Source organism: Daucus carota, chromosome 3 (genome assembly GCF_001625215.2).
Source record: "Daucus carota subsp. sativus chromosome 3, DH1 v3.0, whole genome shotgun sequence".
Classification (NCBI taxonomy): Eukaryota; Viridiplantae; Streptophyta; class Magnoliopsida; order Apiales; family Apiaceae; genus Daucus; species Daucus carota.
In genome coordinates this window covers 15,904,411-16,040,351 of record NC_030383.2, presented here as the reverse complement: position 1 = coordinate 16,040,351, position 135,941 = coordinate 15,904,411, and the positions used below count along the sequence as shown (strand labels likewise).

The 135,941-nt window shown below is 36.3% G+C and overlaps 7 protein-coding genes across 18 annotated transcripts; all 7 read left to right on the top strand.

Annotated features, from left to right (window-relative positions):
• The first annotated feature begins 17,409 nt into the window (after positions 1-17,409).
• LOC135151155 (uncharacterized) lies at positions 17,410-18,947 on the top strand. The gene is made up of 4 exons (XM_064088787.1): positions 17,410-17,971; positions 18,090-18,222; positions 18,320-18,631; positions 18,758-18,947. The coding sequence occupies exons 1-4, from the start codon at positions 17,646-17,648 to the stop codon at positions 18,890-18,892; spliced, it is 906 nt and encodes a 301-aa protein (XP_063944857.1). The 5' UTR covers positions 17,410-17,645; the 3' UTR covers positions 18,893-18,947.
• Positions 18,948-32,767: 13,820 nt separating this feature from the next.
• On the top strand, positions 32,768-35,659 carry LOC108212310 (benzoate carboxyl methyltransferase). Its single transcript, XM_017384038.2, has 4 exons — positions 32,768-32,905; positions 33,051-33,443; positions 33,529-33,786; positions 35,168-35,659. Exons 1-4 carry the CDS (start codon positions 32,831-32,833, stop codon positions 35,522-35,524), a joined length of 1,083 nt encoding a protein of 360 aa, XP_017239527.1. The 5' UTR covers positions 32,768-32,830; the 3' UTR covers positions 35,525-35,659.
• Positions 35,660-57,093: 21,434 nt separating this feature from the next.
• On the top strand, positions 57,094-63,687 carry LOC108210991 (cleavage stimulation factor subunit 50). The gene is made up of 14 exons (XM_017382466.2): positions 57,094-57,421; positions 57,832-57,915; positions 58,040-58,164; positions 59,826-59,898; positions 59,992-60,075; positions 60,161-60,247; positions 61,211-61,281; positions 61,432-61,483; positions 61,566-61,623; positions 62,160-62,260; positions 62,358-62,512; positions 62,678-62,786; positions 63,079-63,135; positions 63,206-63,687. Exons 1-14 carry the CDS (start codon positions 57,302-57,304, stop codon positions 63,359-63,361), a joined length of 1,332 nt encoding a protein of 443 aa, XP_017237955.1. The 5' UTR covers positions 57,094-57,301; the 3' UTR covers positions 63,362-63,687.
• Positions 63,688-67,506: 3,819 nt separating this feature from the next.
• On the top strand, positions 67,507-71,393 carry LOC108212309 (protein FAR-RED IMPAIRED RESPONSE 1-like). The gene is made up of 5 exons (XM_017384037.1): positions 67,507-68,219; positions 69,381-69,639; positions 69,746-70,303; positions 70,636-71,055; positions 71,358-71,393. The coding sequence occupies exons 1-5, from the start codon at positions 67,507-67,509 to the stop codon at positions 71,391-71,393; spliced, it is 1,986 nt and encodes a 661-aa protein (XP_017239526.1).
• Positions 71,394-80,158: 8,765 nt separating this feature from the next.
• LOC108212308 (uncharacterized) lies at positions 80,159-82,981 on the top strand. The gene is made up of 5 exons (XM_064089821.1): positions 80,159-80,405; positions 80,597-80,925; positions 81,013-81,522; positions 81,641-82,099; positions 82,280-82,981. The coding sequence occupies exons 1-5, from the start codon at positions 80,159-80,161 to the stop codon at positions 82,979-82,981; spliced, it is 2,247 nt and encodes a 748-aa protein (XP_063945891.1).
• A 110-nt stretch (positions 82,982-83,091) lies between these two features.
• Positions 83,092-95,316, top strand: LOC108214999 (zinc finger CCCH domain-containing protein 55). Of its 11 annotated transcripts, none has more exons than XM_064090506.1 (11): positions 83,092-83,377; positions 84,131-84,236; positions 84,389-84,467; positions 84,659-84,733; positions 85,931-85,951; positions 86,062-86,734; positions 87,718-88,208; positions 90,412-90,468; positions 90,556-90,640; positions 92,889-92,940; positions 94,735-95,316. In XM_064090506.1, exons 5-8 carry the CDS (start codon positions 85,931-85,933, stop codon positions 90,439-90,441), a joined length of 1,215 nt encoding a protein of 404 aa, XP_063946576.1. In that variant the 5' UTR covers positions 83,092-83,377; positions 84,131-84,236; positions 84,389-84,467; positions 84,659-84,733; the 3' UTR covers positions 90,442-90,468; positions 90,556-90,640; positions 92,889-92,940; positions 94,735-95,316. The 11 variants fall into 11 exon arrangements, with proteins under 11 accessions (XP_063946576.1, XP_063946577.1, XP_063946575.1 ...); XM_064090507.1 differs by having other exon boundaries at positions 84,389-84,545; XM_064090505.1 differs by having other exon boundaries at positions 84,389-84,579.
• Positions 95,317-109,072: 13,756 nt separating this feature from the next.
• On the top strand, positions 109,073-117,070 carry LOC108214865 (uncharacterized). Of its 2 annotated transcripts, XM_017387093.2 has the most exons (7): positions 109,073-109,231; positions 109,701-110,682; positions 110,782-110,863; positions 110,992-111,061; positions 112,290-112,481; positions 112,630-112,690; positions 116,461-117,070. In XM_017387093.2, exons 1-7 carry the CDS (start codon positions 109,226-109,228, stop codon positions 116,700-116,702), a joined length of 1,635 nt encoding a protein of 544 aa, XP_017242582.1. In that variant the 5' UTR covers positions 109,073-109,225; the 3' UTR covers positions 116,703-117,070. The 2 variants fall into 2 exon arrangements, with proteins under 2 accessions (XP_017242582.1, XP_017242585.1); XM_017387096.2 differs by lacking the exon at positions 112,630-112,690 and having other exon boundaries at positions 116,461-116,650.
• Positions 117,071-135,941: the final 18,871 nt, after the last annotated feature.

Here is a 135,941-nt window from a genome sequence, read left to right as displayed (position 1 = left end):
TAGAGGGGGATTATATGAAATTATTGTACCAATTAATTGATGGCAAAAGATATATTTGAAATCCTTGCGAAAAGTTACATAAAATATACCCTTAAATCATGTAAAATAGAGTCAAAATGAGTGAGATATTAATGACAAAGTTTGGTTATGAAGTTTGAATATATTTCACTCATTGAATATATCTTTTGCCAAAGTTTGCAAAAGATACATGGAACACCTAATTTTTCAATTTGTTCAAGTTAATACACAAGTTTTCTTTAATTAATTTTTTTTTTAAGAATTTGGTGTGTCTCACATAAAATTTTTTTATTAATCATCCTTATAATTTATTATATCTGATATGTTATTAAAATGTTTTTAATACTATAACATAACGAATCATCTCTCATTTAATAATGGTAACTTTTGAAAACAGTACTAATATGTACCTATATGTATACATTAGAATACTGTCCCAGATTTTCATCGAATATACAAAATATTATAAATTTACAAAAAATTTATTATAGATCCAATAATTTAATAATGGTAACCTTGTTTTTACAATACTAATGTATACATATCTTTGACCAATAAATTCTGAAAAACTATAAAAACATGCTGAAATTTTTGATATTTAGTTTTGCTTTAGACTCACTTATTAACTCAACAATTTTGAGATTTTTGGAGTTACTCATTTATGTTCAATTTTTATTTGAATATTTTTGCGTCACCAATAATGTTAAAATTAAATGGAAAGAAATTATTTGAAACTAGCACCTCAACAAAAAAGAATTCAGAAAGTTTTATTATTTTCCAATTGTTTATATATGCTTTTATAGGCAGATTATGTGAAATTACTATAGCAATTAATTTATGACAAAAGATACATGGAACACCTAATTTTTCCATTTGTTCAAGTAAATACACAAGTTTTCATTAATTCATTTTTTTTATAAGAATTTGGTGTGTCTCACATTAAGAATTTTTTTAAGCATCCTTATAATTTATTATATCTGATATCCGAAGGGGAAATCCCATTTAATAATGGTAATTTTTGAAAACAGTACTACTATGTACCTATGTTTATCCATTAGATACTGTCTGTCCAAATTATTTTTCGAATATACAAAATATTATAAATTTACAAAAAATTTATTATAAATCCAATCATTTAATATTGGTATCCATGTTTTTACAATACTAATGTATACATACGTTTGACCAATAAATTCTAAAAAACTATAAAAACATGCTGATATTTTTGATTTTCAAGATCAATCATTTGGGATTTTTTATGCTTGATTTTCGTTATGTATACAACATACATTGCCTTAAAAAAAATTGTATATTTTCTAAAGATATATACAGATAGAAAGGATCAATTTTTACATATCTATAGCAACTGATTATTTTGATTAGATATACCACTTTCAGCTATTTTTAAGGTTAAGATATCAATCTGTTACTAAAATCAATCATGGACTTTTATACTATACATTTTTTTCAATATAAACCAGCAAATATTCTAATCATATGCCATATCGATACGGAGGTATCATTACAGCACCATTCTTCAAAGTGTGATTATTAGGAGACTAATTTCTCAAGTCATCAGTTTTTTAATATGCTGTATGTTTATCACTGTATGATTATATGTCTTCTGTCTGTTAGGTATGGAAGCTCATGATCATATAGCAGCTCTAGATGACTCAAAAACAAGCTGAAATTTGAGGGTTCGTGTGACAAGAATATGGGTGAAACGTTACAGGAGTGGCTCTGTCTTCCGCTATAATATGATTCTCTTAGATTGTTTGGTAATATATGACAAAATTCTACTTAATAGTGTGACACCCTCCAAATCCGGGTCATAGACTTGGGGGTCACACAATAATATAAACCTGTAAACAATAATAATATATGCATTGACCCTAAACATCCACGGATCGCTCCAGGTTATAGTATGAAACAAGCCACAACTTAAGTTATATTACAATACGTCAAATCCCAATCCACATCTTACAACTTACAAACATGAAACGCAGTGCTTACACACAACGATACTCAAAAGTTTATAATATCAGCAACTCCTAGCAAGGCTTCCCAACACTCATCCTGATACCTTAGCTTGATGGCTAGCCTGTGGGTCCTCGCTAACAGTAGTCTCTTTCTTCACTGGAAAAGAACATAAGGAATCGCAAGAGTGAGCTTACAGCTCAGCAAGTAATATAAACAATAAACTGAAGTTCAACTTCTATCAATAAGAATGAAACAAGATATCAACCTTTTATTTTAAAGCAGTAATTAGAATTGGATATTCATATTTTTATTTAAAAACCAAGGTTAGGCTGCTGATCAGTCACGCACTAACCCCGAGCCAGGTACATACCAAGCTCTATCACTGGATCCAAGGCACACATTGGCCTAATGACCACGAATCTGGTCTGACCACGAATCTGGTCCACATTTGTAAAACAATCCAATTCTTTAACAATATAATGAAATCAACAATATCTCAATAGATCAGAATTAATACCATTGGAACAGAAGCAATCTTACCAAAACAGAATCATAATCGTCAAATCAGAGTCATGATAATTAGTGGTGCAATACATATCAGGATCAAAGGACCCTTCAGAAGTAGGTTTAAGTATCCTCACAATATATTTGAAGAATGTCTTGAGGTTGAAAGAAAGATCAAGTATATGGTGAAGCTAATCTGAGGTTTTGTAGAGAGAACAGTGTAAGTTAGAATAGCTTGAGGTTTCAAATATGTTTAACTTGTAGGAATTTCAAGTGTTAGGGTGTATTTGTGTGGACATTCTTCAAAAGAGTAATATAGGTATTTGGTAATACATTGTATAACTTGGTGAAGTATTGTAGCATATAGGCTTGTACTGTTTGGTCATTCAAGGGTGGAAAAATATCAGAGCAAATGATTTGTGTTGTCAAGTCTCAAAGAAATGGGTATAAGTTTAATTGAAATCAAAATCAAGGTTCAGCTTGTAATTCAGGTGTTGAAAGGATTGAATAAGGTTTATCAATAATCAGGATCAATAGCACAATATAGCCACAGATGTATTTCCAAGTTTATCCAGGATAACAACATCATATACAGAAGAGTGACTCAAGGAATTTACAGAAGTATAAGTTGAGAATAGAGCACTTGCCTTATCCGGCAGATTTACTTTTCTTTATAGCTTTACTAACAGAATTACTCCAATACTACTTGCTTCCCCTTTCTAAGCATGTCCTTCTCTGATAATCACAATATTCATCTATCAATACTCAATCTCATATCATCTTATTCGTTTCATAATCGAAACAAGCTTCTATCTACCCTTCGTTTTACTTAAATCCGATATACGGTTCAAAAGATACGAATAAAACAGTCATACAGTGTTCACATAAGCATTTCACGTATCAATCAAGTAACACATAGCACATAACACATAAGAGAATCAATGGAATAGCTTTTCAGAAAAGGTTTGGGGTTAAAATGACTTTTCTAGTATTTAACACGAATTTATAAACATTTTTCGGAATTAAAACGGATAAAAAAATCAATTTATAAATAAACAATAAAGTCTGAATGCTCTAAATCAGGCTCAAAATCATTTAAAACCAATTAACGAACTTTGAACATCTTTTAAAAGAATAACTCAAAGCTCGAAACTATTTTTTTCAGGATTTTAAATCAATTAAAACAATTAAATCTACTTAATAAATCAATTAAAATCAATTAATAAATAATTAAAACAATTAATCAATTAATATTCAAATTAATTGACTAATTATAATAATTAATTACTAATTAAATTTAATTAATAAATTAAATTAGATTTGTTTTTGAATAAAGAAATAATTAAAAGCTATTTTTGAACATAAATAAATGATTTTCGAAATTAAAAGAATTTAAAATAAATCAGTTTTTAAAAGTTTTAAAACTTCAGGGTTTAAACTGCAAGATTTTGAAACTTCAGGGTTTGAAGTGTTAAGAAAGAAACCACAGTACCTAATTTTCATCCCCCCAAAAGTTGGGGGGTCAAACTGCAATTTTTCCCCCCTCCGACGTCCACTCGCCGGAAACGGAGTTACAGCACTCCGTTGGTCACCAGGAGCTCCAGAATCAAACTCTAGGACTCAACAGACATGTAGGCATCCACAATTAACCCAGAGGTGGCTGGAATCGGCCGTAATCGTTCGAAGAAACTCGCCGTCGCCGGCGAGTTTTCTCTTCGTCGATTCGTCCGATTCAGGAACCTCAGATACAATTTAAACACATGTATACACTCCTGGAGATATAACAAACATGATGGTATCCTCTAATTTCACTTCTACCTCCTGGATTAAAAAGCCCTAATTTTCAATTGAAAACATTCATCGTGCATAAACCCTAATTTCTAATTCGAACAATTAAACTCAATTTTGAACATGTTATTGAACTCCAAATCGTGCATATGATATACCAAAATGATCAGGAGAAGATTATCTACATCATGGAAGCATAAAATCACATAAAACACATCAAAATCAAAAAGCCCTAATTGAACCCTAATTAGTTCGAATCTTTAAACCTTAATTACTTCTAACCTGTGAATCTAGAGTGGTTTTTGATGCTTGATATGGATTCTACGCTTCGATATCTTCGATTTGACTGCTTGCACGCTCGATTCTGCGTCCGATAACGTCTTCAAATCTTCGATTGAACTCCAAGAACACGAAGAACGATAACCCGGTTTCTCTCGATTCCCGTGTATTGAAATGATAATTATGAAAAATAAAATAGTAATTATCCTATTTATAATTACGAATAACTGGCCCCCATTTGGATCATACCGGATATAAAATACACTTCTTAATCATTAAGTATTAGTAAAACTGATCCGTTCGGGACCGACTTTAAAGATAAATATTAAATACACACATTACGAGAAACTTATGGGGCTCCGAGCTTTGTCTGGCACGAAGTACGAAAATATAATGCTTGAGTCAAGATAATTTGGGGTGTTAAAATTATCCGGTGTACACAATTATTGATACGATAAATAATAATAAAATATTCATAAAATCGTTCCGAAAATCTTTCACGTAAATCCGTACATCAGATGGGAAAAGTTAAAACACGAAAGTTGTTCAGAATGTCTCAAATAGCAAACCAGCGAAATTTTCCCGGGAGCCCCCGGGGGTTTATTTATCGGGTAAACGGTTTTTAAATCAATTAATAATAATATTTTATAGTATACTTAATTAAATCCTTAAATCAAATATCAAATCATATAATAATCCATAATTTATCAGGTAAGTGCCAAAATTCTCCATATTTTGATCTGATCATATAAATATTATCAACTCACAAGTCATAACACACATAGACGATCATACAGCAAGTCACTTAACATATAATTCACAATTAATTCACATAATATTCACAAAATTTTTACATACTGGTATAAATAAACACATGTCGAAATCCCGGATATTACAAATAGTCCTCATAGTCCTTATACATGGCATTAATTTCTAACTAATTCTGTTTCACAGAGCAATCAAATTGTGGCAGTTGTTTATCCTGATGTATGGGAACAGATTAGGGATGTCATAGTTGAAGGACGGACTTACAAAATCGTGAACGTTCGAGTTAGCAATGATACCGGTGATTTCAGGCCAGTTCCAAACCCAATGATTGTCATGCTCACAAACTCCACAACTATCGGTCCTCATGTACCAGACACCGGAATGATACCTTTTCACAGATTCAACTATAAAACAATACCAGAATTGGATGAGTTGGTTTGGGGAAATGGACATATTATTCACCATACTTTCTCCATAGGTATGCGGTTTAATGATGTTTTCATTAAAACTACGTCTTTCTCATACTAATACTAATAGAATAAATGATTTGCAGATGTTATTGGTCTAATGGAAGATTTGCAACCCTTGCATCAAGTACAAACCAGGGATGTTCTTAGAGAGATCGTGAAATTTAGAATTTCTGATGGCAGGTATTTGTCATGATTTTGTATCCTTTATTTTGATTGTCGATTATATAACAATGGAGCTATTTATTACCTTTTCATGGTCTGTACACATAGTCAGCATTCATGTTATTCATCACAGTTGATTTCATTTTGTAGTTTTTTATAATACTTTTTGTTATGGTCTTGCATGTGCAAAGTAATTCCTGTTTTGTGACACATTGGGGACCTATGACTGAAGGACTGAATCAGGCATATCAGGATGTCATTGAAAACCCAGTTGTTGTTATCTTGGCCAGTTTCAAAGTTTCCAGAATTGATGGTATAGCAATGATAATAAATTAGTGTGAATTAGATATGATTATTTTTAAACTCTTTTCTTAAATTTAACATAATTGTTTTAAAGGCATACTTCGTCTTTCCAACATCGACTCTTCAAGGATCTATGTCAATCTCAATCACTCTGATGTTTTCTCCTTCCGAAACAGGTATCGAGTCATTTTACATATCTTTTCACATTATATTACTCATTTGTAATTGAAACAATCTCCGGTTTTAATTTATATTTGTTCTTTGTTTTTTCTCAATTCAGGTTTGTCTAGGTGTGTTTTCCAAACTTGCTGCATTTGGGACTAAATAAGACAGGACAACCACTCTTTCATCTCCTCATTGATCAGTGATACTACTTTGTTATCGAGTTTCATTATATATTCCACTTAAACTATTTTGAGTGTTTTTTATTTATGTTAGGTGTGTTTCTTGAACAATTCTGCGTTGACTGTAATGTTTTCATTTGAAGTATCATTTCTACGTATACCTAAATATTCCTAAGCTATAATTTTATTAGTATGAGGGTTATAAGACTTACCAATGTATGTTGTTCATTGCACCTATTATCGTTATATTTCACATGTTTTGAAATTCTCCAATAAATCGGATTATAACTAAAGCCAAATCTTTGCATTGGTATGTAGATCCATTATTCTTTAAAGTTTCCTTGCGTTGAAGATTTCACTCAACACAATATAAGATGTTATACTGATTCACTCATCTTATTAAAGAATATAAACCATGTCGCATCTCATCAATTGTAACTATCACGTTATGTTCCATTCAATGAATAGGAAAAAATAGGCATTAATATCCAAAATATTCTGGCTCCCAGATTATCGACCAAACTGTAATGTTTGCACTTAACAATTGTAGCTGACGCAGACAGTTAATATTAATAATCAACCCGTACTAATTGTCCTAGCAGTACCAAAAAGCAGGAAGCCTGCTGTTAACAGTGCTTAATTCAGAACCATCATACATCAAAGTTTAATACCAGAAGCTCAAAGTTTAAATGAGGATTAAGTTCAAAGTGATCTAAACTTTTCTGATTATGAAATCAGCGTACTAATGATGCTCAATCAGTGTGAAATTAAGATTTTGACGAGCTCTGTATTCGTTGTCGCGAATGAATTTATTCCAGCCGGCTGAAAATCTTGGTCTGATAGGTGTGTTTGTTATTCCAATGTCCCAAACACCCTTATCTGTCACAAATTTGATTTTTTGTGTCCTATTCCATACACCGCTTGCAGGCTTGATTGATTGAGGAATGAACTGTGACAGACATTAGCATAAATATACATCAATATGCTGACTAATCAAAAGGATGATATGATCCTGCAATATATTAATCATGTGGCCAGGTATTACCAGTCCGTGAGTTTTTTTGTCGACATTTCCTACTATCAAGCACGTTGAAAATTCATGCAAAACCCCAGCATCATAATCTACATCCATTGGATCATCCAATGCATACACTTCTTCTTCACCTATGACAATGTATTCACCCAAATTCAACATATCACCAAATATTGAACTGTTTGTGATGTTTCTACTCTTAGAATTTTGGAGTTTTTATCAGCCAGTGAATTGAGACAAATGGATATATTTAATATTATAAAACATTATATTACAAAAGTTGTTTACCTGATTTTAGCTTTTCTTCAAAGCTCCAAATCCAATCTTCAGCACTGTCAGCCTGTCCGTTCTTTGTCCTCGAACGATAATCAATCTCGACACCGTTGGACTGATACACCCTACCATACATGATATCCGACTCATTGAATGTGAAGATTATCGTCTCCTTTTCTTTCAATCTGAAGTGCATGATCATGTCTTCCAAATTATAAATGTATCCTGGGAATGGTTTGTACTTAAACCCCCAGTCCAGGCCACCTACATAAAGCAGCTTTATCTGCGATAGTTTCCATCTGTAAAATTCATTAACCAGGAATGGCACCATCAGCAGAAAACATAATTTATGGAATTTTAATTATATGTACCAGTGTAAAAACTTTATGTTCAAATTTGTCATCCGTTTTATGGTGCTGAGCCTGTAAGATTTGTTTATGTTCATAATCACACATAAAAATTTATGTAAATGTTTTTGTTCTTCTGATTAAACTAATTTACATACATTACTTAACAACACATAATGTCTGATATAAAGCATAACAGGATTCCCACAAAATAATAGGAAATTCAATGAGGAACTCTAACGTCCTACGACTTCATATATACTTCATAAAAACATGCAAAATATCAGCTGATATATCATAGACAAGGTTAACTATTCATCTACCAGTTTCCGCTTTAGTTTTTGTACTGATACGAAGATGCAACATAAGAAGCTAAATGGTTACAATAATTTTACTTTTTACATCATGATTAGTGCAGTTACGGTTAAGTAAGATACATTGACAAAGCAGAGTTCTATATTTGTCTTAGAACTCCGAGCCTCTGAAGTCTAAAGTAACAGTACATGTAAGATGAGTAGAGCAAGCATATTTTATAGATTTCAATCAAACCATATGTATGCAAATTTTCTTAATTTAAGACAACACATGCACACATTAGATAACAATTTTAATTACGATGGAGAAGAGATTACCCCACTTTTAGGTTACATTTTTCACATACCAAGATAACTAAGCGTTTGGTTAAGATTAAAAAGATTAATATGAACCTTTATATTCCAGACAAATTTATAATGCCATTTGAAAATACATTATGACCACATTGAGACAAACAATTTATCTAATAAACTGTGTGGTTATACCACAATTTATATAAATACAATACCATTGTGGAATGTTCCATATAGAGTATCATGTTAGAAATTAGACATTTATGAATATTAGTTTTTGGAAACCTGTTATTATTTTTACCTAAGGCATTGATGAACTACAATAGCATTGATGCAAACACTCCATAGACAGAATGGAATATATTGTTCCAGTTTTTATGCTCTTACACTTTTATCTCCAATGACACAGTACATTTCCAATCCTTAAAATGCCTATTTCATCTAAATGCAGTCAATAAGCAAACTGCTGCAGATTAGGAGAATTCTAAAAAATTAAGGCGTGATCCAGGAATTTTGATGTATGCAGTAGAATTTTAGTTTGTACGGTTTGTATATATATATATATATATATGGAAAAACTATTAATGTAGGATACAGTATTTCCTTAAACATGCCTAAGAGTCTAAGGTTTACCAGTTAAGCGCTGAGATAAATCCTTAGTACATGTTAATTATGCATACTTATAATGCCATAAGAAGAAGTAAGCTTGCTTACAAATAGTCCTCGATCAAACGCATTTTCATACACGATCTTGAAGAAGGACTTGGTCCACTTTGCTGGCACTGGATTAGATAACACTACACGAACATAGTATAGAAAATCAGCAAATTATTCATTAAAAAAATAACAGCTTGAGGACAAGTTAGATAGATCTGTTGCTAGATTTATACCTTTCACAAACTCCAGTCCATGGTCTTCTTGATCATAGATGCAGACCCTTAAACAATCATGGATTTCTTCATTTTCTCTAAAAGCCACTAGGAAATCACGGTCTTTCATTCCTGCGCCACTCACGAATTCTAGCAGTCCTTTCCCTAGATAGCATACCTCACCTCTTTTTTTTATCTTGATGGTCCACGACTTCTCAAGAAATGTGAACACAACAAAACTACCATCGTCCCAATGTTTATAATATTCCTCCCACATTGGTGATAGGATCTGGAAATATACCACAAATACAAAACACAGTTATAAATAATGCATAATTGACCAAAACGAGAAATGAATAGATTTACATGTATTTTACGGATACAGGATCCAACATAAATTTTAGAGAAAATTACCATGTTCCCCCTGCTCTGATCAATGTCTGATTCCACAAACATCAGATATGTGTAATCAGTTCGGTTCGAACATGCATTGAAAGATATCGATGCTATTGCTTTTTCAGACTCAAGTGTGTTGGTGTCAAGAACGTATTGAGCTCTATTCAGCTCCTCCCACTCTTTGCTGATCTCTACGTCAGTCGCGCTGCCGACTGGGTCTTTAGACTCAAATGTTGTATCTTTGAAGAGTCTAATCATGAATAACCCCCCTCGAATGTAATCAAACTGTACCAAGTTCAATATTTTTACTCCGTAAAATCTCTTGAACCTGTTTAGGTTATATATTTCCTTGCGTTCAATATTGTAATCCACACACCATAGGACTTTTTTACAGCTCAGTCCTATCATGAAGGGTAATGTACGACCAAATCTGGCAACAAAATCTTCAGGCATAGTCTGCAAACAATTGATAATGAACAGATGATTTAGGTAAAAGAAAAGCAGTAGATGTTAACGTTGTCACGTACTAAATTATCACTAAATAATTCATTTGTTTACCAGCACACCAAAATTATCTATATCCTTGCTCACTGCCAAGAAGCTGTACAAGACCTGTTGTTTTCCTGTATAGCAAGGGTAAGATCAATCAATACACACTTAATATATATAGATAAAATTGCAAGTGATTTTATATCATAAAAATGTCTCACCAATGTTTAAAATTCTTCCCCACTTCTCCACCAATGCCTTTTTCTTTGTGGTAAAGTCCTGTTTAGAGCCAAAATGATGTACTATGACGTTAATTCCTTCCATTATATATATAAACCAAGAGAGTATTTGGATTGTTATTGATGAATAGTACTGTGGTTTATACTATCTTGGTTTTGTTCAAGCTGGACAACTTGATAATACTTGGTTTGTCGGAGAAAAACATGACTAACAGATTGCAAGTTTTCAAAAGAGCACCCTATAATGCTCTGCAACTGCTAATTTGTTCATGTCTTTTGCTGAGGCTTGGTTAGCAACTACTAATCATTGAAGGAAGCATATAGACCGATGGAAAACATGACACTATATACACATTGTAAATTCACATATCACAGTAGACACTAAAATCTCACATAAGCTCATATGAGAAAAGATCCATTTATGACAGTTATAGCTTTTTTCGACAAATATTACAAAATCAAATTAGTAATCAAAATGTAACACAACCTCAACTCCAAAGACCCGGGAAAAGCTAATAGAGTTAAAAACAAACAAGGAACAAGTGCAAGAACTAAACTAAAGCTATTAAACACCATCAAAACCAAACTTCCAAGCTCTGATTTGTAATGCTTTTCTTAACCGAAAAACCCTAAAATAGTTGATTATGTTTATATAAAACAAACAACCATGTATTGCAGCTATGTTCAAAGTTTTCATCAAATGTTCCATCGCTGATCATTATAAGTAATGTTTAAATTTGAATTCAGGGTTTCAACTTGAAAAACAAGCATATCACAATTGTAAAACATAAATTTGTATAGGTTGGACCATCGATGTACCTTGCTCGAGTTTGCTTCCACCATATCAAAACTTGATGTCATCGTCTATGTTTTTGCTTCGGGTTTTCTATCGTCTTCTTCGGTGTGTATCTTTCCTGTTAGCATGCAGAGTTTCTTTTTAGGACAAACTCTGTTTTTGAAGTCTTATTAAACGGTTCAACTCCCTTCAAAACCCTTAGTCATGTTATAATATTATATTTTTTAATTACCAAAATCTCACAAAATAAAACAGTTATCTTTTAATACGTTTTTAATTTTTTATTTATAATTAAAAAATATTAGTGATAGTGAATAACCAGAATAACTATGTTTTTATGTCAATATGGATTTGCACAAATTTGAAATTTGTGGATCTGTTTTTTAGTATTTTAAGTTGAATAATTTAATTTATTGTTATAATATCTATTAAACCCGAATTAAACGCCTTTTTTTTAGGGTTTTCCTATGTTAACACAATTGTTTCGAATTTATTGGTCTAAGTTACTATTATTAGATGTTCTCTATAAATATATATATTGCCGACCATAATTTAATTATTTTATTTGTTTTGTATAAATTGACGACTATACAGAGTTTTTTTTTTGATAATTCCGTAAACATTACATGTTACATATATTTAGTGGCTGTTTATAAGGTTGATTTTTTAATACCACACATAAAATTAAAAGTATTTATGATGCGTGTCCCGTTTAGCACCTACACCAAAAACCACGTTAATGGTTTCTCTTGATTGATCGGGGTTCATCTTTCATGATAATTAAAATGTCAAACACAAAATTAAACCATAGCACACGCAAAATCCTTATATTTTTTTTTATAATCCCATTCATTTTTTTTATTATTACGATTTAACAGAAAAATATTAGGTCCGTTATTCGTCATAAGAATAATTTACACTATTATTATAGTCATGCATTTTTAGTATAATAAACATTACAATCATAATTAAAAAAAATTTGGATTTGTTTTCACATTTTTCATCGGAGCTCGCGTAGCGCGGGCATAATTCCTGGTATATATGTAATGTTGGTTGGTTGGAGTTCTCTTGCACAGGGTGGCCGTTGTTTGTATGACAAATTAATATAGAAGTTGAAAGAAATTTTTAAGTTAAATAACTTAAATATGCTTTATAGATAAAATTCGCAATAAATAATGAAACAACAATAAAACAAAACAACGATAGAGTTTTTAGCCTTTTTTTAATTTTATGTTCTCATATCCACATAAAAACTCTGCCGACTCCTTATATTTATTTGATATAAATTTTATTGAGTTGATTCATATTTAATTGATAAATATTTTATACAGATAATACTATGTTAAATTGTTCGATAAATATACAATTTGTAATTAATTTAGAGTTATAATATATATGTGTCACGTATATTTAATCCATTATTTTAGAGTTAGAATAGGTATTTCTAATGTGGGTTGGAGTTCTTTTAGACATAGGTGTAATGGTTGTTTGTATGACAAACTAATAAAGAAGGAATTTTTAAGTTAAATAACTTAAATATGTTTTATAAATAAAATTCGTTATTTAAATATTTAATTTATTTTATGTTCTCAGATCCGCACAAAACTCTGCTGACTCCCTATATTTATTTGATAGAAATTTTATAGATAATTCATATTTATGTGATAAGGATTTTGTAGAACTAATTACTAAGTTAAATGGTTTCAGTTTTAAAAATTAAAATATTTAGTTATATTGGGATAGAATTCTATATCATGAAAAATCGTTATGTAAAAAAATCCTGACCAATATATATGTCTTATATCTTTTAATAGGAGTATAATATAATACTTTTAATAGGAGTTTAATAATATAATAATAATAATAATAATAATTAAATACTATATATATATGATTGACCAAATTTTAGTACTTTGATAAGGGTATTGATAGAGATCACAAATTTTCCAAGAGTCAGATATATATGAACCTAGGGTCAATGAATTATGAAAGTACTATGAATCACTGACTAACCAGCTCTATGGATTGCATAAGTGCTGTGAATCAGTTAACTAATCAGTTTATCTAAATTTTTAAGGTGTTTAAAAAGGTCTCAAGAACCAATATTGTTTAAGAGCCCTACTCTAACAAGAACTGAATGTGACTTGGGGCTTCCTGCCGATTGTACATGCAACACAACAAACTGGTCAATTATATAAGCGATTAAACTAGATAAAACCAAACCGGCAAACTCTGATACAAGTGAGGTAATCAGCTCATTTTTTAAAATCTTATGATCTGAGCAGTCCGAATGTCTCCACAGGATCTTATTTTGTTCAACAATATGCGTTACACGAAAAACTTATGCATTTAAGAAACCTTTCATGCAACTTAATATGAGTGTCGTCAGAAAACTTCAGTACAAATTATTGGTTACGTGGGTAATAACAGATTTGGACCAATTTGTAGAAGCGAAGACATCCATACACTACAGGAAAACAGGTCAAAACCGACCGCACAAAACCGACCGCCGCATATAAAACCGACCGACGGTCGCGTGGTCGGTTTTAACCCGTCGAAATCACAAAACGACGTCGACCTGGGTGACGTGGCAACAAATAAAACCGACCGTCGGCAACGGTCGGTTATATGTATGACATGGCACTATTATAACCGACCGTTCTCTGTGGTCGGTTTTGTTTTACGCGGAAAAATAATTAAAAATCAATTTAAATAAAAATATCTGCGCGTCAGCCCCTCAAAACGACGTCGTTTTTTTGTTTGGTACTAAAACCGACCGATTGGTCGGTCGGTTTTAACCTGCAGCTTTTATATCACTTTTTAGCTACTAATGAGCTCACATTCACTTGAAATAAAAATCAAAGGAGAAGAAAGGAGCTAAAGTGGGGGAAGAATTATTGCTTGCAAACATTTCAAGTAAGTGATTTTCATTTATTTGCATTAAATGTGTGTGTGGTGGGTGTGTTAAATGTGTTTGTTATATTAAATGTGTGTGTATGTAATTACATTGAATGCTTGTATTGCATTAAATGTATGAAATTCATGTGAAATTATTTGTTAAATGTATGTGTGTATTGAATGTATGTGTGTATTGAATGTATGTGTTATTAAATGTATGTGTGTGTTAAATGTATGTGTGTGTTAAATGTGTGTTAAATGTGTGTGTAGATGACAAACTTGGATCGAAGTTGGATTAGTAATCAAGTGCAAAGTGATAAAATTTCGTTAACTCCGGAATATAGGAATGGTGTAGAAACTTTTTTAAAATTTGCAAGTGAAAATGGAATGGGAGAAGATGGTACAATGAAGTGTCCTTGTAAACGTTGTAGGAATTTGAATTGGTTAAGTATCGACGATGTTAGATTCCATTTACTTGCTAAGGGGATGCTTGAGGGTTATACCGTTTGGACATCACATGGTGAAGAAAGAGGAAGAAAACGTAGTCGAACATCGCATAATCGTTATTGTGTTCGGGAACCTACGAGGGTAGAACAACCGGTAGATTTGAATGCGATGCTACATGATTTTGCCGGTGAAAATTCCGAATTTTATAACAACGTGGATACGGGAACTAGGAATGTAGAAGAAGTTCCAAATGATAGTGCAAGAAAATTGTATGAGGTGATTGTTGAAAATGGAGCACCTATTTATCCCGGTAATACGAAGTATACAAGGTTAAGCTTTACCACAAAATTATTAGAATTCAAGAATATCTCACATTGTAGTAATAAGGTTATAAAATCCAGGATAGCGTACTGCCACAAAACCGACCGTGTCAAAACCGACCACATATAACCGACCGTTGCAGGATTTGACATCGGTCGGTTTTACTTAAAAGTCAGTCAAAGCCTCTGTATATTATTTGTTATCTATATATAAATTATAATAATATAACTTTACCAGAAAACCGACCGTGTTCATGTAAAACCGACCACTTTTTTCCAGAAAACCGACCGGATTCAATTAAAACCGACCGTCTGCCCAGAAAACCGACCACTGGCCCCTTTGACTTCGGTCGGTTTTAACTAAAAGTCAGTCAAAGTCTACATATTATTTATTATATAGACATATAAATTATAATATATAAACAAATATATATATATTATATAAATATGTATATATATATATATTATTTTACATAATATTTTACATGTAATATTTATATAAAATATATTCGTAATATAAATATATATACAGTCATAGCTATCTCTTCAATCTTACATACACGGATGGTTACAAGTGAAGTGTCCGGAGAGGAAGGTGTGAAACCTAACTCTTGTTTCCTCCTTTGCTCACGGTGATAAGTAAACGTCGTTCATCCTGTCCCCTTTGACGGTATTCAAAGCAGATCGTAGGCTGACTCAGTACTAGTCACTATCCTGTGTCTATATATTATTGGCTCATTTTTAATATATATTATTTTAACTTTTTTTTCCTAACTTCACGTGCCAAAAATTTAAGATTATTCCGATCATTGCATGTACATTCTTATAACTGATATATGTCATAAGCAGTGTTCTAATTAATAATCGCCGATTTAACTGAGTAATCCCCGATTACTCCACTGCAAGGTCGGACATTGATTCGATTTTTGAAATACGATTAATCCTTATATATATTTCTTAATCGAAGTATATACGATAAATATACCAATTAAAATATTATATTACCTTAAATATGAATAATTATAGAGTTTATGAATATAATAAATATATTAGTTGCTAATATAGTAATATTACTTTTGATTTAAAATTAAAATATTATTAAATAATACTAGCTATTAATATAATATTATCTAACTATTTTTAATATTAAAATATTAAAAGGTATGGTTTTTATTTAATTAAATAATATAATTTGGCCATTTTTTCAATTTAGGGTTCCTTAAAACCGACCGACGTACTATAAAACCGACCGATTTTTTTTTGCGCCTAATTTTTCACGAAAAATTAAAACACGCGCCTTAGTGAAACGACGTCGTTTCACCGGACCCAACGCCATAACCGACCGCTCCGTCGGTCGGTTTTAAGCTCTGTATATATAAAAAAAACAGCCGTTTTATTTCTTTTCCTTTTATCTTTCTCTCAACTCTCATCTCTCTCGCCCTCTGAACTCCCCTCTCTGAACTCAAATCTCTCTCGCTCTCAAATCTCTCTCGCTGTCTAATCTCTCTTGCTGTAAACTCCTTCTCTCAAATGGCAATTCAATCTTTCATCTCTCTCGCTCTCAACTCCCTCTTTCTCAACTTGCTCGTGATTATGGTTGCGCTCGATTCTCTATGCGAATTTGTACTCGGTTCACAGAGGAGGGTTCGGTTTCCTCGGAAGAAGAAAGCCCCTTCGCTTTTCGGTTTGGGTTCGGATGATTCGGTATGCTCGATTCGTTTAGTTTGGGCTCTATTTCATTTTTTCAATTTAGTTTAGTTTAGTTTGTATGTGTATATGTTGGTGTGTTGTGTATCTGCATATATTTGTTTGTATTTGTGTTAATTTCTGGGAATTTCATCTATGGGTATGTATTTGCGTATGTTTGTAAGAGTATAAGTTTGTGTTAATTAGTATATACGTGTATGAAAAATTTTGCATGCAATTTGTCCGTCGGTTATATGCAATTTGTCCGTCGGTTATAAGTGGGGTGAAATTTTTCTTAAATTTTCAATTTGTATAGTTTTTGTTTTCTTAGGCCCATCATTTGTATGTTTGTATGTGTTTGTATATGTTTGGTTGAGCAAAACACATACTAATTGTATAATTATACAAATTAGTATGTATATTTTGTATATGTATAGTTTGTATATTACTTTAAATATGAATAAAGTAAGCGTGTATGTGTTTGTGTTTGTGTTAAGGGGATAAGTGTTTAAGTGTGTTTGTGTTTGTGTTAAGGGGATAAGTGTTTAAGTGTGTATGTTTTTGAGTTTTGGATTTAACTTGATTTTAATTTTAATGAATTGTATTGTAGGGGCTCTTTGGTTGGGTGATGATTATCGTCATGATTTCAATGACGATATATATCATGGCAAGAAAAAGGAAAGCAACGGACAAGGACACCAACAAAGGCAAGGGAAAGAGTGTCGGTAGTAGTACAAACAAAAGGCGTGCGAAGGGAAAAGGCAAGGGGAAAGAAAAGACGGTGTTGCGTGACGAGCCAACAGATTCGGATACCGAATCGGACCAAAACCCAAGGGAGGCGGAGGCGGAGGAGGAACCGGTGAGAAGAGTGAGGATGCCGCGGTCACATTCATGCGGCATTTTTGGAGCTAAGATACCAACAAGACCTCGACGGATCAATATCTCCGATGGACAGTAAGTATATTTTTTTATATGTAGTGTTTTGTAGTGATTTGTAATGATTAATATATATAGTGTGCGTTAGTTATTAATAATTTGTTCACGAGTTTATATTTATAATGTTCTTATATAGTATTGAAGATAATGAGGCAAAAAAGACTTTGCTTGCGATTATTCGGGCAAGATGGCCTTTGGGTAAATACACGTTTAGTGACATAGACGCGGCTTACCCAAAGTGGCTCGGTCTAAGGGTTGAGGAGTTTCTAGTAAGTAGATTTTTTTTTAATATAATATGTTTTTGATTTTGTTGGTAATTGGTGTGATTATTCAATTTTAATCCTTGTACTTGTTGATATTATGTAGAAATATTATAGGCAATTGAAAGGTCAAAGCCGTTCAAAAGCCAAAGCTATCATTGAAGATCACATAAAGGTCACAATCAAAAGGACCATGAATGAATTGAAGAGGAGGATCGAGAGGAAGTCAAGGGAGGAAGGGGTTTCGAAGTTGGCTTTGAAACCGGAATATTGGAATATCATTTTTTGGAAAGATCTTCTCAAGTATTGGGACACGGATGAAGGCCATTTGCATAGGTCGGAAGTTGGAGCTGCTAATCGGCAACGCGTGGAAAGGTTGCATAGCGCGGGTGCTCGCTCTTTCAACCGTGTGCGCGAGGTAATACTATTTTTAATATGCAAACACACACACATACATTTTGTTTTTACCTTATAATTATATAATATATAATATAATAATGCAAATGCTAATGCTAATATAAGTTATTTTGTGGTATAATTCAAGAACATGAAAAAGAAATTGTCTAAAAGTCCGACGAAGCTTGAGGTGTGGGATGAATGCCACACTAGGATCGGCTCCACTCCCGAGAGCCGAATATATACTACCCCCGCCGCTATGCGCATTGCGGTAATCTTCTAATTTTAGCATTTTAATTAATTGTGATAACCATGAATACGTCAATATGTTTATATGTTTAATTAATGCTTATATCTTCTAATTTTAGCACTTTAATTAATTGTTTATATCATAACTATGAATGCTAATTAATTGTGAAAAATGTGTAGGAACGATATGCCTCCATTCTTGATCGTATGCCGGTGGAGGTTACTCAAGCGGGGGAGCGGGATGAGCCTTGGGATTGGTGGATGGAAGCAATGGAGGTTCCCCAAGGCGAGAGGCCAAAAAAGAATTACGTTGTGGGGTTCCCTAAAGCTCGAGCTAGTGATTTGATCCCAACACTAGCAATGTAATTTATATTTTAATTTTAACGGATGGTATATATTAAGACAGTGGTTGGATTTGGATTGTGAATGTTTGGGTTTTGAATTGTTTGAATGTTTGGATTTGAATTTGTAATTAGTATGTTTGGATTTTGAATTGTTTGGATTTGGATTTGTAATTAGAATGTTTGGATTTGGTTTAATTAGAATTGTTTCGTTTAATTTTGTTGTTGGTATTTTGTAATGTTTGGTTGTTTAGGATGCTTGGTTTGATTGTTTGGTTGGTATGATTTTGGTACAGGGAATTGATTGGAAACTGCAGATTCTGCTGCAATTTTTTTAAAAATTCACCCAGTAAAACCGACCGAATGGTCCCAAAACCGACCACTTTTTACCATATTGATGCCAGAAAACCGACCGCATTCAACTATAACCGACCGTGCTCATCACATAAAACCCAGAAAACCGACCGCATTCATCAAGAGTCGGTCGGTTATGAGACGGTCGGTTATGTGAATCAGGGTGGCCTTCTGCAACAAACCCGACCGACTCATAACCGACCGCACATAACCGACCGTGGCAGAAGGTTGACTGCGGTCGGTTTTGTGTCAAAGTCAACCCAGATAAAAAGCACAAAACCGACCACTTAAGTCGGTCGGTTTTACTAGTCGCTTCTGACGTGGTGTGACACGTGTTGACACGTGGTGACAGGTGGCATCAAGTGGGGCCACTTTTCTGGGAACAAAAAGGCACATAACCGACCACACACTTGGTCGGTTTTAAGGGTTAAAGCCGACCAATTCGCGTAACCGACCAGGTTTTAACCGACCAGCCATATCGGTCGGTTTTAGGCTCATAACCGACCGATATTGTTCATAACCGACCGATTCTGACGGTCGGTTTTGACCTGTTTTCCCGTAGTGATAAGAAGCGAATCCTCCTTACTCATAGCCCTGACTATCTTTTTGAATTTTATGGCGCTCGTTTCCCGTGCCTTTAGCCACTACAACCTTCATCTTATCAAATATAGAGCTAAGAGTGGCCTTAGACCATCTCCGATCATAATTTTATAAATAAAGCAATTTCATCTTCATTTTTCACCTTTTTCACTTTATTTCTTTATCCAACTCCAACCATTACTTCATTTTATAAATAAAGCAATTTTTGCTTTATCTTCAAGTTCAACTTCATATATAGAGTAGAATAGTGCATGACTTTATATATAAAGATAGAGTAATTGATAATTGGAGATTGATTACTCTATTTATAAAGTTAAAAGTGAAGAAATATGAAGTTTAGAGTGATGGTTGGAGATGGCATCTCCAATCACAACTTCAAACTTCAATTCTCTACACTTTCAACTTTTTTAAGGAGTAATCAATCTCCAATCATCTATTACTTTATCTTTATATATAAAGTACATCTACTATATTAGTCTATATATGAAGTTGCACTGTGCATAAAGCAAAGTTAACAAAAGGTGAAAAATGAAGATGAAGTTGTTTTATTTATAAAATTGTGATTGGAGATGGCATGTTAATAAAAGAAATACCAATAGTTAGGACAATAAAAATGTGAAGACATAAAAAAGGAAATGGTATATCTTGCAGGCCCAAATTACTAAGCATGTCGGTTTGGAGAGACTTCTCAGATTTTAGCGTTGCACAATACTGCCCATAGTCCTGGGTCGGGATCGCAATGATGGCCTTTTCATCAACGCCCCAGCTAATACTCCCTCCATCCCAAATTAGATGGCCCCGTTGACTTTGGGCACACAATTTAAGGTTCATTGACCGCATAGATACGTGACTTATTTTTAAAATTTTATTTTTGCAAATAAAAATTAAAATTTGAAATTTTTATTTATAAAAGAAAAAATAAAAAAGTAAATTTCGGAAGTAGACGGTCAATGCACCTAAAGTTACGTGCCCAAAGTCAACGAACACATCTAATTTGGGATGGAGGTAGTATCTCGCATAATCTATCATTAACCCAAGAGAAGTTGATCATGCTCCCCTCTAGTTCAACCCAAAACCATTCTTTTTCCTAGGAGGGATGTGAATCAAGGAAAGTGCTCGGAATTAAACAAGGACCAACTAAGCTATGGTAGGTAAGAGACACCCACCATGAATTGTGTGAACTATTGAAAAATTTAAATAAGAAATTAAAAAAAAAAATCTTGTCTCCAAATAGTGCTTTTTACATTGCACCGAGTAGCAATAGACAAACCTCCGAACATTGGACTTGAGTTGGGTTGCACAAATATGAATATTTCCTAATGAATGAAGAAAGGTGAAAGTGAAAACATGTATTAAAGAATCATTTTGAAGATACAAAAAGACCTCAGCCTAGGTTAACATGCTCGTTCATTGACGTCACAATATTGGCCCGATGAGTCAAGGAAATTCCAAACAAGACAACCAAAACGTCTACTTGTTTTTGCTTGTAAACTTGGATGGGATAATAAAAGCCGACAACTTTAATTAACAAGTTAGAAAAAATTCAAACTCATTCAGCATGTCACAAATGCTAAACACATTTGCGTGTCTGAATCAAGAGTGGGTTCTTGGCCTTGCCCTTCTTGCTAGGAGGCTGAGAAAAATAAAATTGCTTAAAAAATCCTAATTTATCCTCAAATGAAACCCAAAATACTTGGGAAAAAAATAGAGAAGAAATGAGGATACAAATGAGTTTCAAGTAAAACTCATAAAACGATGGCCAAGAATCGCCTTGCTGTTAAATCCAAAAAAAGCTATCCTTAGAACTTTACTGAAAATCGTTGTTGAACAAGGCATGCATGTATAGTAACATGACTACGTCACATTGAAAATTCTAAGATGTCCAATTTTATAAGTTTTACTTGGATTTATGTAGTAAAATTTCTACTTAAACATGGGAAGACACTACTAGAGTCTAGAGTAGCTTTTCTTCTACAAGTATTTAGCTATAATAAAGAGCTATAATAAAGATTTTTAATGAATAAGATCATCAAGATCATTGCCTGGAAGAATAAAGAATAAAGTTAAAGGATAATAATTTGTGGTAGTTGAGGCGATCGAGCATTACCGACCACCGTTATGGAGGCAATTTCCGAAGATGTACTAGTTTAATGATAAAGGTTACTAGGAGGACAGTTGTGAGAGTACGAGTCTTTAGTGATGTGTCATTGTGATATCATGCTGTGCAAGATGCTTAAGACATACTTGAAGAGTTTAATTGTCTTTGTCTCTGTTGTTACTCCACTGTGATTTATCAAAGCTTAATTTTTAACAGAACCTTCATTGGGGGACATGGATTGATCTTAGCTGTTGGGTGAAGGTCGAGGCTATAGTACTATAGTAGTACTCAGTCTTCCCTTTATAAAATATATATGTATGATTTTAGTGTGCTGCTTGTGTGTCTACTACCTTGCTCTTAGTTTGTCTTTGGAGGTATTAACTTCAGATCGGTAATTTTAGATTGCAAAGCTTCGATAATCTGTGTTCAGGAGACAAAGTGTCCAAAATGGAGTGACAAGATGGTGTTGTCTCTGGGGCTGGGAAATGAAGTTGGCTGGATAGATTCACCATCACATGGCCTTTCTGGAGGTCTTCTAATGGCCTGGGACAAATCTTTGGTCAAGGTGAAGGAATTGGGTAATTCGATTAATTGGCAGTGGATTATAGGATCAACTCTAGGAAGCAATGAGGATTTCCTCTGTCTGAACATATACGCTCCTCAAAAACTGCTCCCCAAACAGGAGCTGTGGAACCAAATTACCAGCTTTCTATCTTCCAGGAGGGCAATGCCTATAGCTATTATTGGAGACTGCAATGTTGTTCTCTCAGCATCAGAAAGAGAGAACTGCACCTTCAGCCACAAGGACATGATGATTCTCAGTGAATTCATTAAAGACAATCTTCTCATCGATATTCCTCTGTCTAATGCGGTATTCACATGGTATGGTCCAGACAACAGAAAGAGCCGGTTAGACAGAGCCTTAATTAACATTAATTGGAATGTGTTGGGAAGCTGGAATCTAAAAGCTTTTAATCGGAAGAACTCTGACCACAGACCCATTTTACTAACTTCTGGAGAATGCAAATGGGGCCCTCGCCCCTTTAAGTTTTTCAATCATTGGCTAAAAAATGAAGTCTTAATTCATCAGCTGAGTGAGGTATGGAAAGCACACCAGAAATCCTCCATCAGTCATCGCTTTAAAGCAATAAGACTTCATGCTAAGAAGTGGAATCTGTCTACTAATGGTAATGTTGATTCTAAAATAGCAAGGCTAGAATTAGAACAGGAAGAGGCAGACGCTGGTAATGCATCTAAAGAGGAAAAAAAGAAAATTAGAGAGGACTTGGAGAAGGCTTACGAAGAGAAGTCAAGCATGTTATGCCAGATCTCAAGAATGAATTGGCAATTGCACGGGGAACGCAACACTCAATTTTTTCACAGAGCAATAGCAGGAAGGAAGAGATCAAATTTAGTCAGAGGACTACAAGTGGGCTCAGAATGGATTTCAGACCCAGTAATGATTAAAAGTCAATTCTTTGAGCATTTTCGGAACTTCTTCTCAAAAAACTCTGCACCTACAATTTTTTCTCTCCCTATGCATTTGCTCACAAGATTAAATTCGGATGACAATGCTTTTCTTACGGAGGATTTCTCAGAGTTGGAAATTTGGAGAGCACTAGCAGAGTCGGACTCAAACAAGGCTCCGGGACCTGATGGACTTAATTCAGGAGTGTTAAAGTCTCTCTGGCCAGCAATAAAATCGGATATAGTCAAAGTGTTTAGTGATTTTCACTCCACTGGTAAAGTTCCACCAGGCTCCAATTCTTCGTTCATCGCTTTAATTCATAAGCTGGATATGCCAACGCATCCTTCCCACTTCAGGCCAATTAGCTTGATGAATGCTAGTATGAAACTTATTTCCAAAGTCTTAGCGCGTAGACTAGGTGTTCTGATGCACAAGCTGATCTCACCATCACAAACTGCGTTCGTGAAGGGGAGACAGATTTCTGATGGAATTCTAATAACTACTGAGCTTTTCTGGTCTCTCAAAAAAGGGTCGACAGAGGGCCTCATTCTTAAGATTGACTTCGCGAAAGCTTTTGACAGTATTAATTGGGAGTTCCTTTTCCACTCTCTGGAGGCTATGGGGTTCGCACCAAAGTGGATACTTTGGATTAGAAACTTGCTTGACTCTTCGAAGATTTCTGTGTTGGTTAATGGAAGTCCAACAGAAGAATTCAAGCCAGTGCGAGGTCTCAGACAAGGCGACCCCCTCTCCCCTTTGTTGTTTAATATTATAGGAGAAGTACTGTCAAAACTATTGGCTAAAGCACACACCAAAGGCTTATTCAAAGGAATCCAGATACCGGGTGGTGCTGATGAAAGGATCACTCACCTGCAATTTGCAGATGACGTGATTCTGTTTATTCATAATGATTCACAGTCGGTTCAGGGAATCAAGGTAACTCTCAAAATCTTTGAGCTGATATCTGGTCTAAAGATTAATTATGGAAAAAGCAACTTATACGGGTTCAAAGAACATCCAGAACAGATGTTACAATGGTCTGAATGTTTGGGTTGCTCGATAGGAAGTGACCAATTCACTTATCTGGGTGCAACAATAGGCCATTCTCCTCTCAGAGCATCCTACTGGAAGCCTTTAGAAAGGAAAATTGAAACAAAATTGTGTGCTTGGAATTCTACCACAATCTCAATGGCAGGAAGACTCGTTCTCCTACAATCAGTTCTTGATAGTATCCCATCATATTGGTTTAGTTTATTCAAAATGCCAAAAAAATCTATTCAAACAATAGACAAGCTGAGGAAACATTTCTTATGGGGTGGCAAACCAGATGGACAGCGGAAAATTCACTTAATCAGTTGGGATAAAGTTTGTATGGCGAAATCTAAGGGGGGTCTTGGGGTGGTGTCTCTTGAAGCGAGGAATGTCTCCTTATTGGCCAAATGGTGGTGGCGGTGTTATTCTCAAAGGGACCAAATGTGGAATAAAATTCTGGTAAGTCAATACGGGAATGAAGTCAATTTTAATCTGGGACTACTAGCATGCCGACCAAAACTATCTCCAGTTCTCAAGGGAATCTCTTCTGTTAATAAATTCAATGGAGCTGAATTACTTCTGGATTCTAGCAAATTCAAGTGGGAGCTAGGGGATGGGAAACTAATCTATTTTTGGGAAGATTGGTGGTGCTGTGAGAGGCCTTTGGCTCAAGTTTACCCTAGTTTATATGCCATCTCCTCGGCTAAATTTGTTCCAATCTCTGAAGCAATTTCGATGTGGATGAATGACGATAGAAATTCTGAATTGTGGATTGGTGATCTCCTACCCTCAGATACAATTCATTTGATGAGAGTTAGAGACATTGTCAGATCAATTAATCTAAAGAATTGTCCAGACAAGTTAATGTGGACGGTTGACAGAGGCCCTTTGGCCTCTAAATCTTTCTTGAGACATCTCTCTAGGGGTGAACAATTTTCAGTCAGAGAAGCAAAGGAATGGCACAATCTGTGGAACCTCAAAACACCTCCGAAGATTAAAATTTTTATGTGGAAAGTTAAGTGGGGGATTCTCCCAACTAACAAGTTTCTTCATGTAAGGATGCCAGAAATTGAACCAATATGCAGGTGGTGTCTTCTAGAGGAGGAATCTCAAAACCACTTGCTATGGGACTGTGAAGCTGCAAGGTGGGTTTGGACATTCATAAAAAATTGGTGGAGTCTTGAGAAAGAATTCAGTAGTATCCAGCAGTTCACTCTATCCAATCTACTGAGAGTATATCAACAAGGAATAAATTCTAGAATTTGGCATATCACAGTGGCTGCGGCAATTTGGTCTATTTGGTTGGCTAGAAACGAACTGGTATTTTGCTCCTCTAAAGTTAAAAAAATGACTCTACTGCAGCTGACTTTCACAAGGATAAATAAGTGGGGAGAAGCAGTTGGTTTAATTAAGTTCTCTGACGATCCACTATGGAAATCAAATCCTTCAGGAGCCATTGCGGTTCATTACCACAAACTCCACAAGGAATACTGGACGTACAAGTTATTGATGTATGATTTCATTTGTGCAGTAGATGGAACTTGGGGCAAAGGGTCAGATAACATCTTTAATGGGGCTATTGGGGGTAGAATTCTATCAAAATCTAATAGGATAATTCATATCTTCTCTCAGCAAGTGAGAGTCACAAGTGGAGTTCAAGCAGAAGTGGAAGCTATTAAATATATTCTGGATTTAGTGGCTAAACACAAATTGCCAGCTGGTAAAGTTGTTGTATGCTCAGACTGTACAGAGGCAATTCAAGCGTTTCGAAAAGGAGATACTATGGGACTGTACTCAAAGATTCAGTCTTCAATTTTTGACATCTTGCTCTGCTCCACAGTAAGTCTATGCTATGTCTCCAGGGAGCTCAACATGGAGGCAGACGCCCTAGCAAAAAGTGGTTTGGATAGAGATATAGCAGCAGCATACTGGGAGATATAAATACAACATTGATTATGAGCAAATCCAATAGATTGCAAATCTTTTTGTCACAGCTAGTGTATCCTATAAGTATGATGGCTCTACGATCTTTATCTGTTAGATATTGGCTAACCTTTGAAACCGTTGTGTTGCTGAAATTCTGGGCTTGGGTTCACAACTTTAATAGCTTTTCACTCTGCTCTATAAAGGAGCATTCTATTACATTCATCTCCTTAAGTTTTCTCTGATCCTCTCTTGGAATATGGATTATGTTTGGCAAAATCCAGAGGCTGGCCATGTAAAGATAAACGTTCACTGCATCACTTTACCACAGCCCCTCCCAAATGGCAACTCGGTAGGAGTTAGAGCTGTTGTGAGAAATCAGAAGGGTAAAGAGCTTTGGAGTGCAGCAGGGCCTATGAACGGAAGATCAAAGCTGCAGGCAACATTGTGGGGGATTTATTACGGGGCTCTTCACTGTCATCAGATCAAGGAATGGAAAACTCAGATTGAGACAGACCACTGGGGTGCGTATGAAGCTATCCGCTTTCAGGAAGAGTTTCAACAGGAGGAAGATGTTGGCTTCAGCTGTTCAACACTCTACATTCCAACAACTTCCAAATAGACACCACAGAGAGAACGATCACCCGAATTCCTGTCGGTCAAAACAGCACTGTTGTCTTCCTCGCAAGATTTGGTATGGAAAACATGAAGGTATTTGCTGAAACTCCTGGCTCGTTTGGGGAAAAACAGTACTGGCTTGACAGGGACATGGGTTTGCTGTTCTCATCGGCTCCTCCAGCAAACTATGACCTGGGAGAAGTAATTGATGCAGATGTACCTTCTTCTCCTGTGGCATTGATGTTGAACAGGGCGAACACAGAGGTAGTGCATGCTGCCAGCTCAATGTGGAGCTTCCTGTCGCTCCCAAAGCGTGTCTGCAAGGCCATCTATGCATGGTTTTGAACAAGTTTCTGCCAACCAGCTTATTCGAATAGGTTTGGTTGGTATATCGGGTTATTTAGCTTAAATTTGGTTGGTTATGGAGCATGCTGGTGTGCTTCTATTATTAATGTTTAGGTTTTCTTTTGTGTGATTCTCCAGGGGGTTATTTTGGTTGTTAAACCCTGCTAGAGCTATGGCTTCAGCCTTGTAATTTTCTTTATTAATCAAGGTTTACCAAAAAAAAAAAAAAAACCCTCTGCAGTAGGGGTTAATTAGTTAAATCTCTAGTTGTAAGAGACACATTTTCAAGTGAGTGGTTTTTATTATAATAAAATCGACTTGTTGAAAAAAAACAGCATAATATAAATTTCATTAACAAAAAATTATCATGCATGAAATTGGGTACAAAATCTTTTACAAAACGATATATGTTAAGTTTTAATTAGCATGAACCCCGGTATATGCATTAGTAGCACCTATTAAAACATCCCACCTCAAGTATTATGTCATTTTGTGTAAAATTTTATATTCAATTTTGTGCATTTAACAGCGGTCTAGAAGAATCATTTGACAAGATATGAAGTGAGGTCTAATGCGGGTGTATTTATTCTAGACTTTGCTTTCATGAACAAACATAACAAAAATCATTAGTCACATGTTGCATTGCGAGTGGTGCATAACCACGACGACGTAGCTCTCTGGTGGTCCATTGCTAGTTGACTAGTTCAAGACTTGAAGTAGTCGTATTCCAGCAGTAAAGCAATTAAAGCAGGACCCGTTGATCGTGTTGTGTTTAGCCATCAAGACATTGCACACATGGTTTTTTGCTTGCTTGTGGTTGCTAAATCGACCCAGAATCCATTCATTCAAAGAAAACAGTCACAGTCTCTTCCAAAATTTTGGTTTTATTCGAACCAGTGGTCTTCAAATTTTATACTTTATGGTAGTGTCAACGGTCCTTAAAATTCCCGATGCAAATATATTTTATGCAAGTTAAGGATACATATAATCAAACCATACCTCTTTTTTGTATTATATAGTTTTTAATACAAATTTCTATATATGAATATTAGTGCTAAAAGTGTGATATGATGCGAAGTGTTATCCCATCTATCCCCATTTTAAAAGAAAAAAATATAAAAATTTCAAATTAAATAAAAATAGGCATGTCATATTTTTGTTAGTTATAATTAAACTAAATAAGTATAGTCATCTACATTGCTCAAAAAAAAAAAAAGTATAGTCATCTACATTTACATTACAATAAATCTTGGCGTACATACTAATTCACTACCTGGTTTTTAGGGTAAACACATGACCCACTTTCTCACTTGTTTCACACTCTGCCATCTTTTTTTCCTGTATTTTAATGACTCCTTATTTTCGTTTCAGCCAAATTTTCACTTTCAACTTCATCTAAAAAATATTACTTATAAAATTTTGACTTTACAAAATATTTATCGACCATAATATGATCATATTTCAGTATATAATATATACTTATATAAAATTATATTTTGTCTTTCATGATTAAATAATAAATTTATCTTGTATCATGTGTCGAAAATTATTTTTAAATTTAGTATTATTTAACTAGAAAAATATATGTACGTTTTTATTAATAAAAAATCTTATAAATAAATTAATTAAATATTAAAAGAAGGAAAATAACTAAAACACAATAAATTTATCATCTCATATAAAAATATGATATATAACATCTAATTAAAATATACAATAATTAAGATGATGTTCTTCACAACATAGTTGTACAGGGGAATAAACACATAATTAGCATAGCTCCATGATTTCCTTCTTTTACTATTTAAGTAATTACTTTATCAGATTTTTTTATTAATAAAAGTGTACATATATTTTTCTAGTTAAATATTATTAAATTTTGAAAATAATTTTTGACACACGATACAAGATAAATTTAATATCTAATCATGAAAGACAAAATATGATTTTACTTAAATTATATATTATATACTAAAATATAATTATATAACTGTCGATAAATATTTTGTAAAGTCAAAATTTTATAAGAGAATTTTTTTAGATGAAGTTGGAAGTGAAAATTTGGCTGACACTAAAAATACGAAGTTATCAAAATTCAGGATAAAGACAGCATCGAATTTGCAATACAATGAGAAAATGGGTCACGTGTTTACCCTAGTTTCTAGGTAGTGAGTTAGTAGTGAATTAGGATGTACGCCAAGATTTATTGTTTACATTATACTAGCTAGCTTATGTTATTATGTATGACCATCGGTGCCAAGCATGGATCTATATAAATTTTTCAAATTTATTACTCCCCTTGACTCTTTCATTTTTTAACATTTCTTTTTCACTGCTCGACACGCATTTTAATGCGTCTAAAAAACATAGTTCTATAACTTTTTTTTTAAAAAAAATTCTAAATAAAAGTTTAAACATCAAACTTTTATTCGGAAAAATAAAATTTAAAACAATGTTATAGAACTATACTTTATAAGAGTATTAAACTCCCCCGTCCCGCAATGTTAAGAATTGAGAGGGACGAAGGGAGTATTTATTAAAATTATAATATCTTTTCATTTGATTATATTATCATTTTAATATACTTATTTAAATTATTATTGTTTAGATATAAACATTTTACGTATTAACATTCGATTTGTGTTAAAGAATTTATTTAATAAGTTGCAAAACTATATTTTATTTAAGTATTAAAATCCTTGCCGCGTCTTCGTCCCCCAATGTAACCTATTGGCCGGGACGGAGGGAGTATTAAATAATATTATTTTATGACGATAACCAAATTTTGATAGTTTGGTATTATTTCTTATTTATTTGAATTTTGAAGTATGACAGTGCTTTTATAAAATTGTTTCGTAAATTAAATATATGAGTTTTAAAAATTAAAACAAATAATTTTTTTGGCGATGTAATTCTGTTGGTGAAATAATCGTTATAATATAAAATGATAATAAGGGGTTTCTCCTTAAGGAACCCATTAAACTAGTAACCTGGTAACTATGCTAGCAGTTAATCTAAAAAACTGACAGGACTAAAGAATAGGAAGACAGGTACAACTCTAATGTTTGTGTTCTGTATTCTCTACTACTATACAAAAAATACAAAGAAGTATACTATTTATTATGAAAAACAATATTATAAAAATTTAAAATTAAATAATGTTAATAGTACATTAACCCATTCATGTTCTGTATTGTTTTTATGTGATGTAGTTTATTCACCCTACCTAATTTTATTAGGTGCTTTTTATATTTTAACTAGTTTTGTTTTTTTTTAAATAATATTATCCAGTTTTGTAATTAGTTCCTACATTTTCTATTTAAAATAACATATATATTTTCATGTTCTGTGTTCTTAAAAAAATTATAGTATTTTCAAATACTAAACATATGATGTTCTGTATTTGAAAACTATGTTCTGTAAATTCAAAATTTGTTTGTTTTATGTATTTTGTGTTTTCACTAATTTTAGTTTGCATTCTATTATATTAATGTTTTATAACTTTATTTTTCTTTTATAATATTTATATTTTGTAAATATATTTCATAGATATTAACATTTATATATTTTTAATTCAATATATTTAGTACAGAATACACACATATATATTTCATATATACACAATATGACAAGAATCTAAAAATCCGAGAGAATAAAAATGAATTTTAAAATTATATATTAAAATATATAGAAATTTACAAAACACAAAAGTATTTTTTTTCATTTATCTTTAATATATATTATAAACTTGTTGTTAACAGAACAAAGAACACAAAAAAAATAAGAAACATAAAAAACAATAATAAAAGTAAAAATAGTGAAAATAGAAAATAGAAAAAAATTAAACAAAAACAGAAGACATTGTTTTTTATGTGGGCCACGTGTTTCATCACACACGTTAAAAAAGTTAGTTATAGTAGGTTAAAATTTATGGATATAATCGTTCTGCTGATATCACTAGTTATGAGGTTACTCAAATAACATGATTTCTCGTTGAATCATCCCCATCATAATAAATATACAAGTTTTTTCATAGTATAGTAGTATAATAATAGTTGTTATTAAACTAAAAAAATTATTCTAGTCACTATAGAAATCCTTTCATAGTAGTCTGATAATTATTATTATTAAATAAAAAATTATATGATGACATCCAAATTTGATAGTCATATTTGACACTTCCGATCTTACACGGTAAAAAAAGATTAACTTATTTGTATATACATTTTCTTCAAAATATCGTTTAACTGTCTCTTTATGAGAACAGACGATTGCAAATTACTGTTTGTTCGACTCGATCATTGGTGTAGATGCCGTATGGCTTTTTATTATTAAAATTAACACCTTTGTTTCAAAAAAAAAAAAAAAATTAACTTATTAATAAAGAGTATATATTCTGATATCGATCAACTTATTTTCTAACAATATTTTTAACCAAATTTAACCCGTCGTCGCTCTTTCAAAAATTAAACAACATGGTTCAGGAAGGAGAAAATTATACGGGCTCCGAAATTTGTTTTAAGGTTTGATCACTAGAATTCAGTAATATTGGTGTTGGGTAATTAACGGAATGAATATAGAGTTTTGGATAAAAAGCTAATTTTAAAAATACTACTTTGAGGAGTTTTTTGGATTAGAGTTGGTTTTTGTCGGGAAGGGTTGGTTCAACTGGTTAAAAGAGGGACTTGTATCCTCTTGGTTACAGGTTCAACTTCCGAAGGGAGGAGGATTTGTGACTATGCTCCTGGGTTAAAGCATGTAGCTTGATAAACAGCTTGGTTCACGTGGTTTGCAGGTTATTAATGCGCACCCAAAGGTAGCGGCTGCGAGTTACTACATTAAAAAAAACAAAAAAAACTGCTAATTCAACCTGGTAGTCAAAACATATGATTGAATCCGCTAAAAGCTAACCGACAATTCCCTCATTTATGGGAGGGTGCACATTCCTAACATAAAGTGTCAATGTAAAATAAAAAAGAAATAAGCATTATTATTTAGTAAACTGTCACATTCGTATCATAATTAATGTGTCAACAAGTTGGTTCTGACTATGATAAGAACAAGGTTAATTATATCTGTACTCGGTATATATGTAGGGTTGTATATGTTCTCTATATAAGCTGCAAGGTTTGATAAAGAAAACGCCACCTGAAGAAATAGAAAGTTTGATTGTGAATAACCAAAAAGAAATAAATGGATTTGGTAAATGTTCTACACATGAATCCAGCAAAGAGCGCATGTAGCTATGCCAACAGCTCCATCCTTCAGGTCTCTCCCCTTCTCTCCTTCGCACACTAGCTCCTCACTGTAAACTACTTGCAAGAGATGAGATGCCAAACTAGTTTTTATAGATCCATACATTTAAAGATTGATTGATTATATATATTTCTTATCATTCTGTGCTGATCTGCAGAAAAATTTGATGTTGCAATCTAGAGAAGTTTTAGAAGACACCATCAAGAACTATGGCACCTACGGGTTCTCGGAATGCTTTAAGCTAGCTGACTTGGGATGCTCTTCTGGACCTAACTCCTTGTTGTTCGTAACAAATATCGTGGACATTGTCCATGCAGTATGCCAGAAGAAAAATTGGAAAACACCTGATGAGTTTCAAGTGTTTCTAAATGATCTTCCGAATAATGATTTTAATGCACTTTTTAAAATGGTGCTTGAAAATGAGAAAGGTCTTGAAAAAAATGTAAATTGTTTTATATCAGGAGTAGCAGGTTCTTTTTACACAAGACTGTTTCCAAGTAAAAGCCTTCATTTTGTTCATTCTTCAAGTAGTGTGCACTGGCTCTCCCAGGTTGTTAACTGATACTTTACAGCATGAAGTCCAAATTTGTAAGTTTACAATTTTGTTATGGTATAGACTAACAATTGAAGTTCAGGTTCCTGCGAATTTGCTGGATTATAACAAAGGGAATATCCACATGGCAAAATCGAGCCCACGACGTGTTTATGAAGCATACTTTTCCCAATTTGAAAAGGACTTCACAACATTTTTGCGTATGAGATCTGAAGAAGTGATTCCTAATGGCCGGATGGTACTGTCACTCGTCGGAAGGAGCAGTGCAGATCATACCATGAAAGACAGTTGTTATATGTACGGATTACTAGGGAAATCACTTCTGGAGATGTCTGCTGAGGTATGAACAATGATACTGTGTCAACTACTAGTACTAAACCAATGCTAATTATGTAAATGTAAGGTCCAAAGTAATTGCCATCTATATTACCGGACTCGGCTAAAAATGTTCTGCAGCATGGATACGTGTTCGAGTGTCAGACTCGGCATTATTGTGAAAATTTTACATGTTTTTGGCTTAATAAAAGGATTAGGAAATCCGTACAATGTCAAAGTGTCGAGTCACTCGTGGAACCAGAGAGGGCTAAGGGATACTAGAACCGACCCTGACCTCGAACAGATAATGTATATTTTTTTAGTGTATACTGTATTTTTTTAGCAGCCCGAATGATAGATGCCAACATAATTTTTTAAAATGTCCAACGAAGAGCTTATTTTGTCGAAAAAATATTACTACATACAAAGAAAAATATTTAGCAAAAAGGAATAAAAAGTAATGATTTTATAAATTGAAACAAATATTATAAAATTAATCTCAAACTTAACTAAATTAAAAAAATAAATAAAAGGAAAGCCAACACTAGAGTCTACCCTATCTCACAAGTCGTGTATTTGGAGTTACAGTTTACTCTCCGCCTTCTCTCTCTTTATCTGGATTCACTCGGTATTTTTGTGTTTAGCCAATACTCTTTCTAGATTGATTGATTTATTCTTTTATTTTCATCACTTTTTGTTCATAGGTTTCTTAATTCTTGAATAAATTTTTATTCTTTAATCTTTTTGTATCTTTTATGATTTTGTATAATGAAATTGTTAATTGGGAATTCCCTTAGAGTTTGAAGTGTTACTTTTACACATAACCCTCATTTGATCCTGATTTGATCCGGGAAGTCCTTACTAATTAGAATGATAATTTAGAGTTTTTTGTTAATTAGTTCTGAATTATTGAATTGTGGTAGTCTAATTTGGTAGTTTCAAATTACTATAAATTATCAGAAGAGTCATGACTTTGCAGTTATTAGTTGTTGTGGCTAAATGTTCTCTTGCCGTAAGTGAATTTTTTTTGTTATCTTTGTTGTATTGTGAACTTGGTTGGGGCTTCGTGTAAGAGAAATGGTATGTTTCGACAAAAACAATTACACTGCAATGTTTAGAAAGTGGAGAGATATTTTCTGGAAAAAGGAAGAACAAAGAAACTTCTTTAACTCGATCTAGAAATACACGGTGGTTCAAACCATAGAATTATACTTCATCTTCTTTTGATGTGACCATCAGTAGTGAAAATTTTTGTGAATATAATTAAATATGTCAGCCATGCACCCCAAGATTTTAGTCCTCGTTCCGCACTAGGGGAGTGTCCTATATGAATTCTTGATGTAAAATGAAGACTCGGAATAATATAGATTGCCACACACTTTAAATATGTTTGTTTGTTTTTCAAGGGTATACTTCATGAGGAAGACATTACTTCATTCAATCTACCTCTTTATACCACATGCATCGATGAGTTGGAGGCAATAATTGGATCTGAGGATTCGTTTAGTCTTGATAGATTGGAAACATCTGAAGTTAATTGGGACATTCGTGAAGAAGATGAAATCTTAAAGTCTGGGGAGAGCAGTGGTAAGTTTATAGCAAAGACAATTCGAGCGGTGACAGAGTCGATGCTTGCCAGTCATTTTGGTGATGTCTTCATTGACGAGATATTTGAGAGGTTTGCGCTGCTCGTGGCTGAGCATCTCTCAAGGGTGAAAACTGACAACTTATTTAATATTGTTGTCTCCTTAATCAGGAAATGAGAAGTTCTGGTTATCTGGTATTGTTTTATTTCTAATATCAAGTATTTTCGTTTAATTTATTTACTTCATTCAAATATCATAGTTATACAAGATGTATGTAAAATTTTAGCTGTAATAATATATATTCATGACAAAGTTGTGATGTTGGGATGAGGTTTAATATCTTGGTTTTGGTTGTAATAATATCTTTTTCAAAAAAATGTAATCATAAATTTGGCGAGATTTTTATAGTCGAGGTCCATACGAATAATTAATACGATAGGTATTCTATCATAAGAAACTAGTGAGGTCCATTCTTATTAATTTACAACGGATACCTCTGACAAATTTATACATCGAAAAAATTTATACAAGTGATCAAAAATTGAACTTTAGACACCTTAAAAAATGACGAAAGTAATCCGCACTTTTCCGTTGTAAAAACCGGTTTCGTTGTAGGGAGGAATATATATATTTCATATGCTCTTCTATGTATTTCTTCTTGTTAGATATAATTGACGATTACTAATGTTCTTAAAGTTTGTTTTAGAACAGGAGTGATCAGAGTTTAAGCTGGAAGCTGATCAGAGTTTAATAAAGTCTGACCAGAGTTTGATAAAGTCTGATCAGAGTTTACATAGTCAAGACTCGTCAGAGTTTACACGTGGAAAGAGCTCAGAAGCAGATATACTTCAAGGAAGGATAGAAGCGGAGGAGTGATTTGCTGACTATGGAAACTAAACAGAAAACTGTAGCAATCTTTGATTGATAGAATACATAGCTGATTTATAGGATATCAAATCAGAGATTGATTTTGTAACTGTGTCTATATAAACACAGATTAGGGTTACTCTATAGGAGTAGAGTTATCGAGTACATTGTTAAGAACCCTAGCAGCTCTTAGTGATAATATATAAATCACTGAGAGAGTTTTTGTAACCATTCAAGCTTTGTGAATAAGAGTTTACTGCTTTCAATCTCTTATATTGTCATTCTGCTTTATTGATTGTGTTCACTATATTAACTTATATAGTGAGTTCATAGGACCTAACAAGTGGTATCAGAGCCAGCTCTGTTAAGATAACTACAGTGAGATCTTAATCACAATCATGTCTGAAAAATCACAAGCTTCATCTTTTAGAGTTCCAATCCTTAAGGCATCTGAATATCCAGTCTGGAAAGAGAGAATGATCATATTCCTAGACTCTGTTGATCCAGAATACCTTGACAGGATCTATGATGGACCACATATGCCCACCAAGCTCTCTGTTGGGCTTGCAGATGAACCTCAGAAGATGGTTCCAAAAGAAAAGAAAGATTATACCCCTGAGGACATCTTGTCAATTGGTAAAGACTCTAAGGTGAAACACCTTCTGCACAGTGCCCTTGATAATGCAATGTCAAATAGGGTGATTGGGTGCAAAACTGCTAAACAAATCTGGGATGCTCTGGAAACCAGATGTCAGGGAACTCAGGCCATAAAGAAAAACAGAAAAACAATCCTTACACAGGAGTATGAGCACTTTGACTCAAAATCTGGTGAGTCCTTGACAGATCTGTATGACAGATTTGTCAAACTGTTGAATGACTTATCTCTGGTGAACAAGGAATATGATCTTGAAGACTCAAACCTCAAATTCCTTCTGGCTCTTCCTGAAAAATGGGATTTGAAAGTCACTACAATAAGAGACAATCTTGATCTTGGAGAAATGTCTCTTGATGATGTTTATGGAAGACTGAAGACTCATGAACTTGAGATAGAGCAGAGGAGCAAACGTCATGGAGGAAAATCAAAGTCTGTTGCTCTGAAAGTTCAAGAGGAAGCTGCTAAGAGCAAAGGAAAAGCTCATGTCACAAAGTCTGACATTGAGTCATCAAACTCTGATGACTCAAACTCTGATATTCCCTCAGACTCTGAAGAAAGTGATGATGAGATGATGCAGTTAGCAGCATTGATGGTGAAAAGCTTCAAGAAGTTGGCCTACAAAAAGTTCAACAAAGGCAAAAGTTTTTCAAGGAAAGACAGAAACTCTGACAGAGTTTATGATAAGAAGAACTTTAGGAAGAATGAGAGCAAGGAAGGGAAAGCTGGAAAAGCTGACAAGTATACCTGTTTCAACTGTGGTGAAAAGGGTCACTTTGCATCTGAATGCAAGAAAGCCAAGAAAGAAAAAGAAAAAGCCTTTATCACCAAGAAAGGAAACTGGACAGATACATCTGATTCAGAAGAAGAAGTCAATTATGCTCTGATGGCAAACACTGACAACAACTCTGAATCTACTGCTAAGGTACCTCATTCTACTCTTGCCTTTGATACTGAAGATATAACTGAGTTAAGATTGTTCCTTAAAACTTTGCATATCAGCTTTAGAGATCAGACTTTAGAGAATGAAAGATTAAAATCTGAAACTCTAAGTGTAAAGAAAAGGAATGATTATCTAGAAAAAGAATTAGTTCAGATGCTAGAAGTTCAAAAAGAAAGAGATGATGCTGTCATTGTCAAAGATGAATTATTAAAGAGGTATGCATCTCTTCAATCAGAACTTGCTAAGGAAAGAGATATTATTAAGACATGGACTAATTCAGGCAAAACTACTCAGGATATCTTAGGTAGTGGAAACTGGAAGAAGGGACTAGGTTACACTGATAACTCAGAAGCTGAGTCATCAAAAGCAGAGTTTGTTAAAACTCAAAAACCTAGGGTTAAACCTGTTAAATTTGTTGCTGAATCCTCTAAGTCTAAACAGATTAGACCAAAATCAGAGATTAACAACAATTTAAAATCTGATAAGCCCAAACAGGTCAACATAGGACTGATGACTCAGAAACAGCTTAAACATAAGCTTAAAGAGGTAAAGTCTGATGACAAAAACAAGGAGCCTAGGAAAAATAGAAATGGCAAGGTTGGAATAGACAAGAGTAATAACTACATGCCTATTCCAAATGCACCTAGGAAGACATGCCATAACTGTGGAAATACTAATCATCTTGCTAATTTTTGCAGGAAGAACAAGGACATTAACTCCTTACCTACAAAGTCTGGAGTTAGAAAAAGTAGTATTAGATATAAACCACAAGATCCATGTTTTCATTGTGGTAGTTTATGGCATTCTATTTATACTTGCAAAGAATATCATAGTTTGTATTATGATTATTATCAATTGAAACCTTCTTTGAAAAAGGTTAATAAAGACTCTGCAAGTACAAAATCTGTTTCTAGTACAAACTCTGTTCCAAAGTCTGTTAGCTCAAACTCTGATAATGATAATTCCGCTGCAAAAGCTAACAAACTTAATAAGGCCAAGGGATCCAAGCAAGTCTGGGTCCTTAAAACTAACAATTAGTGGTCTTTGTAATTGCAGGGCAACAGGAAGAATATCCTAGTCTTGGACAGTGGATGTTCAGGACACATGACTGGAAATAAGGCCCTGCTGTCAGCGTTTGTGGAGAAAGCTGGCCCAAGTGTTTCTTATGGAGATGGCAACATAGGAAGGACTCTGGGATGTGGCAACATCAATCTTGGAAATGTCATCATATCAAATGTAGCTCTTGTTAAAGGGCTAAAACACAACTTACTCTCTGTCAGTCAGATCTGTGACAGAGGATATCATGTTGATTTCTATGAAGAACACAGTGAGATAGTAAGCAAGTCAACAGGCAAGGTGGCAGTGATTGCTCACAGACATGGAAATATTTATGAAATCCACTTGCCTACAAACTCTGAAGGAAAAGCAATTTGCTTATCTACAAGAATCTCTGCAGAAGAAAGTTGGAAGTGGCACAAGAAGCTCTCACATCTCAATTTCAACTCCATAAATGAGCTTATAAAGAAAAAGCTTGTGAGAGGACTCCCTGAATCTCTACTCACTTCAGATGGTCTATGTGATTCATGTCAAAAGGCCAAGCAGAGAAAGACATCCTTCAAGAGTAAGACTGAATTCTCAATAAAGAAACCATATCATCTTCTACATGTTGATCTATTTGGACCAGTTAATGTACCATCCATTGCAAGGAAGAAATATGCTCTTGTCATTGTTGATGAGTATACTAGATACACTTGGGTATATTTTCTTCACTCCAAAGATGAAACAGCTTTGCATCTGATGGATCATGTGAAGCAACTAGACCATGGATCTGAAGACAAAGTAAAGATCATTAGAAGTGATAATGGAACTGAGTTCAGAAATTCAACAATGGAAGAGTTCTGCAAAGAAAGAGGTGTAGTGCAACAATTTTCTGCACCTGGTACACCACAGCAAAATGGTGTAGTTGAAAGGAAAAACAGGACTCTAATAGAAGCTGCCAGAACTATGCTTGATGAGGCTAAATTACCTACTTATTTCTGGGCAGAAGCTGTTCAAACAGCTTGTTTCACTCAAAATGCAACACTGATTAATAAGCATGGCAAGACCCCATATGAGATGGTGAAGAAAAAGAAGCCAAATCTGAAGTACTTTCATATATTTGGGTGCAAATGCTTTGTATTGAAGACTCATCCAGAACAGCTTACCAAGTTTGATTTAAAAGCTGATGAAGGCATTTTTGTAGGTTATCCTCTGACAACAAAGGCCTTCAGAGTCTACAATCTAAGAACCAAAGTGATCATGGAATCCATACATGTGTCATTTGATGACAAAAGAATTATGGGCTTAGCAGACATGGATGATCATAAAGAATTGCATTTTGAGAATGAAGAAATATTCTCTGATTCAACAAACTCTGATGAACAGTCAAACTCTGACTGTGAACAAAATACAGCAAACTCTGGTGAAAATTTACAAGTTCATGATGATGAAGCAAATATTGAGGGGGAGCATCAGAATGTTTCAGACTCTACCCAAGACTCAAACTCATCAGAGAATGCTGACTCAAACTCATCAGAGAATGCTGACTCAAACTCATCAGAGAATACTGATTCAAACTCTGACAGCACAATTGTAGGGGGAGCTACAGAGAATGATCAACAGAATCAAGAGAGCATGGATCAAGGGGGAGGATCCAATGATGAAAATGGCCAACTTCCACATGCTAGGAAGTGGACAAAATCTCATACACCTGATTTGATAATTGGAAATCCAGAAGCAGGTGTGCAAACAAGGACAGCAACAACAAATGAGTGTTTACATCACTGCTTTCTGTCACAAACAGAACCTAAAAAGGTGGAGGAAGCTCTTCAAGATGCTGACTGGATTCAAGCAATGCAAGAAGAGCTAAATGAGTTTGAGAGAAACAAAGTCTGGACCCTAGTACCAAGACCTAAAGATAGATCTATAGTTGGTACAAAATGGGTTTTCAGAAACAAAACAGATAATGAAGGTGTAATTACAAGGAATAAAGCAAGACTTGTGGCAAAAGGATACTCACAACAGGAAGGTATTGATTATGATGAGACATTTGCTCCAGTTGCAAGATTGGAGGCAATTAGAATCTTTCTGGCCTATGCTGCACACAAGAAATTCAAGGTATTTCAGATGGATGTCAAGAGTGCTTTTCTTAATGGGAAACTGGATGAAGAGGTATATGTTGAACAACCTCCAGGCTTTGTGGATCCAAAGCATCCAGACCATGTTTATAGATTGGACAAAGCACTTTATGGACTAAAGCAGGCTCCAAGGGCATGGTATGAAACTCTAGCTCAATTTCTTCTTGAAAGTGGATTTACTAGAGGTACCATAGATAAAACCCTGTTTTATTTGAATCATGGTAATGACCTGCTTTTAGTTCAAATCTATGTTGATGATATCATTTTTGGTTCCACTAATGCTAAACTCTGTCAAAGATTTGCCAAGCTCATGCAGTCTAGGTACCAAATGAGCATGATGGGAGAACTCAGTTACTTTCTGGGTTTACAAGTTAAACAGACTGAAGATGGGATTTTTATAAATCAAGCCAAGTATACCAGAAATCTTTTGAAGAAATTTGGTATGCAAGACAGTTCAGCTGCAACTACTCCTATGGCAACAGCAACCAAGCTAGACAAAGATACTGGTGCATCAGTGGATATCACAAACTATAGAGGAATGATTGGATCTTTGCTTTATCTGACTGCAAGTAGACCAGACATAATGTATGCCACATGTCTATGTGCAAGATTTCAGGCAGATCCAAGAGAGCCTCATCTGATTGCAATAAAGAGGATATTCTAATATCTCAAGGGAACCACATCATTGGGATTATGGTATCCTAGAGAATCAGATTTTAGCCTAATTGGATACTCTGATGCAGATTTTGCAGGTTGCAAAATTGACAAGAAAAGCACAAGTGGGAGTTGTCAATTTCTGGGTGGAAGACTTGTTTCTTGGTACAGCAAGAAGCAAAAGTCAATTTCAACATCAACAGCAGAGTCAGAGTATATAGCTGCAGGCAGCTGCTGTGCTCAAATTCTTTGGATGAAGAATCAATTGTTAGACTATGGGTTATCCTTTTCTAAAATTCCTATTTATTGTGATAACCAAAGTGCTATTGCTATGACAGGAAACCCAGTTCAACATTCTCTGACAAAGCACATCAGTATCAGATATCATTTTATAAGGGAGCATGTGCTGGAAGGAACCATTGAACTTCACTTTGTTCCCACAGAACAACAGCTAGCAGACATATTCACCAAACCACTAAGTGAAGCAACCTTTACTAGGCTGGTGAATGAGCTAGGAATGATATCAGGAACTGAGTAAACATAATGGTCAGATCTTTCAAGTTTAAATTGTCAAATTACCATATGTATTGCTCACAAATTTGCCATGATATACTCTAATGTTAAACTCTGATGACATTCTCTGATGATATACTCTGTTTGTTATTCTCTGACGTCATTCTCTGACGATATTCTCTGATGTTTGTAAACTCTGAATCTTGATAAATGATCTCATTTTTATCTCTCTGAGACAAATAACCTGTGAGGATACTATGAAGCATGATCTGAACTAGTAATCATGAATCTCAGTTAAGTTCTTTAATCTTGATCTCAATTTTGTGCTACAATTTTACACTATATGCATGTTGATATCATTGAGACTCTATTACTTCACATAACTTAATTATAAGTGAGACTGATTAATTTGCATTTTCTCTCAGTAAATTAGACAGTGATTATAAACTCTGATGCTATACACACCCCTGCAAATAAGCATGGTACTCCTTTGAGATCTTAGATGTCTATATGACAGTGACTGGGAAGACCCAAACATTTGCTGGTATTAAGTAATTGCCAAGATTTTATAATCTATGGTGACCAGTCACAATCTCTGATTACTGGAGAAATACTGTTGCAAAATTATATTTAAAGGTCGTGATTCATTTACACTGAAAAGCGTCCTGGAAAAAAAAAAGGGGGGGGTTAGTTTATTTTATATATTTCTTCATCAGAGTATGTCTGTTGTCTATGTCTTGAGAGTTTAAATAAATTATTTTTGTCTACCTTATAATTACGAAATTGTGAAATTCTTTAGTCTCTGATTTAATATGTTAAATCACACACATTATTTCACAAGCACATTATTGAGCTATGGATTTTATGACAAACTCTGATTTTTTGATGAATTTTCTAAACATTATGTCTTATTCTGAGATACTTAGAAATTTATTTTCTTTGTTTTAAATCTCAGAGTTTAAAATTCGAGGGATTTGATCTTGATTTTTAAAATCTTATACATTTCAGGAGTTCAAATATTCAGAGAATGTGAAGAGAGTGTTCCAAACGGATGTATTGTTAGTGGGTTTACATGAAAAACATTTTAAATAGGAGAACGTGTAATCAGCATTTATAACTGCACATGTTTTACTGCGCTCATGATTATTACTCTCTTTTCTCCATGCCACTAACTCTCATCTACCAGTTAAAATCTGACAGGTGTACAGCTGAACAAAAGCCCAAGCATGTACAGCTAAACAAAATCTGAAGAGTTTATCACATCAGATTTTATTGCTTATTATTCACTTATACACTTCATCTTTACACACACTCTCTCAACAAACTCTTACGCTTTTCTCTCTGCAATTCAAATCTTCTCTTACACACCTTCTCAAACACCTTCCTTCACAAACTCTGCTCTAATGGCCACTACAGCGTTTATTCATGCAGGTGTGGAATTTGTTCCCAACAACCATGCTGCCATTCTTAACACAGCAGATGCACCAAGGGATTATCATCCAATCCAGCACTTTCTGGCACAGAGTGCCCTTGCTACTGCTCTTACCGCTCCTGCCAGACTCTCTGGAAGCCAAATCATCAATTTTTGGAGGACGGGTCAATATGACAATGGTGGTGCAGATGGATCACCATCTATTGTGTTCTCATATGAAAGGGAGGAGTATGCTGTTACTCCTGCCACAGTTCGTCAAGCATTCAACTTGCTAGAGAATGCAGCTTATATCACTAATGGCGACACCAATCTTAGGGGCATGATGAATGCTCTAGGCTACAGTGAATCACTTGATAAACTGGGACAATTGAAGCGTCCAGGACTCAGAAGAGAATGGAGCTTCTTCTTTGATTGTATCACAAGGGCTTTCCAGAAGAAAAGCACCAACTGGGATGCTATACCCATGGATATGCTGCAAATTGGGTATTCTCTGATCTACTCTACTAATTTTGATTTTGGTAGATTAGTTCTTAGAAATATTGGTGAAAGAATGCATGAAAATAGACAAGTCATTTATTTCTCAAGATTCTGTCAATTACTGTTTAATGCAACTGTTGGTGAGGTGAATTTTGATGCTGATGATGAGATTAAGCCCTTTAGGCTTCATAAAAGGGTGTTCAAGGACCTCATCTCAAAAGATGAGAAGTATCCAGTACAGAGGCCTCTCCTTATTCCAGCTCCAGTTAGAGCCAGGATGGATTTGCCCCCAGTCCAACAACCACAACCACAACAACAACAGTCTCAACCTTTAGTCTCTCCTACAGCCACCAGACAACCCAGACCATCTACACCAAAACCAAAAAGGGCTACAAAGTCTGATGCAGCCCCTTCCTCTAAGAAGACCAGAACCTCTGTTGCTACACAAGTTCTGGAGACAAACTCTGACGTGCCAGTAAACTCTGATCCAGTTCCTACAATAAACACTGATACAGTCTCTAAGACTTTAAACACTGAAGCTGCTTCTCCACCAAAGCAGAAAAGAAGGAGACTTGTTGCAGCTTATGATTATGAAGATCTGGAAGCCCCTCCTGCAACAAACTCTGAACCTTCACAGGCCAGTCCTAAATCAAAGACAGCTAGATTTAAAAGAAGGGCAAACAAGCCTAAGAGGGCAAAGGTGCCCATTACTGACATCACAGATTTTAATCTTGAGGAAGAGCAAGCACCATCTACTACACTTCCAGAATCTTCTCAAGCTCTGATGGTGCATCCTCTTCAAGCTGTTCCACTCTCAACTGCTACAGCATCTTCTACTTCATCTGAAGTAGATGAGGAAATTATATGCAAGGAACAAGCTACAGCTGAAGCTGAGACAACAGTGTCTGACTCTCAAAATCCAATATCTGATCATGGACCCTCCACTCCAATTCCTCACTCTCCATTGAAGTTTCCTGAGGGTGCCATTATTCATGATACAGCTCCAGAAAACTACAAGTCAGATGCTGTAGTTGAAGAATCTGACAAGGTAGCATTCCCTTGCTAAGGCTGGTGAAGAGCCTAGCAAATCAAAGTCTGAAGCTCAAGAAAAATCTGTTCCAGATCCTGTTAAGAATGTTAAAGATCCTGCATCTGATGATGATGAGGATGATGAAAGTTCAGATGATGAAAATGATGATGAAGTCCCTTTGTCTCATCAACAACAAAAGTGGGAGTCTATCAGCCAATATAATGCCAGGCTGCAAACTCTGAACACAAACTCTGAGCCACTTCCCAGGGATCTTCAGGTTGATCCACCAAATGAAGTATGGGATAAACTCTGGCTGAGCCACCAGCATTCTCTGGAGCCAGCAAAAGCTGAAGATTTCTTATCTATGGCAGAGAATAAAATCACAAACTCTGATGTTATGTCAAGCCTCAAAGCTACAGTTCTTTATCTGAAGACATTTCATCCTGCTCATGCTCAGACATCTAAGTCTATAGATGGTCTCAGAACAGAGGTAGCTAGTTTCAAGGAAACTCAAAATATGGACAAGAAAAGGCACTTGTTACCTCTAAAGGAAGACATGAAGAAGCTGGTGTCTGCCAATCAATCTCTGGAACAGAGAATGTCAACCATTGAATCTACTCAATCCCAAATGTCCAAACAGCTTGAAGCCATCCAATCTTCACTTTCTCTGATAACTTCAATACTGATTCCTGATGAGGATGATGTCAAAAAGGGGGAGAGAGTAGCACAAGTCAAATGCAAGTCTACTTCTCAAACTCTGAAGAGAAAGAAAAATGATGATGATGATGATGTGGATGACTTTACAAAGAACAAAAGATTTCAAGCTGCAACTGGTGGAAGAGTTTCAAACTCTGACAGTTCAAAGTCTAAGCAAAGCTCAAAATCTGCTCCAGCTCCAACACATAATGTCACATCTGGATCAAAACAAAGACCAGTGGCTGGATCAGATAAACCTATGACTGATGAAGAACTTGCTAGACTGATATTTGAACAAGAAAATCCAGAAGCCAAATTGGACTTGGAGTTGATTGCTGCAGAGGAAGCTGAACTGAAGAAAGAACATGTTGAAGCTATAAACTCTGGAAAAATTCAAAAGCCTGCAAAATCAACTGCCAGGCCAAAAGAAAAAGGGATATTGATCAAGGAAACTACTATTGCTGATCAGAGTTTACCAATCAAAAAGGTATACTCTGAAGATGAATATACAAGCAAAGGCAAAAGCATAGTAGATGATAACCTTGAGAAAGGCTGGGTTAAGAAGAAGCCTACAACCTCTGACAAAGATCAAGTTGTAAAAGGAAAGAAAACAGAAGCTGCAATCTCTGACAAAGCTCATGTTGCAGAATCACAACAAGAAAAATTAACCTCTGACACAGCTCAAGTTAATAAGGAAGCAAAGAAGGACACAACCTCTGACAAGGCTCAAGCTGTGTTCAAACCAACAACAACTCCATTACCAGGATTTGCAAAGCCAAGTCTGATGACTGAGATAAATTTTGAAAAGGGCTCAATTCAACCAATCTCTCATCGAAAAGCAGGAAGAGACAAAGGAGGACTAGGATCTAAATATGAAAAATTTGATCAGAGTATAGGATCAATGTCAACAGACCCCTCATCTCTCTGTGCTCCCAAGACTGGAGCATTGCAAGAAAGAATGGACAAACTTGATTCAGTCCAACTGGTAAAGAATGACAGAGGTGATAACATCCTTATCTACTTCATGTCTGATGGAACAGTGTTTAGAGTAATTGAAGCTGATCTCTATGCTAAACACTGGGAGGAATTAAGATATGTCTCACACATATTTCAAGTAAAGAACAAGTCATGTCAACACATCTCTAATCTGCTCAAAGATCAAATCAGAAGAAAGATGGGTATTACAGGAAACAAGAATGCTGGACCTTTTATTCCTAAATACTTCAATCATCAAGGACAGCTGGTTGAGATGAAGAAGAATTCAGCAAAAATAGTAACAATAGCTGGAATCAGTACTCTTGCATTCAATGAAGAGTCTGACAAAGCTTACAATATCAGGCTGGATAGAGACATGAGAAGAAACAAGATCTATGATCTCAGAGCTGCAATTTATCAAACTGGAGTTTCAGATCCAGAACTAAGGGAGATCAAGAGACAGATGATCACAGCACTTACAGAAGCTGAAAGAGAACTCCTCAGAGAATATCTAAAGACAGCAAATGGTGTCTATGAAGCTAAGGAGTAAAGTATCTGTAAGTTTTAAAAGTTTTCTATTATATAGCTAAACTCTGTTGCATTTGACTTATCTGTTTTGACATCATCAATTATCTGTTAACTTGCACATAACATATTTATGCACAAGTTGGGGGAGATTGTTAGATATAATTGATGATTACTAATGTTCTTAAAGTTTGTTTTAGAACAGGAGTGATCAGAGTTTAAGCTGGAAGCTGATCAGAGTTTAATAAAGTCTGACCAGAGTTTGATAAAGTCTGATCAGAGTTTACATAGTCAAGACTCGTCAGAGTTTACACGTGGAAAGAGCTCAGAAGCAGATATACTTCAAGGAAGGATAGAAGCGGAGGAGTGATTTGCTGACTATGGAAACTAAACAGAAAACTGTAGCAATCTTTGATTGATAGAATACATAGCTGATTTATAGGATATCAAATCAGAGATTGATTTTGTAACTGTGTCTATATAAACACAGATTAGGGTTACTCTATAGGAGTAGAGTTATCGAGTACATTGTTAAGAACCCTAGCAGCTCTTAGTCATAATATATAAATCACTGAGAGAGTTTTTGTAACCATTCAAGCTTTGTGAATAAGAGTTTACTGCTTTCAATCTCTTATATTGTCATTCTGCTTTATTGATTGTGTTCACTATATTAACTTATATAGTGAGTTCATAGGACCTAACACTTCTGTTGTTGAATATTTGTCTTTTGACTTTTTAACAGACATTTTGAATTATTTTGATTAATAATTAAAAATATTATCTTTTTAATTTTTTAAATATATATAGTTAATACTTTTATTGAAAAAAAAATTAAAAAGAACATTTCTAGCTATGCGATCAAAATATCAGAAAATGTGAATATGTGTATCTAAAATTTCAAATGACAAATATTCAAGAACATACGGAGCATGTAATACATCTTAGTTACCATGATGGATTTAAACATCTTTCGATATATTATGCTTTTCACTCTCAACCGTTAAATGAAGATTTATAAGTTAGTTTAAGTTCAAAAATTCATAGCAGATTCACAAAGGGTGTTGTTTCTTGAGTTTCTATTTTATCCATGTAGAGACCACAAATTTCTCAAGAGTCAGATAAGAACCTAGCGTCAATGAATTGTATAAGTACTGTGAATCAATAATAACTAACCAACTCTATGAATTGCATAAGTGCTATGAATCAGTTACTAACCAACTCTATGAATTGCATAAACTGAAAGTGACTCGGGACTTCCTGCCAATTGTACATGCGACTTGACCAGACTGCAACAAACTCATCAGTGATATATGGGATTGAACAAGAAAAAAACATACTAGCAAACTCTGATATAAAATGAGGTTTCAGTTCATTTAAAATCTAAAGATCTGAGCAGGCCGAATATTTCAACACGATCTAATTATATTGTTCAACAATGTGTTGCTTCCGGATCACCGTGGCTTCGACCTCGTCACGTGGAAGTGTGGAAGTGCAGGTTCCATACTTCCATTTAAAGTCGTTCAGTAGTTGATGCTTAAAGAATTAAGCACAGTACTTCTAAATTTGGAGCATGGTTGCCACTTGCCAGTATGATTGCTCCAAGTAATTAGACCCTACAATCCTGCAGAGAGAAGAATAACCCCAAAACATTATATAAATCATGATTGGAGTTCTATAACAGCAATGCGGCATAACAACTCAATATTGTGATTTTGCAAATATATAAAAATGAATCGCGACTTTCTAACATGATTATAAACATGGTAGCTAAGTATACTATTTATGTATAAATAATGTTAAATTTCATTATTATGGCATGTATGTTTCTAAATGACCCGACCGTTTGGATTAATTTAAAAAAAAGTAATTCTTGGTTAAAGTAAAGAAGTGGAGCGGAAGTGGGAATTAAATTAATAATTATAAGTTATATATAAAGTGTTTGGAAAAGAACTACAAATTGTAAAGAAAAATTAGCATTTTCTACTTTTCGAACCTCTTTCTCACGACATCTTAAAAATAATTCTTACTTCTGTACATAATCGGATCAAGAAAAAAAGAAGCAAAAAATATCTGTTACGTACTCCACTCTCCCAAACAGGGACAATATCTACGTAGATAATCCAGGTATAGGAAATTCCAAAATTAAATTATTATGACATGTGTATTACTTTTAAGAACAAGGTGATCCACTCCGGAGACGAAGTACATGTATAATTTTGCAAGTGTTTGACTTGTTGGAAGACTGAATTAGATTAAATTCTTTGTGATAAAAAGCTTACCTCTGCTTTTTTAGGATCGCTTGACTAAGAAAGTCTAATGACTTTTGACTAGGCTTGTTAGAAGGAGACATGCTCACTTTATTTCAGAACTTATTTCTAACATTCCAATACCTTCTCTTTAAGCCATTTTTGACATTTATATTTTGAATGTGTGATGAATTTTATATATACATAAAGTTTTTCTTGATATGTGCTAAAAATTAATACAGAAGACCTGTACATGCGATATTAATTTAAATTAAGATAGTTGGGGTAAAGACTCGTCTGTTGTCACTTATCATCACATATAAATTTGGATTTCATGAAATTAATAGGTCAAGCCCAATTCAAAAACTTCGGTGAGCCCATTAAAATAAAGTAATAACATGTCAAATACTTAATCGAGTATAAAAAAATATAATAAATCAAGCATGAGTCCCGATTTCTTTTTTAATTCATAAATATTTATTAGGCTGATTAAACAACTTGATATATAAAACCTATTCAGCCTCTACTATTAGTAAGAGTGGCTTTTAAGTCATCAAACCATATAAGAAAACTTATACATTTGAGAAACCTTTCATGCAACTCAATATGAGTGTCGTCAAAAAACGTGAGTATAAATTATTGGTCACGAGGGTAATAACAAATTTGGACCACTTTGTGGAAGCGAAGACATCGACAAGTGAATCCTTACTTCACAACCACGCCCTATAAAAAAAAGGGTAACATCCTACTCTTGTTGGTTACCTTTTTCTCAAAAAAAAGTTTAGGATGCCCTCTTCCCCGGTTGGGTTCATAGGATCAGAACTCTCCTTATCCCTTTGGATTTTATGGTGCTCGATCCCGTACCTTTGGAAAGAATTGACCACTCCTGTATGTAGTTATATTAGTGTGTGCTCCTTGTTGAGCTTAGTTCACATATCAGTTTAAAATATAATTTGTGTGAATAATAGCAAAATATCTAATCATTCAAAAACATTAAATTGTTTCAGGATCGAAGTGGAATAGATGGGAAGAATGGAGGCAAGTTAGGCGCATCCAGCAAGATAATTCTGCTGCTAGCAATGGCCGGATGCTCAGGTTGTAGCAGATGAGGAAACTGGGGATATTTCATATGGGGAGCTGTGTGATCAGCATTCATTCCATGTGAACATCGGAAGATAGGAAGAAATCTAGGAAGAAATCCGAAGATAGGATGGAAACTTCTCTTGTAACTTTGTTTAGCTAATTTGTATATGTGACTTTTTCATTTTGTTTTAACTTAGATTTGGATTGGTTTGTACGACGATTATTGAACCGCTTTTGGATTCCTGGATATCTTGGATTCATGAAATGATATTTGGATTCGCGGCATATATGCGTGGCTTATTATATTTATATTTACAGGAAGGGTTTTTGTTTTGTTTTTTTTTTAAAATGTTGCTATTTCATCGAACTATGTTGCTAAAAAATTACAAAAGCATTGCAATAGTGTTGAAATCATTGCAATATCTTGGTCAAAATCATTACAATTGATCTAATATTGTTGCTTTAAAATCATTAAAAAGATACGAATTTAAGATAATGCAATACAATTTAGATGTTGCTGTAGGCAAAAAATTGTTGCTAAATTGATTTATTGCAATGAATTAATTCCGTTGCTATGTGGTGCTATATTCGTTGCTAAATCGACCAATTGCAACGCGGTCAGATGCAACGCCAAAATTTTGCACATTTGTTGCCATAGACTCTTTTGCAACAAATATAACACTTACAGCAATATTTTTTCGGCGTTGCCATAAGCAATATATGGTGAAGTGAAAGTGTTAAGAGTAGACTTAGTTAATAAAAGAAATACCAATAGTCAATACAGTAAAAATATGAAGACATAAAAAAGGAAATACTCCCTCCGTCCCCTTTTACATATCCATTTTGCTTTTCGAGGAGTCAAACTGACCAATTTTTGACTAAACATTACAGATTATCTATTCATTATTTCAAAAATCTGAAAGTTGCATATTAAAATAGATTAAATATACTTTCTAATGGTATAATTTTCATTATTTGTCTCAATCATCTGATACATGTAAATTTTAGTCCAAATATAGTCAATTTGACCGGTCAAAAGTCAAAATGGACATGTAAAAGAGGACGGAGGGAGTTGTATATCTTCTAGGCCCAAATTACTAAGTATGTGGGTTTGGACTTTGGAGAGACTTCTCGGATTTTAGCATTGCACAATAATGTCCACAGTCCTGGGTCGAGATTACAATGACGGCCTTGCTAGAATCCGGAAGTCCAGGACATTCATGTTGTTGGTCAAATATTTTACGGGAGATTATTGTTATACGCAAAAATCACCATGAAGACCTGGCCCATAAAAGAAGACTATGATAGGCTCAAGATTGGACCAAGCCCAAACTAGCTATGTCAATCAGAAGAACCCACTTCAAGAAGATTGGGCGCGCTTTATCTTCAGGGCGCGCCAAGTTGTAGCTTACAGAGAAAGATCGTTATTTGAAGGGCAGGAGGAGACATATTTTACCTAGGGGGACGACCTTAGGTGTATATGGGTTCTACTGTTAACTTGTCGAAGACTCTACCTTGTAGTCTGAGGATTGTCCTCCTTGGGAGATAGAGAATGAAGATTAGAGGAGGCCTTGCTCTGTAGTCTGGCGAGTTGTCCTTGTCAGGGAGCTTGTGGAACCTTCTCGAAGATATGCCCTGGAAGGCTCTATCTCTGTAGTCTGGCGGGTTGTCCCTGTCGAGGAGTAGAGAAGCGTCCTTGCATTTGGGGTAAGTTTTGGGTGCTCGAGAGTCTACAAGGCCCAATACTAGGCCTCATCGTATTGGACCCCTTTCAGGAGGAAGACAGCAAAACGGAAACCTAATCCTATTGGGTTTCTTAGGAGAAAAGAACTACGTACTGGCTTGATCCCCTATAAATATAGGGGTACGTAGGCAAATTAGGGGGACACGAGTTGGGAGCATCTGGAGGCAACTCGAAACCCTAATCTCAGCCACCCCTTATTATTCATCACCACCAGTCAGCTACCGTCACAGATCTTGATTCCGGCCACGAACCTCGAATTTTGTTAACTACCAAATTCCTCCGTTAACAATTATGAATAGAGACAGCCCGAATGAAGGCTTACGCGACCAAAATACGTGATAACTAGTTATAACTTGAGTTGTTTGAATTGAATGTCATTGGTAGGGAAAACAATAGCCGATTCGATGCCTTATCATGATTGACTTCGGTTTGGACTCAAAGCTTGACAAGATCCATATATTTAATCGAAACAAAGTCCCATCGATCAACAAAAACACATTGTTTGTAAATCCACCAAGTAAACTAGATGACTTCGATCAAGGCATTCTTGTAGAAACGCCTAATGCCCATGGAGAAGAAGGATGTTAAACAAAAAATAGAAATCAAATCAAATATTGAGTATCTAGCTGCACGTTGGTTGATAAAAGTATCAAATATTTTTCTATCAATAACAAGCATCTAGCTACACGTTGGTCGGTAAAGTATCAAATTATCAATTTTTCTAGTGTGTACCCATCAGCACATGTTAATCACTAAAAATTATAAGTTTGACTCAATTTTGTTTTTATTTTTTGAAAAGGAAAATGAATTTCCATTAATATCAAGTATCAAAAATACAAAGACCGACAAAACAGAATTTCCTTCATCTACAAAAGTGTACCATCTAACTGAAGAGTAAGTAAGTACTCTCAGACGTTTAGACGATATGGCCTTTAATATCTGAAATTATAACCCACCAACTGGGCCTTGTTAAAACCCCACAAGAGTAAAAACCCGTGGGAAAAAAACTCGCGGGGGGAGGTGCCCTACAAAATTACAACTTTTATAAAAAAAATTCCAAGAGAACTCGTATCTACTGAATATATGAAGCCCCTCCTGCTATCATCAATCTTAGTGGCTTCAAGGACTTGGACACTAATTCCTCTTTCCATTTGTTCTCCAAAATTCCGTAAATTACAATATTTAAACGTTGAACCTGCAAAATGATTGTAGACATTAAATGAAAATTATTACCGAAGAAATAATTTAAAACAAAATACACAATAAATGGGAATTAATTAAAAACAAAACACGATAATATATGGCACTTAATTGCCTGTGCTGATCAAAATATTCTCACAACATGATAACTCATAATTGAGACAATTAAGCTCTTAATTAAGGTACAAAATTAATGTCCTTAATTAAAACACAATTAACGCCTTCAATTAAGGCACAATTAACACCCTCGATCAAGGCACAATTAACGCTCTCAATTAAGAGGCACAACTTACGCCCTCAATTAAAAAACACAATCAAAGCCCTCAATTAAGTCACAATTGACACGCTCAATTAAAAAGCACAATTTACCTCCTCAATTAAGATGCACAATTAACACTTTCAATTAAGGCACAACTAACGTCTTCTTTTCTGAAACTGAATCTCATATTGATCCAAGAACCGTCGTCGCCACCACCATCGTCCACCGCCGTGCTATCACTCCCGCATACAACTACTTCGACCGTCACTTTAACCCTCCTTTCATTCAATTCTTAAACCCCCCGTCAAACTCTATTCACCACCCGACCACTTCCTTCCACCTAGATTTATCCCTTCACCTGGCCAACCGTTTACACCCATCCCGCTACACCTCTTTCTTTCGTAGTCCTCCAACCTATCTGTGATCTCTACTCGATCACCGCTGCCACCCAGTACAACCCATTTACAGCTCACAGACGTCTATATACACCCCCATCTCAACTGCTTATACACACGCACTCACCCAGACTATAATTACACACACAGCCACCCTCTTACGATTTTTTATCTTAAACATCTGCCGACATCCACCACCAACAGCCTGCGTCTACATAACAGACTCCGTTCAGACACGCTCGAGCGCCCAATCGCCGCCCGTACAGAACCGTCGCAATCATAGAGAGATTTTTAAGTTTGACTCAATTGATTGGCTTTTTTTAATAATGACCACCTGCATATACAACAACCACGTCAATTAAAATGTCCAAAACACATAAAATTTAGCACTTAGCATAAGCCCACCTCACACCCAGTAGACGAACCCTTTCTTTATATACTCCCTCCGTCCCGGTCATTTCTATACAGTTTCCTCTTTGGGATGTCCCATCATTTCTATACATTCCTAAAATAGCAACTTTTAATAATGTAAAACACTATTACACCAACTAGGGGTGAGCAAAAAACCGATTTGAAACCGAACCGAAACCGAAACCGGGAAAAACCGGTAAAAACCGAACCATCAAAAACCGAAACCGAAACTGAAAAGTTAAACCGAACCGCTTTAATTGGTTCGGTTCCGGTTATATTGCAAAACCGAACCGGAAAAAACCGAACCGAACCAATTATTAAAATAAATAATTAAATATAATTTTTTATAATCTATATTAATAAATTATATAAACATTTGTTGATTTTGCTGCTGATTTTGGTTTTTGGTCTTTTGCTGCTGTTAATTTGGTTCTGAAATGGCTAAGCTAGGGATGGCAACGGGTCGGATCGGTTCGGATATCTGTGATATCCAAACCCGAACCCGAAAATTTTAACCAAACCCGAACCCGAACCGAACCCGAATGGATCTGAAAAACCAAAACCGAACCCGATCCAACGGATTTCGGATCGGGTTCGGGTTTTATCCAAACCCGAATTTTGCAGCTTGTAGGAGAATCTCAGACTTGTTTGAATTACCAAATCTAGGGTTCTGTAGCTTGTAGGCGGGATCTCGGCCTCGGAGAAGCAACGGCAGCAGGGTTACAATGCAGAGCTAAACGGCGACTCAGAGTCTTAGACTCGGACTAGGACTAGGAAAGATGAAGCGGCGGCTTAAAGTTGAAGGCGGCGATTAGAGATTTGTGACTGTGTGAGAGACTGAGAGGCTGAGGCAGTGACTCGTGAGGCTCGCTTAACTCATACGCTTTGTATAATTTAATAACAATTTGCTTGCACGTGACTAATGAATGACACATCAACTATTTAATAATATTAAGTACTAGTATAATATATAATATATTGAATAATATATATATCATGACCAAAAATTATAAATAATATAAATAATATATATATAATATATAATATATATATATATTATTCGGATTTTTTTTCGGGTTTCGGGTTTGGATCGGGTTCGGATCGGATTTGGATTTCGGGTCGGGTTTCGATACGGAATACCTAATATCCAAATCCAAATCCCAACTCGTTCGGATCTAAAAATCAAATCCAAATCCAAATCCAAATCCAAAATATCGGATTCGGTAAAAACCGTTCGGGTCGAAACGGTCGGGTATCCATTCGGATCGGTCTTTTCTGCCATCCCTAGGCTAAGCCTTTTGCTACTAATTGTTGATGTTGACTGAGTGTCTGTAACGGAAATTGCATCTTAAGTAGCTCCTTAAACCTGGACTGTTCGGCATGATTTTTGATGGTTTCATGCGATGAAGAGTAATCTGATGGTTTCACAATTATAGTACACTCTGTCAAGCAAGTATTTCAGTTCAGCAATCTAAACCAGCTAGTATGTAGTCATAAAATCTCAGGGTACTCCGAGTTTTCTAAAAATATACTGGGATTGTTGTGATAGATCACGAGGACTTTAGAAGTCTGTATTCTCATTTACTTGGCTTTCTTCTTTTTACTGCATATACCTTGTCCAACACTTCCTGATTCCAAGCATCGATTATAAAATGCAGTCAAATCACAAGTGAAAGTTATTTATGAATCCACTGTTTATTAATTATTATTTCCGAATTTCGCACTTCAATTTGTTTTTCAATTTTGTAATTGTCGGTTTTGTAACCGAAACCGAGCCGATTAAAACCGAACCGGGTTTTTAAAACCGAATCCGAACCGACGGTTGCGGTTTTCGATTTTAAAAACCGGGGATATATGGTTGCAGTTCCGGTTTTATCCCGAAACCGAGCCGAACCGGCCCACGCTCTCCCCTAACACCAACTACTTTATTCCACTATTTTCATTTTATAATACTACCTCCATCCCAAATTAGATGTCCCCGTTGACTTTGGGCACGTAACTTTAGGTGCATTGACCGTCTACTTCCGAAATTTATTTTTTTTTTCTTTTATAAATGAAAATTTCATATTTTAATTTTTATTTGCAAAAATAAAATTTTAAAAATAAGTCACGTATCTATGCGGTCAATGAACCTTAAATTGTGTGCCCAAAGTCAACGGGGCCATCTAATTTGGGATGGAGGGAGTAATATAAACACTATTACACCCACTACTTTCACCCACTATCACAAATCTATAATTAAATACAAATGGGTCCCACTCACTTTCCATCTAACTTTACTCATTTTTTTACATTTTTTCTTGGTTTCCGTGTCCACACCAAATGTAAACTACCATTGGGATGGAGGGAGTATATTATAACTCAAAATACAAAAAATTCAAACAAAAATCACTAAACAGATTTTTTAATATTATAATTCAAAATATAAAAATATTGAAAACAAATCATCAAATAGTTTCCTAACGGGGAACTTTTTCGAGCAGCACATGTTCTGAGCAAGACCCTCAACTCTTAAGTGACATTTTCAACTCCAATTCGATTGTGATTAAAAAGCTTCATAAGGATTTCCGTGTATAAGGACCCCTCCCTTTTGGTCCTAATTTGAATTGTTTGAGCTTCTAAACAGTCAATAGTTAGGGTTTTAAGAAAGATTTTACACTCATATATAGATATCGAATGGATAGTAATAATAATCACAACAGCAGCGTGTTGGAGCAGACATTGCAAGATGGGAAGCTTCTTCGTTTGCTTAATTGCTTGATTGTTGCCCATCTTCGTGACAGCAATCATACCCAGGTAGACTACTTTCTTCTTTTTTCTTGTTTTATTAATTTTATGTAAGAAGAAGATGACCCTTTTCTTTAATTTGTGGTAAATTCAAGTGAAGTCTGGGAATTATATCATCTTCTTTCCAAAGTTTCTTGATTTTTTTGATTCGACAAAGAAGTAAACTGACCCTTTTGTTTAATACTGTTTGGAAAAGAGAAAAAAGTGCACAACTACATATAATTAATCATGATGGGTAATGAATTAATACTAGTTGCTGTTTTAGTACATAATAATCATGATATGTTTCCGTAGATTGTTAGAATAAGAAAAAGTACTATTTTAATGGTAAAATGGTTTTTATGTGTTTATATGTGATATAATTACTGCAAAGATTTTTTGTTCTTTGAATGGTAAATCTGTAGTATGCTTTGTTGTAGGCTGCTAGTGCAGTTGCTTTGGCTACAATGACGCCCCTGAATACTGAAGCGCCCCCTAACAAGCTCATAGAACTTGTTGCTAAGGTTAGATGATATTATTTCTTTATCCATGTTTTCTTTGGTGGCTGTAGTTTGTTTTCTGTGATTTGAGGATATTTGTGTAGGAGGATAATTATAAACTAGAAACAATATTTTAAGCTATATACAGGGTCTTGCAGCAGAAAACAATGATGTTTTTGGAGGTTTTTCTTCTTTTGCACTGGATTCGAGTGTCAATGGAACTGCAGCACATGGCTCGATTCCAGCTCCTCGCACTACTGTCGTGGATTTCAGGTAACTCACAGTTCTTTGTTAAATTTGTGTCTTTGTTATTATCTGACATCTTATAAATAGCAATAATAGTTATTTGTTTCCTTCTAAAGTACTGTGTTTTTAAATAGTTGATGCTGGTCTTTTTGCCACACTGTTAAGAGCTTTGACCACATAGTAGAATTATGGTAAGAACTTGGAATATATTGATAGAATAGAAGTATTTTATTGTTATAATAACCTAGAGAGAGCACATGACAATCACACTAAAATCAGATTTTTGACACCCTTGAAATGCCAACCTTAGGTGGTATTCGAGAGACCACCAACTCTCCAAACACATTTCTTCCTCCCCAAACATACAAATGGTTTCCTGCTTAAAACTCTAATCTCTCCTCATCCCTAAATTATTACTAAAATATTATTGACTCCATTAAAGCTTCCCTTTTAAATTTATAACTGATACACAAATTAATTAATAATATTTGTAACTTATTAAATATATATTGCATTTATTGTGTTTCCTAATAAATTATTATTTTGAAATTTCTTTTTGTTGGACTAAAGTATTAAATTTTTATTTTTATCAACACTTTATCAAACTATTTGGTCAAAGTTCTTAAAAGTGTTTGCCAAAAAGTCAAATATCAATTATGAAACACGGTTTAGACCAAGATATATTGTTTTAGAAGAGTTATCTTTATGTTTGTGTTTGTGAACAATGTAACTAGAGATAAAGAAGAGGAAACTGTGTGGTTACGCTTTAAGCCTCACACTCTTCATCTTGTTCTTTCTTTGTTGTTTGAAATATTGGCAAATTTGTGAGTTGAAGCTTTTATAGCAATGAAAGAATTAATGAAGCGAAATATCCTGGAGAACAAAGCCTTATACCACAACCTTGAACTATCGCATTTATAATAAACAACAAACATTTTTATTATCTGTGTGTTACTGTTAATGTTTTTTTAAAATTAATATGTGATAATGTATTTTTTGATTAATTTTTGATTATATTTTTCATATTTTATATTTCTTCATTTGTAAGGAAAAATATATTATTTATCTTGTAGATAATGTGTTGAAGTAGATAATGTTAGAGTTAAAAAGAGTTACATGGTTCCTGTTTGTATCGGAGTAAAACATGTTAGAGTTGAGAAGAGTTACGTGCAGAGGAGTTATACTCTTAAATCATTTTGCCCTTGCCCTTTCCTTTGCTGGCTTCAGGTCTCCCTTCACGACCATCCCTACTTGGTGTAGTTTTGGCAGTCTCAGCTTTAATTGCCATTTCTTGTTCTTCTTCTTTCTGTGCAACCAATGCAACAGACTTGTCCATTCTCCAATTCCTCATCTTCATGGATCTGAAGTTCATAAACTTTTAGTACCTCATACAGCTTCTCAAGAGTGTATTCATCCCCAAACTTGGGTACGGCACCTGTTTGGCGTCCCTGTGCAACATATTACAGCATAATATACTATTAACTAATACCAATGGTAGCTTATTTAATGTGCTAGTACTGCGACTTTTTCAATATAATTTTACAGTGAACTTTTTGTAATATCTGCTTCTTGTTCAATCTTTCAGGAAGAAACTTTGATCCTAAATGTTATTTGCTGCAAGCTGGACTCTGTACTTCTGTAAATAGCATTCAAATTGGTCTAATTGTATTCACCTTTTTTGCTGACAGTGCTGTACATGACACAAAAGGTGCATCAAAGATATTTTCAAAGCATGAGACTCGTCATATTTCAGAGCATAAGGTAAAGCTTGTCTTATATATTTGTTATTCCCAAAAAATTAAGTGGAGCCCATGCTTTTTAGTATCTCAATCAAAATTGTGTTTTGTATAGTAGAATGTTGCCAGATGTGCACGATTTAGTCCAGATGGGAAGTTTGTTGCAACTGGAAGTGCAGATTTGTCTATAAAGCTCTTTGAGGTCTTGAATTTGAGATTGTACAACCATTCATATTTTTGAAATTAAAAACTTTGATTTGCTAAACAAACACTGGTTTTTTATGCAGGTAGCTAAAATCAAGCAAACAATGTTGCCAGATTCAAGGGAAGGTTCTGTGCGACCTATTATACGGACGTTTTACGACCATTTACAAGTAAATTATATTAACTTTTTGGAATTTTTAGTTATTATCCTTGATTCACTATTGCAAATTTGTTGGGAAGATAGAGGTTCTTACATGACCAATTCCAGAATACCATTGATGCCCTTCAAGTTACTCTACTGCATTTTTAAAATCAATTGCTTTGAAGTGGGCACTGGCTTTTGGTAGTGTAGTTATACGCACATTGACCTTTTGACTTTGCCTGCAGTTGCTTTGCGATGTGATAAAAAATTGAACCTCAGCTGGCAAATATCTTTAGTTGATAAAGAAACCAACCTATTGTGCTTAAAGTTGTATGATATGAATTGGATTTACAAAGCTAGAATTATTTCATGCCCACTTAGATGTCACGATTGAAGCTTTCTATTCTAATCTGGATCCGGAATTGCAGAATAGTCAAGGGAAATTTTTAATTAAAAAAAGGAAGATTAGTTTGTTAAACTAAAATGATGATTAAGATATTGTGGAAGGATAAAGAGAGTTACAAATACAATGTGCCCTTGATAAAAGCTTCCTAGGTACTACTTATGGACAATTAACTACTTTTCTCGACATCTCTACCAAGTTGCTGACAAGATAAGTGTTCTTGTTGAGCTACTATTCCTGAGCTCCCCGATTGCAGATATAGTAAATGTTGTTCAGCGTTGCTCAACCTGTCAAGACTTAATAAATAAAGAATAAGGTTGCAATATTTGAACAAGTGTGTAAATACATTTATTACTATGAGTCGATTCCTATTACTGTATCTTATCGGTGAAGACCTGAATTCTTTCATTATTTAGCCTTTGGTTCTCCAAATTGTCATTTTTATAAGATGTTCCCATGAAGTTCTCTCATTATTTGGCTTTTTTAGATAAGAATTTTATTTATTCTGTTTCCTATCACCCTCGTGATAGCAGTGTATGCGCTCTAATACTGAACTAATGCTTTACTGAATATCTGGTCTCATTGCAGCCTATAAATGATTTGGATTTTCATCCTCAAAATAGTATTCTAATATCGGGCGCCAAAGATCATACAATACGGTACAACTTTTTCGTTATTATCATGCTTGCCATATAATTTTGATCATTATTGAACACTACACCATGTGAGAAAATCAAATTTGTTTATTTAGTACAAGTGCAAAGCACATAATAGTATATAAGATTCATACCTATATTTACTACTTGAAGGTTCTTCGATTATTCCAAAACCGTGGCAAAGAGGGCATTCAAAGTTATACAGGTCGTTTATTGTCCATCATCTTGAAATAAAAGAACAAACTGTTGTTGTCTGTATTTTCATTCTAAAAAACATGCTAATACAGGATACCCACAATGTGAGATCGGTGTCTTTTCATCCCTCTGGAGACTTTGTTTTGGCAGGTCAGCATGTTGTTTTCATTAATAAAAGTTATGATTTCCTAAGTAAGGGTTGTCTTTTTTTTTTTTGCAATAATACTTGTGCAGCACATCAAATTTAAATTTTATCTCGAGAAACAGAAGACTCTCAGTTCTAAGTTTTGATTTACAAACCTAGTGTATCCTTGTTCTTCACAGAATAATTTCAGGACTTTCACATAAGCTCTGATTTATTCTCGGTTTTGTCTCTTTTTTTGCACGAGAGAGTGGATTAGAGGTTCAGAGCTGGGCGCTCAGACGGATAAATTTAGTGGATACTAACCGATTTACATGAAATGGATGGTTATGGGTTTGATTACTCTATTCTTAGACACTAGTGACCTAGTTTTTTTTTTTTGAAACCCAAGCGATTTACTTTATTTGCGTCACCTTTATGTACAACTACAAGTTGTGTATCAAAGGTCATTCAACAATTAATCGATGGCTAAAATATAGAAGCCGAAAAAGATTCTTCTTTTTCTTTGTAATTCATCTCTGACAATGTTGGAACATCGTTACAGGAACTGATCATCCAATTCCACACTTGTATGATATAAATACTTTTCACTGTTACGTATCAGCAAATGTCCTAGAGAGTAATGCTAATGGTGCAATCAATCAGGTAAAATAGTACTCTTTACGTGAAGTTGTGATGAGGTTCTCATATGCTGAAGACTTCCGACAGCGGACAATAATTTTCAATTGAACTTTTACTGCAGGTACGGTACTCATCTACTGGTGGCATGTATGTCACAGCCTCAAAAGATGGTTCCGTCAAGCTATGGGATGGTGTAACTGCCAGTTGTGTTCGATCTATTGGAGGTGCACATGGGACAGCAGAGGCCACTAGTGCAAATTTTACAAAGGATCAGAGGTAGAGTCGTTTCCGGTATTGATTCCATAGATATTTGTAAACTGCCCTTAATATAGGTCTGTGTGATAGTTTATCGAAACATATTACATAATAGGCATTTGTTACCATAGTTCAGAATTCAGATGAAGATGATGTGATCCATCTATCGTTGTTTCTTTTTCCCAGATTTGTCCTCTCTTGTGGTAAGGATTCGTCAGTTAAACTTTGGGAAATTGGTACCGGAAGGTTGGTTAAACAGTATGTAGGAGCCACACATACGCAGCTGAGATGCCAGGTGGGTTATTGAAAGATCATTAAACGCTCTATGTGTATGCAAGCTATTCACTGTATCATAAATATATTGTACACATCTGGAAGTTGAGACGGGATGTCTTACTTTTAAACTTTCTATCTTTACTGCTATATTACTGTTATTGCAATATATATACATATACCACTAATAATTTGGGCAAATCTGTTTTTAATTTTAGTAATTTTGCTCATAATTTGGTTGAGAAACCAAGTCTCACATTATCCGAACACTTTAATGGATTAGTCATATTTGATGGCCGGTCTGTTTTTTACAGGCTGTTTTCAGTGATACGGAAGAGTTTGTACTGTGTATTGATGAACCAAGTAATGAGGTTAGTTCTGTTTAACGGTTATATAATCTAGGCCATGTAAACTAGCCTAACTAGTTACTATTGGGTTCAGATTGTCATCTGGGACGCTCTAACAGCAGAGAAAGTAGCAAGATGGCCATCGAACCATAATGGTGCACCTCGTTGGCTTGACCACTCACCAACAGAGGCGGCATTCATTTCATGTGGCACAGACAGGTCAATACGGTTTTGGAAGGAAACTCTGTAGCTACATTGGAGTCACATGCAACAATACAAGGAAATGAATTTAGATGCATAATAGAGAAACTGAGGTGCAATTCCTTCTTTTACAGGCGATGGCTAATCAGGAAATCCCTATGTTGTGCAGTGGATAGATCAAATAACAGACACTTGTTGAATTGCTTCGGATGATAGTTTAATTCCCCTACTTACAGGGAATCCTTCCATCTAACTTACGTTATTAGTCGACTTATTTGTGTATCTCAAGTACCCTGTACCTTCTTGATGACGATATTTTTTCCTTAATTTCATGTACGCGGCATTATCTCAAGTGGAAGTGGATGTTGGTTTAAACTTTTGTGCAAAAGACTTGGTCTGGTATGTAAATGTAAAATGTTCATGAGATTGAATTCTGGAAAATCTAACTTACGGTATCTATAAAGCATGATTCACATACAAACTGGGGTAGAACATTTGAAAACTAGTACTCCTTTTGTCCCTCTCATTTCTTTTGAGTTTTTTCACATTGCTAGACACGCATTTTAAGGCGCATATAAAACATAGTTCTATAACTTATTTTTGAAATTTTCTTTTTTTGTATAAAAATTTAAACATCAAATTTTTATTCAGAAGAAAAAAAAGTTTAAAATAATTTATTGAACTACATTTTACGAGAGCATTAGAATGCGTGCTGAGCTCCCGTCCTCATTGTAAACAAATGAGGGAGACGGAGGAGGGAGTAATTAGTACAATGTGGCTAGTAACTTAAAATCAAAATCAGTACTCGTCTACTCGTCTTGGATGTTTGGAGTTTGCTTAACTACGCAGAGGAGGTATTGAGAAACTCTCATAGTTATTATTATATTTTAGCTGTGATTTTGTGATATTAAAACACAACTAGCTTTTTAACCTGTGCAAAGCACGGGCTGTTTATATTATTTTTTTGATATATGTTTTTTTTTAAATTGATATTATTTATATTATGAAAGTAATTTAAATTGTATACTTATTTATATTTTAATTCATATTATATGATGTCTATATACACACATATCCTTACTATTATGATATTTATTAAAATATGAATACAAAAAATATACACTATTTAAAATTTTATTATATAATTAAATTACCACCCACCTAAAATTATTGAAAATTTGATATAAAAAATGAGATTACTGCTGAATTAGAGTCTTTTTCATATGGTTATATATTATATTTATAATTATTCTAATATGTATATAATTTTTTTAAATCATAATAAATAAATATTCTAAAAATCGGCCAGTTGACTGATTAATCGATAATCAGATGGATTTTTTAATCCGATTTGGTAAAATTCGGTTAAATCGATGATTATTTGGTCAAAACTGGATTAATTAGGCGAAAATCGGGTAGATTATTAAGAATTACAATATTTGTGGGGGAAATTTAAAATTTAAAAAATGATTAGATATATATTATTTATATTTATAATATTAAATTAATTCCAAATAATGATCATGTTAATATTTATAGTGAGTAAAGACATATTAGTATCTTTGAATTAAATTACTCATTGTTGTATTAGATATATAATAGAATTTGGCAAAACTCGGTTAAATCGACGGTTAATTGGACAAAAATTGGATTGATTGGTTCAAAATAAGGCCGAATATTAGAATTTACAAAATTTGCAAAGGGCAATTTATAATTTTAAAAATCATTATATATATTTATTATTTTTACATATATAAAATAAATTTAATTCTGAATAATGATCCTTTCAATCATTTTGATTAATTGTCGATTTTCTGATTCCCTCTTTTTATAACAATGGATATTTATTTATTTATTATTAAATCATAATAACAAATATATGATACATATATGTATTGGAGTTTTAAATATGAAGTTATTTAATGTATAATAATGATTAGACATTAATGTCTAATAAATATGTTAGTGTTAAAAGTCACTATTAATGACCTCTTTATATATAAAAATATGTATTTTGAGCAAGGGGTAATTTAGTCAATTTGAATTAAATTGATCAAAGTTGTCCTATTAGATATATAATAGATTTTATAGTTAAAATAGCACTGAATTATCTAACTAGAACTATCTAAGATAAAATTATACTTCACTCATTCGGCAATAAAAAAAAACCTATACTTCACTTACAAATTTTTAAATCCACTATTTTATTTTTTAGCATTATTTAAGATATTATATTAATCTTCACGGTTTGAGTTCAGTGGAGACTGTTGTTTATTGGAGACTTGGAGACCTCCATCCAAACTCTTAATCAGATGCTAATCCAACGGCTCATATAATTCAGTTTTATAAAATAAAAGAAAGTCTGCTTATTTGTCCGTATAAACAGCCGTATCTCTACAGTAGCGTAGTATCTCTATTGTATCTTTAAAGATCAAAACTGCCGGCAGTTACAAAAGGGGCGCCATTTTCGGATGGCTATGTCTCCGTTAATTTTAACTTCACCAATCATTATTTACAAGTGTTGTTCCCCCCTTCTCATCTCCGTTGTTCCGCGCTCTATCGTCTGGTTTCGTAACCTTTTTTCTTTTCAAACTTGTATCTTGCGGCTGTTCTACAAATGGCTGGTGGAGACATACATCCAGGTATTAGTAATGCGCTCTATTTATTTTACATCAGTAAATTCGATGATTAGTTGTTAAATTTTAGTTTTTGCGTTTCCGAATAGAGGAACATGTGGGAGGAACATTGTTACCACATCATTGTATTGTTTGATTTCATAATTTAGGTCGCATTTTTCCTTAAATTCTGTATGTTTATGTTTCTATGTTTGGTTGATTTTATAACTGTGGATTTTATTGGGGATATGCTCGTATGTTTTTAGTTTGGATGGTTAAGCCTGTTTGACTATATCTTGTTTCTTTCCCCAAACTTTCATGCCAAATGTTTTTAAGTTTAATTTTAGTTTAGTCTTTCTTCTATACTTATTGTACCCCTGTATGTTAGAAGTGGTGCTGAGGACCTGTTTATCACCCTTATTTGCGTTTCTACTTAGCTTTGTTTTATGTGCATCATAAGTTAGATGTCATTTGATTGATATGTGTTATCAATGCAGGTGACAATGTCATCCCGCATTTAGAAAGCTTCGATTCTAAGGATTCATCTAGTCCATCAGTTGATATTAGGGGTGAGCAGAAAAAACCGAAACCGCAAAAAAAACCTTGAAAAAACCGAAAAACCACACGGAGAAAAACCAAACCGAAAATAAAACCAAAAATAACCGAAATTAATGGTGCGGTTTTATTTTCGGTTTTATGCTAAAACCGCACCGAAATTAACCGAACCGAAATATATATATATATATATATATATATATATATTAATAATAGTAATAAAGCACCTCAATCATTTTTACACTTCACATCCTATTTTATATCGAGGCTTACTGTCCAGAGACACTCACTTGTTGAGTCACTTAAATAACTGAAGGGCACCCAAATATTTGGAAGAGCGCTTACTCGAAGACTAGAACTACCGTAGTTTGCCACAGAGCAGAAATATTTATGTTGTTAATCTGCTAATCAAATTTTATTATGAAACCTATTCTACTCTTTTTATTTATGTACTTTTTGAAAACTTTTTATTTGAATTTTATGATTAGTTAATTTTGGATTATTATATTGACTTGACATCATCTAATTTCTTGTTGAAATATGTATGTTTTAGTTTTTATTGTGTATTAAGTTTTTTTAGATGAAAATATGTAATGTGTTTTATATCCTCATATATGGAAACATGAGTAACCGATCATACTGTACATATTTATGAAAATTTTATATTTTTTTAAAAGAAAATTATTATGGACAAAAGTAGAAAAACCGAAAAAAATCGCAACCGACTAATGGTTAACCGCAACCGAAAAACCGTTTTAATTGGTGTGATTACGGTTAATGATAATTAACTGAACCGAACCGCATTTAACGGTTTGGTTACGGTTAATGTCCGGAACCGCACCAAACCGCACCATGCACACCCCTAGTTGATATCTCGTCTACAGCGTCAGATTCTTCAGAGTCTGAGCAAGATGACTATGTTCCCCCAGGTGATAATAGCTCTGAGCCTACATTCGTTTTGGCTCCAAACGGAACAAAGAACTGGACCCCTCAATGTGATGATAAGTTTAAGCCTTAGCTCAATATGCATTTTCCGACATTAGAAGATGCATATTTGTACTACAAGGAATATGGGCGACAAGGTGGTTTTGATGTGCGTAAGTCTACCAAGAAAACTGATCGTTATGGTAATATTTTAGCTAAATACATGCAGTGCAGCCGCGGTGGCAACCCGTATGCAAATAAGCTGAGGGATAGTTCAGGTAATTATGTTGAGGGTCCAAGTAGGAGGACATCATCACAAAGATGTTTTTGTAGGGCTCAGATAATTCTTAAACCAGCTGCTATTCGAGGATTTGTGATTATGGGTTTTGAAGAGGAGCACAATCACCCTCTTGCAACTGGACGCAATAAAATGTTTCTTCGTTGTAATCGTAATGTGTCGGTTGCTTATCAGGATTTTATAGTTGACTTTGGTAGAGCTAATATAGGACCAACACGTGCACATAGTCTCGTGAAGGAGATGACTGGTTCTTATGATAATGTTGGTGCCACAATCAGTGACTTTAAAAATTTCTCTCGGGATGTTAAAGTCCGCATTGAAGCCAAAGATACCGACCAGCTCTTGTCTAAATTCAAAACCAGAAGAGCGTCACCTGATGAAGGTTTCTATTACGATTATAAGCTCGACAAAAAGGGTCGTTTGTCAGGCCTTTTCTGGACAGATGTCATTGGTCGGGCAAATTATGATGCATACGGAGACATGATTTCATTTGATCCCACATTCCGAACTAACAGGTACACGGCTTGTTCCTGACACTAGTTATTTTTCGTTCATTTTAAGTAGTTACTTCTATTATTTACTGCACTTGTTTCATATTTATATCTGAAATCGGTTGTTGCTCATCATTCTCTCCTTCTCATATAATTAGTTAGCTTTCACTTGTGAGCAACTATTTTAAGAACTCTGTCTTGCAATTAGTCTAGGACTTGTTTGTTTTTTTGGGATATGTATAAAAATTTTAAAAACAAAATAAGAAAAAAAAATTAAATTTGAAATTGGTTGTTGCTCATTAATCTCTCCTGCTGATATAATTAGTTAGCTTTCGGTAACGAGCAATTGTTGAAGATATCTGTAAAGCAAGCAGTCAATTACTTGTTTGTGTTTTTGGCATATGTTAATTTTTTTTGAAAAACTAGTAAAGGACTGTCCCCTCCCCTGAATTCTAAGAAAATGTTATTTTTCGTTCATTTTAGTAGTTACTTTTGTTGTTTAGCGCACTTGTTTAAGTAGTTAGTTCTGAACAGAATGAGTCCAGAATATGAATTAACACACATTATTAAAGTGGTGGAAGCGAAACTGCGGAACTACTAGGACTTATAAGAATATCTATTAAACTGCGGAACTAAAAGGAATGCAGAACCATGTTTTATGACTACAATATTCTGAAATAGAGAAGGAAAGCTGGCCAACTAGTCGAGATAGTTATTTGATTTAAAAGTAAACCAAAATTAAGTTATTGGTATAAACAAATGGATCTGTGAGCTTGGATGAGGATTGACTACACTATGTGTTGCTCATCATTCTCTCTTTCTCATATAATTAGTTAGCTTTCACTTGTGAGCAACTATTTTAAGAACTCTGTCTTGCAATTAGTCTAGGACTTGTTTGTGTTTTTGGGATATGTATAAAAATTTTAAAAAGAAAAAAAGAAAAAAAAATTAAATTTGAAATCGGTTGTTGCTCATTAATCTCTCCTGCTGATATAATTAGATAGCTTTCGGTCACGAGCAACTGTTAAAGATCTCTGGAAGTCAATTACTTGTTTGTGTTTTTGGCAGATGTTATAATTATTTGAAAAACTAGTAAAGGACTGTTCCATCCCCTGCATTCTAAGAAATGTTTATGTGTGTAGTCACCCGCGGTAGTAATAATTACGTTATTCTAAATTCTGACAGGTTTCATATGGTATTTGTACCGTTCACCGGTGTTGATAATCACTGGAAGAACGTCACGTTTGCTGCAGGATTATTAGCCAAGGAAAATTATAAGAATTTCAAATGGTTGTTGACGTCATTCAAGAAAGCCATGGGTCGTGCCCCCACAACTGTGATTACTGACCAGTGCAAAGCTATTAAGAAAGCTATTTCGAAATGGTGGAGTTCATCTAGACACCGTCTCTGTATGTGGCACATAATGGCGAAGTTCCCATCAAAGGTTATTTTTTTCAATGTGTACATGTTTCCCACACCATAATTGCAACTGCATTTTCCCGCACTTTGATTGCAGAACTGACACTAATACATTCTTACTTATTTTATAGATTGGTCCCAAGCTAGCATCGAATAAAAAGTTTGTTAGCAAATTAAAGGATGCGGTTTACTCTGATCATCTCACGCCTGTTCAGTTCGAGGAACGCTGGGAAGCCGTTATTGCTGAGTTCAATTTGGTTTTAAACCCCTGGTTGAGTAAAATGTTTTCTATTTGCGCTCAATGGATTCCAGCTTATTTCTCAGACATTGAAATGGCTGGTTTATTGAGAACGACATCTAGGTCTGAGAGCTCGAATTTCTACTTCCAGCATTTTCATGACAGCGGAGACACGTTAGTAGAATTCTGGTCTAGCTTTGAAAGTGCCATGGATAGACAACGTATGAGGAATGCTGATGATGAAAAGAAATCTCAAAAAATCCCGCTGACGGATATAACACTGGCCAATGAATCAGATGCAGCAAATCTTTATACTTTGGAGCTCTTTTATTTGGTTCGAGAAGAGATTAAGTCCGGTTGCTACCACACAATTGTCGAATCTATGTTTAGGGATGATGATTGCTCTCATTTCAAATTTAAAGACGTGCTTCTTAATGATCAGGTGTTTGAGGTACATATTGCTCTGTTTCAACTTGAAAATTCCCAGCTTAATGTACAACATAGAAATGAATCAATATTCTGCACTAGATATGATGTTGTCAAATAATTGGCTTTGTTCTTGGTAGTTTTTATTGTTGCTGTCATGCAAAATATAGGAAAATTTAAAGCCGTCTTACAAATATGTAATACACTTATTTGACCAATAAAGCTCATTGTTGCCTAATTCTCATTCCCTCCCATGCTAGATGTTTTAAAATAGATTTTCAGGCTAGCAGATTTAAATTATGTTGTTATCACTTAGTTTCGCATGTCCATTGAGTCTTCGTAATTTGTACATGTCAGGTTTCCTTGCGGCATTGTGATAATCATGTGATTTGTAGCTGCAAGTTTTACTTCAGGCGAGGCTATCTATGTAGACATTCATTTGCTGCCTTGCATCAGTGCTGTGTTAAGACCATACCACACCAATTTCTTAAGGCTAGATGGACTAAGAATGCACTACAAGAACATTCTTTTCTGGGTTCTAACCACGTTGATGCAGAATACGACAACAAAGAAAGGAGAAAGCTAAAAAGGACCCGTGCTTGGTTTGAATTTAAGAGCCTAATCAACATTGCCTGGGACAACGAGGAGAAGGTGGACGAAATTTTAGGCACTATGAAAAAGATGAACAACTCGTTTTCAGAATCAACAAGGGCACAAACAAACAATGTTGTGGCTCACAGAGCTGATAGGTTCATCCCCCCGGCCGAAATCAATGAGGTAATGATTCAAAATCCTGACATAAGTAGGAATAAAGGATGTGGAAGTCGAATCAAAAGCAGTAGAGAATTATCACAGCAAGAGCGAAAAAAAAAGAAAGTGCAGCAACTGTGGTCAACTTACCCGACACAATGCACGTACATGTCCTGAACCTAGAAAGACAAATGATGTCTAAATTGTCTGAACATGTAAAATTTCAAATCATTTCTGTTGTCCTTTCCTTTAGTGTGTATGAATTTTAAGTTTTATCCCAACAATGTGGATAGAGGCCTGCTGAACATTTTTTTTTCCTGACAATGCAGCTTAGACAAAGTGACTTGGTTGCTTCATCAGACTAGAAAGCGAAGACAGTGCTTGGAATACATTTATGGTATCTCTGTTATCCCTTAATCTGCCAACGACTTAATTGTGGCCGCAGCTGAATCAGTATTAAATCGTCTACCAGCAAAGCAAAGCTTAAGGAATAATTAATTTCAAACTATTGTCCTAGATAATCTTCTGTAATTAAAAATGTGTTTCTCCAGGCCCATATTCATCCAGTTGTACATATTCTACAAGTTTAATATCGAGCATTTTCTGATTATAATAATTTTATTTTATCCGGTTAGAGAAAATTTTGTATTTCCTGGCTCATGGTGCTGCATTTTGATTTGTCCCCATAAATAAATTATGCCTAAATCAGTACAGTCATCATCTTGGACTTGGTATGTATGCATTTTGATTTATAGTTTTGTTGTTGTACTTGACAGCAGCACAGACAGAGCTACGCTTTGTATAGTAGACAAGAATTTGTGTTCAGAATATGAATTGGGCCGTATACAATTGTGTTCTGATATAAGGAATGGAAATTGAGAATAAGCAAATTTTCAGTGATTAGGTTGGTTACTTCTGAACAGAATGAGTTCAGAACATGAATGAACACACATTATCAAAGGGTGGAAGCGATACTGCGGAACTACTAGGACTTATAAGAATATCTATGAAACTGCGGAACTAAAAGAAATGCAGAACCATGATTTATGACTACAATATTCTGAAATAGAGAAGGAAAGTTTTTAAGGAGTTGGCCAACTAGTCGAGATAGTTATTTGATTTAAAAGTAAGAAGTAAACCAAAATTAAGTTACTGGTATAAACAAATGGATCTGTGAGCTTGGATGAGGATTGACTACTATGTGTGTACCACACCAATATCATCAAGATTCTGTTATGCTGTTTCTCATTTCAGTACTTCTGACCAGGGGTGATTGTTAAAGTTAATGGTTTGAAATTTTGCAAAAAAAATAAAAAATTTACATCATGTAAATTTTAGGAATAAGACTTAGAGTTAGGGATCTTATATCACAACTGTTATGATAAGACTTATTAAGCTTGTCTTGGGTACAATGTAAACTTAAAGCGCCATTCTATACATATATATGGTATTCCAGCCACGAGCTTAAGGCCTAGAATGGGATCAAAATTTGAGAGAAATATAATGATATTATTTTTGATAATTTAACAGAATTTTATTACTTGTCCTATTGTTACTTGGATTGCTATATTTCTCTGCAGCTTTGCCATAAAATAAGCAGAAACAGTCTAAAAAACGTTATGGATTTGAAGGTTTAAATCACTCAAATGAGAAGTTCATGATGTGGTGTTGGTTTTAGTAACATTAAACTGTAAGCCTGATGACAAGGAATTCATGGCAGATTTACTAACCCAATAGATACAGATTAACTGCATTAAAATAGCCTCAGCAAAAAGAGACTGGGGAAGTTATATAATGCTTCAAACATCTGTCCAATTTCTGAAAACACATATCATTTAGAATAATGTAGTCGCCACAAATCGTTTCTCTTTAAAGAACATAGAGAACAATTGAAAAAAGCTTAAATTAAATCCATTGCTTAACACGGGATAAAACTATAAACAAATGACTATGACTAATCTGCAACCTTTTTCCCCTTGGCTAAGTATGTTGCCCCTCGCACCATGTAGTCCCTTTTACTGTTTTGATCCCAAGTTAGCATTTTGTGTTCGTACACCACGCGTAACTTGTTCAGCAAACTCTTCTGATTATCCTGCACATTTTAGAATACGCTAATTAGACAACAAGCAGTCTTATAAACTAAACTAGAATACCATAATTAGACATACGTTCTCCGTCCTTAGGCCGGCGTTCCATCTGAACAAGTTCCCCATATACGTCTCCATATGTCGCATGGCAAATATCCCACTGTCAATAGAGTTTACTTGTGTTTGCCAACCTAACCTCACCATTCTTGGGCTTAGCTTCAATATTTCACTCTCCTTTGGTAGGTTATAAATTGAAATCCAGTCGCAGAAGCATTCATGCTATTGACATGTGGAGATAAGCCAAAAGTAAAAGAAATATATTAGTGACTGGAGATAAAGAACCAGGAACAATTCTTCCGGGCGACATTACCATTGTAATCTCCTAAGTTGACCTTAGCATATAATGGTAGCTTCTACCATCTAATAGCTGTTTTCTGGTTAGTCATGGTGATTTCATATTACCAGGTGTGTTCACACACACTCAATAATGTTATAATTTACCAAATAACTTCATTGTTAATCATCAACAATCACCTAAGGCGTTTACTAAATCAGACTAAGGACATAAATGCTAGGTAGTGCGTTTCAGTATCAGCTATGACATTACCAGCACTTACCAAACGATATGGCAAATTGCCAAAACTTTGTTCGAAATCTCCATTTGGGACTCTGTTGTCGATTATTTCCCACCTCGGCTTCTTAATGTTGAATGAAATGATGTAGTGGTGTGAAGAGTCGTAGATTGGGAATATAAACTGCATAACAAATCGTAATTATATAGTACTCCTTAGTGCATGGTTTACCAATTTTTTTAATGCTAGACTGCATAACAAACAGCCGTCGTCTCAGAAAAAATGTTTCAAGACTCTAGATTGCGTTATATAAGCTTACCATTTCAAAGTCCTTTACATCATAGATGCGGTTATGCAGATGGTACATTGTCTCCATGACAGCTTCCACATTGTCGCTGAAAATCGCATTGCGTTCCATTGTTGAGAGTCGATCGGTGGGGTCCACCTCTAAATTCATTGGCCCATACTGTGTGTTTCATTTCAAATATTAGAACACTGTGATCAGGTAACAAGCATATCAAATTTATGTTTACTGTATAACTACTCACAGCTGTTTCGGAAGTTAAGAATAGCCGAAATGGTGAGGTATTAGCCCTTAATGCCTCATTTGCATTAAGAAGATAACTCCACGCATCTATCACCCTTCTCTCCACCATGCTATTTGTCTGCAACGATTGGAAATGTTTCTTCGTGCACATTATTTTGTGCGATTCAAATAAATTCTCCCTGAAATCATCACAGAATAATTAGGAAACGGAAAAAATTAACATCACTTATCATAACACATATATTTTGTTCGGTATTACCCTCTGTTGCGTCTATTCTCAAACAACCACTCCCAGACATACTTCTCTTCATTTGTAATCTTATACCCTGAAATGTCAACCACGCGACTGACATACGGTGATCTGCATATCTCTGTAGCTCTTGCGCCTTTACGGGGCCTCTGCACCAACTGGTTTGCAACTACCTCACTTTCTTCTCCGGGATCTTGTAATCCATCCATAGTGTCGCCCAATTTCTTGGGTGTCACCTGTGAAAATCCCAAAGAGAAGCTTAGAACGAAACTGCTATCGTCTACTTGTCCCTCCGCTGTTTTGTTCCTCTCCTTCAGTGGCCCTCCCACCAGACTTTTTGAGAGCGGACTTGTCTCCTCAAATAATTTAAAAAAAGGTCTATGCTCTTCCCGTAGTGTAGCAAGCTCTGCATGACTCGAATACAATGCCAAAGCCACCTCACAGTTAGTTACACATTTGTCATATGCACCCTTGAAAACGTTCAGATTCTTACGGAACTCTGCCATGTATTTCTGTGGTAACAAAAAAATAAATCCTTCTTAAAATTCAAATATTTATCAACGATAGACAGTGCACCTAAATAGAATTTTTGACTTACATCATCTTGGAAGTGCTTGTCGATAGCATCTTCAATTGCCCCCTGCGTTCCTTGCACCACCTGATCCTCACTCTTTGATCCCTAAAAACAATCAAATCCACCGAAACATGACAAATTAAAATATAAGAAAGGCACAAAAATTTTCGTTGCTTTGACATTTACAAAAGTAAAGGGGAGGTATTTCAGACCGTTAGTTTCAACGGATTACTAACTTATGTGGGCATGATACCCGCCCTCATATCAGAAGATGATTTTTCCACTTCATTGACACGATGTCCTGATCCCCCACTTCCAGGCGTCGGCTGAAACTTAGGCCTCAACAACTCAGACCGCTTAGAACATTTTTAACGTTTCCACATATAATTTCGTGCATTATCATTACAGTTCAGCACCAATATCTTATGTTTTTTCCCAAAAAATTATTGCTATAAAACACAATTATTCAATCTTTCAGTCATATAGATACCAGAAAAAACCAATCAGTTCAAAGTAGGATTATAGGTAACGTCACTTGTTGTGCATTGACATCATTTTGCTTACAAGACTAACCGATCATTGAACAATTCAATTTTAAGTGTAGTGTCTTACACATCCAAGCAACACTGCATTTTTGTCTGCGCTTGATGTCCACTTGGTTCCCATGTTGTTGGCCTCCAAAGTGTCCAGTTTGTAGAAGCTCCTCTGTTTTTACATTTTAACCATTATTACCGTGGTCATTGTTTCTCAACATTCTATAATTTAAAGAAAATTAACATTAATTATAGGGAACAAATGTCCTACCATGTACTGTTCAGCTGTCAGCAAAGATGAATTATTCTCAGTTTGGTTTCCCTGCTTTGCAAGCACCGACTCCATCACTAAAGGCTACAAAGTACAGAACCAAAAAAAATTTATGGGTAACAATAAAAAAAAAACGCCGTACTAAGTACTTGCTATATTCCATAAACCTTACACTTGTTTTATCCACACACATATTTGGAGTGATGGTGTTATTTGTAACCGCAAACACAGCAGCCATGTGATTAGGAACACCAAACTCGGCTTGTTTATTAGAGTCCTGTAATGAACACATTACAGCGAGGAAATATATCCTTGTCCATTTATATCAATATATAACAAAAAATCCTTTCAATCTTTATGTGGGGTTTAAATTCCAACAAAGTTGTACTCTATACACTGTTACCAGACCAGGCAAAGATGCAGTAAAGATGCTAACATGTGAACCATTATAAATGCGGAACAACTAAATAGCTCAAATATAATAATACGTTAAAAGGAAAAATAATCTGCAAAGAAAAGATCACACCTCCTTATGAGCACAATACTCCCTCTCTCCCCCCCAGCTGGTTGTTCATTTCCTGTATTAAATTGTGTCAAGCAATGTTATTTTTCTACAACCAATTAGTCAGCACATGAAAGCGAATTAACAACACACAAACTAAGGTCGTACCTCCTCCAAACCTGTGTTACATACCTCAGCTGCGAGTTGACTGTCTCTCTGAACACTCCCACCCTGTAAGGATATACCTTAACTTACTATCGAAATAAGAGCATAATAAGAGCATAGTTAGCGTGTAACTATGACTGTGTACTCATATAGCTTCTACGTACGTTAGTCAAGCTTTTAGTAAGGTCATTCATTGAATTTGCCTCCGTCTGTAGATCATTATAATCTTGAATCAAATCCTGCAGTCCAATATACGTTAAAAAAATGAATTCATTTACTTTAATTAAGGTATACATAGTAATCCTTATAGTCATGTTGTTAACCATTTCATTGGCTGCGCAACTGTCATCATCACCATTCTGTTCCAAATCCTCTGTGTCCTCAATGACTTGATCATCATGAGTCATATCTCTTTCTCCAGAGTTGTCCACACGATCTGCAACTTCCTGAAAGGGAAACAACCACGCTATCTGTTAGCATTGTCCGTTGTTATAGCTGCATTTTAAAGTCTTTAACCCTGGATAGAAATTACCTCCTCCTCCCCTGGGAGATGTACTATTTCTCCCACCCCAAAACTTCCTTCAGCCAATTCTATCTTCTGTCGTTCTTTAATCAACAAATCTGTCCATCCTTTAAAGGCTGGGAACACTGGAGGGACATGGACATACTTATGGTTGCGTACCTTGCTTAAATAAAGGTACTGCAGGAAAATTACATAACCGGGTTCACAACCACATTATTAAACAATTAACTAACAACAATTTAAAAAGTTTGAAGCACTAATTGCACTAATTTAGAAACTTGTTACTTACTGTGAGGAAAGGTAATGATCCAGTAAAACTCTGTTTTTTTTCAGCAGACCAATAAGCATATGAGCTTCGGAGTTTATCAATCAAAAGACGGCACCAATTGTATTGTGCACAAGCATCCACATTCAACTCTAATTTCAGGACATCCCTGTTTACGTGGTGATTCTGATGACCCTCGATAAAAAAATTGTACACCATCACTAAGAAGTTAAGCTTAAAAAGCCTATCTACGCATATGCTTTCAATTAACCTGTCTCTCACAGTGCCCGCTGGGATTTCACAACCAGTTTTACCGCTGAACTGTCCACCCCACACATCAAGAAGCGAATCTGTGTCAGTTGTGGTCAACACCATTTCTCCCATTGGTAGTCCAATCACCCTGTGCACTAGCCTTTCATTGATTACTATCGTACCGCAATTGAGAACCAGTGCACAATTTTCTACGTCAAATGCTTGAACTAAATTGTATCCCAGCTTATGTGCATGAACTTGCATTTCGAAATTCAGTAATTCACCAAATCCAGTGCTCCTTACCCATTTAGCATGTTCCTCAGTCAAGTTTTTTATAATGATTGTCATAATAGAAGGAGAAATTTTTTTCTGAAGGTAGCCTTCATAGGACCGAACCTTCTTCGGTTTCTCAATCTTACTTGGTGTAGCTTCGTTCCCCTCATCGCTGGCTTTCATAGCGGCTTTCGATATCACAATCTTCCTACCATCTACATCGGCAGCTTGTTTCCCTATCCTGCCAATGCCCTTGTCCACATAAGTCTTGCCCTGGAGAAAAAAATATGTTATTATAACCACTGCATAGAAACAGTAATAGACATACATCACAATGCATATTACCTTTGATTCTCTGTTCCTTTTTTTTCCCCTGCTTTTCAGCTTCTTCGTTTGCTAAGCCAACGAATTTCGGTTTCTTTGTTTTAACCCCGGTACCTTGCAGTTTGACAGTCTTTGACTTCCCGAAATGCTCATCTGGCGTTACAAAATCGTCGTCATCGTCCGTCAAAACAGGCCCGTGGATTACTTTCCCAATCCCCCACTCTGATCTAACATCTAAACTTCCGTGGCATACAACGTTATTAGACCCACTTGCATCTCCTACTTCAAATTGCAGTTTGTTTCCTTGCTCAGTTCCTCTGTTACTCATCTTTTTATGTTGTCTCTCACCCAGGGTGGTGCTATCAGAGTCTATATTAATATAGATTGGCGCTTTTTTGGGCCAATTGTATACCCATGGACTCTCGATCAGTCTTGCACTCCTTCTTCGTTCCGCAACATCACAAAACAAAACCCAAGGAAGAAGATATTAACAACTATCTAACATTTATGCAATTTCCAGAAAAAAACCCAAAAAAATATGGTAACAATGTCGTCACATAGGAGTGTTTAGCCAGATCCGGGCAGTTCTCCGATTCATTAACGCTACCCAAATATCTACTAACCAAACTACATAGTCTCCAAGTGCCTAAATTTACCTTTTTCACTATTTCAGAGAAGTACTTGCCAAAGTAACACTCTAACAATCGATTTAATGACAACAGCAATAACATATATACGTCAATCACCATGTAAGATAGACTTAGCAATATTTCACAAAAAAATAGATAACAACGACACACATTGCACATTTACTGGTTGTTGTCCCCACGCCATCACTAAAGTATGCACAATCAATTTAGGGAAACATAACCCACAACTAAATTTTCACACAGAAGATTACAAGGGCACCGATTGTTCCCTGAAAACTCACATGCAAATGGTAAATGATCAACAGTAGTTCATCATAACATGTCAGAACACAATAGATTACCAGTTTAGTTGTTTCGAATTAGAATGAGAGAAAGCTGACCTGAACTCATCCCTCGCGTACGGAACAGTGCTTTATCTGTTGCTCCTTATCTTAAAACTTTCGTCGCTGTGCGCATTTGTTCTTATCCGCCTAGTTTATCTCTTAAAGATCTTCGTTTTGATTTTGGATTGATTTGGGGGATTAAGTTTAGGGCAACAACTGAGGAGTAACTGTCACTACAATGGCGTCTAATACGGGATACGCTTTGGTAGACATACGCTTTGTACGGTGTTGTATACTATCTAGCAGTTTTGATTTAAATTGAAGAAGCCAGCTGTCACCCAAATCAACCGTTCACTTTATTTCAGATCTAACGGTTCTTAAATAGGTCTCCAAGTACTCCAGTGAAATAAGTCTCTAGAGAGCCCAACTCTAATTTTCACACTTGTATACTTATGTGACAATTATAGTAACATTTTATATTTGATCCTGTATTTTATTTAACATCAAGTATAATATTTTGTTATTTTATATTTATGTTTAGCATCATTTTTAACTGTTTTCATTGTACTTGCTCTTATAGGTTTATGAGTTATAGTGGTTTACAAATGCTTGGTGTTTAGATCATCATTCAATTTGCCCGTAAGATCATATGTGCCAAGATCATTCAAGGTCTTGTCGTAAGATCATAAGCTTTTGCCAGTAAGTTCATATGCGCTTGCTTTAAGATCATTTAAATACTTATTGTAAAATCATAGACCGTCTAAATTTGATCCATAATTCTATTACTAAGCTAAAACTAAGCATATCTCACAAATCCTCGGTTTTTCCATATCACAGCTTCTCATCATAAACAGAGAAATAAAGTTGTTAAGCTGCGAAATAATGAAGGCAAGTGGATCTCATCAGAAATGGAGTTAAAAAGTCATGTCAAAGATCATTTTTCTTCTCTTTTCAAATCTGATGGTAGTAGGGATTTCTCTTATTTAATCTCTTTGATCCCTCAATCTATTTCAGAAAATATGAATGTTACATTATGCAAGGAAGTTACCGAAGCAGAAATTCAGAGAGCTGTTAAGCAACTTGGGCCTTTGAAAGCACCTGGTAAGGATGGTTTTCCTGGATTATTTTTTCGAAAGTACTGGGATATTGTCGGTGTTCAAGTCAGTTCAGCTGTTAAGGAATTTTTCACTTCGATGATAATGCCATCATCTCTTAATACTACTCAGGTAGTTCTTATTCCTAAAGTTCCGAATCTTGAAGATTTAAGTCAGTTCAGACCTATTAGCCTTTGTAGTTTTGTTTATCGCATTATTTCAAAAATATTGGCAAATCGGTTAAAACCGATTATGAAAAACATTATCACTCCACAGCAGTCTGCTTTTATACCGGGAAGGTTAATTCAGGATAGTACAGTAGTAGCTCATGAATGCTTTCATTATATAATGCATAAAAAAAAGGCTCTATTTCGGAGATGGCTATAAAGCTAGATTTAAATAAAGCTTTTGATCGTGTTGAATGGGATTTCTTACTTGCTGTAATGAATAAAATGGGGTTTTCTTCTACATGGCAATCTTGGATTTCGCAGTGTATCTCGACTTCTTCTCTGGAATTTTTTATTAATGATGAGATTTATTGTACAATAGAGCCTCAAAGGGGTTTGAGGCAGGGAGATCCCATATCTCCGTACTTGTTTCTTATTGTAGCTGATGTTTTGTCTCGCTCTATCTCAAACGCAGTTAATAATGGATTATTTTCTGGTATCAAAATGGCTCGTGAATGTCCAACGGTCTCTCATATTTTCTTTGCTGATGACTCTATGATGTTTTTACATGCTACTGAATCTGCGACAATAAATATTCAGCTTCTTCTTTAGGAGTATTGTCTAGCCTCTGGTCAGAAGATTAATTTTTCTAAATCTTTAGTTCTGTTTAGCCCAAATACTAATTCGGAGCTTAAACAGAAAGTTATTGATATTTTGGGAATTTCAAAATCCTCTGGGAAAAGTAAGTATTTGGGTCTTCCGGCTACTCTTGGTAAAAATAAATCAGAGGTGTTTGCTTATATTCTCGAAAGAGTTCTTAAAAAGATGCAAGGTTGGAAGAGTAAGCTTTTATCGCAGGCAGGAAGAGAAATCTTAATAAAAGCTGTTGTCCAGGCAATTCCCTCATATGCTATGCATTGTTTTCTTCTTTCCCAGAGTATGATTAATAAAATTATGACTGCAGTTAGAAGATTTTGGTGGGGAGGTGATTCAGATAAGAATTGTATCTATTGGCGAAAATGGGATCTTCTTACAAAGGCAAAATCAGAAGGTGGAATGGGGTTTAGAGATTTAAAATCTTTTAATCTTGCACTGTTGGCCAAGCAAGGCTGGAGGCTTCTTGTAAATCCTTTTTCCTTTTGGGCTCGTATTTTAAAAAGGCATTTATTTTCCGAGATCTTCTTTCTTATGTGCTAAAAAGGGTCTGAAAGCTTCTTGGCTTTGGCACAGTTTGCTTCAGGGTAGAGATATTTTGTTAACTGGAATTCGTTGGCAAGTGGGTAATGGCAGAAGTATAAACTTTTGGTGTGATCGTTGGATTCCCAATAATCAAGGCTTTTTCGTTCGAGATGCTAAGGGCCCTTTTAATGTTAATTCTTCTGTAGCTGATTTTATTTCATCGGGTAAATGGAATCTGAGTAAACTTAAAGAATGTGTCTCCGATCAATCAGTTTCGGAAATCTCTGCTATTCCGATTAGCCGAACGAATGCTAATGACCGTCTTGTCTGGCACTTTGACTATAAAGGTAACTATACGGTCAAATCTGGCTATTACGTTGCTCTCAGCCTTAAAGATTCATCTACGCAGCATGCTTCTTCTTCTTCAAATCCAAGCAAATCTTTTTGGAAACTCTTATGGTCCATCTCTGCTCCGCCAAAATTAAAACATTTCTTGTGGAGAATTTGTTCGAATGCTTTGGCAACAAAGCAAAACCTTTTCAGAAGAAAGTGTTTTCATTCTCTTTTATGTCCAATTTGTAGTACCAAGGTCGAAAGTGTGGAGCATATGCTTTTTGAATGTGAATGGACTCGCCCAGTTTGGTTTTCATCTTCGTTAGGTCTTCTAAGATCTTCTCTGCTTTCAAGTTCTGTTATTTAGTGGTTATCTTCTATGATATCAATGTTTGAGTCGAAGAAGGATGTGTTGTTTTTCCTTTCGACATTTGCTTTTGTGGGATGGTCTGTTTGGGTATCCAGAAATAAGTTTGTTTACGAAAATGTTCCAGTCAGCCATGTTTCAACTTTAAAGGCTAGTGTTCAAGCTCAGGTGGAGTTTTTATCTTTATTAGAAACATCATGTTTAGAGTCTAGAAGCTCCACAGTTGTTTCTTCACTACAGTGGATCCCTCCCCTTGTGAATAAGGTGAAGTTTAATTGCGATGGAGCTTTTAAAAATGGCTCAGCGACTATCGGAGTTATTGGGAGAGACCATGTGGGGCAGCTTGTTGATGGTCTGGGTTGTTCTGTTAAAGCTGTCTCCGCACTTCAAGTGGAATTAATAGCAATTCGAGAAGCATGTCAAGCCATCAAGAGTCAACAATTATCTTCTGCAATTGTAGAATCTGATTGCAAATTTACTGTTGACCTTTTATCTTCGAGCCTGGATCCTCCTTGGAGTTGCGCTGTTTTAGTTGAAGACATCAAAGTTATAGCTTCTCAGTTTTGTACCGTCTTCTCTTCCGTGCCTCGTCATTGGGTTGCAAAACAAGCTTTTCATGGTCTGCTCCTTCTTGATTGGGTTTCTAGCCCTCCAGCTGATTTGCTCTCTTTATTGAGCAGTGATTTCTCTCGTGTTTCTTGAGCTGGTAGCCAGCTCTTCCGTCCTGTCAAAAAAAAAAAAAAATTATTATAGAAAAACATGTAAGCTAACTTTTTTTTTTTCGCCTAAGGGAACAACTTATACGTGAGAAATGAAGTGTATAGAACATTTTTAAGACAAACTCTTCATTGACTCTGAAAAACACTTTCGTTATAGATGATATTGTGTTTGTTGAAACTCAAAATTACATTCTGATATTCCAAGGCACAACTGAGAGAAACCCCAAGCTGTGAAATGAACACAAGAATCAACTCACAAATGTTTTTTCAAATCAAATGCTATGTACAGTTTGATATTCCAAGCCACAAACAAAACTTACTTGGATTGTTAGCCCCGCAGGAGTTGTCAACTATTTCAATCCGGATTCTCTCTGTTTTGGTAAGCTCACTATTTCAGTTATCTATTCATGCATTTATATGTATGATCAATGAGAATAATTTGTGCATTTGGACCCGTGTAATTGGATTCAAATTCTGGATTAGACCTGGTTTTCGATAAGGACTCGGTATTTGATGTGGATTGTCAATTAAGGTGTCGAAAAACTCTCCGATTACATGTGAATTTTGCCACTTTAATGTCGACCAGTTAGATTAGTTGTTTACAACTTAGAATGCCTTTCTATTCACTTGAACCCACAACCTCGTGTTTAGGTGACCTTACAACTCAGTACTCACACCATGGTTAGTCCGGTTTAAAAGAGCTGATGCCTCAATTGTCAGCGGGAGGGATATATATAAAGGAGGTCCAAAGGAGGGGGACGAATTGTTAGGTTGTCAATCGGTATAGCTTAGTTGTTGATTTAACAATTTAAAATTTTGATAATGTTATATCACAGTTTACAAACAAAATATAATCTCTCTCTCAGTTAACCGAATGTATAGTATGTGCTTAAGTTAAACACAAGTTCAGTTCAATTGTCTAATATTTTTGTTTGTGTGGAGAGGAGCTCAGTGTGCATGCACATTCTCTATAGATGCATGTCCTTCAATGGGTGTATCATATAAAACTGTAGGAACGAATGTCTGCGTTTCATCTAAGTATCACTGTTTATTGTATGTGGTTGAAATGTTACACAAGCCTAACATGCTCGTTTTCAACTACTTAATTTTTTATTTTTTATTTTGTAAACAGGGAGATGCGCTTCAGGGTGCCCGCACATTCTATAGGTGCACTTGTCCTCTAATGTGTGCATTTCACTGCAATATAAATCAGTAGGCATGTCAGAATTTCATTTCAGGTATCATAGTCCACACTTTGGCTCCCAAGCTTCTTCTATCCACCTAAAAAAGGAAACTCCATAAGACTAATTTTAAAGCGTTACTGTCTATCTATTTTATCGATGTAATAAGTTGTTTCATTCAAAATTTATTATTAAATTAATTTTTTCAGGTTGGTTCGGAGTTGGGTCGGATCTTGTCTAATTCGGCTCAATGTCACAATTCAGCCTTTTAGAAATATTCCCAAGCAAGTGCGTAAAATAACCCTCTCCGTTCTTATCACATATTATATTCAATTAACTCTCAAGCTCTTATCCTTGGCCGACTAGGTTTGTGGTATTTAGTTTTCTGTTTGGATCAAAGGCAGGTAGTTCATTGACTATAATATCTCTGGCTTCCTTTGGCTTCTGCTCCTCATTTACCTTCATTTGCACATTGTTAGGGTTACTTCCCTAAAAACTTTGATCGAGACTGAGGCATCCTTTCTCCTGCCAGCAAAAACTAAGCTGCCCTGAAGGTTTGTGCTCTGGCTGATTAAACTACCGTTCATTAATTTGGGAATTTTGTAGGATTCCAGATCTTGGAACTGTCAAATCCTATGTTTTGAGCAACAAAGATATGTGCGATAAAATACAATTCGAGGTAAGTTTTGTAGCATATTAATTGTTCTATCAATAATTTATTAACTTGTAATCGACTTATCTGGATTATTAAGTAGGCGATAGTCATGGGTCAACGATGTTAATTGGAATCAGTGATGTGTCTGTATTATCTACTTAGATTCAGTGTAATCTAGCATCCCTTGTTTTCAATGTTTGCGACTATAGTACAGGATTAGAACATCTGTCAGAGGTTTTTCTTGCTGGAAAATTAGAAATGGATCAAAAAAATTCAGAGTTTTAAGATTTATCTGCGAGTGCCTTTATTTGAGACGGGGGTAGATATGGGATGGGAGTTTGTCGGTTTTTCCTGAAAACGGTGGAGAAAATCAAGATAACATTGCCTTGCCGCAGTGAAGGCAAGAGAAGTATACAATTTATGTGTGTCAAGTAAAGTTGCCCTTTTGGTCACCATCCCCAACTTTTGGTAAGCCAATTGATCAAAAATCACTGTCACTCTTTATCTGACTGGGTCAAGAACAGGCTGAACAGTTGCTTTTGGTGTTCCATGGCAAAGGCAACTGCAGGAAGGATAATCCTTACTCCTTATTTCCTGCGAAATCTGATTCTAGCATCTTTATAATCTGCATTTGTCACTTGCACAAGTGTTTGCAATGTGCTTATATTTATATCTGTGTGTTTATCTATGGCCTATGTGTAATACGTGTATCTGTATGGGTGTGGTGTAAGAGAAAAAAAGATAAGCGCAGGAATGCCAGCATCTTAGATTCAAGTTAAATATTGATGTTTTAAGATGGTTAAACAATGTATGTGGCAGGCTATGCTGTATTATATTACATCAATGCTTTTTGTTTTTGAAGAGAGTGTACGTTGAAAATGTTTTAGGTCACACATTTTTCTGGAAGCTTGTTATAACACTAGGATTCAAGTTACTATTTACTGTGCTATGCTACTACTGTGTCTAGTGACCATTCCCATATATTCTTTGTAAATGTAAATTAGTTCATTAAGTATGCTTGCTATACTTGCTAAGATTCAGCATCTTGTACTTTTTCGAAAATAAATAATTAATACTTACCCTATTTATGTTTCAGATGCGTGCTGGAAGTATGACGGTACTGTAGTTACTTATTTCAGCAATAAATTATTTACTATGTATGGTCAGGAAAATTTTGCCCCTCAGTTTAGACAGGGTCTTCAGATGTATATTCCTTCTGCTCAACAGGATCGTCCACCTTATACATCAACAAGTTTCCAGACTAGCACAATAACTTCCCAAGCTTACATGGTTCATCTGGGGTATTCGTCAGTCACAAATCAGTTGAGTCAGCCTGACTCCAATATATATGCGCATTTGTCCCCATTTCCAGTTCCACCTAGTGCAATTCTACCCCCAGTATTGCATTTGAATGGAAGCACCAAATTGATGCAGTCTTTCCCAAGTGCTCAGCAGGATCCTCAATGGACTCAAAATGTGTATCAGATTCCATCTCATATTCCTCAATCTTCACCACTTTCACCTGGACAAGGATCTTCCAGAGGCCTAGTTTGGCTACCATCTCATGCTGGGGTGAGGGGTGTTCAACCTACTTCACAGCCGTACCTACCCCTATCATCTCCCATGATGTATGCACATGCTTTGGGACCAGTTGCATATACATCGTCAGCCCTAGTCCCGTCTCTTCCATCTCTACCTCCTCAAGTACCTGCACCCCTTCCACCTTCCTCTCTACTAGGCGCCCCCTATGCTTGTGTTATGAATCATTCTGCTATTCTCCTTCCTTCCACTCACATTAATCAATTTTCGTTCAATCCAAGTTCAAGACCAGGCCTTCTTGATAGTATGAGAAACACAGGTGTATCTCTGTTAAATACTGATTCAGACGTTGATATGGAAGGTACGTGCACTACATTTTACATTATGCATATATTACTACTATATTTTAAGTGCTCACATAAATTTCAATTTGGTTAACGTGAAATTTTAAATGAAGAATGCTGCATAGTGCATAAACTAGATATCTAGAGAAATGTTTGTAAATTCGAATTGTATCCTTGATAAGAACACGGAAGGCTTCTTTGTGGAGTAAAATCGGTGTTACTCATACATATAATTCACAAAAAATCCACTTTCTAAAAGGAGATAGCCTGTTAAGATACAAGTAGAAAAGGGAACTGCAATGTTAGAACAATGAATCACTTGATATGATCATTATCGCTGTGCTGCGTTGACTTTTGTGATGGACAGAAAAAATACCAGAGATTTTTTTGTTATAAAGTTATTTAAAAAGGAAAATATGAGGTAATATAAGTTTGAGCTGAATAATATAGTAGGATGACTCTTTTTTAATGACGTGATCATTTCAACATTCTAAATTCTTAATCTGTTTAAATACTTAATAATTTAAAAGTACTTATTGTGTTTGATAGAACATTAAGGACTAATGATGGCTCACCCGGCCAGTCAATTGATTCACCTTCCAAGGCATGTGTTTGTGTCCGCCCTGTTTTCTGAGGGGCTGACTAGTCAATGGTTAGTTGTCAACTTGATATTCATGTTTTTTACTACTTGTGAAATTAGATTGTCTCGTATTCCTTATAATTTTTGTAATATATAAATAAGACTGCTTTGGTGACATAAGTGTCCACTCTGCAATCTGGATTTCTGTCATTTGCAATCTGGTCTAAGATTTTTCGCTTCTTTGTGTATATAGATTCATGCACTTTCTCTAGTGCTAGCTGACATTTGTCATGTATACCTTGTATTATTCATGATGATTAATTGTGTTTCTTGAATCATATGAACGAAAATATCCGGGCCTTGTAATTTTTTGCAAAGTGGAGCCAATAAATACTGAAGACACAAACTCTGTGCTTGTAGATGATATGACTCATATTAATGAGGAACAGGCCATTCACGCGAACCTAGATGAACCAGAGATGCAGGATCACCCTGCAGATGATCGTTTCTCTGTACAAGTCGATGAGCCTGAAGATGACAGTCCTCCGCTGTTAAGCAACGAGTCAAATTCGATAAGCGGAGAAGAATCTTATCATGAGCACATTCACAGTGATAGAAATTCCACTGCTCCGGATGTTAAGATTAGTGCAATCAAAGCAGATAAAAGAAACAAGAATGGAAGCTTTGATTCAGGAAAACATTTCAAGGCTGCAGTAGTTAAATTTGTCAAAAAGGTCCTCAAACCTTTTTGGCGAAATTGTGCCATGACAAGAGTGGTTTTCAAGATAATAGTCCGGAAAACCGTTGATAAGGTCTTGGGTTCTCTGAAACCACACCATATACCAAGCTCACAATTACAGATCAAGCGCTATATTAAATTGTCGCGGAGTAAATTGACCGCTCTTGTGATGGTAAACCTTCTTCCTAATGTTTTCTTTTAATTTTTAAATTTTGGTTGCCATATGAACCTGACAACCAGCATTATCTTAACAACATAATATTATATTTTGTATGCTGATATAATGTGATTTACTTGGGTCTGAAGAATGTTTCTTGAGCATCATGTCAACAAATGGTAGGTATAGCACTTTGATATTCATTGCCAGTGCTTGTTACATTAATATTCATTGCCAGAGCTTGTTACATTGATGTTCATTGCCAGTGCTTGTTAGCACAGTTTTCACACAAAACCTGACAAAAATAGGAATTACTTTGATTTTCTTGCTCACTGAGGTCTATTGTTCGAGTCAAATTTACTACTTGTCAATTTAGACAATTATTTTATGTGTAAGAACTTTTCAAATCTTACTAGGACTATTATTAGATCAGAATTACTCCTACAAATTTAAGAATGTTGATGTTATTACTCGGAAATATTCTAGCTAACAAATAGTTTACATAATTTTCAAGTTATATTAGGCTTTATGTTCTATAAGACAAGTATTCTCCCACATTTCAATACATATTGTTATAGTATTTCAATCAAGGCCTACTCATAACAACTTATGGTCTTGGGAGAGTTGACTGCTTAACATGGTTAGTCCTTTCACTACTGATTTTGTTTATTTTGGTTGTGTGATATGATTTGGTTACTTAACACATAGATCTTTACAATGTATACTACACTATTAGTATAAGCGAACAATGTATCTTTGTTGGTTGTTGGTTTGGTATAGTTGGTTGGTTAGCAAAAATAATAAATATTGTTAGATTATAAACTAAATAGCTGAGAATTGTTAGATCTAAATACCTAAGATATTCTATATTATAATATCCAAACAACTACAAGAAGTCCGAGTTCAAATTCCATTAACAAGCTATATATAAATATAAATAAATATATATATATATGTGTGTGTGTGTGTGTGTGTAGGGCAGCACTCCATAGCATACCCTCTTATATAGAGTTTTGTAGTACACCTAAATATATACATAATAAATATATTTATTATATTTTTCATGAAATATAAATACAAATTTTAATTAGTAAATTAAAAATGAAATTATACAATTTTTTTTAATTCAAAAAATCATTGAAAACTATGCAATATTCCAACATGATTCTATAACGGAATAATAATTATCCAGAATTATTCTATTGTAGAACCAGTTTCAAAAATCAACTTTTTTTTTCAAATTTTAAGTGTTAAATTATTTATATCATATATATGTCGTAGTATTCTATATTAGAATCACATTTTATATGTATTCAATAATATTATTTATAATAAAATTAATGACTTATAATGGTGTACTGCGGAACTCCATATAAGAAGTACCTTCGTGGAATGTTGGCATATATATATATATATATATATATATATATATATATATATATATATATATATATATATTCCGTTCTCGGCTACTTTTGTGGATAAGTCCTTAGCTTGGTTTTAGTGCATTTCATTTAACCCAGTGCATGAGTATCCGACCGACATCTGTAAACAACGGCGTTCCAGTGGGTTGTAGATTTTTAATGAAGTTATTAAGTAGTCTACTCCCCAAACCAAGCATTCTTTCGACAGATGAAAATTTATGCCTTCTAGGCAGAGGACAATATTTGCTAGGATGGAGAATCTCCTGAAGTTTGCCATTTTGCCACAATAGAATAAGGGGTCAATAAAACTCAAGCTCCAGAGCTCCTTCCGACGTGCTTCCCAATGAATTATACTAGCTATACCATATCTTTTGTTTCATTTCTTCTAAAATAGTTTAAATATAAATAATATTTTAACTATATAATAAGTAATTTTAGTATTTAATTCCAGATTAGATTATAATCTATTATTTACATTAAAATTGAACCCTAGATTGTAATTTATTATTTCCATTAGAATTTCACTAAAATAACATGTAACTATTTGAACATAAATAAGAAACTTTTATGATATTAATGGAGACCTGTGGTAATAAGCTAGTACATGATTATTTCTAATTCGTGAATCCTGAGTTTTCTCTTTGATGTTGTTTGTAATGAATATTTTAACTTTGATTAAGAAATCCTTGGTAGTGATTCTGTGCGGTTAAGTCACCTAAGCCCCAACCTTTTTTTTATTGTACCTCCTTGTTCTTAGTCTTTCCCTCATTATGTGTACTATTGCCATGTGTCAGGGTTACGTTCACAAGTATGTCAGAGCTTAAATATGGACACAGGTTATAATGTGGGAGGTAAGTGAGTACATATATTAAATATTTAACCAATTCAATAGATTTCTTTCGATTTATACCATATGTATATTCTTTGTTCTTTGACAGTGTCATGGGAAGTGAAACAAACAGCACATGTTGCAAGAAACGGCAGATATTGTCCAAGGGATTGCAAAGCATTGCACCCTTTGTGGTTAGTGCTAGTTGATGATAAATGTTTCTAAATCATACATTAAAGGCAAACGACAGTTTGATTAGAACCAAACTTTCCGAGAACATTATCTTTTGTATTGCTTTTCTTCAAATTCAGAGGTTCTATTTTGTTTTAATATTACTTTGATAGTTTGATGGGTTTTTTTATAAGTTTTTTTCTCATATAAACATGATAACGTATTATTGTTTTCTAAATATATGTTCTATAAAGGTTTTGTCTAGATATGACTTTGATGGTTTGTAGGTTCTCACATAAATAATATCACTACCATTATAAAATTTGAGCTACATAGTCTTTGCTAAAAGGTATTGCTAATATCTGTATCATAGTGATGGTTTGCTTCCAATAGTAATTCTCAGCAGGACTATTAATTATGATTCTGAACTAGTTATTTCTTTAGTGATGGTTTGCTTCCAATAGTAATCCTAACACCAGGACTATTAATTATATTTTAAATCATACATTAAAAGCAAACAACAATTTAATTAGAACCAAACTTTTTGAGAACAGTTATCTTTTGTATGGCTTTTCTTCCAATTCAGAGGTTCTAATTTGTTTTAATTTTACTTTGATAGTTTGATGGGTTTTTTTAAAGTTTTTTTTTCTCATATAAACATGATAAAGTATCATTGTTTTTAAATATATATTCTATAAAGGTTTTGTCTAGATATGACTTTGATGGTTATTTGGTTCTGCATAAATAATATCACTGCCATTATAAAATATGAGCTACATAGTCTTTGCTAAAAGGTATTGCTAAAATCTGTATCATAGTGATGGTTTGCTTCCAATAGTAATTCTAACAGCAGGACTATTAATTATGATTTGAACTACTTATTTTTTTAGTGATGGTTTGCTTCCAATAGTAATTTTAACACCAGGACTATTAATTATAATTTTAAACTACTAATTTCTTTTTTAACCGATGCTTGATCATTCCCTACTGTTTTCGCTAGTTATTTAGATACTTCTTTAGGTCATTAACACCTGTCGCCCCCGCCCGCCCGGTACACATATCGAAACTTCCCCATTTCATTCACATTCTCATTGCTAAAAATTAGTTTGATCTGTGATTCATTCATTGAAAATAGTAGAAACAGTGCATTTACAGTGTTTATTAACGTCATCTATTAAAGTAGTTTGAGGATATTGTTTACAGAAGTACGAGGACATTTATTTAAAGACGTCTTAAAAAGGATAGAGGATGTTCAAATTGGGATGGCAGGAGTATTTAGTCCAAATTGTTGATGATGTTATAAATCTCACTATGATGGCTTTGAAGTGAATGGTTAATACATGATTACGTTGTACCGATTAATAGGGGACAAATGGGAACAATAATTGGACATGCTATAATAATACAATATTCAGATTTATTAGTTTCATTTTAATTTATTATTTAACAGCCAAAAATTGCTATACCATAAAATCTATATCAACTTATATTTAATCAAAACATTGTTAAAAGAAACATACCATGTAAGAACTTGTAGCAAATAATATGATTTAAAAGAATAAAAGCATGGAATACCTTGTAAGGATTGATAATATGATTTTGAAGAATAAAAGAGTAGAGTACTTTGTAAGGATTAATCAGCCAAATCAAGGATTTTTAGAAAAATGGTTTGAAGTAGACTAAAATTAGTATCAATAGCTTCCTACATTGCTCGTACTCGTACATTGTGCGTCGGCCAGATATTAAACTTGAGATTTCTAAATTGTGGACTCCGGGTCCTATCCATATTATGGAGCCAAGAACTACAAACTTGCTCCCTTAGCTTGGAATAGTTATGATCATGTCAGCAACCATGATGTTATGATGTTAATGTGCTGATGTCAGTCCATGAAATTGTCTTAATATTAACAATTTCTCATTTTAAATTTCTGTAGTTATTACTCCCTAACGACACAGATCTTCGTATTTAATTAAATCCCAAATTTCTCAATTTCTCTTTATAAATCTAGCACTATCCTATATTGTTCAAAGAAATATAGTTATCCGAAACTAATATATAGTTTACATGTATAATATAAATGAGAAATATTACATTATTTGTACTAGATAGACTACAAAAAAAACCGTCGTGATGGGATCAAATCACGACAGACATAGTATTTCCTTACTGCCTAGGTTAATCAATCTAAAACACGTAACAACAATTGCTTTTATGATTGTAACACATGCTTTATCTCGACTCTTAACGCCTGCGTTGAATTTCTGTAACAGTTGACAGGTATGACTATGTATAGAGCATGCGTGGGACGGACAAAATATACAAGTTAAGCACATCTTATGATTTTGTTACTTACCCCCCCCCCCCCCCCCCCCTCTCTATGTGACAGTTTCTTGGATGTTCGGATTGGTTACTTTTTTCCAGCATTGGAAGCATATCACATTATGGCCGGGTATTTAATGAATCTTCCACTTATTTGATGGGCTGGTCAAGAGATCATTTATGTTTAAACTCTTCACAACTTATTAATGGATATAACTCTTGTGGTATTAGTATTTTATCAGTCTGGGCATGGATGTTCTTATTTGGATATGTTTTTAATTTCCTGGTGTGGCTATCGGCAAGAATTAATTGTAACTGTAACATCCCACATTGATAAGATTTAGAGTATTTGGGTCCTTTATAAGCACAAACAAATAACTAATGTATACCAATTTGCTAGCACTTTTGGGCTTACCTGTGGTGGGTTGTTTGGTCCGGTATGAATCTAGTTATGGCTTGGGATGTTATAAATGGTATCAGAGATCTACCCAAATTTGGTTCACTTTATATGTGTTATATTTGCGAGTCTCATTTTTTTGATGGACAAGGGGTTCGCCTCTTACATTTCTACATCTAGGATTCGACAATTGTAATATCGATACTCACAGGAACTGAACCATTATGGCAAGGAAAGGTTTGGTTCTGAGGGAGATTAAGAGGCAAAAATTTATCAGCCACATTCTCCCACAATATCAGACCGTCATTTTTTTCCCTCTCTCCCCTCCTCCTGCTGCAGCTAGTGTGTCTTTCTTTGCTCCCTCTGCAGCCAGTGAGTAATGATACACCAGCCACATTCTTCCCCACCAGTGAGTAATGATATACCAGCCACATTCTCCCTCATCATCAGACAGTCATTTGTTTACCAGTAGCATTGTTAGGTAATGGATGTGCAGAATAAACAGTATAAAAAAAGTAAGAGCTCATCTGGATGCAACTGTGTGTTAGTTCCTGTGCTGTTATCTTTTACATGAATATGATCCCTATATCTGTTGTTTCGTTAATTATAACCTGTCAGAATCTCTCATCCACTCAATTGTATTAATTGCTAATGTACTGATGTTTGGAACAAAAGGCTTGACGCATCAGATATGTGGTTTTATAAACATTACCTGATTGGAGTTTGCTGGTTGCATCAGACCATTTCTTTGGGGAGATTCTGTTCTCCAGTTATTACAATTAAAGGCATTAGAGATTCTCTCTATATGTCATGTTGTAGCCTGGTGGTAGAAATGAGGTTATGTGGAACGCAGCCAAGGTTTTAATCTGTAAGATGGCCAATAAAAAGTATAACAAAAGATACATCCGCTCTGAAATGTTTTTTCCTTTACCAAATGGTCATATTATCATGTGCACATTTTACATGTTTTTCGTAGTGCATTTATATTAAATTTTTAAATGTATCTATAACTCTGAAGAGAAAAGATGAGGATTAGAAAATATTATTGTCAATATTTACTTGTCCATGCATGGCCACGTACTGTCTAAAGAAAAATGGTTTTTGAGCACAACAAAAGAGAGTCTAGATTCTTTGGTAGTTACTACTATTAATTTGCAAGGCCAGAGTTTCTTGATAGTTGACATTTAACATTCGATCCGATTCAGCACTATTGAATACTACCTCTACTTGCAATCTATCATCTTGCAGGTACCACTTACCAGTAAAATCTTTGTTTAGTTTGCAGTTTCTTTTTAATTGTATTAGTAACACTTGGATACACCCTTGTGTTCTGAAAATTTTGGCGGGGACATGGTTTATAAACTATATAACACTTTCCTGTTCTTTAATCATTTTTGCAGCGCGTCAGCTCTTATCGGTTCAGCGGATTAGGTCGCACCTACCTGTGTGCGATTAACTTCTGTGGTTGCCTCCATTGTTACCAGGTTCAGCGATCAGCAGTCAATCTAGTAGGTGAGATAGAAAGAGGTATGACTAATATTCTTATCAGTGAAATCACAGATTCCCTAAGCTTGCTCAATTTGGAAGTGGAACAGTAGCTATTATTCAGCAGAACACGTGACAACTCAAGATCCATGGCATAGTACCCTCAGGCCCTCTAATTTCTCATTGACGTAATTTCTTTTTATATTTATATATTATAATTCAAATATGCAGGACAGTTTCAGATCTTGTTTCTTGTAAGCATGATATTAGCGAGTTTGGTAAGGTTGTGCTACTGGATGCATGTTCATGCCTCTTCAGTGAATGTTGCAGAATCGATCTTCAATGTTTTCATTTGATTACCTAACCTTCAGGGGGACGGCTGTATCAATTTCTTTGTATAAGTTTCCTTTTAATTTTGGAACAATGTTTTTTTGTGCAAACATCACTGACGGTTGTATCAATTTCTTTGTATAAGTCTTCTTTTAATTGTGGATCAATTTTTTTTTTTAATTTTTACAGCTGCTGCATTTTTGTATTTAGGAAAGTGCACACCATTCCGCCGCAGGGTCCAGGTCCCCAGGCATTAATGGCCGGAGACGTGTTAACTGGCCAGTAGTCTTGGGCCGTTGGAAGAATATTCGGCGCTTATGATTATAACAAACGTTTATTACGTCCGGCGTTTTCTAACTGCTAAACAGGGAAAATGATCTCGTCGAACAGTTAAAAAGCGCTGGACATATTAAGCAAACGTTATAATCTTGACGTCCGATAGACGGTCCAGAAAAAGTTGGTCAGTTAAGACACTCTCAGCGAATGATCTGCTCACATAATGACACAGCGACATATTGATGTGCTCACATAATGATGTGCGAGTTAATTGGGATGAGAGCACTTCCGATAATAAATGGTCACATCAAAATGGACAACTTTCTCCGGTTCTCGATGGAATCGGGACAACTTTCTCCAATCCTCGGCTCCGTTTCATTTCTGACCAATTTGTTCGAGCACTTTTCAAAAGTAACCAGTTTTTTTTCGAGCTTTCAAAACTAACCAGTCTAAATCATTCGAGAAATGGTGACCCGAACGGAAATTTTTTTACAGTAGGGGGTGCCCTTTCAAAGGGCGACTCATGCTTTATTTTATGGCCATATGCTTTATTTTATGGCCATATGGGGCGCCCTTCCAAAGGACGACCCATAGCTTATTTAAAAAAAAATCAAAAATCATAAAATTCTTATATATTATTTATATTATTATTATATTTTTATAATATTATATTATATAATGATATAATATAAAAAAATCATATAATTCTTATACATTATTTGTGATGTATTTTTTTAAAAATAAAATCGTTAATCGGATAATTCTTATACATTATTTGTGATATTATATTTTATATTATTATATTATGTAATGATATAATATAATATTATAGATTGTAATATTTAAATATTTAAGCTCATATAGATTGTACTTAAAAGGTAATTAATTATATATATATTCCTACCGCTAGCAGTTGCTAGCCGGATACACCACTAAATATTTCATTAATTTAATGTAATTAACCGAAAGGAAATTACATACGATTAAAATGAGAACATGACATAAGTTCTCAATCCTGAGTGATGTCCACAATATAGTCGGAACCATATCCTTCATCATCATCTTCATCGTCCTCAGCGTGAGCATCATCGTCTCCACCATTATCAGCAACACCGCCTTCCTCTTCATCTTCAACATCATCATCGGCCCACGGGGTAGGCATTTGTACTCGACGGCACTGATAAGTTACATTGTCCACATCTCCCCACTCGGCCCAAAATCTGGCATCCTGACGTCCCTCGAGTTTAGCCTACAGTGCGGTGCACTCTTCATCGATTTTATCCGCATAATACCTCCAGCGAGAATCACCAAATGGGATACCCATCTCACGATGGCGTTGAAAATAGAGTTTGTGAACTTCAGGGAATTTTCTGTTATGGATATCATCTTCCGCCTCCGTCATCACCCAATCTTTGCCCCTTCTAATTCTCTTATAAACATACCTGCAGATTTTACGGAAGAGAATGTTCCACTTCTTCACATTCTGTTGATGTTCAGCCTCGAGACGTCTATCTTCTCTCATCTCCTCTCTCATTTTGTTGAAGTCAAAGTCAGTGCGCATCTGTCCCAACGGTGGCCGAGTTTGCTTTTGTTGCACGACCGGTGGTGCCTTGCTTTTAGGAGCTGGTTTAGGTTGTTGGTTGCTTCGGTTGTTGCGCATCCCTCCCAACACAAGCTCCGGCTGTCTCTTATCTTGTTGCTGTTTTAGGCGTTTTTCGTAGCCGGGGGTCATTGGTGCTTTCCCCTTATCCATTGGTGCCTTGCCCTTATCTATTTTCAGCTTAAGTGATGAGTGAATTTTGTGTTTGTTTAGTTGCTTGTATGTGTATCAACCATAATGAAGACCTATTTATAGGTGAATGGATTATTGTTTAGCTGAATATATTTTCGAATTTCAGTGTCAATTTTGGAATTGACAAGTCCTTTAAATGAGCTGAATCTTTTCTTTCAATGCATGCTATGGTTTGGCAGTATGAAAATGTGGGTCTAATCTATAAAGTGAGAAACTTTGTAGAGTCTAATCTTTACAGTGAGGCACTTTACTTCTAATGCAGTCTTTCCTTTTTGCAGAACCTTTACTTTATGACCTACTGTACATCATGTGACCCTCTGCATTATCAGATACTAGTGTTCATCATGTGAATATCAGCATTATGAGATACAACTGTTGTTCATGTGAATATCAGCATTATGAGATACAACTGTTGATCATGTGAATATGAGCATTATTTCGTTGCAATGTTATGCTGTGCCTATAAATAGGTTCACATACAATATTGACAATGCACTCACAACCATAGAACTCGCACAAGAAATAGTTCATCATAAATCATGAGTTACACACCAGGTGATCTGTTTGTTGCCATGGGTAGGAAATGGTGGTGTGAGGATGAGTTTAGGTACTCTTTAAATCCTAATTTACGCTACTCCCCTGAGTCGATTACCACCATGTTGGATGAGTGGACGTGGCGTGTGCGTACGCTTGAAGTGTGCAGGGAACGTTGTGCACTAGCTGGGATTCCAATTCCTTAACAAAAGGCTTGTACTATGCCTCGAGAGACGCCGCAGGAGATGGAGGCCGCCCTATTCAGAGCGAGAGAAGAGGAGAATCGCATGCAGCTGTGTCTGCATCGTCAGAGTCTATACGATGATGCTAGGATGTTTCGGGAAGCAGGGGACTAGTTTAAGGAACAACAATACCTTGCACTGGTCACCAGTCCGGATTATTATTCTGATAGTTCCATGTCGTCCGAGGACGAATAAGTGGTCTATAGTAGCATCGTGATTGTTTTCTACTTTTCAGTCTAAGTTGGTTTTCTCGTTCTTTAAATGTTGTGTTGTTAAATTTATCGCAATTTGGTTTCAAGCACTTGTAATGACATATTTTCAAGTTAATGTCACGGATTTAATTGTTGTACATTTATCTATCGTGCTTTAGTGCATGATGTGGTCATTTTAGCAGTAAAGGCCTGTATTGAATTTCCCTTGTCATTTCAAAACTGTAAATATGAGTTGTCTTCTCACCACTTTAAACAAAATAGAGACAACACTGCAAAAGAAGACTGCAAAGAAACAACACTGCAGCAGAGAGTTGTTATATCGAACTTTTAAAAATGTCAGGCTTATTACTGTACACATGTGAACCATGTCTTCCATCAAAATACGCATGCATTTAAAGAAATCAAAGCATGCATTTAATGAAAAGATACTTAAGAATACAGTCGGATTTGAATTTTTGCCTAACAATAATTCCTTGGCGAGCTGTCTTATAAATAGGTCCTCAGTTTCCACATACATTTGAACTACACATACATTGAACTCAGTTTCCACATTTGAACTACGAAAAAACATCACTTCAACTGCACCAAGATGGAAAAGGGTAAAAGGCCAATGTCCCCTGGCTACGAAAAACGCCTGGAACAGCAACAACAGAGAAGACAACAACCAGAGCTATTGTTGGGAGGGATGCGCAGCATCCAAAACAACCAACGACCTGCAGTAGCTCCTAAAAGCAAACCACCACAGACGTTGAAGATCAAGCGGGATCATGCGTACTATTTGCAACGCAAGTTTTCTACTAGGAGAGCCCGAAACGGCAAAGATTGGGTGCCGACAGAGCAGGAGGTTGAGGTTGAGGACGAGGGGAGACGTTATCCTGAAGTTGATAAACTTTTAGAAGACAGACTTCGTCCGTTGGATAAAGTAGTTTCTGATGATCGCTACAATCGATACATGGCTGGAATTAAGCAAGAATGTGATGCATTGCAGGCTAAACTTGATGCACGTGATGAAGCTGATTATTGGGCAATTTGGGGAGATGTTGACGCTGAGGACGATGAAGATGATTATGAAGAATATGGTTCCGACTATATTGTGGACATCACCAAGGATTGAGAACTTATGTCATGTTCTCATTTTAATCATATGTAATTTCCTTTCAGTTTATGTAATGCTTCTGTTTCGTTTAAGTTTAAGTAATGCTTCTGTTTCTTTTAAGTTTATTTATTGCTTTAACACCATTACATTAAATTAATTAACTAAAATGGATTAACAACAATAAAAAACAAGTACTGAAAAGAAAAATACAGATTAACAATAAAAACTAGATCATGCACTGAAGCACGATAGATAAATGCACAACAATTAAATCCGTGACACTAACTTGAAAATATGTCGTTACAAGTGCTTTAAACCAAATTGCGACAAATTTAACACCACAACATTTAAATCACGAGAAAAGCCACAAACAATGTGATCATTAAACAAAGTAATCCTACTACGGAAGTCAATGCCTTATGCATTTTCCTGCTTCTCTCCAGGATAATTGCATTCTCGAGTTCTTGCACCCTTGTCTCATAAGCGTGAAGAGTGTCCTGCAGATGTAGACGCTCATCATTCAATCGAGTAATTATAGCATCGTCCTCCAAAGGCTCATCATCAAGCCATTTGAAATAATAACAGCTATTTGCCTGCAGTGAAATATTTTACAGTTTTAAGCACAGGTAATGTAAACATATGTTGTATATTCCAAAACTTTACTTACATTTTTAGAACCGCAGCAGTAAAATCTCTGAGCCATCATCTCATCATTCCAACAAGTTTGTATTTCAGCCCTCAAACCACAATTACAGAGGTGGTTGCTTGATGCAACGAGAGAGCTTGAAGACAATGATATCATCGAAATTGTAACAAAATTATATGTTTTATGTGTTTGTTTGGTTGAATGTATGTGTATCAACCACATAATGAAGACCTATTTATAGGCCAATGGAGTACTGTTCAGGTAAATATATTTTCGGATATGATAATAATTTTGGAATTGACAAGTCCTTTAACTGAGCAGAATCTTTTCTTTACATGCTTGCTATGGTTTGCCAGTGTGTAGTCTAATCTATAGAGCCTTTCTTTTCGCAGCACCTTTACTTTATTATATATTCCGAAAACGACATGTAATATCTTGTCCCGAATGCTTCTGTTTCCTTTAAGTTTATTTATTGCTTCAACACCATTACATTAAATTAATTAACGAAATTGGATTAACAATAAAAAAACAAGGACTGGAAAGAAAAATACAGATTAACAATAAAAAACAAGGACTGAAAAGGAAAATACAGATTAACAATAAAAAACAAGGACTAAAAAGAAAATGGCAATTAAATTACACAGTAGGGTCAACATTGTACAATGGACACCTTCTACTACGTCTAGTGTGTCCTTCTTGCTTGCAGCGGCCACATTTGTGACTTGTACGGGAACTGTCCATCTCCGTGCGTATTCTGACGGATTGACCCCTTTCTCCTCGTTTACGCCTTCTCTTTCGCAAGGCCTCGTTCGGTACCACAGTTCCAAACATTCTCCATTGCACTGGCAAATCAATATCCCAATACCCAGTTGCTGGTAATGGATATATCATTGGCTCCCACAATTTCAACTAAGTAGAGTTGTAGTGGAAGGGGCCAATCCATTGTTTCCAGTTTAAGTGATTGTGGTTGCAAGCAGCAATCAAATGTGAACACGGCAGGTGGTGGCAAGCCCATTTCCCGCAAGTGCATGTACGCTGAGTTATGTCAACCACCTGCGTGTTCCCGCCCTTATTGCACCCTTTTACCATGTACCTTTGCGTCTTTACGGAGAACAAACCGGTTCCTCTATTAAATGTCTCGACCCGGTGTGTGTTAGCTTTGGCTGCAATCTTCTCCAACTTATTTCTCGTCCTTAGACAAAGTTCATGACCCTCCCCAATGGCCTCAAGCACTGCGTTCCTCTCCTTGTTGACCGTCCTAACAGTTTTATGAAACATGAATTCAATCATTGCGGTCACAGGTAGGTGCCGAGCCACGCGAACGTTACCATTAAAGCTCTCCGTGATGTTTGTGGTAGCTTGGCCGAAACGAGCGTGGCCTGTGCCATGACAAATAGTCCAGAGGGCTGGACTTATCCCTTGCAACCACCTCAAGCCTTGAGGAGAAAGCTCTCCAATTTTCTTCATGTAGGCATCATATTTCCTAATCTGTGGCGTATTGCCGGCTAGCCACATGTACATTTTAAGCTCCTTTCCCGGGAATGCTTTGGAGAAGTTGCTCCTAACATGATGGAGGCAGAATCTGTGATAGCCCATCGGCGGGGTAAAACCACTCTCTTCGTCATTCATTGCAGCAAGGATCCCCGTCGCACGGTCAGATATAATACAAACCCCCAATCTATCTCGGCATACATGTCTATGTAAAAGACGTAGAAACCAAGACCAATTTTCAGTTGTTTCCTCATCAACAAAGGGCGAAGCATATGGGATATTGGTGGTTATTAGAGTCGACTCCCACCGCTACCAGCAGTTTCCCATTATACTTTCCCTTAAGAAATGTACCATCAATTGAAATAACTGGCCGTGCATACTGCCAACCATCAATCATTGCTTTTAGGCACCAAAATGCACGAACAAATGTCGATGTACCCCTCTCTTTATGATGTGGAACAACCTCAACCACAACTATACTTCCGACATTTGTACTGGCCATGACATTAAGGAACCGAGGGAGCTCGTTGTAGGTTGTCTTCCAGCTTCCATAAACGCTTTCCATGGCGGCCATCTTCCCCCTCCATGCTTTCAAGTAACTAACCAAATGGTGGTACTCATCATTGACCATTGTGATGATGTTGCTTACCTTCAATTGAGGGGTCTGGGAGATCTATTGAAACAAAATATATTAACATTAACGATGAATAATAAACGATAATATTTAGACATATAATGATATCCAAGGTTGTAGGACTTACGTAGGGAGCAACCACATAGCCAATCATTTTTGCTGAAATTTTGCGGTGGTCCCGCGTGGGTCTATCCAGTAGGCATGTGTGAATCTCTGGACATTTAGTTATTTGAAAAAGGCCGTGGGACTTCTTCTTCGCGGCCCTTAGCTTCCACTTGCAGTTTGAAACCACACATTTAACTTTGTAGACTTGCGTGGAGCTTTTCTCGACGATAAAATTTTGATCTGTACTTATGTGTGCATGTTTCACAGCAGCTATGAGCACTTCCTTGGTAGCAAATAGAGCTCCTTCGGTCAACTCATCGATGGCGGGATCAAACCCGAGTGACATAACTGCGTCCTTGTTGGACACAATCACAGGCTCGTAATCCTGGGATCCAAACCATGCAGCTCTAGGTTCATGAATAGACTATGCCTGTGTTTGCAAGTGCATGTTTCCCTCTCTTTCTTCATCGGAATCAACCTCCGAGAAATCTTCACTTTCCGCAACATCCTCCTGTGATAGATTCCACTCCGAATCGTCACTGCTGCTTATGGCTCTTTCCGAGCCATACTCTTCATCATCCTCCTCGTTCTCCAGTGCAAGAGCTATAGCTGCACCCCTTTTCGGGGTTTGACGAACCGGTGATGGCTGTCTACCACTCAAATCGTCCTCGTCCACAACCTCTTCAACAACAAAACGACCCGTATTACTCGAGCCACCACCAAACTCTTCAATCGTCCCGTAGTTGTAGCCTCCAAAACTCCCACCGTAGTTTTCAACATAATTTGAAACCTGGCCACCTGCAGCGGTTTGTCCGGTTTGTCCATAGTTCCCCCCATACTCGCCTCCATAGTGTTGGCTGGGTTGAGCAATACTCTCAGCCTCGATAAACAATGATACGTCTCCACCCAAGTGAAATCTCTCGGGGATACTTAACATCCTACGAACATCGTCGTCCGATTTAACAGACTTCACAAAGAACCCCGAAACGAGGTTACTAACCCCGATTCGAGGATATTTCACACTAAGCTTGACATCCCAATGATGCCTACTTATATGCATCAACCCGAAAACCATATCTCGTAGTTCTTCAAGTGAGCTGCTCAATTTCACATACATCATTTCTTTCGGATCTAAGGTGTAGAGAACATCGTTATCTTGTTTTATGATTTCACCTCCCCAGAATAAATTAACGTTTATGTATCCATCCATCTTTGTTTTTGGTTTTTTGGAGTGGTTTTGCTTTTGGTGGTTTTGGTGTTCTGATAGCTTGCCAATGAGGTTTTTTCAAGTGATGATGGTTTTGTGGATAGGCAACCACAAATGCTTCAACTTTTAAGGACGAATTTCAAAGTTAACCACTGTGCTTCAATAGTGCATGCAATTTTTGTGTCCACTTATTGGTATGCAGTCAATCTATCAATGAGCAATAAAGTAAATCTTTTTGCTGCTGAATGAATGATTCTCTGGACAAGCTACTGCATAAATCCATTGATATTATTGCATGCTGCACTATGTGTTAAATGTGAGGGATGTGACCATACCAAAAAAGCTGATCCACACTGTTTAAAAACTCATAATTGCATGACTTTAAACGAGCTCATAATTGCAAACAGATGATGCACACTTTTCAAAAAATCATAATTGCAAACAGATGATTTGACCATACGTTTTAAATTTTTTTCACACTCTTTAGAAAAAATCATAATTGCAAACAGATGATTTGACCATAATTACAAATTACATTAGCCAATGAGGTTTTTTCAAGTGATGATGGTTTTGTGGATAGGCAACCACAAATGCTTCAGCTTTTAAGGACGAATTTCAAAGTTAACCACTGCGCTTCAATAGTGTATGCAATTTTTGTGTCCCCTTATTGGTATGCAGTCAATCTATCAATGAGCAATAAAGTAAATCTTTTTGCTGCTGAATGAATGATTCTCTGGACAAGCTACTGCATAAATCCATTGATATTATTGCATGCTGCACTATGTGTTAAATGTGAGGGATGTGACCATACGAAAAAAGCTGATGCACACTGTTTAAAAACTCATAATTGCATGACTTTAAACGAGCTCATAATAGCAAACAGATGATGCACACTTTTCAAAAAATCATAATTGCAAACAGATGATTTGACCATACGTTTTAAATTTTTTTCACACTTTTTAGAAAAATACATTAAATAATATACATATATACACACATATAATATATATATATATATATATATATATATATATATATATATATATTTCAATCTTTAATTTATATATATATATATATATATATATATATATATTTTCCATTATATATTTTATATTATATAACCGTTAAATTAAATATATATTCATAAAAAAAATTAAACATTATTAATTAGATACTTACTAAAACTTGAATTATATATATATATATATATATATATATATATAATTACCTTTTAAATTATACTTCAATATGAGCTTAAATATTTAAATATTACAATCTATAATATTATATTATAGCATTACATAATATAATAATATAAAATATAATATCACAAATAATGTATAAGAATTATCCGATTAATGATTTTTTTTTAAAAAATATATCACAAATAATGTATAAGAATTATATGATTTTTTTATATTATATCATTATATAATATAATATTATAAAAATATAATAATATAAATAATATATAACAATTTTCCGATTTTTTATTATTTTTTAAAAAAATAATCCATATGGGTCGCCCTTTGGAAGGGCGCCCCATATGGCCATAAAACAAGCTAGGGTCGCCCTTTGAAAGGGCGCCCCCTATTGTGATAATATTTCCACTCGGGTCGCCATTTCTCGATTGATTTAGACTGGTTAGTTTTGAAATCTCGAAAAAAAACTGGTTAGTTTTGAAAAGTGGTTGAACAAAGTGGTTAGAAATGATACGGAGCCCCAATCCTCGATGGAACTGGTACCGTCTGTTGTACCAAATATTCAAGGACACATGACACAATCACGTCATGATGTGCAAGTTAATGATGATGTGCGAGTTAATAGGCTGAGAGTAGAGATGTAAAAGATCTGTTCGGTCGGATCCATACCGCGTCAAAAAAATCTGGATTTTTTAAATTAAGATTGGGTCGGGTTTTTTAAAAATCGGGTCATGCCGGGTCGGGCTTTTTCGAAAATATTAGGCATGGTTTACTTCTAAAAAATCTGGATTTTCCAAAAATCCGGATAAAATCTAGATTTTATAAAAATACTAGGCTTGTTTTAGGCCTTTGGACCGGGCCGGCCAGATCGGGAAGTTTTTAGATCTGGTTTTTCTGAAATATATTATTTTAAAAAATATGTTTAGTTTGTAGAACATACATGTTCATATTGCATAACATACATATTGTACTTGTAAAATTATAAAATTTGAAAGATTTTATTGAAATAATGATTTTTTTTTTATAAATATGGCTTATAGCCTTACAAATGTGTATCTGTTCTACGAAACTGAGTGAAATAATGATATTTGTAAAACATGTTTTGCAATATAACACGTTTTGTAAAATATAAATGGACTCCGAGGACTCCAATAAAATGGGGACTCCATAGAACTTGACTTGTATATATACTTACATAGGGGGTGGGTTCTGCTACAAACTTGCAAACTTACAAACTTGATGTGTTCAACATATATATAATTTGAGTTCAAAATTTTTTTAAATATTTTGTTGAACATCGATTAAAATTGTGTTGGAGAAGTACGTAAACTAATTTTTCAATGTAAGAACTAAGTTAAATGTATTATATAACTAATATTTATGTGTTTCTAGACCCTACCCAAATCTCAGAGATATAATTTAAGCATCTTTATAGATATATTCAACACGATGATAATTAGTGTTCTACATCCGACGTTGAACTCCAGTTACAAATGTGTTGAATGCACGATTTATTTATGCATTATTTTTAAAAATTATGATTTTTTTCAAGAATTTTCAACTCTAAAACTAAGAATTAACATGATGTGAGAATAAAAAAATTCAAAAAAAAGGTTTGTAAGTTTATAACTTAAAAAAAATATTATTTGATCCTATCCCTACTTACTAGGGGTGAGCATTCGGTCGGTTCGGTTCAAAACCGAACCAAACCGAAATAACCGAAAACCGAAATGTGATTTTTTTCGAAACCGAACCGAACCGAATTATTATTCTTAACCAAACCGAACTAACCGAATTATTTCGGTTCGGTTTAAAAAAACCGAAATTTATATCATTTTCAAAGAAAGCATAGACTGAGAACAACATTGACAATCTGCCTCCCTGCAGCTTTACTACAATCAAATTTATATAAAGACAATAACTTATATAACGATTTCGATCCCTGGACAAATGTATATACTAAACCACAATGCACCAGAATGCGTTGCCACATTCCTGAATCTACAGCAGGCTATACCAGGTGTATTATTTTCTGAAATTGCAAAGCTAAGAGGTCAAAATGCTTCAAAAACAGTGTGCTTAAACCTAGAATACAGATCTGGAGACTAGAATTTGAGTTGCAAATGAACAGATTGGTGTAATAATGTATATAAATATATTTATTATATATGTAATAAAAAGTTCGGTTATTTCGGTTTAAACCAAAATATAATATCCAAAACCGAACCGAACCGAAATTTTTTACGGTTTAAACCGAAAAACTGAACTAACCGAAATTTAAAAAAAAATGAAACCGAACCGAACCGAAATTATACGGTTCGGTTCGGTTTTACAGTTTCGGTACGGTTTTGCTCACCCCTACTACTTACATATACTCCCTCCGTTTTGAAATATAGGTCGCTTGAAATATCATTGTTTTTGAAATTTTCTTTTTTTGAATAAAAATATATGATTGATAATATTATTCTATCATATATTCTTTTTTTGAATAATATTATCAATCATATATTTTTATTCAAAAAAAGAAAATTTCAAAAATAATGATTTTTAACATGCGGTCAAAAGACTTAGAAATACGTGCAAAAAAGTCAAGCGACTTATATTTCAAATAGAGGGAGTATGTATTAGGGTCATACTCCAATACAAACTCCTGGTACAAACATACAAACCAGTGATTATGGCAATAATATTTAGTGATTAACAGTTTTTTTTTTGCCAGCAGTGATTAACAGTTTTAGTGTCACTAAACTCGAACAATCCCACCTCCACCTACCCCACCCCTATCTCGCCTCCTTCAACTCCGTTTTCGCCGTGACCTCCACCTCCATGCCGTCTGCCCCCTCCATAACCACCACCTCCATTATTTCTATCATCACCAAATCCACCTCCACCGTCCCCTCCACCGTCACCTCCGGCCTCACCTCCGTCACCTGAAACCACAGCCCCACCCCGTTGTCGTTGTCACCAGATTTTGTTATGTACTCGTTGTTTTACCAATTTTCTATAGTGATAATCACTAATATATACAACACAAATCACTAATTTGCAAAGCGAAAATTACCAATATATGAGCATCACCACTGGTTAAAATTCCACCACTATCATTACCCCACCACCGTTGACAGCTCACCACCATCACCACTGCCAAAACGTAGTATCATCAATACTACCATAACACCACCGTACCACCAGCATCACACACCACGTCGTTATCACATAATTGTATTTATATATATGTGTATCCATCCGAATAGGAACAAAATCTAATTGTAGTAAACTATATTGATTGACAATGGCTAGTGATTAAAACTTGGGAGAAAGACGGAAGTGAAAGAGAGACGCACGAGACGAGCAGAGTTTTTAAAAAGAGAGCGGATTTGAGTGGAAAAGAAAGAATGAGTCTACTGTGTATATATTTATATATTTATTTTTATATATGGTTTATAGTTTGTATTATAAAATTGATTTGTATTTGAGCACTTCTCTATATACATATACATACACACACATATATGCACATTAATGCTAATGGTAGGCCAGGTGGTTGCAAATTTAGTAAAAAAAAACCACTAAAAAAATAAAATCACGTCATCTTTGTGGCTACGACCATTCCAGATATATTCCTCCAACGCTCAAATAAAAAAAAAGGAAAAGAAAAACCCAAGTCACTTGACGTGTCCGGGATAGAAATGCGCACCCCATTATGGATGCCCAATCTTTTATTTAAAAACATATCGTTACATAATTTTGTGAAGAGAAGTATGATACACGTAATGCAGAGTTAGACGGGGTTTTTTTTTTTTGCTAAATTCGGAGTTTTGAGTAAGTTAAAGTAGACTTGAAATGTTTTTCTTTTATCTTTCTAAATGGTATTTTAAAATAACTTAGAATATATTTTATGTTAACAAAGGCTGTTCAAGTTTTATATACTTGTGTATAATACAACATATTAAAATTCTGATCAATTTACGGGGGTGTATTCGATTGGGATTTTAATGCATTGTTTTTAGTCTATGGATTTTAATGGATTGTATGAGATTTTGATTTTGTGCGGATTCTTGATGAAATGTCGCAGAGTTGATAGGATTTATGTACAATGCTTCAAAATCCCATTGAATTTGGTGGGATTTCAAAAAATTTAAAATACACTGAAGAATGCCACAAAATCCATCATTTTATGAAATGAAAAAAAATCCATCAGCATTTGAATACCATCAGATTTTAATGGATTTTAAAGAATTCCAATTGAATACCATCGGATTTTAAAACATAATTTAAAATCACAATTGAATACCACCAGATTTTGTAGCATAATTTAAAATCCCAATTGAATACCTCAAGATTTTAATGGATTTCAAACAATCCCAATCGAATACCTTCGGATTTCATGAATGCAAAAAAATCTTTAAAATCCCAATACTATACACCCCTCTTAATAATTATTTCGAGGTCATACAGACCGTTAATCGGGACCGACGAGTATTATTATCTACCGGAGCGGTTAAAACAAGTTTACAACGTACAGTATTACTAACATTTATCAAAGTAAGAAAATGCTGCCCGCAAAATAAAACAAAAAGCTAGGGTTTATCTATGCATTTAGGAGCAGCTGATTTCAAACCCTAATTAAGCTTCGACAATGGAGGTATTGCACAAACACTTGCATATGTATATCTAGTGATATATAATTAATTTTTTATTTTTAATTTACTTGGACTGGGTTGTGTAAATTTGTATCTTTGATTGCTTCAATGATTAATACACTTTGATTTCTAATCACAAGCTTGGAAAATGGGGTAACTGTACAATCACGCATGTATATGTGTGTTTCTGTTGCTTAAAATAGTTTATGTGAAATTTTGAATGTTGAGCTTTGATTTTTTTTGATTGATTGACTCTGATTTATGTGTTAATGGGTTGTAGTTTAAATTGGAAACGAAGACACTTGGATTTAATTGATAGATGAAATTATGGTGCGTATTATGAATACGTAATGACTTTGTTTAGATAGTGTTTCGGGAGTTGTTTAATTCATATGCAAGTTTATGGATAAAAAAATGAAGATGTAGATGATATTAAGATTTGGTAATATCTTTGTTACAACGTTGCGACAGGACTTACCTGATGCTCCCATGGTGGATGCTACGTTGCAAAGAAATTCAGTAAGTTCAGAGATGGTACATTCTGATACGGTAGTTAGTGCAAATAAAAAGAAAAGGAAGAAGAAAAGAAAGAGAGGGGAGAACTCAAGTGCCCTTGTAAGTGTTGAATTGGCAAGTTCAGAGATGGCACATTCTGATGCTGTAATTAGTCAACAGCAAGGAAAGAGAAAGAAAAAGAAAAAGAAAAGAAAGAGGGGGAATAACTCAGTTGCGGTTGCAAATGTTGCTTTGATTCAGCAGCCTATAGATGGTACTGGATTAGTGACAAATTTTAGATTAGAGCAGCGTGATGTAGAAGTTGAGGACTGGGATAATATTCAGAAGTCAAGTTTTGGTAATTCTTCTGTAAGTAACGATAGGAACGTTAGTGGTAGGGTTAGCAGTACAATAGTCACGGTTCCGCTGCAGACACAGAAAACTAAAAGAAAAAAGAAAAAAATGAGTATAAGTACATTGGTAGGTAGAATGATTATGCCCAGTACATCTGTCATGGGTGATTCTGAATTAATGCAGCATAGTGCAGAACAGAGGGGACCAGAAGGAATCCACCTGAATGAATGTGCAACTAAGGATAAAAATTGCACTGGCGAGGATGGATCTGGCATAATTGATACCAAAGTAGATGAGAGTTCAGTCTCTCAAGGAAAATTTGTGGGTAAGATACAGGGGGGCAAAAAGAGAAAAAGAAAGATCCAAGGGAAAAATCTGAATCTTGAACCAAAGGAGGGTGTTATCTCCACCAATGGTCTCTCAGAAGAGCAGCAAGTCGAAAGCGCCACAGTGGATGCTGACCAAAATGCGAGCTTAGGAAGAATGCCTACTGATGGTGCTCATAAAAAACTTCTGGTACTTGATTTAAATGGACTCCTTATTGACGTTGTTGGGGACAAGAGTGTTACTATCCAAGCTGATGGTCATGTAGCAGGGAAAAAAAGTAAGAATTGTTCTTGCTGAATTCTTGCTGAGTGCTCTCTTGTTATAGACATCTTTGTTGTCCAACATTGTGTTAACATCATGTGTACTTGTTATGCAGTATTCAAGAGGCCCTTCTGTGAGGATTTTCTGCAGTTTTGCTTTGAAAAGTTTACCGTTGGCATTTGGTCATCTAGAAGAAAGTACTTTTCTACTTTTGCAATTTTACTAGTCTACAAATATACATATCTTTCTGAGTATGGTTTTCTGTGTATCTTTCATTGTTTGCTTACTTGAAAATCTAATTGAATTATTTTACTACATCCCACAGGGAAAATGTGGATAAGGTTCTCCAAGTTCTTATGCAAGTAAAGGACAGGTCAAAGCTGGCTTTTGTATGGGTAAGATATTCGCATTATTGCTTGGTTGATATCTGTTCAACTTCTTCACATATTCATTGTCTTCTTTTTCGATTTTATTAGTAAACTAGGTCACATTTAGATTGTGGCAAGTTTTAAAAATTAAAAACTTGACATAAGAATTAAATGAAAAGACTATTGATGTCAAACTGCGGCACATTTTATAAAATTGTAGTTTGATCAGCATGAGTTGGTTATGTTTAAACCTTTGTGTTCTTAGGGAAATATATTCTATATATCTGCATCTCCTTTTTCAGGGTGCTGATGATAAGCCCTCCTAGAGTATAAGGCCCTTGTATCTAGTATACAAGACATACTTTGGAAATTCAACAGATCTTTGGACTAAGCATGAACTGCAATGAAAAATGAGATGGTCATAATGGTGAAATTGCTATAATGAACAAATTTTCATCTCTCTTCCATTTTCACACACCAAAAGATCAAAAATAGAGAAATGTTAAACATCTATATATCTTAAGAAATTTATGCTTAATCATTACTTTGTGGCATCCAAAATAGAGATTAGGATGTGCAGTATGTGGTTAGAGGGAATTCATAAGAGATCTGTCCACGTAAAAATTTGAGTTCTTGGTGACTCAAAATCTCAGTTTGTAGTTAAAACTTCATCTTGAAACCTTGATCACTCCCATCTCTTATGGACATGGTTAGTTACCCTTGATGAATAGTCTACATATTCTTATGCATGTTGAAGTTTGCGCCACCAAAATTTGATCTTAATTCTTATATTTGTTTTTTTTTGCATGTATCATTTTAGTGCATACACAGATTGATCGATACGTCAAACCGATTAAGATGTCTTTAATTATTGTTTTGTCCTTTTTCTATTAGCAGTATTACCGTATGTGGCATCTATGCTAGTATACCTTGAAGCAAAAAACTGTCGGAATATATTTCTTATTTATTTTATCCGTCTCATTATGATTTGACTATAAGGTAATCTGCTAATTGCATAACTGCCATTTTGTTGGTGCGTCTTGTTTTCCTTTCCATTTTGACCTTCCAAATATGCACACGTGGTTACATCTACTTATGTAATGCTTTTACATAGCTTTCTCTGTTTCTCGGAGTTATATTATATTGTCATTTTCATTTATTTTGTAATCTGCCATGAGACAAATTCATCTAAAACTTATCTTTGTGATTGGGAGGGTTGCTTTTACCTTACATTGGTTTTGTGTACTTGTTGCAGAATCAAAACCACTGTACTCAGACAGGTTTCCAGACTATAGAAAACGGTAAGAAGCCTCTGTTTTTGAAGGAACTTTCAGAACTGTGGAGGTGGGTGAATAAAAATAGAAAATTTTCATGGAAGGTTAGAGATTATGATAAATCAAACACACTCTTGTTGGATGATTCTCCATATAAAGCCTTGAAAAATCCTGTAAGTAGTCATAATTCACGTATTTATGCTCTTCTGGCCCATATGTTCATCCTTTTAGTTCAATTAATTTTGATTTATTGGCTTTAATTTATCTTTAAATTGGTTGATTGTTTAAGTCTTCATACTGCTTTTGATTTTCACTTTTTAGCCGCACACTGCAATCTTTCCCACTCCATACCAGTACCAAGACCAAAATGATAATGCGTTAGGTAAATTTTCTTCTCTATTTTTTATTGAAGTCTTTTAATCTGGGTAGCTTCTGCCTCATTCAGCTTCTTATGCTGAATCAAGGTTTAAGCTTACGTTGTGCGCCCTGTACTATATCCCATCATTTTGATAAAAATTTCCATGAGAAGGTGTCTTATGCTGAGAAAAGAAGCAAGGACTCACTAACAATCATAAAAAGCTTGTGTTATTATGTGGTATTGCGTGGTTGATAATTATTCGGATGTCTATGAAGTACTATCTCATTTCTGTCAGTGGAGAATTATAAGTTTTATCTGCAATCGTGTTCTTTTGGGGTGGTGAGCTTGTATTAAAACTTGTCTTCCCCTTTCTTTTACTCCAGTAGAAACTACTAAATTGAAACTAAATTAGAAACCATGTTCTTAGAGGATGGGAGGGCTTGTGGGCCCCGAGGATGGACCTCGAGGTGGGCCTTGGCACCCGAGCTACTAGCATCTGGTCGTGAAGTTTACTTTGGTGGCATTTTTCTGGCAACAACAGAAACAACTTGTTTTAGTAATTTGTTTTAAGGTTTTGAAATCTTGAATTTGGTCAAGACCGTGTATTTGAAAGTTCAAATCATTTTGAAAATTGCAAATTTGCTATTACATATACTGTTTGGTGTCCCACAGAATATAATAATGTACCTCAAAGTAATTATAAACGAGTCTATCATATGCGAGTAGCCGCTATAGTCGAATTAGTAAAAGGAAAAAATGAAAATAATATAAGGACTAAGAGCAAGTCCAAGAGTGTCTTAGTGGGTGCCTTATAATAATAATAAAATATGATGTCCTAGTAGTTTAGGACATCACTTTCATACATTCACTCCAACAAGAAGCCTTATCCACAAGCCCTATTATTAAAATAGTAATATATTTAAATGATTATTGGAGGGAAATGAAAAGGAGGGGAAGAGAGAGATGAAAGGAAACTAATTTTTTATTGATTGGCATAGTTTAGGGCATGCATAGTGGTGCCTCATTAATAGGGCACTTCTTAGTTGTCCTAGTGTTTTAAGGCACAACTAGGACACTCTTGGATCAATAATTTTAGTCAAGTGCCTTATATTATGACTTAGGACACTAAATAGGGCAGCTGTTGGACTTGCTCTAAGGTGCATAAACAAAGTATCCGAACCATAACCACAGCTAATGTCTGAAAATTTAGTACAACAAATAAATCCAGGATCTCCTCGAAATACTGAGAAGAGACAAAATTAGGATATATACAATATAACCTATCCCGCAGAAAATCTAAGTCTAACTAGAAAGAGAACCAACAACAAAAAGAGAATGAAAATGCTAAGCACTAACAAAGCACTCCATACTCAACAATCCAACTGAAGACACTCCTAGCCACTCCCTTCGATAGACCTCAGCTCCCCAACCAACCAATCTATCAATCTGTGCAAGCTGTCAGCTCTCCCTCTAGTGGTGATTATCTCAGTAGTCCGGCCAATAACTATGTCGGTCAGAGCCCTGACACAAGCACGAATCTCCTCCGAAGAAACATCATGGAAATCTCTAGCAATAGGACCCATAAGGGCTGCACTCTGCACTGGAGCTCCTAAAAGGACAGGTGGAACATGCTGGCCAGATTGGGCAAGCTGATTACAAATTTCACGATTTTAAAACCTTAAGCAAATTACTAAAACAAGTTGTTTGTGTTGTTGCCAGAAAAATGCCACCAAAGAAAAGTTCACCACCGGGCGCTAGTAGCTCGGGTTTCTCTTAGAATTTTTATGATTTATGATTAGATTTGAGTATAGAAGGGGGTGTGCTGCCTGTTGGCCCTTTTTACCACATTTGAACCCTGAAATGCTCAAAGGAGAACATCTCAAAATTCTGTCCCTTTCTAGCACCCAAATAACGTGCATGTAGAATGTGTTTTGCCATTACACAGATGAGTATTCTTGACAAATAAGACATACGTTTCAAGAGAAAACACAATTATAACGTGCATCAGGGATCAAAATTTATACTCTCCCCTTCACCTAAACTCAGAGTGAGTTTGAGTTCTCTCTTTGCTCTACCCTCCCAGTCTGCCACCGGCCCACCACCAAATTTTCTTTTTCTCCTTCTCTCCCCAAGATCTTCAAAAACTGTTCTTACCCATTTGATGAGGGTTCATATAAAATAAAAGTCAAGATTTTTACAGCGGCCAAGTGAAATAGCTTCAAGAAGTTTAAGAGGGAAAGGAGTTGTGTGTTTACCCCGGGAATAAGTTGTCGACTTAATCAATATCATTCACTGCCTCTACCTCCACCTGTATCTCCATTGGTGTAGTCTCCACCTTCTCCACAGCTTCCCAGTGTCCCCTCTTATCATTCAGTGGACCCACCTTTAAGAAAGTTAGTTGTTTGAATTTCAATCAACCTTTAAAAAAAGGATAATAGGTGGAAGATGATTAAACTTGAAAGAAATTTAGTGAAAAAGGAAAGAAGTCAGTATTCAAGGAAGAGAGGAAAATTCAGTGAAAGTAATAACATAAAAAAGAATCCAGGGAGGAAGATGAAGCCCGGAAAATAGATCCCAAATCATGAGTCAAGTGTTCTAAAAAGGGTTAAATATCAAAGTGGTCACTGAAGTGAAGGTCATTACAAAATATGGAAAAGTGTCTATAACTTCCCCACCAGGACCTACTCCCCAACCTAGAGTAGCTAGGTGAGGAAGTAAAATTAATCCTTGTCACTTCGTTCATCGATCTTAACTGGGTATCATTTGAATCGTTAAAATCACAATAAGTATCAAACAAGTACCTTTAAATATGAGTTAAAGCAGTAAAATTATTATTTATAGGTACTTATTTAATATTTATCATGACTTTAATGATTCAAATGGTATCCCGTTAAGATCGGTGAACGAAGTGATATATGACCTCCACTTCAGTGATGATTTTGATATTTAACCCCTTCTAGAAAGGGCTGGTATGTAAAATTGTTGGTTTGGGCCTTTTTAAACTAATCGTGTTATTTTAGGTATTTTCTCTACAAAGATAGATTAATAAAAATATACCACGCCCAGATGAAAGAATATCTGTGGTAGGCATGAAGCTATATGAACTGGTTGAACTTTTAGACCTATGTATAATCCTGCGACTTGGGTAACAACATTAAAGAGTGAGCAGTTAGTATCTGATGGTAAAGCCATATTTGTCATTCTTTACCCAAATGCCAGTGTAACAAAGTGAGCAAAGTGTAAGGGTTGGCTGCATATAAAAAGAAGAGAGAAGAGCCATGTGTTTGCTACTATGGTCAGTTCTGATAATATGGCGGTGAAGTGACATTTCTCATCAGCGAAAAGAAAGTCGACCACCTTTTTTTTTTATGGGAATCTAGTCCTAGTAATTAGGAACGGAAGTAAACATAACAGAGCTTTTTTATGCATGTTATTGGTTAGTTTATTAAAAATTTCGCGTGGGAATGTGTCGCAAAGTTTGGGTGGTCACTGGGGGCATGTTGGGTAACAATTCAGCTTGTCCAAGGGAGTTTTGGGCCTTTTCTAATCGGATGCGGGTTTATAAGAAAGCCGGTTCCTGTTTTCAAGATTTGTATGGACTTTGGTCCAGTATCTGTATTATAATCTATCAAGCCTAGAAAAACGTCTGTGTCCTGGAGATATCTTTTCGATTATGAGCTATTTGGGGTTTTTTTCCTGTCTCTGTTCCTTATTGAAGCTTTATTATTTGGTCTCGATACTTGATGAATTGTACAATTTTTTACGATTACTAATGTTGTATCTGCTTCATACAGGACCTGGAGGCGATCTTCGTGTTTATTTGGAGGGTTTAGCCTTGGCAGAGGATGTTCAGAAATACGTTGAGCAGAATTCCTTTGGTCAAAAGTCCATCACAGATTCTGATCCATCTTGGTCTTTCTATGCTCAAGTGATTCGCAGCACTTCAAGGAAAACAAGATATAAACCGAATTGGAAGAAGTCAAACCCATCTTTGAAAAATAGAGTTGCTCCAGCCTCCAAATGTGTACCAGTTTAGTGTTGAATATAATTCCACGATGAAATGCCTTCTGCTGAAAATTTTAACAGTCTCAGTTCTCTTAGCCTACATTATAACGTAGAACTATCTAGTTTTCTCGACTGTGCTGATCACGGCCGAGCACGGATGTGGTGATTGGGATGTGAATTGCATCACTACTGAAGGGCGATGTCACATTGCATTAAGAGACTACAATGTTTTTGCTAAAATTTTGCAGTGGTAATTGACGACATTCCTTAGATTTCATGGAGTGCATAGCAATTTTACAGTGTAGTTTGGTAACTGAACGATTGTATGCTTTGTGGATTTACCTCTTCTCATACAATCGTTTACTGATAAAATAGAAAATAGACATCTTTTACTTATCATGTCCTCATAGTTTGGTAACTGAAAGATTTTATGCTCTTGAAAAGGTTCTATTTTATTTTTTTCTTTAACAAAAAATATTTTATCATGAAAATGCAATCATTTTCTTGTTTGATTAGGTCCATCACTAGGTGTGAGAACCTAATCACATGGATGCATAATTCCCATATGATTATAGGAAAGAAAGAGAGAAGGAGAGATCTAGATGATTACCTTTCTGCCCCTCAACTTTTCTGTCTATTATAAAGCATAGAGATGATGAATCATGATCTACAATAAAGTGCAGGGATCCCATAATGTGGCAATCACAACGCACAGGCTTATATAAATGATGATGGATTAATGTTGCTTTAAACATGGTTTAATATGATTGAGATATATAGTTGGTGCTGGCTCTAAATCTAGTAAAGTTTGAGCACCACATGTGCTTCTTTATTTCACTTTATGCATGTGGTACGTGAATTTGGATCCATATCTTTATACATCAACACGCATCATCGTCATTTCTTTTTTTCTCTTTTTTGACTAGCATGCATCGCAATGAGTTATGGCTACTGGTCCATCCATACATGCGCAGAACCGTTAAACTCATAATTAAAGTTGTAGTAAGTAATTAGTTGCAGACCTCATCCATATATATCTGTTTCGATATATTAGCTGGATTGGCTGCTGACTTGTTGCAGCTGTGATCACGATAATCACATGGCCCCTGATTTAACTGTTTAATCGCAGACTTCGTACATATTTTGAATTTTTGATGAGCTAGTTAGAGCTTCATCCACGAATATAGTGATTCATTCACAGATTTAGGGTTTGTTTGTCCTGAAAAATGTATGTGTATATAATAAATCAGTTTAAAGTAGAAATTGGTCGGAAGCTGATTTAAAGTTAGAAATTAGTTTGAGTTATTTATTCAGTGACTTAATTTTTTTGAACTTTTTTATATATAAAAATTACCCCTGAGTCATAAGTTATCCATAAATCAATTTTATTTCTATATTTTTAATAAGTTTTAAATCATTAATAGGTAAGAATTACCCAGATATTTTAAACTCCCAGCTTATCAAATAAGTTACGTTAAGTTATTTATTTCAAAAAAAAAAAAGTTACGTTAAGTTATAAGTCATAAACTCAACTAAACGGGCTCTTAGTTAAAAGAGATGCGACTCACATTATCATATATTTTTATAAATCTTTTATTGGATATATTTTAAGAAAATACGAATCATCCGATAAATTCATGAATATATATTATACAACTTTCTTTTTATACATCATATGATACTTATTTTTGTGCACTAAGTACGTGTCATAGAGGAATTGAAGAAGGGAGAAAAATATGTACATGTTTTGGACCAATATTCCTTGATCAAGTATAAGGTTGGAATCATTTATAAGGGTTCAAACTGGCGTAACGAAGCTACCAACTTTGAAGAAAAATGTAAACAAGTATTTAAGGGGAGAAAATGCAGTTGGCTAGGTGCACATGGAGAATGGGGATGCAGGAATGCAGGGATACTATTCAGTAGTCATTGTTTTCGTTTCAATTAATTAGCTGGAGGCAAAAAAGCAAGTATAATTTTGACTTAATATACATAGAATATTCAATTCACAGATATTACTAATTTAGGTTTGTGACAGCCATACGACGCCAATAAAAACTTACATTTAAAGCTTTTTCATCAGTTTCTTTTTGTCTGCTCGCAGATTCGAATCAGAAGCTTTTACTTTTCATAATTCATGTAACGAGGATTCTGTGCTCTTCAGTCTTCGATCAGTAAGGTTAGATAGGTTGATCTCTATTCATTGATTAAAAAGAGAAAACATATGAACGAGAATCGGATTGATGATGAAATCGAATCTTCCCCATGCATGTCCTAACCGGATTACGGAGATTGTGATCACTGTTGGAATAATCTTAAATTTAGATGTTATTAATCATGTTTTATTTGTTTTGGGTTATCTACATGCATGTGGTCGTGACCTGGAATCTCAGCGAGGTATGCGTAGGAAGAATATGAAAAGATTAGTTTTGCCGAGCTTCTTTAGGAGTTAGTTAGTTTAGATTGATTTTCAGTTTCATTTAGAATGCTTTTCTAGTTTCCTGATTCAAGGCCAACTCTGTTTTAGCTTGGTTATATATATCTGTAATGCTGCAGTATTAAATATCAAGTTAGGTCTTTGATGTGAACTTTATGTTTGAGTTCATCTCCTGAGTTCCATGTTAAACAGATGATAAATATTCATATGTAGTATTAGTCTTAAACACTAGTCTTATTTTCTACACGTGGTATCAGAGCCAGGTTGTTTATGCCAAAATATATGTCGAGGTTGACTATGGAGGCATCAAAATTCAAGGAGGGAACAGTGAGTATAAACTATCCGATGTTGTCAAAATCCAACTACACGGCGTGGTTAATGAAGATGTAGGTCTTCATGGAAGCTCAGGGAGTTTGGGAGGCTGTGGAGCCTAGTGAAGTGCGATCGGGCTCCCCCTTAAACCCATACTGGAAGTCCTTCTAGCTATCTGGCTCCCCCTTGGCCCAAACTGGAAGGCCCACCTGCCTTATCCTTAAGCCCATTCTGGGTAGCCCATCTGCCTCTTCCTAGGCCCATTCTGGAGCCCACTTGAGATTGTTACGGACCGTTCCAACCTCGCTCTGATACCACTTGTTGGGCCTGCTAAGCGAGCCTAACTCCACAATAGTACGATATTGTCCGTTTTGGGCCGAGCCCGCACGACTTTGTTTTTGGGCACCTCCTGATATGGGGTAACCCGGGTTGTCCATACTCGGATCCGCACAAGGACCATGGTCCCCGAAAGGCACAACATCACAATCCTACCAGGACACATCACCCGGGAGGGGTGTTGGACCCGGGTATGGCTTAACCATACCTCTCGACCGGGGTCCATACATGTACCAGCCGACACTTGCTGCACAAGGCACAGACTGACACGGTAAAGATAAATATAACGGTCAACTACTGACGATAAAAACATGCCAGGGAACATTCCAAAATACTACTACTACGCTGACACCTGGACACGTGTAGGGGATCAAACCCCTACACGTGTAGGACCAGGATCCAGGTACGCACCCTTGAACCCTAATCCTTGGCCTATAAATAGACCAAGGATAAAGAGTTTAAGGGTTAACTCTCTCTTTACACTCATTCATACACACACTTACACTCAGTATATACTCAGCCACCAGCAACCACCAGCCAAACACCTTCACCCACCACACATAGATAGCACTTTCTCTAATCTTTATCCTTCCGAAACCCACGCTTACTCTCACGCCGGAGGCGCTTTGGGGCAAAACCCCCCCGCCGGCGTTGTTTTGTAGGCTCCCATCCAGCAGCTGCACCACGGAACCACCAGTCACGGCGGAGGAAGGACCGGGATCGGAGATTGGCGTTATCATTTGGCGCTAGAAGGAGGGGAAGGTGTCCTCTGTCCTGTGGTCACGGTGCCACTAGACTCATCTCCTTCAACAAACCCCCGAAACGGGGGTCCGAATCACACCAGTAAGCTTTCATAAAACACCCAGCTCCTCAAAACCTTCAGCCATGGTTTTTCTTGATATGTGCATGATAGAAAACCTCACCTGACCAAAACCCTAAATTTGTCTGTAGTAGAGCATGATAGCAAACCCTGTCTGAGCAAAACCCTAATCTTGTCTGTAGCACATAAAATCTTTTGTCTCACACCTGCACACATTTTGTCACTTAACTATTTGTGGTATCTCTGAAAATAGTAAGTTGACTACTTGTGCACACTATTTTTGTCATCCTGTCACTATCTATACTATTTGTGGGCACTACCACCAAAACAGCAACCATATACCCTGTGTGAGTTCTTGAAACCATGACAAAAAGGACACGCTCCCACCTGGGTCTTCCCCAGAACCCGGATAACCCTCAGACAGACCAGGACAACCCGAACCAGGATCATGCCTCAGGACCTCTTTTCACCCATGTGAACCCGGACGAGAACCAAGCAATCAACCCCAATGATGCCCGGGTCACGATCGAAGCGAACCAGTACAAGTACACCGACGTCCCGGTCACCACCCTCCACCTGTCCCAGCTCACCAATGTAGAGTTGGCCGAGGCCATCCGGCAGTACCATGATCGCCGGGAAAGCAACCGCAGACTTGAGGACATCGGTGAGTCCGAGGACTCCGGGAACAGCCGTCAATCCCGGGGTTCCGTCTTCGACCGGATCGGAGACAAAGCAAAGAAAAAGAAACAAAAGGAAAGTGAGGAAACCCGGTTGAAAATTTTGGCTGAAAGGAAAGAACAGATCCGAAAAGAGGAAGAGGAAAAACTTGAGCAAAAAATCGCCCTCCGGATTCAACTCGAAGAGGAAAAGTTGACAAAAGGATCCCGGTCCAAGCGCTACCGGAAGGAAACAACACCCGAACTCATCTCTGATGACGAGGATGAGAGACCGGGGCAAACCAACCTCAGAGACATGATCAATGAACTCAACCGGAAAATCGGAAATGATGCCGGGCTTGAAATTGGGGGAACCCTGACTCCCTTCAGCCACTCCTTGGAATCCATACCCCGACAAAAGGGTATGAAACACTACAACTTCGAATCCTTCAATGGACTAGGTGACCCGGAGGAACACCTGCACTATTTTGAACAGATAGCCCTGATCTACTACTACAATGATCTGACCAAATGCCGCTTCTTTGCATCCACATTCAAGGGAGGGGCCCAGAGATGGTTCAGCCGGATCCCCTCCCGGAGCATCGGGTCCTGGAAAGACCTCAGGGAAGCCTTCCTCAGAAGGTTCCGAGCAAACAAGACACATGAACTTCATATGTGTCACCTGGAAACGGTTCGTCAGTATGACAATGAGGCACTCTCAGATTACATGAAACGTTTCCAGGAAGCAATCAACAAAATCTCCAACCTGGACGAGCGTGAGGCTTTGAGCATTTTCAGAAGAAACCTAGACCCGGAACAAAATGAGAGATATGTTGTCGAGTTAATCAACAAAGAACCCCAGAGCCTGGCGGCTGCCTATGCCATGGCTGCCAAATTCATCAAAGAAACCGACGTACTCCAAGCCATGAGAATGACCAGACAGGGAAGCTCAAGAGGAAAACAGGTCGAGGACAGACCCAGGAAAGAATACCATCAGGATAAGAAATTCAAGCCAGACAGACAAACAAACTTCATCCAGCAATCAGGTTCTAAGAGAACCAGCCAACAGGGATCCGGGTCCAGAAGTGACCCCGGTCCAAACAAAGCAACCAGGGAGCCAAAACCAGAGCCTGACTGGACCCCTCTCAACAGATCCCGCGAGGACATACTCAAAGAGGTCAGAAACAAACCCTTCTACTACCCACCAAAACCTATGCAGACTCCTCCAGAGAGCAGACCTGCTAACCGACATTGTGACTATCATGGCACCCACGGTCACAAAACAGAAAACTGCATATCCCTCAAGTATTTCATTGAAGAGCAAATCAGCAAAGGCAACATGGGGCAATACATAGCCCGGAACACAGCAAACAAGGGAGATGGTTCGGGGAAACAAAAGAACATTGTCAACGTAGTACTAGGCGGATCCTGCTCCCCTCCTCCCAGCCCGGACCCCTGTCAAGAAGTCATGTCCGTCCAAGCCTTCCCCGAACAAATCATTTCCTTCAGCAGCAAGGACTTCGAAGGTGTCACCCGGGGTCACAATCAGGCCCTGGTGGTAACCTTGGATATAGCCGAAAATGAGGTCAGACGAATCCTAGTCGACAACGGCTCTTCAGCAAACATCTTGTTCAAACATACCATGGACCGAATGCAACTAGGGAACATCAGGATGAACGACTACAGGGAGGACCCCTTATACGGATTCGGGAACAGCATTGTCCCGGTCCTAGGAACCCTTTACCTCCCGGTTCGTTTTGGCACAGCCCCAACCCAGGTCGTCCACATGATCAAATTCTATGTTACAGAAACTCCTTCCTCTTACAACGTGATCATTGGCCGTCCGGGTCTAAACAAAATCGAAGCCATCACTTCTGTTACACACTTGAAATTCAAATTCCCAACTCCGTTTGGGGTAGGAGAAGTCAGAGGAGATTCGGAAACAGCTGGGGTATGTTACAGCCAAGCCTTGGTCATGGCGGAGACCCACATGAACAACAAGAGAAAGGCCACCGTCTTCCAAAAACAGAGAAGTAACAAAAAACATCGACCCTACACAAGAACAAACCCTAAGGGTGAAGTCCAGGTCATCGACCTAAACCCGGGCAGTCAGAACCCGGGAGCAACCAATCCTGGTCCTGGACAAAGCAACCAGAAAGCAACCATGAGCTCAGCTCAAGATTTTGTGGAAAAGAACACTGACGCCCGGATCCAGCAAATGATCTCGGCACAAGAACTAACCAAGGTCGAAGCTGCGGTCGAGACCGAGTCGGTCCTGATCGAAAAAGACAACCCGACAAGGAAAATCAAAATTGGAAAAGGCTTGGATACCGTTTTTAAAGAAGAACTCATCCAACTACTTCGGAGCTACGCAGATGTTTTTGCCTGGAGCCCGGACGACATGCCCGGGTTGGACGAGTCACTAGCAATACATAGCCTGGATGTGGATCCCAAGAAGAAACCAGTCAAACAAAAACGAAGAAATTTCGCACCAGAAAGGCAAAAGGCAATAGATGAGGAAGTTGGCAAATTGATGAAGGCAGATATCATCTGCGAGATCAAATACCCGGAGTGGCTAGCTAATGTAGTCATGGTAAAGAAAGCAAACGGAAAGTGGAGAATGTGTGTTGACTACACGGATCTGAATGCGGCATGCCCGAAGGACCCTTATCCTCTACCAAGCATAGACCAGCTTATTGATGCCACATCAGGACACCTGATGTTAAGCTTTATGGACGCCTTCTCCGGGTACAACCAGGTTAAGATGAACCCAGCAGACATAGCCAAAACAGCTTTCATAACCCACCGGGTAGTGTATGCTTACAAACTGATGCCTTTCGGGTTAAGGAACGCCGGGTCTACATACCAGAAGGCAATGAATGAAATTTTCAAAGGCCAACTTGGAAGAAATTTGGAATGCTATGTCGACGACATCATCTCTAAATCAACATCAGTCCCGGGACACATTTCAGACCTCAGAGAATGTTTTGAGAACATGAGAAGGACCAAGCTAAAGCTCAACCCGGACAAATGCACCTTTGGGGTAGAAGCCGGAAAATTTTTGGGTTTTATGGTAAGCAACCGGGGTATCGAAGCCAACCCGGAGAAGATCAAAGCTGTACAAGAGATGCAACCACCTCGGACTCAGAGGGAAGTCCAAAAGCTAGCAGGCTCCTTAGCGGCACTTCGAAGGTTTGTCTCCAAACTCGCTGAACGATGTCTACCCTTCTTTGAGTTGTTAAAAGGGGCAAAAAACCAGAAATTAGTAAAATGGAGCCCGGATTGCCAAAAAGCCCTTGATGAGATCAAAGCATACCTGTCCAAACCCCCAATCCTGACAAAAGCCTTACCCGGAGAACCTCTCTACTTATACCTGTCAGCCGGTCCCTTTGCCGTCGGGGCAGCCTTAATCAGGGAAGAAGCCGGGCAGCAGAAGCCCGTCTACTATGTCAGCCAGGTCCTCAAAGATGCGGAGACCAGATACCCCAACTTAGAGAAATTTGCTTTCGCACTGATCACCGCATCCAGAAAACTCAGACATTACTTCCAAGGAAGAGAAATCAGGATTGTCACAGACCAACCGCTAAGGAAAATCATCCACAAGCCAGACATCTCCGGGAGACTGGTGAACTGGGCAATCGAGCTTAGCCAGTTCAGCCTAACGTTTCTACCCCGGACAGCAGTCAAAGCCCAGGTCCTAGCAGACTTCGTAGTGGAATGCAACTTCCCAGAAAATCAAACAACTCCCATGGAAACCGAACCTGAAGCCCCGGTAGAGTCTAACCCGGGGTCTTGGATACTCCATGTCGACGGCTCCTCAACAACCGAAAGGTCAGGAGCCGGGCTAATCCTGAAGAGCCCGGATGGGTTCACCATCAAAACAGCAATCACTTTCAACTTCACAGCAACCAACAATCAAGCAGAGTATGAAGCCCTATTAGCGGGATTGAGGTTGGTCCGGACCTTGTCAATCCGGAACCTCACCATCTACAGTGATTCCCAGATCGTGGTCAGACAGACCAATGGGGAGTACCTTGCCAAAGACCCGATCCTGACCAAGTATCAGGCCTTGGTAAAAGGCTACCTCACTCTGATCCCCGGGTGCAAGATCTTGCAAGTCAACAGGGAAGAAAATGCTGAAGCGGACAACCTCTCCAGGTTGGTCCAAAATTCAGCAGACCTGGATAGCTCAGTCTATTTCGAGGAATTGCACAAGCCAACAATAGATCATGAAGAAATTTTCGAAATCAACAACAACCCTACCTGGATGACTCCCCTGATCAACTACATAGAGAAGGGAGAGCTCCCTGAAGACAAGGGAAAAGCACAACGGCTGAAAGCTAAGGCGGCCAAATTTTTTGTCGAAGAAGGTACACTTTTTCGCCGGACCTACTCATCCCCAATCCTGAAATGCATAGGTCCGGAGGAGGCCGAATATTGTCTGAGGGAAGTTCACGAAGGGATCTGTGGAGATCACATGTCAGCAAAAGGCCTGGCATATAAAATCATCCGGCAAGGCTACTACTGGCCAACAATTCATCAAGACTCCGTCGAGTTTGTTAAGAAGTGCAAAAATTGTCAACTATTCAGCAACGTGCCCCGGGTAAGCCCTGTCCTACCCTCCTCGGTTTTATCCCCGATCCCCTTTGCTGTATGGGGGATAGACATCATGGGACCCTTTCCCCGGGCTAAAGGAGACCTCAGATATTTGCTTGTCTCCATTGATTATATGACCAAGTGGGTTGAAGCCAAGGCAATGCGGACGATCAACCAGCAAGATGTCATCCGGTTCATGGACAACATCCTGATGAGATTCGGGCTACCAAGAGTCCTGGTCTCAGATAATGGACCCCAGTTCATAGGGTCAGACTTTGAAAGCTACCTGGCTGAAAGAGGCATCAAGCACAAGAAGTCTTCAGTCGCCTATCCTCAAGGAAATGGCCAGGTAGAGGTCACCAACCGGATCCTCCTGAGAGGAATTGAAAAAAGGCTAGAAGAAAGCAAGAGCAAGTGGCCAGAAGAACTACCTCATGTCCTCTGGTCATACCGAACTAGTCCTCGGACAAGCACCGGAGAAACTCCCTTCAAATTGGCCTATGGAACGGAGGCAATGCTCCCAATCGAAGTCGGGTCACCTTCCCACAGAGCGATCAACTTTGATGAAATTGCGAATGAAGAAGGACTCCGGGTCAACCTGGACTTGGTAGAGGAGGTCCGAGACCAGGCAATCGCAAGAATGGAAAAGTACAAAGAGAAGACCCGGGATCATTTCAGCAAAAAATCCCGGGTTAGGAATTTTCAAACAGGAGACCTGGTCCTACGAAACACCGAAGCCTCTGATCCAACCAACACTGGCAAGCTGATGCCTAAGTGGGAAGGCCCATACAAGGTCAAAGAAGTCCTAAGGCCGGGTACCTACAAACTAGAACACATGGACGGGTCAGAGGTATCTAACACCTGGCATGGCCTCAGGTTAAGGAAATTCTATCAGTAGACCGGATAAGAAAGAAAGACAAAGATCCTAGAAGACAGCTACGTATCCCTAAAAGCAATCATGTACTTTTGATCATTATCAAAGCTATGTAATCGTCTGAATATCAATGAAATCCTTTGCTACTAATGAATCTACATTGGCATTTACTTAGAAAATTTCTAAGGCAACCAAAACATGCCAAGCATGCAACCCGGGCAGTATCTACCCGGGACCACCCATTTCGTTTACTTAGGAAAAAATTCTAAGTACAAAATGATCTGAGCAACCAACCCGGGTAGACTATGCCCGGATCCACGTATCCACTTTTACTTAGAAAGATCTCTAAGTACAAACATATTTCAACAATCAACCCGGGTAGTTGTTGCCCGGGTCCATCGATTTCATTTAACTTGGAAAATTTCTAAGTATAAAAAGCAAAAGAAAGCATACAACCCGGGCATGGTATACCCGGGTCCATCCATGCAATCATTTAACTTGGAAAATTTCTAAGTATAAAAAGCAAAAGAAAGCATACAACCCGGGCATGGTATACCCGGGTCCATCCATGCAATCATTTAACTTGGAAAATTTCTAAGTATAAAAAGCAAAAGAAAGCATACAACCCGGGCATGGTATACCCGGGTCCATCCATGCAATCATTTAACTTGGAAAATTTCTAAGTATAAAAAGCAAAAGAAAACATACAACCCGGGAAAGCTCTACCCGGGTCCATCCATGCAGTCATCTAACTTAGAAAAATTTCTAAGTATAAAAGCTAAAGAAAACAACCAACCCGGGAAAGCTCTACCCGGATCCATCCATGCAGTCATCTAACTTAGAAAAATTTCTAAGTATAAAAGCTAAAGAAAACATCCAACCCGGGAAAGATCTACCCGGGTCCATCTATGCCATCATCTAACTTAGAAAATTTCTAAGTATAAAAGCTAAAGAAAACAACCAACCCGGGTAGATGTTGCCCGGGTCCATCCATTTCATTTCGAAGTACGGAAGCAAACAAAAGCACTCAACCCGGGCCAAAGTGACCCGGACACACCTGTTCATTTTTGCTTGAAAAAATTTCGAAGTACGAAATTGCATAAGCAATCAACCCCGGGTATAATATACCCGGATCCACCTGTGCACTGTTACTTAGAAAATTTTCTAAAGTATAAAGCTACATATGCAAAACATCTGAGTAAAGGATATATCAAACAAAAGCATCCATTCACAAGCAATGATAAAAATACTGGAACCGGGCCCAAAAAAGACCCGCATTAAAATATTCAAACCCAGGCACAGACAGAATTCAATTACAAGACATTGTTTTTGAAAATCAAATACGGATAAACTGGGGGAGAAAAGATCAGTTGGCAGGAGTTTCGTCGGCAGGAGTTTTATCAACCGGAGTCTCATCAGCCCGAGTTTCATCAGCCGGCTCAGAGTCAGCAGACGAAGAATCTTGGTCAACATCAGCACCCGGGTTGGCAAGGGGAAGAAAGCTAGGAGAGGGGCCTTCAAAAGGAACCGGTTCTCCCTTCCCAGCCTTAATTGCGTCCTTAGCAGCCAAGTAGAGCTCTATAAAACTCTGCAAGGAAGCCTCCGGGTCCGTCTTGATATGCCGCTCGGCAACGTGCCAACAACGCACGACTTCAGCAGCCCCAGCAGCGGCTAAGGCATCCGCATAAGCTGTGGACTTCTGGAACTCGGCGACAACCTTCTCCGGCTCCTTCCTTTCCTCCAAAAGCTTCTTAAGATCAGACACCTCTTTCTCCAACCCGGAAATCTTCTTCTCAGCACCATCAGCCCGGGCTTCAGCATCCTTAATCTTTTGTCCCAGCTCAGTCTCCTTCCGAAGTTCGGCCTCCTTGATCTTCGAGGACATCCCAGCCTCCAGAGCTTCCCGGGCTGACCTCTCTATGTCGAGGTCCTTCTCCAACTTCACCGCTTTGGCGTGATTGGCAATAGAGAAGTCCCTTTCTTTCTTCAAACTGTTCAATGCATGAGTATTGAACCCGGCCAGACGACCGCCAAGCTGAAAAAGAAGCAGGATACCAGGGTCAACAAAACCAGAATCATAAAAACAAGGACAACTAAGTAAAATACAGAAGGGAACTGAATCCGGGTTAGAAAATCACCTGACCCCACAGGTCCCCTATGTCTTTGAAATTCTTAGCAAGACCCTGGTCCTCCATCATCTCCCAATCCTGATCAGAAGGGAGCTCGGACATTATTCCAATCACCTTTCTGACCGGATACTTACCAAACTTGGGCACCGGCCGGGAACCGCCCTCGAGCCTGACCTCCAAGTCCTCTACATCCATAGCCTCCCTACCCGGGTCCTCCACCGTCATATCAATAATATCTTTACGAGAAGAACCAGTCTTCTTCTTCTTCTTCTTTGGCTCGTGGACCGGGCTCTCCACCTCCACGGCATCAACCTCCAACTCCGGGGTCTCAACGGGAACCTCCGGATCCGGAGTAGCACTTGAGTGTCCGGTCCCGTCTGTCTCTTGGCGAGAAGACCCAGATTCCCCCCTCTTTGCACCCCTCTTCTTTTTCGCCGACTTACCTTTCGGCTGTGGCTTCGGAAGGGTATGAACTCCCCCCAGGTTTCTCAAAGCAGCGGCGAAGGAGTCATTGGCAGACATAGCTCTCCAAAGATCCGGGTCGAAATACGGAAGACCTGTCAAAAATCAAGAGAACCCGGGTCAATACAAAGAAAAATTGCAATAAAATATTCTAAGGAACATGCCGCGAATAAGAAGACCCGGACAAGACATTAATATGCAGGTAACACACAAGAAGACCCGGATAGGATACTACAAAAGTAACAACAAAAAAAAACTAAGGAAAAAATGCAACTCACAGCCGCCCTCGTGCAATTTATCGTGCTGCATAAACGTATCCCGGGTCAACTGAAACCCGAGACAACGGCAGAACTCAACCAACTGATCCCGGAACTCCCCAGTCGCTCCGGGTGCTCCAGAATCCGTCTTCACCTTCTTATCATATACTTCTATGTAAGGCATAAAAGCCAAGTCCAGACCCTTCAGCATGAGGACTTCGCCGTTCCACCCCTTCAAAGAACTTTGATGCATAACCGGGCTCAGGAACCCGGATCCCAGACCACACTCCTTTGAACGAAAGCGGAGTTCATATAGGGGCTTCACCCCGGACTTTTTAAACTGAAATAACATACGGAACAACCTCAACATGGGATAGTAATTCATCTTGTTGCAGGCCCACAGAAACCAGGTCATCCATTTGACCGCGTTCGGGGTCAGCTGCATCGGAGACACTTTCCACTCATATTTACATAAATGTTTGAAGAAAACATGCCATCGGGGATTCCACCCGGATCGAAGATGTTCCATCCACACCGGGACGAAACCATCAGCAGGCCGGTGATATATCATCTCCCCGGGCTCGGGCCACCTCCACTCGACCTCCGAAGGTAGTTGGAAAGCAGTCCGGATCATCCGATCAGCCACATCCGGAGACATTTCCCTGATATGACTCTTCAACGGGAATGGAGCCCGGATTCCAGTCAGCTCCCGAAACTTCTCGTCAAACTCCTCTTTATTATAAGGACCCAGCATCCCGTTCGGGTGCTTACGCCTATAGAAGCCGGCCAGGTTGGTATAAAACCCCTTCTCCTCAACCAGGGGAGCTTTGGTGACAAAGTAAGATTTAGAATCGCACCACATCCCCTCCGGGGACATAATTACCTGCTTCCCGATCGTTTTTGTTACCTTCTGGAACTCGGATACCACTCCCGAAGAGGAGACCTCCCTTTCTGCCATCTTAACCCGGGCGCGGAAAGCAAGGGTTTGAACCTCGTCACACTCGGTGTCACTAGAGAACTCCCCAGGTACAGCTGAGTAAGCAACGATCTCTCTTCTTGGCGGCCTAGGGATCCGGACCATAAACCTAAATAAAGAAGGCAACCCGGGTCAGTTTTAGAATTCACATATGGTTACAGATTTTAGTTGGATCCGGATCCCATCCTAATTCTATGTGGAAAAGCATCAAGAAAAGAGAAACGACCAAGTACAAGCAACGCTACCCGGATACCAACTACAGCAACTGACCCGACTCTACCCGGGTCCTCTCCTTTCCCCAGGTTTTCGTGGGGAGAAGAGTACTGCATACAAGAAAACTACCCGGGTCCCGCATACACACTACAGCACAACATAATTCCCCCAAGTACGAAAACAAAACAACCCAAAACCCCTACCCGGACCTAAAGTACATAACCGGGCAAATACGCTCACGACTTACAAACATCTAAAACAGCCATGTCCTAAATCTACCCAACCCGGGTATAACTATATAACCCGGGTCCAGTTCAAATCACCGAAGAATCCCAAACGCCACAAACATTTCCACAGAAATTTCAAAACAAAATCAAGAATCAAAACCAAAACCCCACCAATACATACGAACATACATACATATACACAACGAAGAACAACCATGTCAAACCCAGATCTTCAAACCAAAAACAATCAAACAAAAAGCCACTCGAAACCCAAAACCCACTAGAGAACACATATAAACATAAACATTCTTGTAAAAACAAGCATTTCCATAGACAGATCCAAGCACGAACAAAATACCCATGATCGAAAAACTACAAACAACCGAACAAGTTTGTACATACATTCGCGAAAAAGAACAAGCCAAAAAGAAGAAATGAAGTGGGAAATGAGAGCTTACAAGGAAGATGAACCGCAGGAGTTCCCAAGGAAGACGAGAAACGGCGCCGACGAAAACTCCGGTGGAAGATTCAGACGCAAAAACACGGGCAAGAAGTCTTGAACAAGAGAAGCACAAAGGGAGCAAATAGAAAATAGAAACTGAAATGGAAGTTTAGACCCTTATATATAGCCAGTACATCGTTGTCCACGTGGCAAAACCCCATTGGTCGGGCTACGATTATTACAGCTGTAATAATAACTCCCTCAAAAGGCGCGCCATTCCAATTTTCAAGAAACAAAACGGCTGCAGACCCCTCGAATTCCGAGGGACAACAATCGGTTCGACTCCCCGCAAATCCGAGTACAACCCCCCACAAGACCCGGACACAACCTCGGCACGGAGAACTCAAAGAAGAACTCAGAAGCAAAAACCTCAAACCCTCTACCCGGGTCTACCCGGACAGGGGGGCAAAAGCAAAAACCTCTACCCGGGTCTACCCGGACATGAGGGGCAAAGCAAACCCTCTACCCGGATTCACCCGGGTACAGAAACACGAGCAAACCCCTTACCCGGATACCCGAACAGAAAAGCAAAAGCAGAAACTACACCTTACTCCCTCACATAGAGAATCTATATAAGGGAGTGGGGGGCAAATGATATGGGGTAACCCGGGTTGTCCATACTCGGATCCGCACAAGGACCATGGTCCCCGAAAGGCACAACATCACAATCCTACCAGGACACATCACCCGGGAGGGGTGTTGGACCCGGGTATGGCTTAACCATACCTCTCGACCGGGGTCCATACATGTACCAGCCGACACTTGCTGCACAAGGCACAGACTGACACGGTAAAGATAAATATAACGGTCAACTACTGACGATAAAGACATGCCAAGGAACATTCCAAAATACTACTTCTACGCTGACACCTGGACACGTGTAGGGGATCAAACCCCTACACGTGTAGGACCAGGATCCAGGTACGCACCCTTGAACCCTAATCCTTGGCCTATAAATAGACCAAGGATAAAGAGTTTAAGGGTTAACTCTCTCTTTACACTCATTCATACACACACTTACACTCAGTATATACTCAGCCACCAGCAACCACCAGCCAAACACCTTCACCCACCACACATAGATAGCACTTTCTCTAATCTTTATCCTTCCGAAACCCACGCTTACTCTCACGCCGGAGGCGCTTTGGGGCAAAACCCCCCCGCCGGCGTTGTTTTGTAGGCTCCCATCCAGCAGCTGCACCACGGAACCACCAGTCACGGCGGAGGAAGGACCGGGATCGGAGATTGGCGTTATCACCTCCCAAAAGGCCTCGTACTATTGGAGTTGTTCTGACGGCTTATATTCTAGCTTTCTGCCCCTCCCACAACTGATGTGGGACAACTTCTAACAAAGGTCCAGACACTCAGGTCTGAGTTTGAGGCTCTGTCCATGAAGGAGACAGAGAGTTTGGACGAGTTTTACATGAAGCTAGGTGGTATTGTGACAAACATACGCATTCTGGGTGAACCGATGGAAGAGTCCTACGTGGTGAAAAAAATATTGTGTGCTGTCCCACACAAGTTTGTACAAATTGCTTCCACGATAGAACAATTTGGTAATCTTAAGACAATGATTGTCGAAGAGCTAATTGGGAGGCTAAAAGCTCATGAAGAGAGGGTTCGTGGGCATGTTGAAGACAATGGGAATCAACTGCTTTTAACGCAAAAATGAAAGGCAAGAGGCCGTGAAGGATCATACGGCAAAAATAATGGACATGACAAGAGCAAAATAAAGTGCTATAACTACAACGTCTTTGGACACTACGCTGCAGGATGTTATAAATATCGACGAGACAAAGAACAGAAACAAGAAGTGAACCTCGCACAGGTCGAGGATGATTAACCAGTTTTGTTATAAACAAAGTGGCGTGCCAGACGAGCAAAATAAAAATGCCATACGGGTAAATAAGACATGCCAGACGGGCAAAACAAAAGGCCAGATGGGCCAGCCAGACGGGTTAAGTTGAAAGTCAGACGGGCGGATCACAAGTTTAAGATTAAGGGGTTGATTGTTGGAATAATCTTCAATTTAGATGTTATTAATTATGTTTTATTTGTTTTGGGTTATCTACATGCATGTGGTCGTGACCTGGAATCTCAGCAGGCTATGCGTAGGAAGAATCTGAAAAGATTAGTTTTGCAGAGCTTGTTTAGGAGTTAGTTAGTTTAGATTGATTTTCAGTTTCATTTAGATTGCTTTTCTAGTTTCCTGATTCAAGACCAACTCTGTTTTGGCTTGGTTATATATATCTGTAATGCTGCAGTATTAAATATCAAGTTAGGTCTTTGACGTGAACTTTATGTTTGTGTTCATCTCCTGAGTTCCATGTTAAACAGATGATAAATATTCATATGTAGTATTAGTCTTAAACACTAATCTTATTTTCTACAATCAGTTCATTGTAATTTTCAATAATTTATATATTTGAAGATTTAAAAAAATAATCTTAAGATGGGTTTTTTTACCATCTATTCTCTGGTTTGTATTTTACATATCATTTAAATTCTAAAAAGAAATAAAAAGATTAGAGGTGTTATATATTAATTTCTCACAATAAAAATTTATACAGTTCAATTCATTATATAACTGAATTCGTTTTGGTAATAATCAACTTAGACCTATTCAGATAATATTCGATCAATTCAATTTTCAAATTGCTTTGAAATTAATCAAGCTTTTGCTTAAACATTGTGCTTAAAAATCAGTTTTAGACCTCTCAGCCGGCAACTACTGCATCATGGCATGCATTATCTTCTATGTCTGTGCTTCGACATCTTTGTATAAAGCCCCTCTCTCTTAAACACTCAACAGTCAACCATAAATAAGGTTTCAAACCTCAAACGTCTTCTTGCTCCAAAGTTCACGTTAGGTCGTATTTTTGGTTGACATTGGTATCAAATAGATTGGGGCTGAACTTTTCCGACACAATATTTTTGGATTGATGAATTCTCTAGGTTAATAAAATATCATGGTCTCAAGTTGAAATTATTATGAAAATTTAATAATTTCCCTATTATGATAATAAGTAATTTTAAAGAATTTCATATTATATATCAGTCTGTTTTCCCATAAAATGATATTTCGACTATACATAAATCAAAATATTTTACAAACTAATATATTTTTTTTTTCTTGTAACTTTCATATCATATTAAATAACTCATACGTCTAAAATCTTAAAATTGATTTACAAGGCCCTAACATAACTTTATACTCTTTAACAAGCCTCCTTCGGAATATGCTTTAAAAACATTACCAATACTATTATCTCAACCTATAAATATTTAAACTAAATAAACGAGGGAGGAAATTCGGATCCGAATCCCATCCTGCAATATCAAACAATAAATGCATGCATGATAACTTTCATAGGTTAAATTTTCTTCTGTCTAAAAAAGAGTTAAACTTTCAGAACATTGTACATCCCCTAACCATTAAACCTCTAGAACATTTTTTTTTTAAATATATTTATACCGAAAAACCAAAAATATTTGGTCAGCTAATAATAAAAATATAAGACGAAAGGACTCTCCGGGAAAGTGAGAAGGTGCGGAGGGGAATGGGACATCTCCATCATGTGACAATAATAATCACATGCCAGGCAGAGTGTTATAGTAATCCAGGCCCACTTCTACAGTCCTTATATCATCCCACATGTATGTGTAGGACATTCCGAGCCTACTCTACATTTTTACCATGCCTCACTGGACATCACATAGTTATAGACTTGTATTCCCTCCGTCGCTTTTTAGTTGTTACATTTTTATTTTTATTGGTTAAATTAACTAATTTTTGACTAAAAATTATAAGCCACTCGTTCATTATTTTAAAAAATTGAAAATTACATCTTAAGATAGATTCAAAATTATTTCGGGTGATATATATATATTTTTATTTTATCAATTGATAAAATATTAATAAATTTCAGTCAAAGTTTAGTCAATCTGACCGGCACAATACCAAATGTGACAACTACAAAAGAACGAAGGGAGCAGTACAGTAATAATTTTTGACAAATGAGTGAGTACATATTTTAAGATGAGAATTATCCGGTAGTACACTAATGCTAATATTTATGATTCAAAAATGAGTAATGTAACTCATTTTTAATACAAATTGCACTCCCAATCCTATTTTATAAATCTTAATAATCGCTGTACAATAATCTTAAATTAACATATAAAGATTTAATATATTAATTAGAGTTAATTGCAATTGGCACCCCTTTGGTTTCGGCTTATTGCACATTGCATCTAATAGTTTTGGAAAATACACTTTGCATCCCAGACTTTTAACCCGTAGACACTTTGCACCCTTTCCGTTAAATTCTGCCGTTACCGTTAACTTTTGCAGGGGCATTTTGGGAAATTTAATTATATTTAATTAAAATCAGATCTTTATTTAAATTTTTTGACCATCTAAACGATATTTTTCAGAAAAACTTAAAGAACGAAAGTTGTAGAGAATAAAAG

Excerpts from the sequence above, each read along its gene's own strand:
- LOC135151155 (XM_064088787.1), top strand. The coding sequence starts at position 17,646 with ATGATTATCGTCATGATTTCAATGACGATATATATCATGGCAAGAAAA. Across the intron at positions 17,972-18,089 it reads ATCAATATCTCCGATGGACA|TATTGAAGATAATGAGGCAA; the intron begins GTAAGTATATTT and ends GTTCTTATATAG. Across the intron at positions 18,223-18,319 it reads TAAGGGTTGAGGAGTTTCTA|AAATATTATAGGCAATTGAA; the intron begins GTAAGTAGATTT and ends GATATTATGTAG.
- LOC108212310 (XM_017384038.2), top strand. The coding sequence starts at position 32,831 with ATGGATTTGGTAAATGTTCTACACATGAATCCAGCAAAGAGCGCATGT. Across the intron at positions 32,906-33,050 it reads CCAACAGCTCCATCCTTCAG|AAAAATTTGATGTTGCAATC; the intron begins GTCTCTCCCCTT and ends GCTGATCTGCAG. Across the intron at positions 33,787-35,167 it reads TTCTGGAGATGTCTGCTGAG|GGTATACTTCATGAGGAAGA; the intron begins GTATGAACAATG and ends TTGTTTTTCAAG.
- LOC108210991 (XM_017382466.2), top strand. The coding sequence starts at position 57,302 with ATGGATAGTAATAATAATCACAACAGCAGCGTGTTGGAGCAGACATTG. Across the intron at positions 57,916-58,039 it reads TCATAGAACTTGTTGCTAAG|GGTCTTGCAGCAGAAAACAA; the intron begins GTTAGATGATAT and ends AGCTATATACAG. Across the intron at positions 61,282-61,431 it reads GCCAAAGATCATACAATACG|GTTCTTCGATTATTCCAAAA; the intron begins GTACAACTTTTT and ends TACTACTTGAAG.
- LOC108212309 (XM_017384037.1), top strand. The coding sequence starts at position 67,507 with ATGCATTTTCCGACATTAGAAGATGCATATTTGTACTACAAGGAATAT. Across the intron at positions 69,640-69,745 it reads TGGCGAAGTTCCCATCAAAG|ATTGGTCCCAAGCTAGCATC; the intron begins GTTATTTTTTTC and ends CTTATTTTATAG. Across the intron at positions 70,304-70,635 it reads TTAATGATCAGGTGTTTGAG|GTTTCCTTGCGGCATTGTGA; the intron begins GTACATATTGCT and ends TGTACATGTCAG.
- LOC108212308 (XM_064089821.1), top strand. The coding sequence starts at position 80,159 with ATGAATGTTACATTATGCAAGGAAGTTACCGAAGCAGAAATTCAGAGA. Across the intron at positions 81,523-81,640 it reads AGCAAGGCTGGAGGCTTCTT|GGTAGAGATATTTTGTTAAC; the intron begins GTAAATCCTTTT and ends AGTTTGCTTCAG. Across the intron at positions 82,100-82,279 it reads GAATTTGTTCGAATGCTTTG|TGGTTATCTTCTATGATATC; the intron begins GCAACAAAGCAA and ends TCTGTTATTTAG.
- LOC108214999 (XM_064090503.1), top strand. The coding sequence starts at position 85,990 with ATGTATGGTCAGGAAAATTTTGCCCCTCAGTTTAGACAGGGTCTTCAG. Across the intron at positions 86,735-87,717 it reads TTCAGACGTTGATATGGAAG|ATGATATGACTCATATTAAT; the intron begins GTACGTGCACTA and ends CTGTGCTTGTAG. Across the intron at positions 88,209-90,411 it reads AATTGACCGCTCTTGTGATG|GGTTACGTTCACAAGTATGT; the intron begins GTAAACCTTCTT and ends GCCATGTGTCAG.
- LOC108214865 (XM_017387093.2), top strand. Across the intron at positions 110,683-110,781 it reads TCATGTAGCAGGGAAAAAAA|TATTCAAGAGGCCCTTCTGT; the intron begins GTAAGAATTGTT and ends CTTGTTATGCAG. Across the intron at positions 111,062-112,289 it reads CAAAGCTGGCTTTTGTATGG|AATCAAAACCACTGTACTCA; the intron begins GTAAGATATTCG and ends TACTTGTTGCAG.